The sequence below is a fragment of the Chaetodon auriga genome, chromosome 22 (genome assembly GCF_051107435.1).
Source record: "Chaetodon auriga isolate fChaAug3 chromosome 22, fChaAug3.hap1, whole genome shotgun sequence".
Lineage (NCBI taxonomy): Eukaryota > Metazoa > Chordata > Actinopteri > Chaetodontiformes > Chaetodontidae > Chaetodon > Chaetodon auriga.
The window spans coordinates 9576564-9709564 of record NC_135095.1 but is presented as its reverse complement, the minus strand read 5'-3'; the positions used below and the strand labels follow the sequence as shown (position 1 = coordinate 9709564).

At 42.9% G+C, this 133001-nt stretch overlaps 9 protein-coding genes across 15 annotated transcripts; 4 read left to right on the top strand and 5 right to left on the bottom strand.

Annotated features, from left to right (window-relative positions):
- Positions 1-31240: 31240 nt before the first annotated feature.
- On the bottom strand, positions 31241-42505 carry cntn1b (contactin 1b). Its single transcript, XM_076722201.1, has 24 exons — positions 42394-42505; positions 39308-39458; positions 39188-39223; positions 38870-38996; positions 38597-38778; positions 38344-38439; positions 38040-38252; positions 37821-37917; positions 37452-37636; positions 37125-37249; positions 36839-36956; positions 36513-36663; positions 36300-36427; positions 35663-35835; positions 35445-35568; positions 35044-35211; positions 34792-34941; positions 34601-34671; positions 34264-34516; positions 34027-34148; positions 33437-33626; positions 33216-33337; positions 32947-33103; positions 31241-32861 (listed from the first exon to the last, which is right to left on the bottom strand). The coding sequence occupies exons 2-24, from the start codon at positions 39360-39362 to the stop codon at positions 32779-32781; spliced, it is 3126 nt and encodes a 1041-aa protein (XP_076578316.1). The 5' UTR covers positions 39363-39458; positions 42394-42505; the 3' UTR covers positions 31241-32778.
- A 1140-nt stretch (positions 42506-43645) lies between these two features.
- On the bottom strand, positions 43646-92461 carry nrcama (neuronal cell adhesion molecule a). Of its 7 annotated transcripts, XM_076722796.1 has the most exons (32): positions 92228-92461; positions 71976-72026; positions 62113-62268; positions 61541-61558; positions 61060-61165; positions 59753-59946; positions 59422-59544; positions 59079-59249; positions 57566-57677; positions 57239-57423; positions 56972-57103; positions 56573-56716; positions 56332-56443; positions 55969-56135; positions 55664-55811; positions 55446-55570; positions 55055-55084; positions 54170-54271; positions 53291-53488; positions 53118-53188; positions 52709-52934; positions 52235-52350; positions 51921-52128; positions 51181-51303; positions 50897-51073; positions 50658-50690; positions 49945-50010; positions 49380-49502; positions 49095-49250; positions 48482-48613; positions 48317-48395; positions 43646-46782 (listed from the first exon to the last, which is right to left on the bottom strand). In XM_076722796.1, the coding sequence occupies exons 3-32, from the start codon at positions 62204-62206 to the stop codon at positions 46548-46550; spliced, it is 3906 nt and encodes a 1301-aa protein (XP_076578911.1). In that variant the 5' UTR covers positions 62207-62268; positions 71976-72026; positions 92228-92461; the 3' UTR covers positions 43646-46547. The 7 variants fall into 7 exon arrangements, with proteins under 7 accessions (XP_076578911.1, XP_076578915.1, XP_076578912.1 ...); XM_076722800.1 differs by lacking the exon at positions 49945-50010; XM_076722797.1 differs by lacking the exon at positions 61541-61558.
- A 4480-nt stretch (positions 92462-96941) lies between these two features.
- Positions 96942-105587, bottom strand: pnpla8 (patatin-like phospholipase domain containing 8). The gene is made up of 10 exons (XM_076722229.1): positions 105469-105587; positions 103261-104395; positions 102985-103134; positions 102695-102846; positions 102412-102506; positions 102159-102330; positions 101981-102038; positions 101638-101832; positions 98397-98592; positions 96942-98210 (listed from the first exon to the last, which is right to left on the bottom strand). The coding sequence occupies exons 2-10, from the start codon at positions 104221-104223 to the stop codon at positions 97936-97938; spliced, it is 2256 nt and encodes a 751-aa protein (XP_076578344.1). The 5' UTR covers positions 104224-104395; positions 105469-105587; the 3' UTR covers positions 96942-97935.
- Positions 104649-105164, top strand: akap14 (A-kinase anchoring protein 14). The gene has a single exon (XM_076722846.1). It carries the CDS (start codon positions 104649-104651, stop codon positions 105162-105164), a length of 516 nt encoding a protein of 171 aa, XP_076578961.1.
- Positions 105588-108956: 3369 nt separating the features above from the next.
- On the top strand, positions 108957-110114 carry avpr2l (arginine vasopressin receptor 2, like). The gene is made up of 2 exons (XM_076722845.1): positions 108957-109779; positions 109936-110114. Exons 1-2 carry the CDS (start codon positions 108957-108959, stop codon positions 110013-110015), a joined length of 903 nt encoding a protein of 300 aa, XP_076578960.1. The 3' UTR covers positions 110016-110114.
- A 1360-nt stretch (positions 110115-111474) lies between these two features.
- Positions 111475-114434, bottom strand: LOC143314680 (THAP domain-containing protein 5-like). The gene is made up of 4 exons (XM_076721734.1): positions 114177-114434; positions 113935-114022; positions 113238-113424; positions 111475-112916 (listed from the first exon to the last, which is right to left on the bottom strand). Exons 2-4 carry the CDS (start codon positions 114018-114020, stop codon positions 112155-112157), a joined length of 1035 nt encoding a protein of 344 aa, XP_076577849.1. The 5' UTR covers positions 114021-114022; positions 114177-114434; the 3' UTR covers positions 111475-112154.
- A 102-nt stretch (positions 114435-114536) lies between these two features.
- LOC143315290 (dnaJ homolog subfamily B member 9-like) lies at positions 114537-117359 on the top strand. Its single transcript, XM_076722914.1, has 3 exons — positions 114537-114637; positions 114945-115181; positions 115774-117359. Exons 2-3 carry the CDS (start codon positions 114965-114967, stop codon positions 116259-116261), a joined length of 705 nt encoding a protein of 234 aa, XP_076579029.1. The 5' UTR covers positions 114537-114637; positions 114945-114964; the 3' UTR covers positions 116262-117359.
- A 612-nt stretch (positions 117360-117971) lies between these two features.
- LOC143314905 (aldo-keto reductase family 1 member B1-like) lies at positions 117972-120636 on the top strand. The gene is made up of 8 exons (XM_076722230.1): positions 117972-118116; positions 118929-119096; positions 119214-119330; positions 119549-119626; positions 119728-119850; positions 119926-120032; positions 120135-120216; positions 120454-120636. The coding sequence occupies exons 1-8, from the start codon at positions 118051-118053 to the stop codon at positions 120544-120546; spliced, it is 834 nt and encodes a 277-aa protein (XP_076578345.1). The 5' UTR covers positions 117972-118050; the 3' UTR covers positions 120547-120636.
- A 911-nt stretch (positions 120637-121547) lies between these two features.
- Positions 121548-126501, bottom strand: LOC143315081 (aldo-keto reductase family 1 member B1-like). The gene is made up of 10 exons (XM_076722534.1): positions 126355-126501; positions 125170-125337; positions 124961-125077; positions 124709-124786; positions 124408-124530; positions 123308-123414; positions 122800-122881; positions 122468-122551; positions 122276-122358; positions 121548-122191 (listed from the first exon to the last, which is right to left on the bottom strand). Exons 1-10 carry the CDS (start codon positions 126418-126420, stop codon positions 122149-122151), a joined length of 951 nt encoding a protein of 316 aa, XP_076578649.1. The 5' UTR covers positions 126421-126501; the 3' UTR covers positions 121548-122148.
- Between the last annotated feature and the right edge of the window lie 6500 nt (positions 126502-133001).

Sequence of the window (133001 nt, the reverse complement as noted above, 5' to 3'; positions counted from 1 at the left end):
TGCGATGGTAGCTGCATCTGTTGTATGGTCAAGAGTGTATCTGTTCGCTCTCCGTGTGTACACATTGCATCATGTAAAATCCCACATTCCTATAATTCAATGCAAGAAATTCAATACAAGAAAACTCCAACAGGAGTTTCTCTGTCACCCCTACAGTTAATCAAGTTACAGAGAGGGCGATTTGTCTGTGCACACATTCGACAACTGGATTTGGCATAGAAATCAATCTCATTTGGATTCAATCAGATAGCCTTTTGCACTCAGTACAACGGCTGGAGGAGTGGTGTTTAGAGGCTGCCATAGATTTACAGTCAGAGCGCGATAGTCACCAAACAGATGCTCCCTCTCTCTCTGCCGGCAGTTAGACAAGGGCACCAGGCTGGGCTGACACACAGGAAGAAACACAGACTGGTATTGATTGGCTTCAAATTAGCTTCCAGCCCAACTGGCCTCTCTCCACGGCCACGGGGGTGAGGGGACAGAGGGGGAGTGAAGGAAAGAGAGGGTGATGGAAAGAGAGGAGAGGACAGCATGGGAGCGATGCTGAAAGAGAAATTGAAAGAGCAGTGATGGTATTGCAAACCTGTCACACGAGAAATTAATGCTAATTTGCCACAACAAATACAACTTGACAGATGCGTAATGCTGCCCAGATTACATTTTTAATCAACATAATGAGGAAAAGTTGTCTATGAACATTTTTCTGTTTGTGTTTCAGCACTCAGGTAAGGTTAGAGAGAGATCACGGCCATGGTTTAATAGTGAAAAAGCCAAAGGTGAGTTGAAGGATGACAAACACTGGAGTGTTGCTGGGCTCTGGGTCTGTCCCTGTTGTGCTAACCCAACAGCATAGCTCCAGTAAAACTGATTAGAGAAGGCGGCAGGATGTAGAACAAAAGCCGTAACATCTCAAATGAACAAAACATCAACAAAAACAAGAAGACTGAGCGTGAGAGGGATGAAGAACCTGCTAAAAAAGTCTAAAAGTTTGTGCTATCACAAAATAGGAGGAGGCTCACCCATCAGTCAGAGTCATACTTTTTGTTAAATATGCCACAGGGCTTTCAGCGTATCACACGGAGGGATAGGAGCCAGCATGATAAATCTGCCAAGCATAAGCACGGCCAAGAGGTGCAGAGACATGGTCCGTCAGTGACTGTATTTATACTATCTCTGCCACTCACTTTCATAATCACCCTCTGCCACCAATTGTCTCTCTTGCCAGCAGCCTCTCTCAAAATCCCAACTGAAGCATAAAGTGAAAGTGATGTGTCCATATCCTTCAAGTCATAAATGAAGTGCTGAATGTATGCGCCCTGTTGTGTTTTCACTTATAATGCGGGGATGTATTGTCCCGGGGGAAGTTCATCCTGCAGTGTGCAAGGACAGCCTTCAGCTTCACAGCGGTAAGCATACGAACCCATATGAACTGAACACCATATTGTACTGAATCGTTTCTGAAATGAACTCTTTGTGCCATTCTTCCTTTACAAGAGGTCAGTCCAGTTCATACTGTAGCATAATGTATTTTACAATGAAATACCTAAACTGTACTAACAGTATAAAATCTGTTATGGCACACTGAACCTCCAGTCAAGAGGCAGCTACTCTCCGTCTGCATGACGAATAGCTGTCACTGCTAAGACTATGAGCAGAGAGCACAGATGCGTCATCCTTCTTATCACCAGTCATGCAGGTACAAGGACCATAGTGGTGCAGTCAAGGGCGTCAGAGCAGATCCAGATACAGCCCCCCAGATAACACTTAACCCTTTCCCTCTCCGTCCACGCTCGTCCCCTTCTGATGAGGTCACCCCTTTCTCCGCTGACCTCTGAAGGTGACTTCTCAGGGCTGACATCACCACCTAATGAACTTTAGGCTCGTTCTGTTTCTTGTATTATTTTCTTTTGTTCTTTGTCTTGTATTTTCTCCTGTCAGCCTCTCCCACTCTCAGTGCTGATGTTTGCAGTCTGAGTATGGGATTAGCAATATTAGCAGACTCTGGTTAAACTGTGATCACCCATAAGCCCAGACTTGCTGACAGACACACATAGAGAGAGCTAAATGTGTGTCCAGAGCACACCAACCCAAACCAATACGCAATAGCAGCAAGACATTTTCCATCTTTTTCCTCCACATAAAGGAAAATTAATGTGAGATGCATGATGTTTCCACTGATGGTGACATCATCATTGTCATCAAGGCAGTGGTCATTTAGGGCCTATCACCATCCTTTTTATTGTTCATATCACCCACTTTCCATCATCTCTCCTCCATTTCATCATCCTCTTCTATTGTCTATATGTACAGGAAACACCGGACAGATGCCTGGCTCATGCTCTCATATAATTTTGAAGAGACTCGTTTAACTTTAAGAGACATGGGATTTGAACCCTAACAGATCAGAAATTATATGAGGAATATTGTGCAAACAAAGTGCCTGCTTCATCCTCTTTGATGTCTGACAACTGGACTGGCAATACAGCAGCAGAGTGGTGTCATACTTGTAAGGTTGCATGTTCAATAAATTCTTAGACAACTAGTTAACTTTAGGGTGAGGAGGGCTGAGGTGGGTTCAAACAGCTGTACCGGTCATTCCATATTTTATGGTAAAGTCTGTCAGTGTGATCTGCCAGTCAGTCAAAGGTTAACCAAAAATAGCTTGCTGCAGGGGGAAAGTGTTGCACTTCAAAGCCAGCCTGAAACGCCGCATTAGCATAATGTCCTATATGGCTGTGATGGAAAGAAAATTGGTCACTTCGCACATTCCTCTCTGAAAATAGAAACTTTCCGTGTCTATTTTCAAACCATTTCAATATTGACTCTACATTAAATCTGAGTCTAAACTTTAAAAAAGAAAATTCTCTGAATGCTAGGTGTAGCAGGTAATTACAGCTGTGTGAGTCCGAGATGTTCAAAGGCCACAGTATCCTTGACGACAGACGGAGCAGTGCGTCATGGGTGGAGAGCTAATCAGGAACAATGATCACGCATTTGGGCTGTGCTCAACGGCCTGCCTTGCAGAATACCAACAAACTGCTGCTCAGTAAGTTACCGGTGCAACTCACAAAGTTGCCTTGAAGCACATCAGCATAGACACATCGTGGACACAATGGAGAGGCGCGCTTTTAATGTTAGCGCAGGCAGACTGAAAACACCTCCAGGACTCACAGATCTCGGTTTTATGCTTATCTGAGAGTGTCCTTCATGCAATGTCATTTATGACTCTTTAGGACGATAGTTAGTATGTTCAAAACAACACCAGGTTCTCTCTCAGAGCGGTCGGGAACGGAGCTGTGATGCTTGATTTATTTTGACCAAACAACCTAATAGGTTCTGATGTCAGTCTTCACTTAGCAGCTTCGGTTTTGTCAAAAGATTTAATCAATTTTCAACCACCTGTGGTGAAAAAGTTTGATTTTAACGTGACTTTGAGATGCCACACCATGTGTGGAAAGATCAAAACAGAACAGCAGCATTTCTGCCAGTGTTAGACAGCTGGGCATCTCAAAGCCAATGGCGTGAGAAGAGCCTGAGGGCAAGCCACACACAGCTCTCAATAGCCATAACCCATATATTATTTAACACTCTGAACCATTCATCTAGGTAAAAACACGATTAGAGTGCTACTTACAGCACAGAGCTAAAGGCCGAGGGGAAATGATGGTACGTGATGGTAATTGAAAAGCAGCGTCCTTTTCTGTTTTTTGTTCTAGTAATTACATTGTAACTATTCATTACTGTCTAATTACTTTGCAGGAGGCCAGCGTTCAGATCCAATCCTCATAATGACTATCTCTCCTCCACTCATTGTCTCCTGATCCCGATTGTTGAAGCAAAATGACTGACTCTGTAAAAAAAAAAGAGAGAGCCTGCGTGATTCCAGTCATTTAATTATCAAATTATGAGCAGAGTTGTAAGAGAAACAAAAGGCGGTCAGCCCGCAAAAGTAAGGAAAAGACAAAACAACTAGAATGGGATCCATTTAATGAAACACAGAGGGACCTTTTGTTCATAATTTGCAGACTGCCAGCTGGGCAAAAATCATTCATTAGTGAGTTGCTGAAGAAACAGTGTGTTTTAATGTCCAATCTTGGTTAGTTATGTCCCCTTTGAGCAGCCAGGCAAAGCGATGCAGACACATGCACACAAATTCACACACGTATATACACAAACACACAAAATGTGCGATAATGAAACCATTCAGAGTTTGGCATCAAACAAAGTGAGGCAGCCCTTAAAACAAGTCAAATCACTGTTGAATCACTTGCCAACACTTTCTTTTTCATTGCTCCACTGAGCAGGGCTATTTAGGAAAGTCAGTGGTAGACACCTGGAGGCTGTGTTACCTCCTGCTCACTCACTATTCAATATATACAGCAACTTAACCACTACATGCAGTATGACCGGGGGGAATATGACACCCTGACAGCCTCTTTACTCGATAAGCTAGCAGCCAAACTGGCGTCTGACCAGCTGACCACACAGCACGTTGGCCAGGGAGGGTCAAGTAGCCCATAAGGATGGAGTTGTCCTCAGGCAATGGAACACAGGTTCACATTTCCTTCAGCAGCTTTTCCTTGCTTGTTAAATTAGCCAACAAAGCGTGGAGGAGCTTTGTTCCACTGAAAGATGTGAACCTCTTGCAAGAATAGCACAACTTTGGTTCAGACTTAGATATCTCAAAAACTATCAGATGGATCATCATAAAATTTGGGACAAATATCCCAAAGGAAGACTCCTAATTATTTTGTTGACCCTGACGTTTCATTTAGTGTCACCAGCAGGTCAAAATTTCACTTCACTTCACTCCAATTTTCACTAAAAATAGCTCACCTGCTACCTAATGGATTGCCACAAAATGATTTTAATACAGATTGATGATCCCAAAGGGGTGAATCCTCCTGACTTTGGTGATCCCCTGACCTTTTCCTGTGGCAGCTATTGCATGGATTGTCTTTGAAATTCGTTCTTGACTTTCATATTCTTCTCAAGATTTTGGTGACCCCTTAACTTTTCATCTAGCAGCATCATCAGGTCAAAATTTGTGTTTCTCTAATACTTTGGTTCATGACCAAATACTGCAAAACCATTGACTCCCATCAGACTCAGCTGTACAGGTGTTTAGTGCTAATTAGCCAATGTAGCCTCACTGCTGATAATGTGGCCGTAGACTCTTGGTCTCCTTACCTCATCGCCAGTTCCAGCCAAAATATATCAGTGAGTTGTGATGCCATGCAGTTATTTGATCACAGCATCTAAAGCAACTGGAGCTCATCTGCCACACAGCTGAGTCTCAGGTTCCACCCCGACCAGTGTGTGTGAGTGTGTGTGCATAGAAGAGACAAAGAGGTAGGGACACATTATTATTTGTGTTATAGCCTCAGGGTGTAAACATACACAGATACCCTCTGTCTGGACACATTTACACTGGAGTGTTGCTGGGCTCTGGGCCTGTCCCTGTTGTGCTAACCCAATAGCATAGCTCCAATAAAACTGATTAGAGAAGTCTTCCCCTGCTGCTCCCAGGCCCTGCTGCTGGACTAATGGCACAAGTGGGCCTCTCAATCTTTCCACAACATCTGTGCCAGTATTTAACCATGAGAATGGATGGAGCTCCAGGGCCAAGAGAGCACCACCAGTGACCTGAGGGACGGAGGAAGATAGATAAAACAGATAGATAGAAAAATAGATCAATAGATGCTTAGATTTGTCCATCTTTTTCTGTTTTCCTTTCTCCATCTGAATGCTGTGCACACCATCCTCTCCTCCACTCTATGCTGGAGAGTGCAGGAAGGCCAAGCCAGCTGTTCCTGCATTGTCCAAGGACTTAACAGGATTACAGGGGGGCACAAGGCCAACCTCTTACACACACAGAGACACACACACACACACACACACACACGCAGACAATTCTATACACAGACTTAACCTGAAACTTCAAAGGCACACTGAAAAGCACAAGGACACATCATCCCTCGGCTTTACGGATAGGGGCTGGGACCATGCTTGGCCAAGCATGCAGATACTGAGTTATTATGATACTCAGTGTCACAAAAATAGTGTAAAAAAGAACAACAAAAAGTAAAAAAAAATACCATAAGTTGGCCAGACATTTCACTAAAAACCACAAATGTCAACCTGTGGTGGTGGCACTAAAGGAAAAATTAGGGGATCACCAAAGTTAGGGGGATCCATCCTCGGGGGATCAAGTATATCTGTACAAAATTTCATAGCAATCCAATCCGATAATGGTGAGGATATTTCGGCGTGGACCAACATGATGGACCGACCGATGATGTCAGGATTAAATAAACCCCTGAAAGACAAGTTAGGGTGCTTAATTATGCAGTTGGTAGATCTAGCATTTCCTAGCAACAATAAGGGTACCTCATTAATTTGCTAAAATAATCTTAATGAGATAAATCTACAGTGTGATCTCTAATGGTTCCCTCCCACATGACGGCATGAACCCTTTCTTTCTCTTCTGCTTTCACTCTCTCTGTTCTTTTTGTTGTCCTGGAAGTTTTGCCCATCTGGAGCCCATTTGATCTGTATCACTTGCTCAGTTTGGGCTTCAAAAGAGCCTTTATGCACTTTATAATGAACCAGTGCACTGTTTTCTTAATGAGGGAAAAATATCTAAAATCTTTCTTCACTGAGGTTTACCAAAAGTAGAATAGGTGAAGAAATTAAGCCTTCTTTCCAAAAACAGCTGTAAAATTTTGTCTGAAACTCTATAATTTTGTAATGATGTATGGTATCAAATATATGGTGTTTTGCAAAAATGATTTTAAAATGCTCACCGTAATTATTTTCATGCTAATGCTATTAATCATTTAAATAGTCTCTCTCTGCCTCCCACTCCACCGTTCTTCCCTCTTTTCCCGTGCACATCCTCCCTTGGTGGAGCACAGCCCTTTTGATTTCTATCAGCGCGCTGGCTTGGTTTAAAAGGGCTTCCCTGTTGTGAATTAATGTGGCCTTAATCTGGCCCCCCACACACGGTGATAAAGCGGTGTAAGAGACGAAGCATGTTCGGTCAGAGGACACAAGATTAGTCATACGCCACTGAGCCCGAAGTGGGCCCGCGATGTCGCGTGGCGTCTCACTTCCTGGTTCCAGCTGCCGGCGCCCCCTTTCCTTTCTAATCCTGACGGAGGACAAGCTACTGCCTGCCAGGAAGATAAGGAAGTGTCCATTGTGTCCCTGATCCTCCTTATGTCTGTATATTACGGTGCTTCTTAAGTCAGTGTGCCAACCTGAGGTGTGGTCACGGCAGAAATACTCTGAGAACAATGGCTCCATCTGGAACAAAAAAAAGCATGAAATTGCACACAAAAGAATTAACTTTAGAGTTTTCTTTCTGTCTTTCCTTGCAATTAGCATTTTCTTGGTTGCAGGAGAAATGTTAGCCTTGAACATGTGAACAAAATCTCAACAAATACACACAAATGTTCCGTCGATGTCAATTCCTTTACATGGCAGGAGGAGTCCACGTTGAGTTTACATCTGAATGCTCCGTGCGCTCTACGTGACAGCGGGGGCCTGAGCTCATGTTGTGAACCGGCACATAGTATTGATTTGGGGCCCTCTGTGGCTGAGGGTGTGGCTGGCTAACTGGCAGCGGTTGGCCTTACAGTCAATAAGCTCAATAAAGTGCAGATTGTAGAACATACAGTAATTTGGAAAATCCCAAGGAACACAGATCTATATGGGGTAAATCTATACAGCAGGTCAGCAGTGGATTTCTATTGTACATACATATATGCGTCTGTGTCTGTGTGTATGTGTCATTGGATCATTTGTTGAGTCCCTTAATCACAGTGAGACTTAGCATTACAGCCATTTTATGACGTGCATTTTGACCTGGAAGAGCATTAAAGCCTTGCAACCTACTAAAACTGTGAAGCCTTAACTTTGACTACCTGATGGACAAGATTTAAGATAAGACTTTATTTAGTACAAATTGACAATAAAACAGATACAAAATAAATTCAACTTTAGAATTCTGCACATTATATGCAAATTATTTTATTATTAATTATTATTTTGTATAATGTATTCAAGTCATGCTTTCCTTCCTGTGACAGTGCCATTATAATGTTATGAGCAGTTGCCGACCGCTCGGGACATAACTTACTGTCTTTTAAGCGTCGCCTTTTCTTTTTTCCTGTCAATGGCAGTGTTCATATTGCCGCTCATCCTGTGTGTATCGTTTGACTTGTATCTCTTGCAAAATCAATTCACTGTAGCCAAGAAGACCCAAAAAGACAGGTGCCTCTATTAAATTTTCATTTCTATGGTGGGTGGGGAAAGGGATAGAGAAATAACACAGACACAGTAAGATGTTAACTTTATCTTTATTGTTTCTAATGTAGTTACTCCTCACGGTAACATTAATCGTATCATCAGATGGTAGGATGTTATTGTTGAATGAAGCCTTTCAGATAAAGCCATAGAAATAGTTCAGGCTGTTGTTGCTGCATAATGACTGTAATAAAATCATCAGATAAACAAATCTAAGCAGCTGCGAATCTCACTAATCTGTTACCTGATCTATCCCACAGTGCATTTTATTTTATTTGCTTGCATCTGCTGGAGAGCCACAGGGCTTCTGGGTCTAATGTTCCCTGTTGCTGTGCTTTCTTTTTAATGCTCACAATATTGCAAGACATTTTGAAACCGACTGTTTTTTCTTGTTCCCAAAATGATCCGCACACAGATAAATGTGATTGATTGCTTGATCGACTGGGCGTTCCTTTAGCACCCTGCTGGTCCCAGTCTTCGCCCAAATAAAAAATTTACAGTCCCCACGATGGCCGTACAACAGAGAAAAAAATGGCTTTACAAGGAGAAGATGACCCATCAGTCCAATTGAATGGTTTCATTTCATGCTGCAATATTGTCTTAAGTATTTATTTGTAAAAAGAAACAAAAAAAAAAAATTTACATTTTAAAAGATCAGAATTACCAGCAGGGAATAGCAATAGGAACAGTTGTGCTTACATGCCTGTGAAAATTATTTTGAACTTTCCAGATTTCACATGATGAATAAATAAAAAAAAAAGATAAAAAGCACAACACCACATTAGCAGCGGTGGTGTTTATGAAGTCAACCATCACCACCTTTCAGCATCGACACATAGGTCATTTCATAGATTATCAAGCGACGTTCAAAGCAGCCTGAACGCAGACGGTCTGGCACACACACAAAGCTCTGACACCAGCTCTGTTATGACCCCAGAGGTTAAAAGGATGCAGGGATCAGATGGCCTCAGTCTTTACAATGCTAATGAGGATTGTGGAGCACCCCTTTTTAACACAAGCTGGTTATGGCTGCACACATGTACACACGTTTTGTTCCTCAGTCAGGATCTTCTATTGACAACATTCGTTCCGTGACCCCTAATCCTTACCAACCTACCTTAAACCTGACAGTCCTGACCCCGTGGTCTAACTTAAACTAGCCTCTAAAAGTAGCGAGGACCTGTGAAAAGCATTTCACTTCTGAAGTCTATTCTCTTGGTCACAACACTAAATAGCACAGTGAAATAAGTCAGTGATCGTAATTGCTCTTTCGTGGAAATTTTTACTCCCACGGAGGAGGTTACATATATAAAAATGAAAAATAAATAAAAGTGGATGGTTCAACACAGCTAATAAGCTTTAGCTTCTTCTACTTTGGATGTTCTTGCTCTCTGATGCCCCCAGAGGTCAGCAGCAACGTCTTAACGGCTTGATACTGGCCAGCAGTACAAATTTGTGAGTCTAGTTCACTATTGACACAAATTTCCACAATTTTTTTTTTTTATTTCATTTTATTTTCTGGGCCCCACAAGTGAATAAGTGTAACCAGGCCTGAACACACTAGTTCTCACAAGGATAGAGCTACAGGAGCTTTCACACGCTGATATTTACAGCTCTCTTTTCACCTTATAAAATCCCTTGTTTTTCTAATCCAGCAGTAGCCTTGCCAGTTGTTTATGATCCAATATCAAGCCATTTTTTTTACAGCCACCCTGGATGGGGAAAAAGCACAGAAGGTCAGGGTGCGGGTTTTTATTGGGACATACCAATGGTGAAAGTCATAATGCTGTCAGCAGTGTTTTACAGCACTTTAACTGCTTGTTAAAGACATATTAGCCTGTCAGACATGATTGGACTTGTCACATATTCATGAATTAACGCTGTTCTCCCACATGTACAGTATGTTTTAATCAAATCAGGCTCATTTCAAAAATAGGAGGGTGCCGTACAGTAAAACATTATTTTTTACCTTCCTCTCTTGACTTCACATCATGCCATTGTTGTCATAGCAACCATGCAATATGACAGAGCTGATGACAGACGAGCACTAAGCGGAGATCTGTCACTGAAATGGCCTCATATGGTGGAGCCATGCAATAATGATGTGTGTGCCTGCGTGTGCGTGCATGTGTGTGTGTGTGTGTGCGTGTGTATGAGTGTGTGCTACAATCAACACACGTGGATCTGTTGCTTTTTCCTCTTCCGCTGTGTCCACAGAAAAGCCAAATCGTTTTGTTTTGATTTGATGTGGGAGTTCTCCTCCAACCACGAGCATGACAAAGAGGCGATGTCAAGAGTGTTTGGACAATGTTTCATGTGTTGATGGCAGACAAAAACGAATAAGGGCTCTGTGTTTGGCTGTGCTTGAATCAGGGCCGCGGGAGGTAAAAGTAAGCTGTACGAAAACTTACAACAACAAAGCAAGTGACAAAGCACCGTAACTTATTTTGTCACCTTAGCAGGAGGTTGTGTTTAATGGTAGAAGGTCACACACATAGCTGGAATGGATAAGGCTTTTCTGTTCTGTTCTGCGTGTACTCATGTCACAAAATTTAACCATCAGAACGTGACAAGAAATCAGATATTCACTTTGTAATTCAGTCTGTTTGGATTCAAGATTCAGCACAACAGGCTGTGTCTTTTGCTCCAGCAGGGGACACTCTGCCTGTCCTGTTGATTTGTCGACACGCTGGGCTGTTGTTCTCTTTGCTCATGGAAAATAGAAAATAATAGGGCAAGGGTCAGATTTAGGGTCAGGGCTTAGGGTCAGAGTTAGGGGTAGCACCAACACACCTAGGAAAATATCTAAGCTGTGAGGAAGAATTTTTAATTCAACACCACAGATGGAAAAATTGAGGAAAATGGTTAGTTTGTTTGCTGATTTAGCAATGAAGCTACCTTACAATAGCATTAGCTTGTCACTCAAGTGAGGCAGTCCCATATTTAAGAATTAAGCCTCATGGGTTGCTCTTGAATTGACTCAAAGTACATGTTAGTATGATATGATGCACCTGAAAAAGGTCCAAAGCCTCTCATGTAAAACTGGAAATAATGGTGCATCTGATCATGTCTTTGGTAAATGATTGTCAATTAAACCTGCACCTCTGTTGCCACAGAGAAACACTTTCTTCTTTGTTGACCTTCAGTGGTCAATTCATCAGAACGGAGCATTAAGGGCATGTTCGGGTCACCCTCTGTCCCAGTGGGGATCCTCTTCGGTCAGAAAGATCAAAATGGTGAAGAGGCTTAATCTCTTGAGAGGAGCGCTTGTTTAGTGGATCCATGATGGCACAAGGTCAGTAAAGTGTCAGAGTTCAAAAGGCACCACTCAACCTTTCATTCTTTTTTTTCCAGCTCTCTTTCTTCTTCTTGTAAGTTGTGTGAAAACAATCTCACCTGGTGAACTGTTTCAGAGGGTAGAAAAGACACAGAAAAGTTAGACTTCAGCCCCGAGGTTGTCCTCACATAGTGTGGGGGTCTTGGGTAAAGCTACAAGAATGGTAAATAGCTCCTGGTCACAGGTCTGATTCCACAGCTCTCTGCAGACTCAAACCTCTCAACAGCCATCGCTCTCAGATTTATTGCTGTTTTTCCATTTTATACAACTGTACTGTGTCAGAGCAACATTGGTGCAATGCAGTAAGTTTTTTTTTTCGTGATGTTTTTTTATACACTTCAGTCGAGTACAGGAATTCTAGAAGTGTGCTGCACATCCACTCGTTCTTGACATTGCATTGCATGTTTGCAGTGCAGCTGTAGCACAAATGAATATTGGAGCTGGATTTGACTCTCACCCTGCTCATCTCACTCTTTTCACTGCAGGTATCACCACACATTACTGCAGGGAAAAAAATAGTTTTTTGATTGATTTTGATTCTCATGCTTTTGCACATGCACTTTAACTCAGATAAGAGATAAAATATAGCAATACCTAAGTGAGCAACAAGATGCAGGTAATTAAAAAAGAGTTAAAAAGTTTGAAGCATCTCGATTAGAAATTGGAAACTTATTCCAAACACATCGCTGAGTATCTAAGTTATTTGTGTGGTTACTTGACCTGAGAGGCCATGTTTGGGTTTTATGATAATGTCAGCTCAGTCTGGGTTTGCAGCATCCATGAGTGTCTTCAAGTACTGCAGTGGCAACCAAGTCCACTCAAAGCTTTTAGAGCGTGTGGGATAAAAAAAAAAAAAAACATGAAGAGCTCTGTTAAAGGTCACAGCATCCAATCATGCCAAACATAGTCAATCTTAATGGCAGAATATTAGGTGCATTTAATAGCCCACTTCTGTGGTCATATCTATTTGCTTTCCCAGCTATTACTTTTTCATCACTGCCTGTAATTTTCCAAGCATTTTCAATATTTGTCAGACCAATCATCCATTTCTTGCTGTCACTATTTTCAGGAAACGTTCAGCATCATGACACATACAAAGAGAGACAGAAGGAATGGCTAAAAATAGACTTTAATTGAAAAATAGTTAATGAAAAGCGATAATGTGTGACATGTACCATGAGCTGTAACCAGACTGCAATGATTTTAATATGCAGTAATGTAATCCTGCCACTCTGACTTTACCTGATATGATAAATTCATACAGTGCAGGTTGCGTCACAAATCTCCCAGCAGCCATATCTTATTAAATGACAAGGTAAGTAGGAAATATAAGATGATATGAGAGAGAAACTTAGTAAAGATAGTTTTGAATGTATGTTTGGTAAAAGTTATAGGCTGATAAAGTTGAATTCTTAGTGTCTTAGTGGTGGACCCACAAAAAAACTGTAACTCCCTTCAAGTCCACGGACATTTTAACAACTTTCTGTTGTTTTCATGGCCCCCAACTTTACTGTTTTGGTTCATTCTCATGGCTCTCATCAGTGTGTTTTTGACCGTGTTTGCAGAATTTATAATGATGATCAATCATTTATATAGCTTTTATTTACACTGCAATATTTATCAATCGATGCAGGATGGCAGGCTCCCATAAGGGCCCCTGGGTATTTTAATAGGTACATCTTGATGCAGAAGGTGTAAATTCCAAACATCTTTGGTCTCAGCGGTTCATCCTGTCCCAAGGAATTAATCTGAGGTTTTGTGTTACAAAATGACTCGTGGACATGCAGTTCCCAGTGTACGCCTTACTTAGAGAGCACATTTTTGCTTTTATAAAGAAGAGATGAATAGGTGACGAGATACTATAACAACCAATCTGAGCATAAACTCAAAATGAGTTCAAGATGCAGAAATGCATAAAGAATGCATCAGACGTTGCATTCTGTCAGCTGTTCAAGGTCTGTGTTTAAGACCTCATTTGATATCTGTTTATTAAAAACCTCATGTTGCTGAGCAAGACACTGACTGTTCTCTAATACTAAATTACTTGGAATAAACATATCAGACACCTAGACTGTAAATATATAAAACCTTGTATTTTTCAAAATTATGTTTCTTAGCACACCTATGGAACCTATGGACCCGATAGCTCCAAAGCAATTTAAGGTAATCATCATTTCCTCGCTGTGACACCGTATAGATATCACACCCTTTGTTCTCCACAGTGGCACCACACATGACAAGCACCTGAACAAAGGATTAGGCTTGACAATTTAAATCCTAATGTGGAAAGTTTTACGATGTACTTTACAACCTTACTGACCACTATGGTCCACATAATGGCCAGCATAAATGCTAACGTGCCTGTGGGTGGTGTGTATGGAGACGATAAAGGGAAAAGTATATTGGTATGAGTCGCAGAAAAAAAAAGAGAGATATGAAAAGAGGAGACATAAAAAGTAGTGAGTAAAATGGATTTTTTAAAAAAGGAGAGACATTAAGGATGAAAGATGGATGGACACAGGCAGAAAGTGAGGGCTAAAGGGTGAGACAGACACAGTGATGAAAAAAAAAAAACATTGATCAAAAGGCAGGGGTGGCTTGTCCCGCTGTGGGTGAGACAAATGGCAGTAGCTCTGTCAGTACTGCAGCTTATATATGGTGTGTCTCCCTGTCTATCTGTGCCTGTCATGCTCCTCTGCTTCCAATGCATGACAATTATCCTGCTCCAGACTGTGTGAACAATAAAAAAACAAGGCCCCATGAGGTGACATCCCACCAGTGTTGTAGCACAAAACTTTCACTGTCAGCGAGCTGTGCTGGCTGTGATCCAGGGCCAGAACATGCTATCTCGACCCAATTAGTATGCGTAAGATCGCAATGTGATTGGCTCTACATGCGGGAGATTCTGCTGTCTGTTTCCTGTGACACTCTGAGATATCTGAGAGTGGGGGGAAAAGAGAGAGAAGTCATGGTTTGGGTTAAAATGCATTAGCCCTGCCCACTTCAAACCGGTGAGAAAACGAAAACAAATACAGAAATAACTGATGAAATAACCGAAACTTTTCCAAGTCTTTAGGGTCTTTTAGCTCCCCCATCGCTCAATGCAAAAGCAATTTGTCTTGTACATGTAGCAACTGTCAAATATAAAGTGTAGCATCTCAAAAAACCTTCAATAATAAATAATAGGCTGGTCCAATTATCCCCTTTATGGTGCCTAATATGGATTTATGTCTATGGTCAGAAGCCTTTGTGTCCTTTCACAGGTCATAAACTGGGAGTCACAAGAGGTCAGATGAACACTGAGGTCACCTCGAAACGCATCTCGGTCACCCTTCATATTTCTGCTTATCGGTATACAATTATACAAATACGCAGGGATATTGCAGAAAAAGACATATTGTTATCTTAAAGATGATTTTTGTTTACTTCTTGCCACTATTTTAATGAGTAAACAACTGGGGTTTGTATAAGGTGGACCTGTTTAGTAGCTTTAAAACTTTTCAAAACTGCAAGAATTAGTCTTACAATTACAACAAAAAAAGGAAAATAAAAACACAAACAAGCCTCAGAGACCACTCAGCAGGATATGCGAAATGAGATATTGAATTTGTCGTATTATTTAAACGTGTTTTTCTCCCTCACTTTATAGGATTTAATATTTTTCACTCTCAAACTTAGAGCACACATTTATTCTTCTAATTGGCCAAATAAAAGTTGGAGAAGGGAATTTGAGTGGGAACATAAATTTCAATTATGATTCCAATTATCCAAAATTGGTTTCACCTCCATCTCACAAACAACGACAAAACAAAACAACCTCCATTAACCTCCACACATCAGCACACAGCCACACACACATGCACATACACACACTTTGACACAGAGACACACCACAGGGATTATATAACCTTACAAATGAAAGTAATTATAACAGATATTAAATAATACAAAACAATTTGTATGTAATCATGAGATGCTTACATCTATTAAATAACACAGTGGGAATCAAAGGGTCGGGTATTTTTCAGTGTCTGAGGAGAAGGTGAATGACAAGCACCACTGGAGATCTATAATTGACATTACAATCAAAGACTTAATGGCTAAATGAGGAATAGTTTGGGAAATATGCTTATTCACTCTCTTGTACAGTTAGTCAAGCAGCCCATTAGCTTAGCTTAGCACAAAGACTGGAAGCAGGGGGAAAGTGCTAGCCTGGCTCTGTCCGATGTAATGTGAATGTAATGTTAATGTCTTAGCTCTCTAGCTGAGTGTTAGATGACGAGCTGTTAGCTTAGTTTTGCACAAAGACAAAAAACAGGGACTGGCTCTGTGCAAAGGACACACAACCCTCTCATTAATTAGCATGTTTGTTAATTTTGTAAGAGCAAATGACATGACATTTTGACTGGGTTATCTTAGATGGTGCTGGGAAGTGGTTTCTTTATGCTAAGCTAAGATAACCATATGAGCATGGTATCCATCTTCTCATTTAAAACTCTGCAAAAAGAAGAAAGAAAGAAAAAGAAAAAATGAAAATTTCCCAAAATGTCAAACTATGACTTTAAATTACTGTATCTCTACTATAGCTCATTAATACCAGATTGAGAGATATATCGTCCTATTTTATTGGATATACATTCCCTCTGTATAATGACCCAAAGTATTTAATTATGTAGCCAAGTACTGTGCACACATATACTTCAAAAGGCTCTGAAATGAATAATGAGTGAACCAAAACGCTGATTTTTAACAACACATGGCTTTAATGTATTCTGCTGAATAATTTTTTCTGGCTTTTTTTTCCTAAGGTTAATCTTAAAAGCTCTGCTTTTTGCACCAAAATGTTGAGATTTTGCTTCAAATTTAGTCCATTTATTAATCTTGTAATCACATGAAAATGTATGACTCCCTTCAACACATTTTGACAGCACTTAATAACTTTCGTTCATTCCCTAAACCACATTAGGGAACATTGTGGAGGCCCAACAGGCACATAGCAGATGTTCCTCTCGCACTGAAACGTGTTAAAGTGGACTATGTAAAGTCTCATATCACATATTCAAATCAATGTACGCTCTATATAGGGCACAAAGGAAAACTGCTGCTACTACAGGCTAAGATACTTCTGCACACACACGCACACACTCACTGATCGATAACCACACCCAGCAGCTATGTTAAGGGTCTGCAGGTTTCAAGGTAACCTTGTTTGAGGATTCAGCCGTGGAGCTGTGGAGGCTGATAGAGATTTGTGTTATTTGTTTCACTACTTCCTAATAGAGAGGACCTGTTGACCCTTCTGTTCAGCCGCTGATTATCTTTTCACTGGCAGAGAAAAATATGTTTCTCATTACGAGCATTGGAGATTGATTGCGGGCTTCTTGCTTCAGCGCAGTGTGTCTGATTGGCCTGCGGTGGAGATAATTGCTAAGTCTTGTTGTCTGAGGAACTGGTTCTCATACTCGTGCTTGTCAGTCTGGTTGCCCACACCAGAGCCCAGTGCTTTCATCAGCCTCAGGGTCCTCAGGTCACAGTTATTCTTCACTGCATATGCAAATAGGCTCCTCAGAACAATACTTTCTATCTTTAGTTGAGGCAAGGGTTTCGAAAATACAGTTATTATGGAATGAAAGATTGACTGTCTGCTTCGACGGCATGACGCTGCTTCCCGTGATTTCCGTGAGATCTCTTTCTCTCCTCGATGTTTTGGTTTAATCTTGTCACTCGCTTTAATGTTCTCTCCTGTACTTATCGACTGTGTTACTCTCTCTGTACTAAGTCCATATCATAAAAGAATTGCTGCTATTTATTTTCAAAAGGATCTTGGCGTTCAGAGCAGATAGCCTTTGCTGCTGTTAGCTCAATCCAAATTTGCAGAACAGGAGGTCGTGTGGCTCAGTTTGCCGGCACCTGACGTCTTCCCAGATCCATGTTCTGCAAATATGTTTACAATTTCTTAATAATTTATAATATTTAAAAGTTATTCCAAGGTTTTTCTCCATTTATTTTTTATTAATTTTATTTATTTTTTGTTTAGGATAGAGGGTGTCACATGCTGTACAGACTGTAAATCCCCTCGATTTTGCCAAGTCAGGACCTGCTGATCTACCTCTCCACAATAATCCAGTCTATTCTGTGCGCATCCATCACTGTCTGCTTTGGATTGGCCACTAAATAGGACAGGAGCAGACTACAAAGGAACAGACAGGACTGCAGAGAAAACCACTCATGTCAACGCTCTTCTTCTGGACTTATACGTGTCCAGTGCCCGGAAAACAGGCAGCAAACGTCACTGCACATCCATCACACCCTGTTCGTGTTCCTACTTCTCCCCTGCAGTAGGTGCTACAGAGGACTGTGCACCAAAACATCCAGACGCTTCCCACAAGCCATCACTCCAATGAACACTTAAAGCAGTCATACAGTGTCAATAACCCTCGAACACCAAAACATCCACTTACTTCCATTATAGATCAGATATCAATCATTCATCATGCACTGTCACTGTCAAAATATGCCCTCCATGCTGACAATGCCTGTACTGCACATGATCATTGACTCCATGTATAACCATTCAGTATTTATTTCTTTGCACTATCTCTATTGTTTAAAACATATAGAAATACTTGACTTGCATATAGACTTTTTATGTATGTTGTTGGTCACATAAAGTCATAGTCCTGCCTGTCCTCTACCTCTATTTGTTGTTGTTGTTTTTAGCTGTTATTGTCTATTCCTGTGTAAGAACATTGAGAGCAATGAAAAAACTGTCAAATTCCTTGTGCGTGTACACATACTGGGCCATTAACACTGATTGTGTTATAGGGCTATTTAAATAAAATTGACTTGACAGTAAGTTCAACATCAGTGCACATTTCAGCATGCCAAACACTAATCTGTCCAAACTCTGTCTTGCAAGTAAAGCTTTTCAAAAAAATGTCACAGGCTCCTGACATTTTATTTTTTCCTGCCTGTTTTGTCCAGATGCTCCCTCTAATTAAGAACTGTGTCAAAAAGCTCCAGATGCACCACAACAGCTTTGTACCTATCAGCAGCCAACTGTGATCCATCAGCTCTGTGCCATGTCAGATTGTCAGTGACAAGCTATGTATGCAGAATTACTCCATTGTCAGCAAAGAGAAATCTCTGAAATATGTGTGACAGTGTGTTGGGCATAAGCAGCAAGATAAAACAGTCTGTGATGTGCGTCAGATTGTGTTTGCTAAGTGGAAATTTGAGAATAAATAATGAGTTTGTTTATCCTACCATGCTTTTCACTAAAGCTTTTAACCTTTCAAATCTATTGATTAAAGCTGGATCAGTGGCCAGGTCCCTCTCTCCTCTCTCTAACAACTGCTAACAACTGTAATTACTCATTATTATTAGCTGTGCTTCAGTCCCAGGTGTGATTGTGGTCATTCTTAAGGTTAAAAGGTCGCTGAACAATCTTCATACTCTGCTGGTTACATTTGTGCATCATCACTTCCCACCACAAGGGTATCTTCAGACAGGAGGAAGCAGAGACTGAAACAAGACCTAAACATAAATTCAAACAGCATAAAATCATTTGCAAGCAAACTGTGTTTGCCAACAACAGTTTTACAAAGTGTTCCTGAGCCCATGCAGTATCCTTTATACAATCATGTGTTCACAAAGTGGTGAACCTCGCTCCATCCTCGCTTGTGAACAACTGAGCCTTTCCAGGATGCCCCTTTCATACCCAATCATGATACTATCACCTGTTACCAATGAACCTGTTTACCTGTGGAATGTTCCAAGCAGGTGTTTTTGGAGCATTCCACAATTTTTCCAATCTTTTGTTGCTCCTGTCCCAACTTGTTTGAAACATGTTGCTGCATCAAATTCAGAATAAGCAGATATATACAGAAATCAATGAAGCTGATGAGGCCAGACTTTAAATATATTGTCTTTGTACTGTTTTCAGTGGAGTATAGATTAAAAAGGATTAGCCAGTGATCATTCATCATCATTCTGTGTTATTTATGTTTTATTTTATTACTTTTTATTTTCAAAACAGCCAAAATACTTTGAAGGACATAATATCAAAAGATCATAGGTCAGAAAGACACATGTTGTGATGACACACAGTATCACTGACCTGTATCGCTTAAGATAATATTAGCCCTCCGCTGCTCTTCTTTGGTTTCCATCAGCTGAGGAGTAGTTTGCATTGAGGCTACAGTAATGTATCACTGTCTGACCTCATTACCCCAAAGCTCGTGCCCTCTGACCTGTAACCTCTCCTGACGTTCCCGTACACACTGAGGTCACGCCCTCTGTCCACTGTTGTCACTTCTCTGGTCTTTGCATGGAGAGGACACCACAAGGAGGTTGACAAGCCCCACTTGTTAACATTCATTTGTTTAGCTTGTCTTGTCACGGTGAAAAGTTATTGCAAGCGATTGATTCTTTTTTATCCCATTTGAGAGTGTTTTATTCCAGTATTTTTCTGTTCTTTCAGTGGCCGTCAGCCCCTCACTCATCACTCCAAACACGCAGCGTGTTACTCTTGACTGCTGATCCACAGAGCTCACCCTGTACATTGTAAAAAGTGTGAGAAATGGGTTCAGAAATCAAACCTGACAAAAGGTTGTCTGGAATCGATGGGTGAGGGTTTACTGTGCGAGGGGTTAATGGTTTGTTCAGAGAGAGAATTGTACATTTCTGCTTTCTCGGGTTTACTTTGTTCATGTTGGACAGCATACATTGGAGAATGACAGGAGAGGTGAGTCAAAAACATGGTGTCATGTGAACTCAATCATAGACCCAAGCACATCATACGATTTGTTCAAAAAGACATTGAGCATTTTAGGAGAGCTGCAGTCTCCTTATAAAAGTTACTAAAAGTTACTGTAACACTAAATTGAGACAAGTTATGATTCAATGATTCAATGTTCAGGTGAACTTTGAGCACATGGAGGAAAATGAATACTGAATAAATACTGAGATAACGTCATTTGGGAATAGTGGAAACAAGCTGTAAACACTTATCACCTTTTTAGTTGGATAGCAAACCTTTTAGCGAACATCAAGCAGATACAGAGCAACATTAGCATCAATTTGGAGTCAAGTTTCTGATCACCTGATGGATATAAGATAATGAGTTGCTTCTTTGTGGTAGTGATGGAAATTCAGGCTCTTTTCAGTGAGCCAGATCGTTTGGCTCAGCTCAGCCACTTATGGCTTTTATAATTCAGTCAAATTTAGTAATGTTTTGACCTATGATTGGTGTGTGTGCACATATATTACTTAAATTATTCATGTAATTATACTAAACTTTAAAAAAAAAACACTATCACACATGTGTATTGAACAGATTATTTATATTGAACTTTGTATGTTTGCAACTGATGCAATATTATTGTCGAAGATGTCGCAGAACTCAGCCCCTTTATATCTCATCTTTTCCACAATACATGGAAAATAATGCTGAAAAACAATGTGTCCTTGCAAAGTGTCCTTGAGCACGACATTAAATCCCTACTCGCTCACTCAGTGTGGATGAGGGCGACAGCTAAATTCTAGATGTAAAAATTAAAGAAGCCCCTCTTTGATGACTTCGACCTCTTTTATCCAACCAGAATGATCCAAAAGCAGAACTGTCTATCACTTCTCAAAGAAAAGGCTTATTTACAGGCTTACTCCTTCAAACAGAGGATATTAGCAGCTAATCTGCTCTCACAGAGGATCTCTGGTGACATCAGCAGGGAGTGAGCTTAGAGACTCAGTTAATTTGGGTAATGTTCGGGAACAATGGAAAGAGGGGCTTCACTGTGTCATCCGTCAATGACTAATGCGCGGCTGTGGAATCATTTCTATTGGGAATTGATAGGACGTGGTCTTATTGTCTGAGAAGCGCTCTTTACGATGTGGTGGTGATGTCACGTTGGGTGCATGCATGTCAAACCTATCAAACCTCTTCCTCCCCATTCTTCACCCTCCTCCTCTACAGTCATGGAGCGCTGGAAAAGTCACAGGTGTTTTTGAACTCCTGCACCATTGTATTCGGGAGAATCATAACACAGATATTTCCCTCCGACACTGGTGGAGACCAAATGTGAGCCAAAATAGGAGAGTTTCCATAACATGAGACAGAGATAATGCGTGTGTGTGTGTGTGTGTGTGTGTGTGTGTGTGTGTGTGTGTGTGTGTGTGTGTAAATAGGCAAGCGTTTGCAAACAAGCTTATTTGGAAAATGGTGGCCTTTCTCCAACTGCTCATGGGACAAATACCTTGAAACATTATCTGGTACTGTTTTTGCCATTTGGTGTTTCAAGAATCTAGAAAAAAATATAAAAATATCATCAAACTATTTAATGAGACAGTGTTTCAAGAGCTGAAAGTGATTGAAAGACATTTTTTTTAGTGGAAAAGTAAACTTTGTATTTATCTCATGCTTCTGTTGAACCACCAAAATGTCATGTTAGTGTTTGCTCCTTATAAAAGAATCGTGTTTGTGGGTGTACAAATAACATTTTGTCATTGGAGGCACTCCTCACTGCTGCTGGCTTCTCTTCTGTAGGTCTTGACATAACTCTCTTCAGCTTATGCAGCCCATCCCTCACAAAGACAAGCGGAGCCAGAACACAGATGTTTATCCAACCATTTTGTCGGGGTGACATTAAATAAGTGACATTATTACACGACAGGAGCGAAAGTAGCAGACTTCCCTTGGAGGTTAGTGTCGGAACTTACTAAAGCAACCCAAACATCTGCTGTGCTGTTCATTTTAGCACCCAACTGTGGCACAGTCTGCAGCATACTGTAACTCCCCTGAGGCTTCTACAGCTAACAGATGGCAGCACAGGAAATCAGTCCAATTGTGTGTGTGCGTGAGTGTGCACATGCATATTTTTCTGCATCCACATACAGTACGTGCAAACAAATTGATGTCCTTGTGTTTGCATACTTATGCATTGCATTTGTGTGTGTATTTGACAAGCAGTCCCTGCAACACTGAAATGTCTCTGCCTTGATATCTGCCTGATTCTTCCAGGGTGTTAACAGAGTTAAAATGCCTCCTCAGGAGTGCAGTCAGAGCTGAAGGTTAGAGATAAACACTGTTGAACTGTGGAGGAAAACAGATGTTTTGTTTGGTGATTGTTATCATGGATCGGGAAGCCATGAACAGTCTGTATTTACTAAATGCTTCTGTCAAAAACAAGCAGAAACAGATTTTGTTTTCGAAGAATGAAATAATAAAAATGTCACAGTTCTGTTTTTTTTTTTTTTTTTTTCTTTTTTGGTGGTGTAATGCTAAGCTACACCAGCGTCCTCTAAATTGCAGATGAACCCCTTCAGCTTCTCAGAAATGAAAGAAACGCAGGTTAACAGATTTCACCAAGGGGAAAGGACATTAAAAAACTGCAAAGTTCGTCTTTCAGCAGGAACCCAGAGCCATATCCATTAGCATTTTTCACTTGCTTAGCATAATTTGATGCCTCTCTTGCTTTGAGCAAGGACCAGTCATTAAAAATGCATCTGTCTCAATTAAGGTGATAACACATTAGCTCCTCACAACACGAGGCACTTGCACCCCTTGTATTTACCCATATGTGTGTGTAACTAATGCAAAAATACTTGTTTCTTACATCAAAGGTGTTCAGCATAGCTCCACTGAGGTTTTGTGTGTATGTGTGATCATGTTCAAGGGTGAAGTAGGGTACCTTAAAGACACAGCCTGTTGATTGTAATGTCAAAGCCTCGAATGCCAAAAAATAATACACAGCCTGTGGAGATATCGTATAATGTCATTTTAATTTGACCAACACTTTGTTTCATGTACAGATAACTGGAAAACTGATGATATTCCCATCGGTCTGGGCTTTACTTTGTGTTTAGTACTAATTAGTTACCATGCTACTAAGATGATGAACATGGCAAACATTATGCCCTCTAAACATCCATATGCTGATGTTGGCTGCAGACTGATGGCTGTAGACTGTTATGCTGGGTTCAGACTACATAGTATCAGCATGATACTAGTCAGACCTGAGACACGTATAGGGTTGGGAATGAGAATGGGCATCAAGCCCAACAACTGATTTTATCCCTTGTATTTTGTACCACAGTGGACAACAACTGACCCTGCATCTGGGGTGTCTCATGATGTCTCAACAGATCCACTAATGTGTCAGAATTATTTTGCTTCTATGGCAAATTCCACTGCATTTTCCAAAAAAGGAATAGCAGCTTTTATGTTTTACACAGCATCTCAAATGTACTTTTGGAATTGGGGTTTTAACACTATGAACTGGCACATTACATTCATCAGCCCAAGCAGGACAGAACAGCTGTTTGCTATCAGTGTCACATAGTCAGACAAAGAAGGGGAGCCATTGTTAAAGTTTACAGCGGGATGTTTGTGATTGTTTGGTCCACACAGGGAAGTAATCATTTACAAGGGATGACATATTTACTGCTGGGTTGTTTTTTTCTGTGGAAATAAAATTTTATGACTGACAGAGGATAAAATTTTGTGTTATGATGGACAGTGTGTGCTGTGTGCAGATACGTGTAACACAAGAAGACACACAGCAGACTGGATCTGTCGCCTTACTGAACAACGCGACACCACTAATGACGCTTTATGTAAGTGCTGTGTTGACAATAGAGCTGCCTCCGTGGTTGAACCTGAGCCTGTTTGTGTCTGCCACACCTGACGCAATCTGCTAGCCTTGCTGAGATGCGGAAAGCATTTCATGTTACTTGCTGTCAGGGGGGAAAAAAGAGGCAAATTCCCCCAAAGAATTACCTTTAAAACTGAGACAAAGGACTGTGCAACACATTCACACACAGATGCACAAACTCAACATGCAGACATAGGCAGACAGCACAGAGGGCCCATCCCAGCTGTGCATCTGTTCCCACTTCAGACTCAGATCAAGACGGTGTTTTAGTGTGAAAAAAGACTTTTGAAGTTGACGTTTTCATCAAGGCCCCCAGATAGACGTCTTTCAGCATAACAAGGGGAATATGAGAGGGATATTTTTGTTGGGTGTAGCTCAGCAATACATCTTTCATGCGAGAGAGCTGTTTCTAAACTTTAACTTGAGCTCTGCTTTCATGTCATCTCCTGCCTGTTGGAGAAATCTTCTCTGTGAATAGGGAATGTGTGATAAATCCTGCCATTATTCTGAGAGTGTGAGGAGGGATGGAGGTGATTTTGCCTAACGGGCACTGAGTGATGCCGCATCATTTCGTGGTGTCTTTCAAAGTCGATCTTTTTTCCCTCTCTCCCTCTATTTCTCCTTTTTTTTTTTTCCCCCTGCCATCTTGTTTCCTGCCTCTCTCTGCTTCCATCCCTTCCTGACAGCACAGGTATCACATTCCTCTTTCATAAGGCTGACATCCATCCTTCACTGCATGGCGTCCTGTGTGACAGCTGGGAGCGCACCACACTAATGGCTAAAGCCCATATCTCCTGTTTACACCAGAAACAATGGAAGACATTGAGCACATATTCAATAGTGTCTGCAAAAAAAAAAAAAAAAATCATCTTAGCCATTTAACATTTTAGGTTTTTATCTTAAATTCTCATTCATCTCTTTCCAGTAAAATAAATATTATTCAACCTCAAAGGGTTTCAAGAACAAGGTCACGATCAAATCATTAAAATCTTCTTTCAAGGATTTTCTCATTTCACTCTTTTGTCAGATATGGTTCACTTGTTCATATTATTCAAAAACTCAATATTTGTTTATATGCATACTTTCCATTGAGAGTGACGCACTTCAAACAAAGTCCCTCCCGTTAGTCTATACCAGAAATTAAATTTTCACTTCAATGAATTATGCATACAAAAATATTCTCAGTAATTAGAGGTGCAGACAACCTTGTACTGTAATCAGATCAGGGATGGAAGAGTGATGATAGGTTTCCACTGATGATACAGAAACAAGCAGCTACAGCCATGCCAGCAGCTCGGTGAGACTGCACTTAGGCACAGCTGTGCTTTGAGCTTAATGCTAACACCAGCGTGGCAGCATGCTCACAATGACAAAGCTGACACGCTGTGATCAATGTTTCGCAGGTACAGTGTTTATAGTGCTCACCATCTTTAGCATGCTAACATACGTTAATTAACACAAAGTAAGGCTGGACTGCAGGCATTCCCTCATCTATCGGATGAATTCGGAATTTGACTTCATGGTGGCTCGAGATGAGATGAATCATCTGGAAGGCTTGAGTGCCTCTCCAAAATGTGCTAATCCATTCAGAAGTCAGAAGATATTTCACTGGATCAGTGAAGACTTTAACCAGCTGGTGAAGATGAAGAGTCAGAGGATCACTTAAGTCATTGGGATTCATCCTCAGGGGACCATGGATGCCTCTATAAAATTTTATGACAATCCATTTAGTAGTTGGTGAGATATTTTATAGTGTGGACAATGTTACAAGCCCCGGAGCCACGCCCTTAGTGCGGCTAAAAAGATAGATGGAGGAAAATCATTTTCTATTTTATTCCATTGCCCTTGTTTTACCTTGTACATCAGTGAAGTATTTCATCCAGATCTTGGAATAAATGTATCCCAGCAGTTACACGTGCCTGTCCTTTCTGTTTCCCAGCGCCGCTACAGATGTCAAACAATGGCAGCTGTTCAGGTTGTGTTTTGTGTGGACCGCTCATTTCCCAATTCCAGTGACCACACTGAATGAACCTCTCCTAAACAAAAGCTGAAAAGGTATTTACAGCAATAAAGGTTCCTGGCTCTGTGGATGTTCTGCTGTTAATCTTTAATTGGACTCAAAGAGGATTGGAAAGTGTTTTTCTGGCATCAGCGATACCAGGCATCAGGTCTGCCAGCACAAGACAGAGAGGAAGAGAGAGGGTTTTGTGTGATTGCCAAAGCGGACTAGGGGTCCTGGAGCAGAGTGAGCACAAATCTGGCAGGAGGCTGATGAGCCACACAAAACCAAGTCACACAATAGTACAACCTGTCTGTTGTTATTTCTGAATTTAGACAGCACTGTCGGGCACTGGGTATCTGGGGAATATTTCCACAATGAAATTTCCCAGGTTAGCCAATGGACAGAAAAAGCCTTTTTTGAGAGAGTATACAATGCACAGTAAGCAATCAGTCCCCCCTCAATGCCACACAATACGCCCCAAATTGTTTCCTTCAGCCTCAAGGTGCACATTCTTTTTGATCACTAATAGTGAGAGGGCGCCTACATCAACCTGACAATGTGCCACCATCAGAAAGAGGGATATGTGAAGGAGCGATTTCTCACAGGGTAAACAGGGTCATAAACTACCCATAGAAGAGGCAATTACTTCCTGATCTGACACGGCAACCCATTTCAGCCAATCGAACAGCAGGAGGGGCGTCCAACCGTGGTCTTACAGGCTGCTAACCAGGTTAGCTGCACTGCTAACACTGGCCTGCTCTGCCAAGCCAAATTGGTCTGGAAGATTTAGTGTGGCTCTTTCTGAACCCCGGGAGCCATCTGACGTTGCTCAATAGGCTACTCCACTCTGTGGGACCAGCAGGAGTGGCTTCTCTAGGCTGGGGTAACTAGCTAGCAAGCCAGGCGGCCCTGCCAAATCTATGTGATTTATGGGCCTGTGCGAAGGCTAATGCAGGCTGCTTTGCATATGTCCTGGTTTGGCTCTGTGCTGGCTTTACAGACCTTGTTTTGAGCTTTCCCATTACCATTGGTGCTTATAGTATTCATAGCATTCCCCTTCCTGCTTCAACACCGCTGCTAAATTATAGAAAATGTGTTCTCTATTGAAATTTATAGTGTGCTGCTGTGCAAAAACACAGCCACTGCTATATGGATAAGGATGGGGATAATTCAGAGAATGGCAATGGGGCTAAAAGGGTTGAGAGGATTTGATAAAAATGCAATGAGTGCATGTGAGAGGTAGGAGATCACACAGGCTGAACCTGCTTTGAGCACTAAGGGCTCTGGCTCTATTATTAAATCTATTTATGTGCTCCCACCATCGCAGGTCCAACCTGACAGCCAGAGAGCATCTTCTGATCAAATGGAAAGCAGCAAAGGGAATATCTAATTCGTAAATAATCAGTTGGATTCCATTGCATTGTGGGAGTTCAGCTACTATATCTAACACTAGGGATTAGTATATTTGATGTCAGTAACAGAGTTAGTTGACTGGGCAACAACAATAAATAAAAATGTAGTCATTTGTTAAGCATTAAGCAGCATTTTAATGTTGTCGAGCAGGGGTGCTCAACTCCATTTGTCCAAGGGCGAGAATTTTTCTAAGCAGAAACTGCAGGGGCTGGACTTTCAGAGAAGAAAAAATATATTTATTAAGGCCTAATTAGTCTATTATGGTTTCATATTTTCATTTATGAAATTAATGTTATTTTTATTAGCTTATTTGAGTGTGGACAGACTCCTAAAAAACATGGAAAATCCATAATGATAACTAGGAGATGCTCTCAGACCACCATCAGGGAGGCAGTCAGTGCTCAATACAAAATCCACTTCAACTCCCAATGAATGAGTCCTTATCTCAACAAAAACACCTTTTCGGGACCTCAGGAAGCAAACATAAATACTCAGTTTGAAACCATAGACTGCATAAAACATGGATGTAGTCTCTGTGACATCATCCATAGGTTTCTGAAGAGCCTCTGTGAGGCTCAGTGACAGCAGCTCCAGCCATCAGCATCTTGGCACTGCCTGACTCCACCAAACTCCCAGCTAATCTAAAAATGGGCAAAGAGGTGGAGCGCGGTCGGAGCTGAGGTGGGCTGAATGAAGCCTAGCAGCAAGATGTCACTCAAAAGCAGCCATCCACATAATTCTGCATAACTTTAAGCTTTAATATGATTTAAACAAGTGAGTTATATAAAACTAACCCCTTGTCATGAAGAGCGAATAAGCTACAGAGACCAGGCTGCAAACGTCTTTATTTCCGCTGTGAAGTTGTGCATTTTAATATGGGGGTCTACGGGGATTGAGTATTTTGGAGCCTCGAGTGGCCTTTTGAGGAACTACAGAGGCTCAATACAACAGTTGGTCAAATTGACAAGTTTAGTGATTCTGCAACAACTCTGGAGTTACCTTCTGTAGCACTGCTAGTGCACTGCTGTCACCTCTTGTGAGTGATCAGCCTTGGAGCCAAGCAGTTTGATGGTGGGTTAACAGAGTAAAAAGGATGGAATGTGAGAATAATCTGATTCTGTGGAATGGGTCAACTATGAATTATGGAGTTTTTTTGGCTTGTTGCCAGGGGCTGGCAAGCTAATCAACGGTCTCTATCAGGACGAATGGGCCCTCTTCCTCTGCTGAGTGAAGTTAAATCCACAAATCTTCTGAATTCATTAATATTCTGTCGGCCAAATGTGGCCACCAATTGACGATCACTGGCATACATCAATCAACCTTCAAACTAGAGTTAAAATGGAGTAAAATCTGCTAAATTGAGTTAAGTTTGGAAGTGTCACATCACCTCATAGATCATCCAATTGGATCTTACTTTAAAGGCTTTATACATGTCCGACAGTTTAGTCCATAAAAATACATCATATTTCACTATCACATAACTTTTGCTTTTAAAAATCTGTAATCTGTGGAGTTACTAGAAGCTATAACTGTCAAACATAGTGTAGTAAAATATCCTGTTAAGGGCTGAGTAAATGGCTGGACTCCAAATGCAGGAAACTTAGATGGATTTGATTAAGAAAAGGATTTATTGTAATTGAAAAGTTAACTGATCAGTGGGAGACGATTTATGCAAATCGAGGAAGGAGTGAGCAGGCAGGTGAGATGAGTCAGCAGGAGTAAAGATGATGGACTGGAGCTGGGCAGACTTGGCAGGTAGACATACAAGGGAGGTGATCCTGAGGCATAAGGAAAGCACTGTTTTGTCACTTGGAAGACAAGCAAAAAGCAAGGCACTGAGAGAGCTTAACGGCTGAGACGTGTTACCAGGCTAGAGATCTGGTGAAGACCGGTGAGGAGGACCAGGTATTTATCCTCTGGCTGGTGATTAGAGGATTGGCTGCAGCTGTGATGGCTGATTGGCACGAGGATCAGGTGTACATGATTCATGGTAGGAGGAACCACCCAGTCCAGACACACACAAACAGAGCTAAACACCAGGAGAGGACACACAAGACACAAAAGGACAGGAGAAAAACACAGGGAGGCACAAGGAAGGGGAAAGGGGAGGCAGAGGCATCCAAACATATAAATGTACAATATTTCCCTCTGAAATGAAAAGAACTAGAAGTGTAAAGTAGCATTTGCTGTACTCAAGTAAAGTACAAGTATATCAAAAGTGCACTTAATTATAGTACTTGAGTAAATGCATTTAGATCCTTTCCATAACCTGTTATGGATTCAGGTATTCGCAGATCTATCATTTTATTTAAAGCTGTCTTTGAGAAATTATCAACTTACTTAGTAAGCTGTACAGCTGAATTGTCTTTGTTAAAATATGCTAAAATATAGATTTTGTACATGGTGTCCACACCACCCACCAAAGATGAAGCATTTGCATGTCCGTGCAGTGTGCTGTATACAGATGTATGAGTAACAGTCACGAAATCAGTCGCTCAGATGCATTTCCTGAAAGCACCATTCGCTATGCATTTGGACAGCACATCCAGCACCAGAGTTCCGTTTGCATATGCATCCTTGATCAGGCAAGTTGAACAAATTACTTGTCTTATTTACAGCGATGACCAAAGGGAGTGCAGTGCCTCCTGCACATATCTTAGCACAATATCAGTCAGAGCCACCACCCATCAATCCCCATACTGACAAAGTATTGGCAGAGTTTCATGTTTTGCATGCACACAGTCCTCCATGCACCCGACTGATATATCTAATTTAGCAAACTACTTCCACGGTTAACCTGGGGCTCAGTGGAACTTTACACTGTCAGGATCACATCATGCAGATTTGCAAATGCCTGATCGGAAGTTCCCATTCACCATAAACTTGACGAAATCACAATGGAAAAACACTACCTTTAATCCACAGACTTGTTTTCTGGTAGAGTCTGATTTAACCTTGTCTCCTGAAAGCAACATTTGAAAAAACACGCACTTTTATTCTGTACAAAAAACATATGGGTGATGGCCTGCTGTCCAAGCCACAGAGACAGATTAAAGGCACATACTAATGCGGCTCTTGTTCATTGTCCACAGAGCAGCCGAACCAGAGCATGTAAATAAAAGCAGAAGGAACCATGTACCACAACAGCAGGCTCTTCAATATCATCCTCTGGAGGAAGACTCACTACCCTGCTATGCCCCTCACCTTTGTGCATCTGCTGTGATTGTTTGTAAATGATGGCAGCATTGATTTCAGCCTCACATGGGATTTGCTGTGTGTAGGTAATTTGTTTGAGGGGAAGGAGGTAAAATGGGAGAAATGCTGGTAATGGAGGTGGAAATAGGAGAGATAAAAGCCACCCACACAGACTACTGTACGGTATGCAAGCCAGCTACCTTTAAAGCACAAACAAAAGCACAGAGACATAAAAAAAAAAACCTTTTTCTCTTTTTTTCTGAGCCACCGTCACAAAACATTATGAATAGACTGTTGACAGCGTACAAGAAATGAGCAACCCTCAGAGAAACCAACATTACAGTACTATTTATTGTGAAAAAAAGCAACCTGGTAATAATACTGCTGTGAAACAAAGAATACACATTGAGAAAAGAAAAACATCCTTATCAGCACATATTTTGCAGTGCAGCAAACTTTCATTGTAAGGAAAGTGTAGATGGTGATTATGTGTCACAATTCAGAGAAGAAATAAAAGAAAAAACACTGCTGTACACTGCATTGAGTTTGCGATTGGACTGAATGATACCTGAAGCCTTGGTAAATGGCACATGGATGTACTGCCATCCGCTGGTGGAAAACACACACCACATTTCAATTACAGGCTCTGAGAGAACTCAACAATTCAAGAGGGGAATAAAAGAAAATTGAAATTCCTTGCTCATTAATTTTAAAATTAAACACCAATAAGAGCCAATGAAAAGTCCAAGCAAGGAACGTTTCATGATGGTTATTAAGTTTTTCTTGTAAATGTGTTTTGTTCATCTGAGATCAGAGATAGACTCTCACTTGAAAGGAACCCATGAAATTGGCTAATCAAAAATAGAGTAAAATTAAACCAATGTGACAATATAGACTGTTGTACTCAGTTTAATGGTTTTGCAGCCTGACATGAAGGAAATTAGCATATATATGTGCTATACAGTAGTTTCTGTCTAACCCTGATGGTTCATTCAAATGATACATTTTCACTTCAAAAATCATCACAGGTCTCAAAGGAAGTTGTCATCAAAGTGATTTGGCCTTCATCAGTGCAGCTAGAAGTCGTGCTTTAATTGCCTACGCAGGTGGTCCTGGTTAGGATGAAAATCTAAATCAACATTAAGCAAACCTCCTCTGCACCTGTCGCACAGCACCATTGAAAGTTTAGAATAGTGAATCTAAAAAAGGTTTAACAAAAGTGAAAACACCTTCTAGAATCTCGAGCCTTATCACTGTGGAGAAGAAGCTTTTTTAAAACGTGTGATACGCAGTGATTAATATACAGTTCTTTACACAATATTCATTACATGACCATCTGAGAAATTTATAGTGCTTGTTATAAATAACATTCTCCCATTATATGAGTTCAATTCTACCTTCATACTGTTGGTCCACACAGGAAACAGTGATAAGAACATCAAACTCAAAGACAGCAGATGAACAGGAAATGGCTTCATGGTAAAACCACTGCAAACAAATTAAAAATGGCTTTCTGAACGCGTTTGTTTCTATCTGAACAGTATGTGGAGAGCTTAATTAAAGCATTAAGTGCCAGATTATATGACAGATTCTCATCTGTCTTTATTGATTTTGGCTTTGAGTTTGGGGCAACTTGGATAAAAAGTTTGGATTTGGATTTGAGTGCATTTAGGGTCTTCTCTTTAGACAAACAGATATGGCAACATAACAACTTCCTGTGTGGTGAGAGAACAGATGCGGGTCAAATGCATCATGTAGGATCTTAACCGATGACTATCAATGTGAGGAGTGTTTGGAGGAGACTGGATCTCTTACTAGGCCCACATATTTACTTTTCAGAGTCTATTATATACACGTCACTTGTGGCAGGCTTAAATTTCCAATCCCACAAGGCACAGCGCCAGCAGCACCAAGGACACCAGGCTGAGAGTGGGTGTGATCATCAATGCTTTACCTGAGGAAACAGAAACAGCATGAGACAAATGGACCAAGAGGACAAAAAAAATCTTCAATCAGTCATCATATTGTTTTTATTTTACCCTTAATCCTAATCTTCCTGATTGGGCCATCTCCTCCTTCGTAACGGCCGCGTACCATCAGCTCATAGTCTCCAACCTGAGGCATGGGGAAGTCCATGAAGTGCCAGCCAGTGATGTAGACTTTCCCGTAGATGTAGCCTGTCTTTCTGAACATGACCTGGAAAACAAAAAGCACGGGGAATTTTCAGCATTTCTGTCTCAGATCTAATGAAAACTTGCATTTTTAGGCAAAAAAGATGGTAGCAAGGTCTGCAAAGCTTCACACCCACCTTGTAGTACAGTGGGAAGGAAATATTGCCAAACCAGTCATATGGGATATGATCCCACCACACATACAACCACTTTCCTGTCCAGCTTATATAGCGCCACATCCTGGGAGGGTCTGGTGGTGCTGTAAAACAACACAAAACCATAGATTAAGATTGCATTTATATCTGCATATCATTATAATAAGAGAGTTTTTTCCCATAGACTGACAAACTGCTCTTACGTGGTCTCCTTGTGAACATCTCACAGTGTTCACCAGGGGGTCCGAAGCCAGCTCCGTTGAAGGCACGGACCTCAATGAGGTAGTGAGAGTCTGGCAGCATGTTCTCCAACCTGGTCTGATTGACTGTGGCTGGAACGAATATACGGTTTGCTCCTGGCTCTGGATCATCATATTTTCGCCAGTACTTGACCTGGTGAGCAAGAAATATGGTTTTTGAAATCAAATGTTTGTCAGTTTATTTGTAGTAATCACTGGACAAGGGGAGAAATTTCTAAACCCCCGGTGCTTTTGCTACACTGTTAGCTGACCAACATCGGCATCAAGGAAAACATACATTGAAAGAGGTTGATAGCAAGTCACGATGTCACTTACAAGAAACATAAACATTAAAACCTGGTACTTCTTGGGCAAAATCTTGGCTCACAGCTCCTACAACTTAGCTAGCTAAAAAGTAAGTTTTTAAGAAATTTAACAAATCTTTGCATACACTTTAAAAATGTTATCGTTTATCCAATGTATTTGTGAAATTTTTGGGACAGAAAACTTCAGTTACTGGACAGAACTTGTTCAGTAAAAGCTCCTGGTAGTACCTGGTATCCCTCAATGTACTGCTGCAGGCCTGTTCCAGTGTCGACCACTGGCAACCACCAGACCAGAGCTTCGGTGGAGGACACCGGCCTGGCATAGACGTCTGTCGGAGACTCTGTAGGCACTGGAGAAGACAGACAAAATGGATGAGAAAAGACAAAAAGCTGTTCTAAATGTCTCATTCTTTATGTTTCAAAGGGAATTTAAACTGAAACCAAACTAAAATCCAAAATCCTCACCATCTCTTGGATAGTAGATGACCTTGGTGAGGCTGTATGGTCCGTCTCCTTTCACATTAAACGACTTGATCTTCACCTGAAACTCTCTGACCTGGAAATCTTCATCAGTGGGAATGAAGTAGGAGTCCCTGTGAACGTAACGCCTCGTCTCTGGGTCTGAAATGGTCTCATACCACCAGTCGTATGCATCATGAGGCTTGAATGCCACAATGTAGCCAAACTTTTTACCGTAGAAGTACCACGGCTGCACAGGCTAAGGGGTCAGGAGAGGAAAGAAAGAAAATCAGATTTTGTATGTCAGTATTTTTTGTGTCACATGAACTGAGGGCTTACTTACTGTCCATGTGATGACAATTTCTCCATTTCTACCTCCAAAACCTGCCACATCAGTGGGAGCAACCACTGGAGCTGAGAAGAAAAAAGGTCATTAGAGGTTTTATTCCCATGCTGACAGTTTGTGGAGACTCATTTCTTAAGACTCCTGTTCTGACTTCCTGACTAAAGGGTCAAATATGTTTCTTTCCTTACAAGCATCCCAGGTTTTGATCTTGAGGGAGGGGATGCTGGCCTCCCCAGAGCCATGCTCATTGGTGGCGATGATCCTGAACTGATACTCCATCCAGGGGTACAAGTCTGTCACTTCTGCCCTCTCCAGACTGCCGTCAAGAAACGCTGGAGCTGAAGGAGACACGAATACCATGTCAAATAGTGGTCATGATGCTCCAGTTAATCCAGTCTACAGAGCAACTTGGCCCCCTACTGGCAGTGAGCAGTACTCACAGGAGCTGGCGTCCCTCCAGTCGTCTTCATGCAGAGCCCAGTAGTGTCTGGTCTGAATGGTGTAGGAGAGAATGGGGCTGTTATGATCCGCTCCTTTGCTCCACAACAGCTTCACCCATGTGTCCCCAATTTCTTCCACCCGGATCACACCAGGAGGCCCAGGAACTCCTGGATTTGATGTGTGGTAAGAAGGTTAGTGTGTAGACAGATGGGTTTGAAGTTTGTATATAACTAACAAATAAAGAAATGATTGCAATAATAACAGCTTTTTACACATCACTCGTAATGTTGATGTTCTGCTATTCTTATTCCTCTGTAAGAATGTCAACCAAACTACTATAATGTGATCAGAAATCAAAAATAATCTATGATCATTTGAAGCAAAGCATGCTGGGACTGACCTACAACCTTGAGATCAGCGTATGCTGAATCGCTGTCCACCACTGTCTGAGTCGTGCAGGTGTAGCGACCTTCGTGCCAAACCTGGACGTTCTTTATTCTCAGGTCACCGCGGCCATCGTCACTCTGAACCACAGGAAGCAAAGGTAAACTATATATTCGTCATTATCTGACAGATCTGTAAGATGTTGAATCAGGCTACGATCAACCATCGCCCTACCACAACGCGTTCGTAGTGCTGCCACTCAGCGTCAAAGTCGATGACCCTGAAGTCGATGGCCCAGATGAATGCGAGATCCAGCATGGGGTCGTATGAAGCAGCGCAACTCAGAATCACCTCATCACCAACCTTTACTTCAGTGTCTTCAGGTGCTTCCGTGATGCTGGTAGCCTCTAGGAAAAAGACACATTGCATATAAAGTTAAAACCATTGTACTAACACAAGAATACGTCACTGTTTACCAACTACTGCACATAAAAGTAATTAGTTACTCAGGAAAGTAAGTTTGGTGTTACTTTTAAATGTCTGCTTCAACTCTATTATCAATGCACACATTCATTGCTGTATTATTTTAGTGCTGCTGTGGCACAGTGTGGGCCAACTGTCAAATGTCATTCATCATCACTGTAGTAATCGAAGTTATCAATACTCCTGACCACCAGAGGGCAGCAACGACTTGCGTTCCAACCTGTAAGCTCCGCTTGTACTGTCTTGGTTAGACAGCAGGAATTGGTAGAAGACCCAAATGATGATGGATGTACATGTTCATCAAGCTTTGCAACAGTAGTCAAATAATTATGATCTTGATGAACCTGCTTCCTGACACTGACACACACATATGCACATATTCCCTGACCTGTGATGGTGAGATAGCCAGAGCTGTTGGATTTTCCTCTGTCATTCTCTGCAAAACAGGTGTACTGGCCCTCATCACTCCTGGTGGCATTGAGGATCTCCAGACTCCCATCAAACAGGATGGAAATGCTAAGAATGAACATAATTATTTTAGATAAGATGCTTGACAGCAGATGGGAAATTATTGTTGAAAATTTTTGTGGATTGGACTGACCGTGAATTGTTGAAGAGGACCTCTTTGTCCTTTGTCCAGGTGTACCTCGGCCTAGGAGCAGCTCGGGGTTTACACTCGATCACCACACGGCCATCTTTAGCTCCAAGAAGCTGCTTCTTCACAGGATTAAACTCGAATGTAGGAGCACAGGCTGAAGGGAGACAATAAGGTGTGATTTTCTGCTTACTCACTGGTGTCCTCAGTTTCATCATATCATCTAGCAAGATGAAATTTATACTATCGTACACCAAGATGCAATTTGTTTTGACAGCTACTTTTCTATCAGCCTTCAGTGCTTTAAACTCTTTAAAACACAACTGACTCACCAATGACTCGCAGCTCGGCGTTGGCGTATTTGATGCCCCAGTAGTTCTCAGCAACACACTGGTACATTCCTGAGTCATCAAAAGTGAGACTGGAAAACTTCAACTCGCCCTTCCCATACTGCAAAACACACACACACACACACACACACACACACACACACACACACACACACACACACACACAACCTAAATGTAACCTTGAATATAATTTCAATGCACAAATGCTAAGTTGATATGATGTGTTTAATGTCTTAAATAGCAGGTGACAGTATGCATGACTTTTTACCATATATCCATCTTTGTACCAGCGGATGAACGGAAAGGGCTTCCCTGACGCAACACAGCGCATGGTGTGCTCTGAGCCGATGTCGATCTGAGTGTTGTTGATGGTTTCTGCCCATTCTGGAGCAGCTGCAGAAACAAAACAGGCACAATAGTCAAATAAATGCAACACAGATGTGCTCCTTTGTGCATTACTACTGGACACGATATTTCTTCAGTGTGTTGTCTCACAAAAGCCACTCCGGCAGATTCAATTCAATGATCACGACACCTCTAGAGTCATCTTTACAATGTCATGTTGGTAAAAGTACACTGCATTGAAATCACTTACACTCCACATACAGCCAGGCCTTGTGCCAGTCCTTTCCTTTGGTGTTGATGGCTTCACACTCGTATGCTCCCACATCCTCGTACTGCACATTGTACAGATGAAGCACAGCTCCAGATTCACTGATCTCATGATTTGGCGGGAGGTCCGTGGCGTCCACCTTCCTCCAAACAATATGAGGGATGGGGCTGAAAAGACACAAAAAATCACATTAAACTGACTGAATTCAGACTTTTAAGACGTTCAGACTTTTAAGCTTAAACTTAAGATACAGACAGCAAATGTGCACATCATCAGTTATCTTCAAATGAACTGATGTCTAGGTGAAAGCATGCATATCATGAGCCCTTCATTAATTACTTAAAAACTTACTTTCCCAGAGCAAAGCACTCCAGTGTAATATTAGAGGCCAGCATGGCAGTAGTGTCTGGGAACTTCACCCTGATGTCTGCTGGGTACTTCCTCTCACCTGAGGCCAAAAAAAAGTAAATCATAACACAATGTTGCAGATCAGAAACAACACTTTCTGTCATAGTTTTCTTTGGCCTTTCTTATTAAGCTGCAGCACAGCTATTCTTTACTACTACTCACCCTCATCAGGGGGTTCGGGGATGAGGGGGATGAACTTGGAGAAGACACTCTTCCCAATGATGGGGCTGGAAACAAAGCAGGAGTAGTTCCCTGCATCCTGAGCTTCCACTTTGGAGATGTACAGGTTCCCCGTCTTCTGGGAGACAAACCTGCGGTTATCAGTGTGCAGGAAAACAGGAAACTCGTTGTAGATCCAGCGGTAGGTCACCTCCTCTGTAGAGACAGAAAAGACAGAGGCACGTGAACAAGCTGTTATCTTCAAAAGACTGACTTTTCTCATGAAGACATGAGGACCTGTACGTACGTGGCCAGGCTTTTGGAGGCGCACACAGCAGAACTGCTCCCTGTCCTTCTTTGACAAACACTGGGTCTCTCTCCTCCTGGGGAAACTCCTCCACAACTATGTGGCACACGAGGAGGAAATAGGAAAACAAACAGGAATTATAAATGAAAAACATAAAAATTCCGTAATTCAATTTTCAATATAAACTTAAGTGAGTGTGTACTGCTGCCCTGCTAGCTAGCATCGGCAGCCCCAGCAGGGTTCACATGCTCACATCCAAACTTGACCCTGGCCTCCTTGCTGATGACGGTGCCGTAGATGTTCCTGGCCACGCAGACATACGTCCCAGCGTGTTTCTTCTGTCTGGGGTTGGTGATCACTAGGTTCCCCCCCACAAGGCTGTAGTGCTCGTCTGGCTGCTCCATCAGCTTGATTTCCCAGTTATCACGGCGCCACCTGGCAGTCATACAATACAATTTCATATATGATAGATATAATACGCAGTATAGTATTGCTTTAAAAGAAAATCCTCTTTAGTGTGTACAACCTGTATGTAGCCGGTGGGTTCGCTCGTGCCCTGCAGTTCATGGAGATTCTCCCATCGGGTGAGTCCTCAGTGTAGACCACATCCACAGGCTCCTCCTCAAAGATGGGGCCGTATCCAGTGGCATCCTCTGGTGAATTTGACACAACCATTAAAGGTATGCTATGCAAGAGTTGTCAGTTGCCGTTTGCAAACACAACACTCAACTCCACCATAAGTCCACGCCCCCTGACCCGACCACACTTGAACACACTTTTTTTTAAAATCTTGCATAGTAAACAAATTTAACTGACGACAACAGTTGCAAGAAACTGAACTCACCTCCGTAAATTCTGGGCTCGCCAAACAGGACGGCCACTAGAAAGCAAAAACATGGACATGTCAGCTAATGGTGTGCAGGCAGGCCTGATATTCTTGTCATGACGTCACTGTGTCTCTTACCTGTGAGGGAGACGGAGGAAGAGAGGGCCAGAAACAGTAAAGTAGTGGAAGCCATGACAGTCAGCAAACCGACTTACTGCAGCCACATGAGTTAGGCGGATGTGCAGAGGGACGCAAATAAGTAGATGGACAGGATATGAACTGGAGAGGGCTGAATAAGAGACAAAGAGAAAAGATTTGAATCACAGAATCACAATTATTTCATTTCAAATCATCACTGTAGCAACAGTGGATTATTAGAAGACTTATGTGAGTCTTAAGATATAATAGCAGACTGATGACTGTGCATGACTCCACAGCAGAGTGAGAGCAGTACTGGATGGAATCCTTCCTGTGCAGATAAATGATTCAGGATACAAGTGACTCAGCAGAAACAGTCATGCAGCACGCATCCACGACCACAAGGACATGCACCCGCAGCAAGACACACATCTGCACACGGGGCTGTCTGTTAGAAAAACACAAGGTAGCACCACAGAACCCAGACAGCCCTTGTTGTGCCGTCACACATGCTCTCACATCACTTCTGCAGGATGGAATAACTGAGAGCAGCTGCAGTGTTTCAACACTCGCTTTCAAACACGTAGATATTAACAGAGGAAAGCCTAGAGGGAGAGAGAGGGGTTGGGGGAGGAACAGGGAGATATAAAGCAGGATGAACCCAGGATTGATCAAGACAAACAGGGTGGGATGAAGTGGGGGAAGTGTTGATCTTTCTCTGTACACTCATAAAGCTCTCAGTGGAGAATATAACATCAGCATGTCACACTGCAGAATACACTGTATGATGCATACACCCATATAGGCTTCCCTACATGCTAGAAAAGGGTTTGGAACAGGTTCATATGAATGCATCATGACCCCTTCATGTGCAGCCGGTGCATCTTTTTATTTGCTTTATCGCCTGAGTCTGCCACTGCATCTGTATGTATCTCTTATGTTATTATGACAGTGTGGTTCCATGAAAAGGAATATCCCTTTGTAACAGTGTAAATTAACAGATCCATCCCTCCCGAGACCGTAGTTTTGCCAACCTGAGTCAAGAGTGTGACTTTAGCTCTAAAGCATGGAAAGCACCAACATCTGCAGTGAAAGGGAATATAAGCTAAAATCATTAGGCCTACTTTATACTATCATATGCACCTATGAAACAGAAGCTGCTTAAGCACATTCACAGTGGATCGTAGATTAATACACCAAAATCATATTAGATGTGGGATTCTAATGAGGTACACACCAACTAATCATGTTTACTATGATTGTATCTAGCAAAGTTTTCTTGGGGTGCATGTTCACTGATGAGGATGCAGTAGCTCTACATGCCTCTGTGTTGACTTTGAAATGCACCCTTGCACTAAACAGTCAGCTTAAAGCTCAGGCTACATCTGATAATAATCTTCCTATAATGTCACAGGCCAAGGGGGTGTGATCAGTCAATGAAGAGGAAATCAGGGAAACAGCTTAGAAATGTTTGGACATGTGGGTATCCGACAGGAAAGAAAAGGCACAATCTAAGAAGAGAAAACAGCGAGACAGCCTCCTCCCATGTGCCTCAGCAGCCACGTTTGTCTCAGCCACACAGAAAAAGAGAGAGAGAGAGAGAGAGAGAGAGACAGAGAGAGAGGAGGCATACACGCAGTATACAGCACATCCACATGCAGAGACTGCAGCACTGACTCCTCATGTGCAGCCTTGATGACTCAACACTAATATCAGCACAGTACACTAGCGGCTGGCTGCATCTCTCCTGCATTTGCACGGCTATACATCTTCAAACAGTTCATGTTTGAGAGGGAGTAAGAGCAGCAAAAGGTGACCTATTCCAAAATCAATCAACTTCAGCCCACAAGCTTCCCGGACACTTTTACATACAGCTTTGGCTTTATAGATTATAGTTGCAGCAATCTGTTCCACCACTAATTCTAATCAATTCATTCGAGTGTGTTTTCATGTGTTTCCTCCCGCAATAATCCCATCACAGATCCTCTTTGGACAGGCAAGCGAAATTTAGGTCAGCACATGTATTAAGCTCAGTGTCTTAGCTACTGCCCGATAACAATGTTTGCTGTGGTTTTATGGCTGCAGAGAAATCACATCAAAGTCATGTCTGCATTCAGCAAGAGGGTGAATGATGCTGTTTTAGTCTGGAGATTACTGGGTTAAAGCTGGCTTCATTTGATTTGTTTCTGTGAGTGAGGGTGCTGGTTCTGGCTTTCTATTCTGGACCACATGAGCTATAATTTTGTCATAAAGTGAAAAGCAGACATGAAATAAAATCAGGCCTCATGCAGCGGGTGAGAGGGAAGAAATAATCCAATTTCCCTCAACATCTTGCAGCCATGTTTGTAAAATATTTTTGACATCTAAAATGGGGTGGGGTGGCGAAGTTGTTCATACATTTTGCATTTTCCTGGAAGAGTCCAGGGGGCAGGGGGGGAAAGGAAAGCTTAAGTTCTTCAGCTTATATATGTGGATCTCATACTACAGTATTTGCAATATTTGACTTAGTCTCAAACCAAAAATATTTTAGACTTAATGACAAATGCAACCATTTAGACTTCATGGCAGCACAGTGCAGAATCCAATCTTGAAACAGTGTTTGATTTCGAAGGGAGTTGCCCTCTTGCCCATGAAGGACAGTCAGTCCTTTACAATAGATGCCATGGTGCATCCAGCAGCTCCCTGCGCCCTTGACGCAGACAGTATCTGACACTTTCCACCTTGCGTCTCCTCCCTGCACCCACAGAAACACTTTCATATCTCAGCATGTGTGGTCCATGACCAAAAGTGTAGAGTGACAAGCTAAAATCTTCTTTGATCAGACAGTGCACACTTTGTCCCAGTTATTCAGAAAGAAAATAAAAAACGCAGCAGCCTCTAAAGGCAACTGCGCAGCCCCCTTACATCACTTGGCCCCAATGACGACTGAGCGGCACCGGCCGGTAATTCACTGCTCTGCATTGCGGTATCCTGTGCCGGTCCATTTCTGCACTACAGCGCCGAACACATCCCGGTTTACCCTCACTAAGTCCAGACACAAGAGCCAGCGAAGTCATGCACACCTTCTCGCGTGGTGTCGTTCTTACCTTTGAGGCAGAAATGGGGAAATTTCAGGGCACTCTCCGCACGGCACACCTGGACCCGAACCGCATCATCCCTCGGCCCACCCGCCGGAGCGTCCCGTTCCGCTGAACTTTTCTATTGGTGGAAAGCGGCTGAGTGACACCTCAAGGAGGCTGCGAGAATGCGGCTGCGATTGGTCCATGAGAGGAGGAGGATGGGAGGGATGCGAGCACGCTCCTGCGCATCCCAGACAGAGGAAATAAAGCCTTCACGGAACATCATTAAAGATGACGCTTTTTAGTGAACTATGCAACAACGAGGAATCCTTTTAAGAATATTATGGGATTACTTTAGTACCTGTTTTATATATACAAAAATTCAACCACTGTGCAGACACACTTAATCTATCTTAATATGAATGTTAAAGTGTATTAATATAGTTACGGTGTGCGGAAAGATGACTAGAAAATACAAAAAAATGTGCATTCACTATGGTCCATATCTTACTTTCCACCATGTGCTGTGCATCATAAATGACCTTCAGATCAATCAATAATTAATGACAGGATCCAGACATCAGGTGTGTGACTAAATGAAACATTTATTATTTCTGTAATTTAAAAAAAATCCTTTATTAATCTTTATTCTAATGATCGTTACTGCACACACTGTACGAGCATGTTGCAAAAATAAAATGTATAATAAAACAGTTACGTGTCGTATTTTTGGATAGGTTGTCCTCTTGCAATGTAACCAGATGGGAGACTCGAATCAAGTAAAGAGTAAAGACCGACGACCCGCGCATGCGCACACACCAAATGTGACTCTCCAGGGATTAATATTTGGAGGTTTATCTCTCTGGGTCGTTTTTAATTTTTTTTTCATTCTCATTTTTATACACTAGGTGGAGACACACACACACACACACACACACACACACACTTTCGTATGATGCACCGCATGCACGACCACAAAGAAAAACATATGATTTGAAATCCTGAAACCAACATTTATTTCATTTTTTTTAAACTTCATTTAAAATACAAAATATTTTGCAATATTATATTGTAGAGTAAACCATTTTGACAGCCTTTCATGCTTCTCGTGTAGCTTCAACATTAACCAGAATGTCATATTATATCATATCATATACTGTATATCCTACTGTATGTTCACCAGTCACTAGAACATTGTTTCCAGGGTATTCACACTCCAATGTGCCAGTTCGCTTATCTGTTCCACGCCGGCCATCCTTCTGTATGCTCCAAATTACACTTTTATTTTGTTTGTTTGTTTTTTTTTAGATGCACACTCTTAAAAGGATTTTCATCCATCTAGTTTAGGACAACAGTTTTCCAGCGTGCTGCGTTCAGACGTTGTCGTAAACTAGACGCACGGATGTGTTTGAAATGACACGTCCTGTTCAAGCGTGTAGCTTTTTATAAAAAATACAGAAAAAGGTGCATGGACTGTCAGAGACAGAAACAATACAGGTGTCACAAGAGCTCAGTCACAAGTTAAATAATCTCCTTTGATACCTGATAGGCTAAACATTTGAGCTAGCAAATCCACCTGACAAGTTCAAAAAAAAAAGAAAGACAAAAAAGAAATTTCACAGCAAATGAAAGAGTGAAAACTGTAAATAGTCTTATCTCGCACAACGCCATTTTTGCCCTCCTACCCATAGTGCAGCAGGGCCGATTGAGGTCAAGCTCTCACCTCTGACCTCAACACATCTACGCTCAGTTCAAGCCGTTATTTACAAAATACAACAAAAATATCTACACGTGGAGAGCTGACACATCGCAAACCTAAAAACTTGATGCAAGTTATGATAAACCTAAGACGTGGAAATGTTCTCTGGAAACAAAAAAAGAAGTCTCGTATCTCCTGTTGAGAGTAGGAGTTGACTGCTGGACACACATCAGAATTACAGACGGTTATCCATGGAAATTGAAAGCGATAGCATACATCACGCGCACGCTTTGACACAGTAGCATGCATGTGCTGCACACACACACGCACACACGCACGCACGCACATACATACACACACTCATGCACCCAAACATTCACACACAAGCTTCATTCATTTACAGGAATAGAAAACTCACTGAGTGCTGCGCTCAGAACGTGACAACATACACAGATATAAGGTTAAATGCATAAACCAAAGTCACCAGTGTGTTTTACCATTTGCAGTGAAACAAGCAATATTTTCATTCACATAAACAAACGCACTTGTTTCCACATTCAGTATTCATGACGCAGTTTTCCAACCCCTTCATCTCTAAGTGCTACCAGTAAGTCCCATTCTGAGAATAGTCTGTGCCAGATGGTGAGTCTGGTTCCTGTTGGCAGTTACCTGGTGAGTAGGTTGGCAGTAGTTTAGTGCTGCTGAGCAGCAGCTCCTCCTCGAGATGAATGCGTTAGTGGGACAGTGTTTGAAATGAACACATGAAGACAACACATGAGGCGTCCATGCTCTGACCTCAGGTTTTCCTACACGTTCTAATATCCCACACGTTTCCTCGGCCTTTAACTCTTAGCTGGATGGTGTGATTTGGTGGTCTGCTTGTGGAACATATTGGCTGATGATAACTGGGTTCATGATTGTCAACAAGGCCATAACAATCAACCGAAAATTATTCCTCACAACTAACGCCAGCGTACAACTGTGAAAAAGATCATTTTTAAAGTAGTTTCCAGCCCTGTTGAAAACTATTTAAAGACTCGAGGAGGTTAATTGAAGTTAATTATGTTTCTCAATCCTCATTGACCTCATAGCTCACCATAGGGATCTTAGCTTGACCAAATTCTTCAACACAAGCGAAATCCTGTTGAGCTTATTTTCCATGAGTGTTTAATGTAGTTTTGAATACTCGCTTAGCCTTTAAAATTGCTGTGAGAGTACGGTGGGATTCTGTGTATATGACCTGCACTGAATCCAGGTCTGTCCTGTGTATGAAGGGATTTAATTCTATGGATCTAAGTCACTGTTCTCCACAAAGGCACTAGAAACCGTGCTGAGAGGTTCTTCATCATCGACATCTATGTATCCAGAAACTACAGCGTGTACTCTGAGTGAACCTCTACATATAACTTCTTTTCTGCCAGTATACGTAGCAGATAAGTGGAAATGCTATCAGACACAATGTCGGGGTAGCGGTTAGTTCGGACAATACGATTATGGCCACGATTCGGGGTGGAAGCACTTGACAATGACACTGGATCAATCACACCTCCACTTGCGCTCAGTTAGTGCTCAGGAACAAGAAGCATGGGCTCCGTGTAAAAGGAAGAGATCGGGGAAAGAAAAGAAAGAAAATGCAAGCAAAGCTCAAGCTCGAGAAAACACGAGGCTAAAAACAGGCCTGTTGGAATAAGCTGTGGGAGTTCTGGCTGGCTGGCTGGTGTGATACGGAGTGAGCTGAGTTCAAAGTGTTTCTCGCCAGGTTTTCCAGTCACTACAAATGGACATCCCTGACCTCGAAATATAGCTTTCTTCTTAGTCTATTACACATGTACAAACAGTTCATCTGTCCCAAAAAGACATACGCTAGCTTCTACTTTGAGTCACACATTTCACAGCCGTGTCCGCAGAGACACAGCTGCCGTTTTTTCTCTATATATCATACGCCATTGAACACTTTGACTGAAAAAGAAGAGAAAACAAGAAGAGGCAGTCACTAGTAGGCGTGCAACCATATACAGTCTCAACACGCAGCTCACCTCTGCAACAACTGACACGAGGATGGTAAAATGCTTAATAGACTTAACTCCATGCAGGTGTCTATGAGTGCGATTCGATGCATATTTGCCTGCCTGCGGGTCATGTACTGTACTTTGATAAAATATATATTTGGATACATCATGTTTAGTATGTTTGCAAAGGAGATCAAATGGCACTAACGCACACACACACACTTGGCCACGCTTCTGCTCAGTCTCAGTGGTAAAACTCTTCCTGGTACATTCCTTCAGCTTTTCCGTATTGCTTCCTCTCTCCTCGTTTCACATCCCTCGTCTCACGCCTTCTTCCAACGCTCGTGGGGGATGCGGTGTCGGTCTTTGCCATGCTGAGTGTGTGTCGATCAGAGGAGGTCACAGTGTGACAGGGGCTGGCGGGTGTGGAGATGAGGGCGTTCTCAGCAGTCTCGGCGACAGGCGGCCCTCCGTTAGACAAAAGAGTTCATGGCGTTGACGGGCGACGGGGCCTCCGAGCTCTCGTTGCCTTCGTGCGTGTCTTTCTCTTTCTTGCCGCTGTACTGGCCGATGAAGGAGCCGTCCTCATTGAACTGTCCATCCCCGCCCTCCCCGTAGTCCACCAGGCTGTCGTCGCTCTCGTCGCGCCGCACCGTGCCGTTGGACGGCGTCCGGCTGCCCTTCAGCGGCTTGTGGTCCTCTGTGTCACTGCAATGGTGAGGAAAAGGTTAGAGGGAAGGTCACTGAGGAAACAATTCACGCAGGTCTGTTGAACTTTTTCTGCAGTGATCAGAAACCCTGGTCCCACACAGGGGACAGCCTATCATCCAAGCATTAAACTGGCTTGTCCACTGTGCAAATGCCACATATACTGTGCATAATGACAGAGTATACTGCTGTTGTGTTTTGGACACACTTTGGTTTGGGCTCACTACAAATGTGCTGGTGGAGCCCCATTGTGACATTATGTTGACAAATATACCCAACTGCTCACTGTATGAAGGGTTATTAATCTCAAAATCTCAATGAATGCCTGACACATTATACTCTGTGATTCTTGTACAGTGGAGCAGCTCAGCTACATCTGCAGTACCTTATATCCAAAGTGTTAGTGCTGTTTTAAGCCTGGGTGCTCTTCAGATTTACGGTTAATGACCACTGCTGAAGAGGATTTTGCAAATGCGTGCTGCTCAGTCTCTTGCAATACGTTACCTTTGCAGACAATTTCTGAAGTGAAATCAACCAATATGCTTTCAGTTTCCATGCAATAATCAAAAATGCACTTTTTTCCCCTCCAAAGCCTTTTAACTTCTGTCAATATGTCTGAAAACCTCCTGTTCCAGTCAATACTGTGCAAGCTCTACAATCTGAGTTGAACAATTTTCAAGCTCAATGCATTTGCATTTCAAAAATAAATAAATGAAGGAAGCTAGGGAAGTAGAAGCAGTCATTTCTTATGTTAAATGTTTGGGTTAATGTTGTCACTGTGGTTATGGTTTTGACTATGCCAATGAGTATGAGGTCAGAGTAAAACCAGATCAGCTGATGTGCTTTCTCCTTGCTTTTAGTTCATCCTAAGTCAGAAACATAGCTTGCATGCATGCTGGTTTTACCACATTTCGTCTTACCTCTCCATAGACCTAAACCCATCAAAAAAACAAAGAATGGAGGGACACATGAAAAGCAGTTCATGAGCCACAATGAGTGTCTTTTGTGCACTTCTCCTTCGACAAAGCATGGAAACATTTAAAGCACAATGACATCCACGTTATTTAAAACACATCCATTGATTCATAGCAACTACTTTTGCTTCTAAAATCCTGAGGAGCCTCAATTCTAAACATCCTCAGCATTCCTAGAAAAAGGTGAAAATGGGATGAAAAACTACAGCATCCTAATGGAATTTGTTTACATTTTGTTTTGAGAACAGTTAGCATCCATGTGATTTAGCCAGAGATTAGATTACTTGTTAAAATTGACATATTTTGCATTATTTAAAGCATGTGTTGATTAGATGGCCAGTGTGGAGGTAAGTCAGTCTTTATAAGAGTCAACACAGAGTAGTGCAGATCTTTGCCTTGCCTCGATGGAGTGTTTGGTAATGGAGTCTGGTGGGGACAGTGTCTCTGCAGCCTGGTAAAATGTTCTACACACAAACAGTCAAATCAGGACACAATGGATGAAACACCAGAAGAAATGCAGGCTGTGGTCCGAACTTTTCTGACTGGAGAACGTCTCTCACCTGTACTCTCCAAACGTCCCATCATCCTCCTTCATGGGCTGGATCTCGGGGTCTTGGTGAGCATCTTCTTTCTCTTTCACTGTAGATGACGGACATTTGTTTTTCCCAAATTTCCATTCAGGCATTTAAATAAGATTGAAATTACAGCGATAATGTGCGCATTACCTGGATATTTGCCCCCCTTGTTCCTCTTGATGAAGCACACTATGAGGAGGACCAAGATGAGGAGAGCAATGGCACACATCAGTCCAATAAACCATCCCTGGGTGGCAATGTCCACCTGCCGGCTGGGTACAGCTGCACACACACACACACACACACACACACACACACACACACACAAAGGAGGGCAAGATGGAGACAAACTAGGCATTAACTGTCAGGCCAAATCTCAATTCAAGCTGCTGTAATTCTGTAATTCTTCATGCTGATCGACACAGAGATTAACAGGCTGTAAACACAGACATGGAATTTAAAAATGGGTTAATATGCAATGATTGTTTAGGCGCTGTACACACAATATAAAGAACAAGCCACAACAGTAAAATAATGGACCTTTGATTAATGATTTTAAGTGACATGCATGAGACCAACCTGATGGCAACATGCTCGCACACTAACTAACAAACTAAAAACCGTACATTCACGTCTGAATGTAGCATCGTATGTCTGATAATGAGACAGTGCTCTAACAGAGAGGGGATGGGAAAATGAGACAGGCAGAAAAAAATGAACAAATAAACACAAAGACCATCTGTCCTGAGGCATGCCGCCTCACCTGGCACCGCAACCAACACTTCATCGGTGCTGTGGACCGTCGGGTCAGCCGGGTCTCTAGCTACAACTCGCACCCTATAGGACGTCCCTGGCTTTAAACCTTTAATCATATGCCAGTGTGAACCGTTTACCAGCTCCTTTTTCCAGTCCTCTTTACCTAGAATCAGTGTAGTGGATGAAGAGGAATTAGATTCAGGGAGCCTTTGGGACAAAGAATTATTTGAATGATGGTGTTTATGGACCAATCAGTGCATGCACTCGCTGCAAATAGAAAGTGAAGCCTTACTGTTTTCTACAATATACTCCACATATACATTCTTATGGTGTCCAAAGTAATCCCAACTGATCACAGCACCGTCCTCCGATACGGACGTGTTAACTGTGCCAAACGCTGGGCCTACAGGTGGCACTGAGCACACAAGAGAGAAAAAAATCAAGGGCTTAAATTCAAAAGTCACTTTCCCAACTCACTGCAATACCTTCATATGAAGTAAAACCTTTGTAATACCACTTGGGAGCTTAAGTACAAGAGTAGAATTAACATTTCAAAGAAATAAACATCGTACAAAGTGTCAGATCCAACCAGAACATAGAAACAGGTCAGTGAATATAGTTGCTAAAAATGGCCATCTCAGTACATAATGCCTCTTAAAACATGTGCCAGTTAGCTGAGAGAGAAATCCACGGACTCGAGGAATCAGCTTTACTGAACTTAAAATACCGATTACAGCCATTAATAAAACAAATCTTTTAAAGACTCTCTTTTGCTGAGATGGACCATTTTTTGCAGGGTGGAGACTATGTGTAGGTATTTGGGGAGGCAGAAGGGGACACAGGGAGTGCGCTTGTACCCTTGTGAAACGGGGGAGGCGGAGACTGAGTGACGGGGGAGGTTGGGTGAGGGGGCTCTGTGGGGCCTGAAAGAACATGGAAAAGAGTGAGACAACACACATACGCAGCACAATAGACACCATACAGTGAAAACTGCAGAGCCTCTATTTTACGGTTGCTACTGACATGCTGAGTTAAAATTTGCTGCAACACCTCTCAGTCCTGATATTCAGAGTGAAGTTCGGCATCCAAACAGAAGAAACCGACCAACTCTGAATCACAGCACTGCAGCATGCACACTATCAAATCAAATTCTGCTTATTTATGTACTCGATCCATCAATTCATAGCATCAGCAGGTATATAAAATGTGTTAGTACTGGACTGAGACGCATTCACAAGCATCATGCGTGAGGCTTCGAATGAAAACATGTTCATTTGAAGAAGACAAACCAAAGAGCTGCAAGCACAACTAATTCTAAAAAAAACAATATTGTCAACAATGCTGCGGTAAATGCAAGCTATTCTCTCAGAGGAGGAGGGTTGCTTGCATATGCCATGGAAGTCTGTCACACTTAGATCCTATTTATTCACGCAGGGAGCTTTCAGACAAGCTATCTTAGTTACATGCAGGGATAATTAAACTAACGACATCTATGCTAAGCTCTTTTTCTGTCTCTAATATCCGATGGTATGAATAACATGCATGTGCTTCCAGTGGCAAACTTGGTTACCTTTGCCCGTCTCTACAGTGGGCTGAGTATGAACTTCAGAGAAAGAAAAAAGAGAAAGACACAGAGGGGGTATAAGGTGCGGAACGCAGTTGGACGTCATGGTTGTACTTTTAATCGCACAGGAATCCCCATCAACTGTCAGGGCACTGTGATTCTGACCCTTGAACTCCTCACACTGCCACAGGATGTTGACCTGTTCCTCACATTGTTCATGTAATATGCTCATGTTCATAACTTACTTGTGTTCATGACTGTTAAGGCCTCCTTTGTGATGATGGGGCCAGAGCCCTCGATTGTCTTTGCACTTAAGTTTAACTTGTAGAGCATGCTGGAGTTCAGGTTGTCCAAGGTAAAGTTGGTCTCGTTGGCCAGGAAGTTCTTGACCATAACTGGTCCCAGCTCATGGGTACTGTTGACTGCAGAAACACAGACGGAAAGGGTGAAGGAGGAGGAGTTAAAGGAGTAATATGAGGAAACAACCCTTTGCACAAATGCTGCATAATACAGCAGCTGGTAAGCCTACCAGGTTGGTATTTGAGTGTGTATCCAATGAGGCGTCCATTGTTTTTCACTGGTGGGCCCCATTCCAGTGTGAGAGAGTCCAAACTCGGGTTTAGGACATTCAGAAAAGAAGGAGGCCCTGGGACTGAAAACAAAAACACAACCACAGTCAGGGTCTGAATGTTGCACACGACTCAACTTTCACATGTATATAGGTAGAAGTGTAGAAGATAGTAGCTATGGAACAGAACAGGGACCTGTATGATTGTGAAGGCTTTTCCATGTCGGTGGTAGGGTGTTTCATGAGGTTTCAAAGGTGGAACTAGATGGTTGTTAGGTTGTTTGGGTTGTTTTCTACTGACACTCTGGGTGGTTACTTGGGTACATTAACTAACTGTCACAGAAGTAGCACTGATATCGGTAGCACCGGTAGTAGCAGTAGCAACCGAAGGTATCAAGACACAGACTCAAACACAATAGAGGTTCCGATGCAGTAAAAGACTGATTTTGCACAATCGAATTCAAAGTGTCCAGACCCAATTAATATTTGGGTCATATGACCCTTGTAACCCTCTTCCATTTTTTAAAATAAAACCCGTCTTTATATTGGAGCAAATCTTTCAAAAACTTCCAGAAGTGTGGTGAGATTGGTCTGGCAGAAGTACATAGCTAACAACAAACAACTACTAAACTTTCACAACAAGAAAATCACCAATTTTGTTTGTGCATGACACTCCACTCTAGTACATCAGCTCTACACACCTCCCTCAGGTGTCTTGAATCTCTTGCTGGGGCTGGGAGGCCCTTCTCCTTTGTTATTAAGGACCCTGATGGAGAGGTTGTAGAGGCTGTAAGGCTGGAGGTCTGGCAGACGTCCCTCGCTACTATTCCCACTGAATGTCAAAACCTGCTCCTGCTGCTCCGTCTCCCCTTCTGTCTCATGCAAGCCACGCTCCCGACGGTAGTACACCTGGAGGAAAGACACCAGGAGTTAATTCTTATATTAGTCTGGTGTGCGCTGTAGGTCTGCAACAACAAAACACTTGCTGTAGAAGTGACTGCCTATCAAACGATACCTTGTATCCCTGTAGTCTCCCTCTGACTGAGGGCAAAGGCACAGGCTCCCAGCGTACCTCTGCCAGTGTGCTGTTGTGAACCATGATCTGCACACTGTCAGGAGCAGACAAAGGAACTGCAGGGCAATGAGAGAGCGAAGCAGTTGCTTAGGACCTTGTTTTAAGTCACTGCAGTAACCGAGTACTTAATTTGTCTTCCACAACAAACAATTAAATTATACAAAAGCTATTAAGATAAAGTGAAGCAATAACAATTCACCTCTAACCTACTAAACAAGTATGAAAAAGGTTTAAAATATTAAAAAGGAGCAGATTCAATGGTCAACCCTTGTTATTAGAAAGTATTAGTTGTTGCTATTGAACCCACTACGAGTCAACACTTAGTTCTGCAGCTTTCAGTGTTTTGCGGGCTTACGAAGTACCTTGTTTTGACCAATGATGAACCCTACAAAGTCAAACAATCAGTCCACTCACAGTCTTCTCCAGAGTATCCAATCACGACTTCAGGTTCTGGGCCGCTGCCATAATCATTCAGAGCTTGGACCTTGATCTCGTAGGGCACGTAGGTCGGAGTCCCAGACACGGCAAACTGGGAAACGTTGGCCACAGTCTTCGAGGACCAATCCTCATCCACATCCTTCTGCCTCCACTGCACTTTGTACTCCAGGCCAGGCCCATTGGACTGAAACCCTGTCAGCGGCTATACAGAGAACATTTTCGCTGAAAAACGGGTCGCTGAAATGCTCTTGGCTGCCGTGAAATATTTGCCAAGCCTTTAGTTACTCTACATAACGCTTCAAAAAGAAGCAACTACTGGAAATAGGTTCACGGCATTCAGCCCACCGTAACAAGTGATTTCCAATCAAACAAAAATATATCTTACTGTCCAGGAGATGACTAAGTTGCCAGGCTCGGTTCCTGCCCCCTGAACATCTGATGGATTTTCATCAGGAGCTAGAAAAAGCAAAACAATGATAGTTCAGCCAGTGAATATTTTCAAATATTTTACATGTTGGAGTTTTTTTCCTCTATGTGACATGTGACCATGTTCATCACCTGCAGGGTTGGTCCTGTATTGGCTTGAGGACTGGCTCGGCTGGCTGTAGCCAACGTGATTCAGAGCCAGGACTCTGAAGGAGTAGTAAACGTACGGAGAGAGGTTTAACTGTGCTGTGGTGCCAGTACCAGCAACCTCTGTCAGGTTGATCCAAACTCCCGGCTGGTGGAGCACATCCTCGTATTGGATCAGAAACTCTGGGGAGGATAAAAAAAAAAAAGATTCCAGGTTCAATTTGCTCCAGGGTAGACACCGGCTCAAAAGACAAACATTTCTTTCTGATGATGATTTCTGTAGGTTAAATGGAGTGTGTATATTTAACCATGGTGGCTCACTGCTTTTTATGGCAACTACCAAGTCTTGTTTATTCCCACAAAACTACAGCAGTCGCTTACGAAAACCTGACTGTATCTGACAATCCTGCGGAACAAAAATGCATTAGGTTTCAACTAACTGCAATGTAAACCGATCAACAGCAATTTTAGACTAGTGAATTTGCGTGGGGTACTTAATTTGCTTCATGTATGTCATATAACGCACATAAGTCATGTCACATACGCACACATATTTATTTAAACGCAAACCATGAGCTTTTCCTCAATGTAGCTGAGCTTTTCTGGTGCCTAAACCTAAACAAAATGAGATTGTTTCATATGGTAACCATGTGTTCAAAAGGTTTTCTGGCAGATGTCTCTTACGGGCGCTAATGAGTGCCTGGTGTGCCTGTATGAGACACCAAGGAGTGTGACAAAAACATGGTATTTGATGAGCTGGGAATGTGTCTGATTTCAACTTTGGTAGTGGGAAAGTGTAGTATATTCTAGTGCAGTTTGATAAACTGCAAAACAACTAAGCAGCAGCGTCATAACATTTCATACTCTGTGTGGGACTGTTGTGTTCATCTCCGGGGATCCAGGTGAGCCGGACGCTCCTCTCTGTCTGGTCAGTCAGTTCCAGGTCAGATGGAGGATCAGGTTTCTCTGCAAACACAACGAGGAGCACAGGACCACAGACAAAATGAAAACTCTATCTCTGGTATTGATTCCAGCTCGTCCTTACTACTGCTTTGACTGAAAATTTGATCCCAAGACTCATCAGTAAAAACTACAGCAAATGAGGTGAACAAAAATTTACTATGACGCACGCTGTAGTTTAACATTGGTGTTTTTTAGCCTGGAATTTATAATTAAACAGATTCCTTTGTCATGAAAATGCCCATGGAATACAAGCTTATTAAAGAAAGAGTTGAAAGTGTTGTGTAACTACTGTGAGCAAACATCTTCACTGCTGGATGTTCAGTTAGCATTATATTTTCATTCGACAATTCAATAATTTGTCAAGAAAACCTTCCTAAAGTGCAGTGTGTTTGGTGCATTGAGACATTCTGAGAGCAGGCACACACACAGATGTTTCTCCTTGTGGCTGATTAGACCTCTGCAAACAATCACAGTCTCCTCATGCCCACAAAGACCTGAGAAGGGGATTAATCAGGCAGGTTAACTGAAAACACCTGTGTGGGTGAAGCATGGGTGTGCGGTGGCTGTGCATTGTTCAAATGCTGGGTATTTGACAATTAAATTATAAAAAATATAAAACGCATGCCCAATATAAAACAAAACTCAGTGAAGATCACAAGGAAATATGAAATAAAGACATGAATAAGAACAGTCAACATAAAATAAACATTATGCTAAAATGGACACTACAGGATTTACAAAATGAACTGATGAAAGATACAACATCCTCATCTATACACGGTTTACCGTAAACAATAGCTGGAGTGGGAGTAGCCTCTGAGACAGCAAGAAGCAAGAGTGAAGTACAAGAAGAGATTAGATGTTAGTGGCAGATATTAGAAACGTCAGACGAGCAGAAGAAATACTTTGGGAATGTGACACTGAATTAGATTAGCACTGATACAGACTCTTGCTGAAATTTGATTTATTTTAAATTGCGTCTGGTTTGACTCTAAACCAGTTATGATATTTGTCAACAGAATGAGATCCTTTATTATATTTCATTGCAACTTTGATTTCTTTAAAAATACATCTATCCAGAATTCACTTTGTGTGATTTCTACACCCACAACCCCAGATTTCAGGCATCCTGCTGAGTGCCAAACACCCTTGAATGTATGTGCAACTGTGAACATACCTATGACAGTCAGCATGGCACTGGCTGAGTCCTGGTCCAGGGTGGTGTTCATGATGCAGGTGTAGGTGCCCTCATCTCCATCTGTCACGTCCTTGATGGTCAGAGTGTCGATGTCCACCACAAACCTGATCACAGGACCACGAGGCATTTCATGGTTTGCATAACAAGTGTTTAAATGAAGTCAAATGAATCTCTCGTGAGTCTCAAAGTCTTTGTACCTCTCATCATCAGGCAACTCTCCACTGTCTTTGAGCCAGGTCATGGTGGGAATGAGGGATGGGTCATGTTTGACTTTACACTCGAATGTGGCGCTCATTCCTCTCTGAACCACCTTGTACTCTGGCTGCTTCAGGATACGGGTGGGCTCTGGAAGATGGAGAAAATCAAAGAGCCCATATTAACAAATAACACAGCTAGCCATCTGACCTAATGGCCTAAAAATCCTCTCTTTATTAGCTATTATAGTATTTTCAACAGGTTAAGATTGAACCACCAGTCTCACTGTGACGGGTCCATATCTCACCTTTAACATCCAGGTAAACATGATTCTCCTTGATCCCCAGGTTGTTGGTGGCAATGCAGGTGTACTTCCCACTGTTTAGTGGCTGGGCCACGTGGATCTCCAATGTACCATTCTCGTGGATCACATAAGGGTCACCATTCTTAATGCTGATCTGACTGTCCTTGAACCTGCACGGAAACGGCAAACAGCATAGTTTTAGTCTTTATGGTGCTGTGCAGGAGAATTGGTGAGGAAACGGCTCGGCTAACAAGACTCTGGTGTGCGAAAAATGAATACTAAATTTTCACTTTTCAGTGTTAAAATAAACTTGTACATTCCTTAAATCTACAACACCAGCCACAGAAAAGCTGATCTGAATCTTACCACGTGATGGTCGGTAATGGTGAGCCAAAGGAGGCACAGTGAAGCAACGCGGGGTTGTTGGTGATGACCTGATACACTCGGTTGGGTGGAGTGAGCACCCTTGGTGGCTCAGCTATGGGAAGGAGCACAACATTATCTCCATCAGCAGTCACTGTCTCCCCTTCACACATACTGGCCTCTCTATCCACATTTTGGCAACTTTAGTGTAAAGTTCCAGCTAAACAGATTTGGTTTAACTTACCAAGAACGTTGACGAAAGCGTTTGCCATCAGGTAACCAAATTCATTGGATGCGTTACACTGGTAGACAGCACTGGACCCAGATTGCACATTGCTAAGAATCACGGTGTCCCCATCCACCTTCCGACTGTGCTCCTCTGGTGCATCTATTAGTGAGACAGGAAGTTACTCAGCTGCACCATGAGAGCTTCATGTAGACTCTAGTACATAACTATTCTGGTGCTTTACATAAAACTATATAGAATACCATGCAGTGGGAAAAAAAACACTGCTGGGACTGGGAGTTCAATCCCAACTCTGGATGTTGGTTTATACTCTCTGCTGTTCGCAGGTGCTTTGGATGTGGGTGTGTGAATATGTGGTATATTCTATTTTTGAACGCATGGTCTTATTTTACTCACTCTCTATGGGGACTCCATTGACAAACCAGCTAATCTTCGGTTTGGGGTCTCCATTGACTCGACAAGTCAGGATGCCAGTCTCGTTTGGGGCGAGGATCAGGTTCCTGGGAGCGCTGACCCAGAAAGGAGCCGCTGTGGATGAGAAAAAAGTAAAGGAGACAAAGAGTCACATTTTTGAGAGAATAACAAACAAAACCCTTTTCCAACACAATGTTGCCCAATTCTGATGTCATGAACACACAGAAAGAACTGGGTTAAAGTGCATACCTTTGACAGTGACCTTGATGATGTGGTGTGCAGTGCCCAGGGTGTTTGTGGCTGTACAGCGGTAGTCCCCAGCATCAGCTTCATTCACATCGGAAACCTTGAGTGTTTTCTGAAAGTCATGAATGGACGTCCTGCCGCTCGGCAGCTCTCCTCCATCCTTCTGCCAGGAGATCTCAGGAGTGGGTCTGTCACAGAAGAAGTTACAGTTTTTGGGTCATGTTGTTTTTCTCAGCTGTCAAGTTTTATGAGCACCATGACAGTTTCTTATAAAGGACATTATTGTATGATGCAAAAAAGTTTATCTCTTCACAGCAGATGCCGACTTACAAGCCCTCAGCAATGCACTCCAGCTCCAGAGTCTCCCCTCTCAGAACCATCTTGGTGCTGGTGGTGCCCAGAGGCATCATGAATCCAGGGCGATGCTCCCCCTCCGGGCTGTCTGAACACATGAAGACACATGACCAAATCAGAACCAGACCACAGCATTAGACTTGAATGCTCCTCTTTCCACAGCGGGACCCCCGGAGGAACTGGGTGAGCTCAGCGGGCCATTCATATTCTCATGAAGGAAGAAGGTGGTGGGAACACACTTTGTCAAATGAAGAGTCATGAAGTGATGTGTCAGAGTGTATAGAAGGGATAGTAAAAGGGTGAGTGAATAGACGTTTTTTTTTAATAATTCCCCGACTCATATGCGCACTTATCTCAGAATCAGAGTGCAAGAGGAAGCTCCTCGAGAGGAGTAGCCGTCAGTTTGTTGCTATGGCAACACAAGGGTTCTTGGTGGAAAGTAACCCCTCGAGTCTCACACACACGCCCCTCAGAACTGCTTAATGGAAAGATCTCGGCTTCTTTAACGTTCATTTGGCGAAAAGGCCAATACAATAATAATGTGTTTATCACGCTTCATACTGTTTGTGGCCGCCGTGATTAATCGTTGAGGGTGTGCTTGATTGAGCGGATCATGAGATCAGTCTGTCTGTGTATTGATGATTTCAGGGGAGATGCAGTTAGCTTTGATGTTATGCATGCTCTGAAGCTTTCTTATGCTTTAATGCGTTATCTGCGCACAGAGGCGATCAGGGATATTGCTGTCATATCACATATTCAAGTCAGACCATTTTTACTTATGTTGATCAGGATCACGGAATTGTCTGATTCTCTACGCTGAGACCCTTATCTTAGACAAGAAAATACATAGAAACAGGATAATAATGAGAGAAACCTGAGGACGAGATTGTTAATATAGTCACAAAGGAGGGGATTCAGGCCAAGTTAAGAGTGTATGTTGGGTATAGTTAGGCCAGGGAGTAAAAACAGGACTGGGTTCACACTGAGGGGGCTGAATGGGAATAAATCAGCAGCACTCACCACCATAGAAATCAGTGATATTGTATAAAGCAGCCACAGTCTCATTCATTGTTTCCACTGTAATATAACAGAAAATCATAAGCATGCAAAACTGGGAAAGAAAACAGGTAACGCTTCACTTCACAACGACTTCCAGTGTGTAAACAATGCAACAGCATGTGAAAATGCATTGCAACTAGAGAATAATATTGTGTTGCTGCAAAAACATTGTGCATCCAGCATCACAGTTGCATTACTCGGATGCTGTGATGAGGCCAACTCAAATATTGCTGGAAGCCCTTTATGAATGTCAGGAAAGGAAGAATACAGGAAGGACAGCACAAAACTAACCTAAGGCTAAGACAGTTCTGCATGAGCAACACTCGGATTTGAAACAGGAGCAATGCAATAACCCATTGAACACAAAATGCTGAAAAAGCTGTGAGTAACAGTTAAGTCTCCTGGAGTCGTATTCAGTGTCTTGACTTACTGTCCAGCACGGTGACTGAGATGGGCTGTTTCTGCTGGATGGTTTGTGTGTGAGGGAAGCGAGCATAGCAGATGTAGTCAGGCCTGCTGTCTTCTGGGAGAACATTTGAGAAGTACAAGTCTCCATTCAGAGCCTGGGACACTCGTTTATCCAGCGGTAGCCTCTGGAAGTCTTAGTTAGACATGGAAAAAAAAAGACGTCAAGGTAAATAGCCTGTTTGATTAAGTCTGACAAAGAGCTTTCCTTTCCCATAGGGTCAGTAAAGGGTTTCAGGGGTCCATCTTTCTAAATTCTTATGTCCTCATGCCATGTGTGCAGATATATATACATGCAAATGACTCACTGTTGTCCATCCAGAAGATCACAGGAGGTGGCAGCCCTGCAGGGGGTCGGCACTGCAGCACCAGGGAGACCCCCATCTGCACCACGATGGCCTCATTTCTCTCCTTCGACCACAAGGGGGACCCTGCGAGTCACACAAACATCAGACAAAGGGGCTTCAGGCCCAACAGTATGGGTCACAATCGTCTAAGTTTGCAAGTGTGATGACCTTGAGCGTTTTGCGGAAGAGTTCCAATATGATTTTTACAAAGCGGAGCTCAAGCCATTAGAATCCACGTAAATGTCCGAAAGGCAATGGAAAAAATCTAAGTGAATATAATGAGAATTCTTACTGGACTGTCTGATGACAATGCTGTTGGATACAGCAGTGCCGTGCTCGTTGTGCGCCGTGCACTGGTACGTTCCCTCGTAAGCCTCAGCCTTTTCCCCGCTGATGTCAATGACCAGGGTTCCTGAACCGGGCTTCATCAGGACTTTGGAGTCTTTCTCTACATCAAAGTGGGTCCCATTTCTTGTCCATGAAAAGCTGAGATCAACAAAAACAACTATCACTCGTCATCTCTAGGCTAGCAGAGAGACACAGCGCAGCCGGTTTGTTCAAATCATCAGCATGCATTGTGGTCTGTCCATTCACGCTGAATGGAATCATCAAGTCTGGCAGATTCTAACTCATCTGTGGCTTTGTGGCAAATTTAACCTGTGTCTAATTCCCTCTGCCAGGTGAGTTTCTCAAGTGGTCTCCGTGACAACAGTTGCTATGGTGATTCCGCTCCGGGTTAAGTTGTCCCCAGAAACAGATCTATAATTTCACACAGAGGACCATAAAACCGAATGGAAATCAGTTTACTGATCAGGTTGTATCGGGAGCTTTTGTCCCTCAATTCCACTGTTAACCAGCACTGGGTTGCACCAGATAAGTTCTTTCCTAAGTTATGGTGTAAAGTTGAACTACTAGTTAGTTTGTACCTAAATTAGCTCGTGTGCATTAGCTTTCCGGCTGGCATCATGGCACATCATAGTAAGCTAGATCAATAAGTTAGGTCTCTACAGCTGTTACTGACGATTATTTTCATTGCTGATTGCTGACACAACCCAAAAATGTTCAGTTTACATAGCGGAGTATAAAGACCACAAAATATTCAAAGTCAATAAGCTGGAATCAGAGAATTTTGCTTTATTTTTATCTTAAAAAATTACCTAAACCAATTCAGCAATTCTAAAAACAGTTGGCATTTTAACAGTTAGCAACTAGTTGATTAATTAATAGTTGCAGTTCTAATTACTGTGTTACAAAATGCCATACAATTAATGAAAACATTATGCAGTGTACCAGAAAAACTGCTGTTTTATCATAGTCATGTGTAACAATTAAGTTGCTGCTTGAATAATTTCCCAAATTGGGATCAATAAAGTAACAGTCTAAGTCTAAGTAGCAGTCTAAAGTTATGTTTTCACTTATCTCCATGGCGCAATCACTTTCATTCTAGCCATGCATAAATAATTTATGCTATAACGAGGCTAGGTTTGACCTTACGTACAGCTAGTGCAACAGACTGCAAAAAAGTGTGCAGCTGGGATGGAAACCTGCACATGTTCTGGTAAACAAGCACCAGTGCGATGGGAGGAGCGATTGTTTCACCTGGGATGAGGCTTCCCCTTGGCCTCACAGTGGATGACAATGTTCTCCCGCGGATCAAAGATGTAATCCTTTGGGGACTGCAGCGTTATAGTGGGGGGTTGGGGCACTGGCAAAACATGAATAGAAGCATAGTTCAGACACATACAATGGCATGTAAACATTAACACACCGCAGCTTTCAGAATCAAGGATGTGCAAGCAACATGCAGCAAGCGTTCAGTCAAGCTTGACAATCAAGTGTAACACCACCTGGAGCTGCAAACAAAAGTCACAAGAGCTATCGGATAACGACTTACCAGTCCCTGAACTGACAATAAAGCAAGCGCCACTCCAAAACAAGCAAGTCACTCCACAAAATAACAGTGTAGAGACAACTGCATGCATGTCTAACATTGGTAGAATCCACACGAAAGCAAGTTCAAATAAGTTTGAAGAGCAAATACGTCACACTAGAAGTCACAGCAGTGTTAGTGGCAACTTACATCCTTCCAGTACTTTAGCTTTTTGTCCACCGTGACACGCCAGAGAATAGTGATAGAATATTGAGGAAAGGTGTTAGGAGTAAACCACAGGTTCAGCAGAAACAGTTGCACATTCAAGTACTTTTAAGCATCTTACTGAGTCTACCTTTGATTTCCCTCTTTTTTTTTTTGTGAATACTTCCATGGTTTCAGTTTAAGGCAGGCAGAAAGAATGCGTGAAAAGTAGTTGAGGACATCATAATTTCACACAGTGTGTGCGATAAATAAATTTCTTCCGAAATGAAATTGCATTTCATGGCTGTAAACCGCAAACTTGATTCCATGCTGAAACATGCAAAGCTGAAACACAAGAAAACCAGTAAACTGCTGCTCAGTGTGCAGCTGCTCCAAAGCCCCTTTAGTGCCCCATAGTGGCTGTAATGTTCTCCATTATGCACCACATCATGAAAGAATTTCCATTACAGTTTTCCACAGAGCATAATGTGTTGATGTAAGCAGAACAGTTGGAAAATATCTGAATTTACCATTTTGATAATCATAGTACATGTGATATTGATAAGGACAATACTTACGATCAAGAGGCACTTCCAGCGCTGAGGTCACATGACTCACAAGTATCAACAGCACAGCTCCAAAGCCCGGCACCCTCTTCCTGTTCCTGTCCATGGTCGGTGTCACGATAGAAACCTTTTGTCCAAATTCAACGACACAGTCAGGGTGGTCAGCGTCTGAAGGAAGAACAAGAAAAGGACAGATTACTACATGATCTCCAAATTGGGGCTCAACACATGTCATAAATTAAAATGGGCAAACACATGTACATACACAGACAGGTACCACAATCCGCATGTATATAAGATTAGCCTATAAAAATGAAAGACACAGATTCACATACTATTTAGTCTGAAGCACAATGGAAAGTTTACTTTATTCTCACAGCTCAACATCCAAACTAGGGTGTGTGTGTCATGGATGACCAATGGCTCGTCCGTTGGATGACCAGTCATCCTGCCAACGTAAAGACCTTGGCAGGAAGAAAAGTCAAAACAAACTTGATTTCAGCCCTCGTAACTTAAACAACTTCAGCATCCCTCCTGCAGGTATCAGCCATCTTATTTACTTTCTCTGGTGTTCAAGACTCAGTATCTTATGAAAGCATCAGTGTAGAATGTTATTTAGATCTAGCTGTGCTCACATTGCATTGCTCTCAAGACAAGAACGTCTAACCTGCACCCCACTGAGACGTCCTGTCTGCCACGTGTTTGCCTGTAAACATATGGCACGTGAGTGCGCTCGGCTGGAACAATCACGGCTCGGCTGCAGATTTAGCCACGCGGTAGATCGGCACATGCATGCACAAACGCTCCACATTAATGAAAGCATCCTTGTCAGTGTGTCAAATGGATCAAGTTACACATGACTGCAGACCCACAAGCTAGCTGGCTTCTGTTGCATTGTGTGTGGCAAAGAGACACAGATAGATATGTACAGTCGTCACAAACACACAGAAGCATGTTGGCACTAATGGGCTCTTGTAAACTGTGTTTGATTTTCCCTTTTATGTCGGCTGTCCTACAGTGTGTGAGCCGCTGTCACATGTGCATTAAAACTGCCATTATATCACTGCACCAATGGCATCAAGATATTCCTGTGCATATAATGTTTTTCATGAATGTCTTCTAGATAATATGTTATACATCTGCAAGATTTTAGCTTCACTATTATTAATGTTTCATTTTATTCAAGGAAATTCTTCAGTCAACTGGCTCATTTTTGTCTTTTTCCATCGCATGAGCTGGTTGAATTAAAGTAGCTGAAGGGTGACTAACTCCAATCAGCAGGCCAAGATGGATTTTGAGATGGAGCAGCCTGCTGCTGCCAGGTAAATGGCTCAGTCCATCCTGACATCATTATTCATGAGGAGCACACGCATATTTGCCCATATATTGGAGGCACACAGTCACATGTGGATGCACAGGCATAGCACGCACACATACTGTATATACAAATACACAGGAAGGGCTTGAAGTCTTCAGAGGCATCTGACGGTGAAATTATCACTGTTAATTTCAGGCATGTTGCATCTCTACTCTGCTGGAGAGGAAGCGTGTCTGATGACATAGGGAGAGAATGGTAATGAACACACACACAGAGAAAGAGTGTCAGATTTTATCCAGCTGAGCTAGGCAGAGTGTGTGAGCTAATACGACCCCAGGACACGGCTAATTACGCCAACACGTCCTATTGGATATCACTCTCACTAGTTAATCGAGAGGGAAGCCAACAGAACAAGAGAGAGAGCAACACAATGAGATGCACTTAAGTGCATTAAATGCTGGCCATGCCTGCTAAATCTCATTGTGAAAAAGGCAACACCATATCATGCAAATGTAATAACCCGTATTCAGATTAATTACAATAATGCTCCATGCTGCTGCAGCAGAAATGGCCTCCCCCCACGGCGACGGTGGCCATATTAAGGCGTGCTGGACCTCAGGCCATTTTCTCCCAGAGAGAGCGAGACAGAGAAGCCCATTCACCTGGCAGGGCTGCTAATAAGTGTCGAAAAAGTAATCAATGACAAAAAGAGAAGAGGAGATGGATGATGGAAATGCATGAGCAGCGAGTATACATGGGTAAAAATGAAGAAGATATTCGAGATAGAGCAGAGGAAGAGGAGAAAGAGGAATTCTGTAGCCTGAGGGAAGGGAGGGTGTGATGGGGGACGTGTGAAAAATGAGACGTTGCATCATTTGCTTCAGCGGCCTTCTCCTTTAAAGTAGAGCTCGACCAATTCTGGATTTGAAGCCGATATGAATATTATATTAAAATATATATATATAATATATATTAAAAGCAATAGTGCTGCAGTTCACTGCTTTGCAATTTTCTTATCAATAAATATGTGATGGTGCGGCCACGTTCTATTAAAAATTCCTACTATTGGTCAAACGTATGAAAAAGTTAAGCATTTGATCCGTATGGACTGCACTCCATACGGATCAAAGACCATGCTAATGAAAAAAGGATCAACGAGCAAATGCATCTTGCTAAATAGATATACTTCTGATTGAATAACATAATAGATATAACGTGTTAACTTGTGAGCTGTAGAGGTGCTGGTTGGCAGATTTTGTCACTGTGGGACAGAGCCAGGCTAACTGCTAGCTAGCTGCGTCCTCGTTTCTCGTCTTTATGTTAAAATAAGCTAACGGCTACTGGCTACTGGTCTTATATTTAACAGACAAATATGAGAGTGATATAAAACATCAAACACAAATTAGCTGCATATTTCATACATAAAGTGATGACTTTAAAAAAAAAATCCCCCCAACATTGAATTATGATGTGGGTTTTTTAATCTGTTCTTCTGTGTCTGTTTTTATGTTTGACCTGGGTCACATCTCCAGAGACAAATAGAGATTAACTGCCCCGCAGCATAAAAAACCCACAAAGATGACTCCCCAAGCAGAGGCACAAACCGAAAACACACACACACACACACACACACACACACACACACACACACACACACACACACACACAAAATTAGGTGCCATGTGCAAATGTCAGCATCTCCATATCTCAACAGGCAGAATGTCACAGTGTTAACTGGCATAAATTGCTCAGACATTCACGTTGAAAATTCCTCCCAGCCTTTGATTTGCATGATCGTGCACCCTAAAACCGATGATCCGATCCTTTGACACGCTTTCATACCGGTTTGCTGCATGGTCAAATACGGTCACCGTGCTTTTGATGCCTGTTGAGTGAATTTTTCATAGCTAAAGTCTAGACCACGAGGCTGTACTGCGCTGAGTGGCGGAAGACATTTCTCTGACGGCAATATATCCAAGAAAGGCTCTTATAGAAGCACAATTACACACATATGCAGCCTCACATTCATCCTAAAACTAAGGGGGTAAAAATCATTTCCCATTGCTCGTTTTCTCTCAGGCCACAGACACACACAAAAAAAAAAAAAAAACAGAGATGATGACAACAAAGAGGACTCAAAGGAGGATGAGTGGGATGACTCTGGCTGGTGGGCAGGTCATCTCTCATCCTCCTCATCCCTCTCTTCTCTGACTCAGGGGTCAAAGCCCAGAGGTCAAAGAGTCCAGCTCTGCCTTTCCAATGTGGTCTCTCTATCCCTTCTTTCACTTCCTGTCTTCTTTCCTCTCTTTCACTCATTTTATGTTCTGCTTTCCCTCCTTAAACAAAGCCTCTAATACCTGGTGTCACAAAACTGAGTTCCACTGACTAAATCCTGACTACAACCAAACAAAACAACTAAAACGTGACATCAAACTAACTTCAATTTTCAGTGACTAAGACTAAAACAAACTTTCACCCAATAACATCAAAAAACCTATGTGTCCATTCAGCCATTCATGTTTGGGGCGAGAGAGGACTTTAAAAATACTGAATGCTCGATATACAAGCAGAGCCAACAGTTCTCAAACAACAAAGGATGACGTGAAGACTGCTGACACAGACCCAACAGTCTTCCTGCCTCTCAGTTTGCAAACCCTGAAGCAACGTGCTAAGTTGGTCACTCCACAGCCTTCAGTCACACTGAGAGACACTGAGGCATGACAGCCTGACTAGACAGATGAGGGAGGGAGGCAAAGGGAGGCAGGAAGAGAATTAGATGTGGGGGATGAAAACACAGTCATCTGCAGTCACATCAGATCTTAGCGACAGAGATATTTCTGAGATGATAGATGATAGAGTCGGACCGCTTTCAGCCAGACTGGACTAGATTGGTTGTTCTCTCATGTGGAGCTCGGTACACAGACAGATTTGTACATAAACACTCAGATGCCACATCATTGTATTGTAGAAGTTGCATTCTGTCATGGAATTAAATTTAATATGACTTATTTTGTCGTTGCAGGCTGAGAGTTCACGGCTTCTTCCAGCTTGTGCATCATAACGCTGTAACCAGACTGCAGTGGCCTGCAGTAACCAGGTCACAAGAATAGGAGCTTGGAGCCATGAGAGTTGCCACAAACACACTGAGGGGAACTGCAGCCTAAATGTGAAGCCACCGTAATCGCCACTTCGCTGCTGACATTTGGGAAAGCAGACTGAACTTCATTAAAAATACACACCTTTAAAACTGTGACAGGAAATAAACTGGAGAAAAAAAACACCTGCGGGTGAAACAAACAGCCAAACTCCCTCAAACTGAGCAGACAGTGGGAAAGAAGAAAGAGGACAGAGGCGGCCTCTTGCAAACACATGCACACAGACGGCACAGACCACACACAGACCATTTCTACACCGACACCGAACAAATGCCTTTGTGCAATCAGCGCCGGAGGTGAGAACTGTTATCGCAGTATTTTAAAAACCAATCCTGCAATCGTGTGAAAAGTTTGTCCAGCAGGGAATATTGCCTTTTTTTTTATTAAGTGTGGGTAGCTTTAGCCCTCGGTGCTGCTTTGTTTTAGAGACTGAACCTTCCATAAGTGGAACCAGAAAAAAGAAAACTGACTATAACAGCTTTACTTTACCACTTTTTTCTCATACCTTGAGACAGAGGCCAGATTTACAGGCACAACACAAAAAGCCACTTCCAGTGTCTGTGGAGGAAGAACACTAAATGTAAATCAGTGGGTACCAGATAGAGATTAACTCAGGAGACCAGGACGAGGAGAGACACAAAGACATGCTAACATCCCAGTCCTCTGTCAATTTGATAACTTTACTGGCCGACTGCTCTGTCTCTCCTTCCCCTTATTTCTCTCTTTCTCTGCTTTCTCGACAAACCCCCATCAAGCGGCCGCTCTGCTGTGAACAAAGGCTATTGTAAGGTGAGAAAACGGCCCTACTTCTTTGGGGCAAAGCCTAGACTGGCCCTTTTGATGAAAAAGGAAAACAAGGGGTTGCATTGCCTCTAAATCCGGTTTGATAGATGGGCCCGTATTCAGGCCTGTTTCATATCTTTTTCCCGAGTTAAGTATTATTTACTAAAGCACATTTGTGCCGCAGACAAAAGGTGGATGATGTTACACTTTCCTCACCTTGGAAGGTAAGGAGAGACATGACATGAGGGATGGGAGGAAAGCATTCATTCTCAAGCTAAAGTGACACTATGCAGGGTGTTACTCAAGATGCATTTTCTGTCAAACAAATCCTTGGCACTGGGGTATGCAGAGGTGAGGTGTGGAGTTTACTGTAAAAAAGACAAAAGTCTTTAGTGAGGATGAGGTAAGAGTATACTTGTATTACTGGTGTGGTTTTATTTCTCAGGAAATGTTTACACAGCGTGTGCCAAATGTCAACAAATCAGTGTGAACATTTGATTTGAAGGGAAAAGTCATACCTGTTGACTTTGCAACAACACAATTATTGTTGCTCAAGCGCCCTTCTGCCATGTTACCTTGTCAGGATGGGAACCAGCAGCTCTCCAGTTGCAAGTTACAGCTGCTTAATTTCAGAAAGCCTCATGATCTAACCGCTGACTTCATCGGAAGCTGTCCCCTGCATTGGAAGTTATTTTAAGAGGAGCTTTCACTATACTAACACCACTTCTTTGCAATGATAGGACAGAACTGGCAGCCCCTTTGTCTCCACCGGATCACACACCGCCAGCTAATCAGAACAAACTATCTCAGCCTCTTTTTGCATGTACACACACACACACGCACACGCAGGGCCTTTCCTTTTTGGGGTCAGTTTTTCTAGCACCATCCGCAGAATCCCCCAGTGCCTGCTTTTCTCTGAGGCTTTGTGAAGTGCTGATGGTCAGCATGCGCCTGGCCATGCATCCCGCCCACCATCACATCCGCACCTCGACAACCACCCCACGGGGGCCTTTGTCCTTCATGTTGTTTACCAGTGGGATAATGCTGAAATGGCAGGGGTGTTGCCGGGCACAAGGTGACACCTCAGGCAGTTGAAGATGTGGCCACGGTTCAACCGGGGATAATTCTTTACTGCACTGCACAGAGTGCAGGACCGATGGAAAAGCAAATGCACACATACATGATGGGAAGGTTTAGCTTTGAAATCCATGCATTATTGTTTTGCAAAACACAAGTCAATTAGTCAATTCAACTGAAGTCAATTCAAGTCAATAGTCAATTTGAATTGTGCTTTCGTTAAACCAAGAGTACTGGATTCGACTAGAACCGGTTTGAAATATATCAAAAACAAAACACTGGACTCATCCGTACCATTACTGATAGCTGCCATTAAAATTTGCTCCATCTGACATCCAATTATAGTGCTGTGATATTTGGACAATTGCACACATTTTGCCAGGCGTATGGACCGGTTTGAGGGCTGCCAGGGGCTTGGCCGGGTGTTGGGTGTGTGCCCATGTGCAGTGTGTATGCATGCACGTATGTGTGTGTTTGTGAGTACATGTCTCGCCTGTCTAAGGTCATCTCATCAAAAGCCGTGAGCTCAGCCAGAGCAGAGGGCCATGCTGGTTATATGTGTGTGTGTGGTGGTATGGGGTATAGTGTTGTGCAGTCATACAAGCCTAATCCTCCCGCAGTTATTTCCGATCAGTTCCTCTTTTTGGTCTCACAAATATTTCATCCAATCAGTGTATTTCTTTCCTTCACATAATCTCCCACTCAAATAAATGTAAATAATATTGTCATCCTCCAGTATGCTGCTCCCACCACTGCCAGAATCCAGTTCATCCGGTGCCAGGTTTTAATTTTAGACCCAAGTAAACTGAACACAAACCAACTGCTGTACTAACACAGAAGTCTATCGAAAACATGGTGTCGTACATTATGTCAACTTGTAGCTGATGGGCTAAACAACACAAAACACACATCATGGCCCTTTAACATCAAATATCACATGTGAACAGAGTTTCAAAAAGAGTGTTTGAAATGAAGGACACATGCATGTTGGATGAAAGGACCTATGATCAATAGTGCTTCTAATACAGTGTGAAAATGGGACAGGGCCACATAAATCCAGCTGGGCTTGTAAACGAGCCAGGTCTCATTGGCATTCCGGGGTGCTATCGCTAGGTAAAAGGTATTGATGAGCAGACGGACGCACGTGGCCTTGGCATGTGACTGTGGGCTTTTACATGACATGAGTTACTGTGTGTTTCTCTATAGATTTGTATTTGTAGAGTATGTGTGTTAGTGTGTCCTTCAGGGAAACACTGTTATTCCTTTTATGGCTGCGGTTCCTACATCTCTTTTCCATTTCACGAGGCCTGATCAATCTCTGACGACCTTGATTGTGGTCGGTTCATCCGTCAAAAGACGCTCAGTGCTTGCTGTTCTTAGAGCTGGCTGTCGGGCTGAAAATGTAAAGTTTTTTTCTCATGGAGTAACGTTAGGATAGAGGAGAGTCAGTATGAGGGGGCAAAGATTGAGGCAGAGCAGCAGGGAGGAGAGACAAGGGCATGATGGGATGGGATAGGAGGTGAGTGGAGGGGGGGGTTGCTGATTGACGGTGTTACAGCAGCGCAACAAGCTGGCATGCCCCTTTTTTTTCCTCCTCCACCCATCTGTTCATCAGGATTACTCATATAGAGAGGGATAGAGGAGGAGAGGGGAAGCTGTAGGAGGGCAGAGGAGAGATCCGTCATCACAACCTACAATAACTGAATTCAAACCACTTTTCCATTAACTGCTGTAATAACGACTGACTGTTAAAATTATGGATCAGTGCAATATAATAGAGTGCTCTCATGAGGCTATTCAGGTAACAATGATAGTAATGGGAGGTGGAAACATTGTAGTGGTGTGTTATATAATACTGCAGCGCCTGCTCTACTTACTAAGGCATAGCTCCCGACTGACAAATATGTTTTACGGCTTTTCCACAAGGCAGATACAGCGTGACGTGTGCTACTGGTCTGCTCTCTGTGCTCATTAAAGGGGCCCTGTGGAGTTTTTCTTGTTAACATACAAAAGTTATGTTTACATTCAGTTTCGAGTGTATTTCCTTCGTCATTGTAAAGCTGATTTTTAAGTATTTTAAATCCTGCATTGTTTACATCCATGTTTCCTAACTTGCAGTCCTCTTCTTCTTCCTGCTTTTGCGGCACATTGCAGCATATTTTGGCGTGTGACCTCCATGATGATGATCAGCGGAATAGTCATTCATGTGCATGAGATAAACAAAACAGGGATCCACTCATCAAGTAGCTCCATAGCGCTAGTAGAGGTCTAAAACTCCACAGAGAACCGTAAATGCAGTGTGTATGCTGTTACTCAGTATTTATTCAATTACCAATTGTCCCGCTGCTATACTGTGTAATGTACTGTAGTAGAAATATAGGTAAAGTACATGAAATAAAGCTGGAAATTGTGCTACACTGTTCATCCGAGTGTGTTAAATGGCATCTGTGTACTGCTTCCCTCGTCCCTCTGTTTGTGTGTGTGAGTGAGCGTGATCAGCAGCAGGTGAGCCGGAGGTGACTGTCAGGACATGTGGCTCCTATTTTTCCAGTCACACTCAAACAAAGTCCAAAACACATGCTGGGTACTCACATTGTCCTCTCACCTCTGTGGGTGTGCATACTTTCAGTGTTTTTTTTCAGTGCAGGCTCACGGCTTTTAGCATGTTTACATTTCGTTGTGTTCCAAGCTTGTAGCAGCACGTTAAGTGACTAAGGGATTGATCTTAAAACTCTTCCATTGACAGCGGAGCCCCACCTGACACCTCATACCATGCTCCAACTTGTGCAATAAAAATGTTCACAGCTACTCATGAATATTCTGTCACTTCCCAAAAGAGTTCAATTCTGCAGTCTGCAATCAGTGTAATTGTACTTATTTTAACTGTGCTTATCATCCACATGGTGACAAAACAAACGCTGACAGCGCAGCCACAAGGAGGTTGCAACAGGCATCAATCTTCAGTACTTTGCTGGGTTAGTACTTGGTGAGTGCACAAACTTCTATAGTAAAAGGGCACAACCATGACTGCAAAGGGTATAAATCAGTCAGTGCCAGGTATAAACACCCCTCAACACTCGCACTTTTCATCCATGCTGACGGACTGTTACTTGAAGTACAGCTGAGGTTTGGATAACTCAAATGTCTGTTTAGTGCACACATGAATTGGAGCAACAGTGTAGCCCATGCAGTGTCCCTGAGACAAAACAGAGAAGGCTAGATCAGCAAAAACTAGAACAGGACGAGGTTGGGCTGTTGAAGGGTGAAGCTGATTGACACACCCAGCTACATCAATGTGGACACAGCATGCAGGGGCAAAGCATAACCAGCTGCAGCGGCATTATGAGTGAAAGCAAATGACAAAGACAGAGTTATTGTGACCTGTTTGCACTGTATGTAGCAGCATTGTAGTGCTGGTTATAGCCAACTACAATAAGAACAACAGTTTTGAATACTTGTTGAGCAACATCTGAAGAAACCAGGGCTTACAGACAAATAATGGACACAATAGTAAAGCAGAGAAAGCATATTATTTGACTCACCTGTGAGGATTTAATCTCAGCCACTGACTGCCTTCAGGAAGTGGTTTGAACCTGTAACAATGAGAAGGAAGCCAAACTTAGTAAACCCCTTCATGCTGGACTAACCAGTTCTAAAACTGTGTACACTCACCCATCAGACTGTATACTCTCATACTGCATATGATATAAAATCCCCAAAGCCTACTACAACTACCACAACTCTATCTCCTGTAATATTAGATAGCACTGATGTTTTTATTACAACTCATTTGGAAGAGAAATACTTAGTCAAAGTCCTGCACAGCTTACATTCATGCAAAACTGAATCAGCATCAGGTAAAAAGGAAGAACGTGAACGAGCAGTGAAATGACACACAGTGTTTAGAAAGAAAGGCACGCACTAAAAAAGACTGCTGAAGTCCTTGGTGGACAAAAATAATACAAAAACAAATAAGCTTCTTCTAATGAAATCTAATTGAGACAAAGGGACATATTTGGTTCGCAAAGCTGACAGATTTGAATTCATCCATCAATGCAGGCCAGTGTCACACACGCAGCGCACCATGAATACATGCGCACATCCTCCCAGCTCTCCAGGGAATACCCTGTAAGTGACTGCGTCTTGCTGAACATGAGGCCTTCAATCAATAGCTAAAATGTCTCCAGTCATTTTTATTACTTTTACCTCCAGCAGGGGACACACACAAATGAAAGGTTACCCGCCATCAACACACACACACAGTGCCCCCCGCCTCCTGCAAACAGGCATCCCTGCGTGACCGCGAATGCATTATCATAATCTCCAGAGAGACTCTCCATTCATCTCACATTAGCAAAACAAATGTGACAGACAAAGAACGCCGGCCCATTTAGACGGGGAGCCATTAAAACTGTAGTTAGCTCAGAGGAGAAAGACGGCGGATTATGAGAGTGTCCATTAATAAGTCCAGGTCGAGCTGTTTGAACCCATCGGATGATGTCAAAAGATGAGGGAGGAGGTCTTTGAACTCCCCGTGATGACATGGGTGAGTCGCTGCTGTCACAGAGAGAGAGAGAGATTGGAGGAGCGTCAGTGACTCCACCCAACCCCAAAAAGATGTAGTAAGAGAGACGCTAAAGATTTTATTTGTCTAACATCAGCAGATTAGAATTAAAGCCATTAATAAGTTTACTTATTTATTTAATGATTTGATTAAATGTCATAACCTGGACTGAGCTGAGCTGCATTTGAAGTGAAACAGACCGAACCGAGCCGAACTGAAACCAGAGGGGGCAGTCACAGATGAGGGGAAAGAGGGGGAAAAAAAAAAAAAAGAGAGAGGGAGATATTAATGAATGGAGACAGGAACGCACCGAGACATCAGAAAACCCCCGGCAGGAGAGGCAGAGCGAGGATGATGCGAGGAAGAGTGTTGAGAGAGAGAGAGGGAGAGCACATGAAAAAATGAAGGCCGAGCGGGAATCGGAAACATGCATTATTAACAGGCAAATCTAAAAGCGCTTCATCATCAGAGCGTCGGAGGCGGTGGAGAGAGATACAGAGACAGTGTGCAAAGAGAAAGAGGGGGGGGGGGGGGAGAGGAGGAGAGCTGGGAGGTGGCAGGAGCAAAAAGCAAGTAGACCTGACCCCAAGCTCCGGCACATCAGATCCTGGATGCCTTATGACAAGAAAGAATGTTATTTGAGTTTTATTTCAAGTTTTATTTTTACTTTTATTTTTCTGTAAAATATGAATTATAGAGCTTTAAAGGTGCTGGTTGGTGGATTTTGTTTCCTTTCGGCAGAGCCAGGCTATCTGTTTCCAGTCTTCATGCTAAGCTAAGCTAACTGGCTGCTGGTGTTAGCCTCATATTTGATGGACAGACATGAGAGTGGGATCAGTCTCATGTAACTCTGGACAAGAAAGCTAGAACAGCAAAACGTCAAGCTATTCCTTGATCTATAGGAAATCTATATATTGTTATGTTCACTGCAGTTCAGTCCACATGTGTCGTTCTTCTTTACTTACTTACATCTGGGAATCAGCCCTTTGAAATGTGACTTTTCAATACTGACTGTATTTTGAACCAACTTTATTGCCATCATTTGCCAACCAGGACAGCAGAGGAGTGTGTTTCTATTTTACAGTATTCCACAATATGTAGCGTGGAGTAAAATGTTTTAAATCCGTTTGATGAGCCTTCAGAAGAATTTGTGAGGCAAAAATAGATCTGATACGCTCACATCTTCAGGACGGAGCTAAAATATCTCTATGACAACAGTGTGGATGTGAAATATAAGCTCTGTGAATATTTAAACACTCCCTGGAGATAAAGGCCAGCGTTTTCTCTGAATGTCCTTACACTAACCGCAGTGCGATCACTATGTCTGATTACTAAAGCTGTGTGTCCCAAAGCCCGGTGCAATACCACTCTGATTTACTATCTATCTCCTGTTTCAATTAGCTGACTGACTTTATGGATCCACGGGGAACCAACACACTGCGTACACCACAGTGTGGTACGGGGAGGGGGGGGAGTGGGGTGTTTTTGCAGACGGTGATGGAATAACTGACCCCGGGCATGAATAGAAATGTGGGTGCGTGTGTGTGTGTGTGTGCGTGTGTGTGTGTGTGTGTGTGTGTGTGTGGTAATCCCCTAGAATGAGGGGCCTCAGCAATCAGCGACAGCAGCAGCTGCCCCCCCCGAAAAAAAACAATTTACACGTGCCCGACTGCCTGGCCTCCACGCCCAGTTCTGCCTTCATCTGATTATGATATGATAACACAAACACACATACATATTCACACAAACTGGTACATTAAAAGCACCTCCCCAACAGGTCAAAGACGTTACTTTGAACGTGGGTTGAAATGACCATCATTATCAAGGAAAGTTGCTTTCAAACAGCCGTGTTTTCCACAGTTGGAGCCTGCAACTCTACAGCCCAATGGCCTGGCTGCCATGATTGAAGTCCGACTTTCTCACTACTGAGATTCGATTTCCAGACACCGGTCGCCCCGGAGCTGGCCAGTGCAAACAGCAGAAAACACAAAAGCAACACTTGTTCAAAATGTTTCTTTCAAGCCGTGTTGCACTTGCTGTCAGCAGCAGTTGAAGGAATTCGCAATGGCCTTTCAGCTTCAAGGTAAGAAAAAAAAAAAAAAAGCATGCGTTTAAAAGAGCAGAGTTAAACTGCCAAGCAATGCAATGCAGAGTACGACTGAGATGTGTATCCACTGTCACTTTGGTGGCAGTCGGCTATGGAAGCCGTAACACCTGGACCAGCGACGGCTGTTTGTCTGGAGCCTGAAGGTTGTCTGTTCATCAGACATACCATCTGTGTCTGACGAGATTTTGGTGTAGGCCTTGGGGGTTATTTATTACTCTCCTCCAGTGTGTGTGTGTGTGTGTGTGTGTGTGTGTGTGTGTGTGTGTGTGTGTGTGCGTTCTGCGCCAATGTACATCTGTCTGTATGTACCTATCGTCACAGAAAATGACAAATGACCTCATTAAGACGGTCACCAGGTTGGGTTCAGTGCACCGTGTCATTGTGTCGCATAGATACAATGTTCCACTGCTGCCTCTTACAAAATCCCCTGGCACGTAGACATGCAAATTGTTTTAATCGATTTAAGACATTTTAATGTGGAAATATTACTCTTTTAAAATGAAAAAGTCCCTAAGAAAGTTGCTCATGTTCAAAGAAGGTCTCCCACGGTTCTCTTTGCACTAGTAGTTTTCACCCCTTGTGAACTGTGAAAACGGTTTAGAGTGTCCACACAAGTGGCAAAAATAAAGTATTAAAATAGCAAAAAACAGCATGCTCTCTCTTGAGGTGAGGCTAGATTGAAAAATGTCATGAGCCGGTGTCAGGATGGCCTTTCTAGCTGCTTTTGAAGTCTCCAGTGAAGAGTTCAAACCAGCACATTCCCTTTTTTTAATGTTTGTGGACGTCTGTGTGTGTTGGACACGGAGACTGAGAGGGGGTGTTGGTTGCCATGGCTATTCAAAGGTTTTTTTTAATTTTAACAGTCTGTGAGCATCCTTCGATGACAGACAACACACACACAGTCCAGTCTCACACAGACGGAGCCGCCAGAAAGAGCAGTTTAATCAGAGAGATTTACAGCCTCCTGAAAGTTTGGGGTTTTTTTTTTTTCTTTCCTCTCGAGGTCAAAGGGACAATTCTCCCATCCCCACTGTTCCCACTCTACTCCACACAATGGAGTCATCAAGAATGTCACGCATGCACACAGAGACGGTAAGAGCATGAAAGATAAATCAAGATGAAAGAACAGTAGGAAGTAGAATCCCTCCGCTAAGCTTTCTGTAGCTGAAGGGGAGCGTATTGTAAAAGTGTCCACGTATGAGGAAGCTCTCCGGGGATTGGATCTAATCATCTGACTCGTTTTACAGCCCAAACAGAGGGAGTGAATTGAAAGCGAGAGTGAGGCAGCACCGGGAAGAGGAAACGTGAGAATGACAGGGACGCCCAGAAGAGTGACAGAAGAAGAAACGGACAGCAGTAAAAGATGATTTGTAAACGGACTGAAAAGGACGGGGCAGTTTGGCCACCGTCAATGCAGATGGAACACCTCGCCATGTGACGCTCGGGTCCACTAAATCAGTCACAGTGAGAGAGAGGGGCCTGCCGTAGAGTTTGATTTCTATGTTAATGCAGGATTTCTGTGCAGGGGATGCCTCCCTGGGCTATGCTGTGGGGATCTGAAAACCTCATTTAACACAAACATGCACTCCTATACATGGACATAAAAAGACCTGTCTGACATTCAGCATGACTTATTTTACAGAACACAGGCCTGTGTAATGAAGCACTGTCAGGGTTGACTACGGCTTAACTGGGAAACATGAGCGAGAAATGGCTGTCTATATGTAATATAGAAATACTTAATGTTACACTTATTGCTGTGCAGATAAATATGACAACAAGAGGGATTTTGCATCAAAAACACTGTCACTTTGGAAGATCCTCCCTTGAGATGACAAAGTCAGACTGTTTCATGTTAGCATTTTTTCTTGAAAAGAGGACTTGCTTATACGAAAGTCATGATAAGAAGGGACACGGCTAGCTTTGTGGAGAGGAACGATTACCGCAATAACCATGTCAATGCTCAAGAGGACATGTGAGTATTATCTTAAGATAAACTTGAACAAATGTGAACTTATCTTGTAAATCATGGGACTGTCCCAAAGCATAATATTGCATACATTCCAGCGCAGCCTTTAAAGAGGCCACTGCGTCATCTGATAATCAAATATGAAGCTTGATTAAAGGGATTTAAAGGGTTCCTGAAAACAGTGTACTTAATGCTAATCTTGCTCATATTAACTTTGTTTCATGCAGAAAAAGCCCAGTGTCTCACATGAAGACCCAACGGCAGCTGATCCACCAAGATCTGAGAGGCTGTAGCTGTCGCCACCGTGGAGAGAGTCAAGCAGAAGAACACCCAGAGTGCGTAACCGAGCAGAGCTTGGCCGTCAGTGACATGGTATGTTAGAAAAACCCCCCATGTCGCCAGCATCCAAGAGACCGTCTTATCTAAAGAAGCAAACATAAGGCGGGCGAGGGAAAGACAAAGATGGAGACAGATGTAGAGGAAGGCAATGAGAGTGAAAGTGAGTGGAGAGCAATGAGAAAGTGGAAATGAGAGTGTGAGGAACAAAGGGGCTGTGGACAAGGGGGAGGGCAAACAGTGGAGGGTATAGACCTATAGGATGCCTGGGAGACGTCTAATATTGACTGCATATCTCCCACCTAACACAGAGAAAAGGCAGAAGAAGAAGAAGAAGAACAGAGGATTGAGGCCTCCTAATATTAGTAACACCAGTGGTGAGGGATTTCTCTGTGTGATCTCATTAATTTAGGACTCCTCACAGAAACCTTGCTCTCAGGCTAAAAGCTGTGACGAGGAAGCGACAAGCTAACACAAAGGCTGCTCAGACACACACACACACACACACACAATGGCCTACTGTCACAGTGAAGTGTAGATATTAGACTTGCTACATCCTGCTTGGCAGTGCAGCTGTAACCAAGATTACTGTAAATGGGATATCATTCTTTTTTTTAATGGATCAACAAAGCCACCGCATGGAGAGCGATGCCAGATTGTAGCTGTAACACTTCTCGCTCCTCTGCTAGTCTCACGCCACACAAACAAAGCCTCTCACAGCTGTGTAGTCGGTATATCCTGCAACCATGGTGCGACACAAGAGTCTTTGAAGGAAGATCAAAACTGGAGACGAGCGATGGCAGGAGATGACATGACTGAATTTAGTATTTTTTGTAAATATCAAGGAACTATGAGGACTGTCTTGTTCCATTTCCAAGTGTGCCTGCCTCAGGGTTTCTGTGCGTATGGATCAGGTTATATCCAGCTGACAGTACATCAAACAAGGTATTTCATGTTCGCCCCAACTCAGGATTTTGATGGTATCTTAGAGGGATGCTCTGACCATCGGCCCGACTGCACCTTCACACACATTAGCCCAAGGTGAAAGCCAGCCATTTTTCACATGCAGTATTACTTCTCTGCATGGATGGATTACTGAACTGGCCTGCTGTTAGCCTCCTGTTCCTCCAAAACATATCTGCCTCTGGTGGCTAAAGCATGGTTTTAGCCGGATATGTTTAAACAACTCAAAGCACTTGGTCTTTGTGACATCTAACAACATTCAATGCTGACATGAGGCACAAGATTGAACATGCTTCTTCAATCAAAACCACAGTATTTCTGACACTGTAAAGTGTTTTCGTAGCCTGAACCTGCAGGTACATGAAACACAAGGCACTAGCTCCAGTCAAAGTCCTCTGCTTTGAATGCTCAGCCACCCTGACCCCTTTCCTCTGACATCTGTGCATCATAAGAAGAGTAACACAAGGATGTCACACCACAAGGATTGCAATAAACTTTGACAGAGAACAGAATCCAGGCAACGATTTAAAAAATCTAGATTTGACAAAGATAAACTAAAGATAAACAGTTCTGGTACCATAAGGTAACAGTGACAACAGCGAAATGCTAATATGTAGCCTGTGCATGACTGGAGTGAGACGTAATAATCTGTGCGTCTGTGCATGTGCGTGGCTAACACTAAGTGACTAATTACACTCCACTCAGCAGTTCCACTAGATAGAATGTGAGCGCTCTAATACATACACTTCACAAGACTGGTTAGAGCTGACATTAGCAGTCCACTTCTGAAAAAGGACTTGGGGCTACGGGCAGACAAAACAGTGCTCTAAACTGCAGCGTTAGGCACCAGCCGGGGCTCTCGTGTTAGCTGAATGAACGTGCTTGTGTGCGTTGCTTTTGAAATTTTGAGTGTTGTTTTGTTTATGGCACTTAATGGCACTCCGTAGCTCTCAATTTTGCTAATGTGGCAAAAAATTAAAAAAAAATTATCTTCTGCAAACAAAAAGCAACAGAAGCCACATGCAAATGTTCCCAAAGCCATCCTGAATTATGTGACAGCCATGATTCATGACCTCACCCGAGCAGCAAAACGAAAGAGCTTGGTCAGACTTATTTGGATGCTGTCACGGTCCAGTCATGCAGTGATGTCGTTGCTTCCTTGCTGCGGCGTGCAGGATCACTGCAGCATGAACTGGACACACGTGCGTCTATATATTGCAATTCATACACATGGGCTCACTCTTAGATGCACTCAAAGCCGAAGGCACACAAACCTACTTTATTTGCTTCCCACCTTTGCCCTGATTTTCATTAAACAAATTCACAATGACACAGCGATGACCTGCAGTCAAATCCTGTGAACACAATAAGCCACAATATCAGCCGTCTGAAAGTCTGAAACCTGTGACTCTCTCTGAAAGAGAGTCACAGGTTTATCATAAACTAACATCACACTCTTTCCAATAAAACCCTGGATAAAAATGTCTGCCCTCATGCTAATTTGATACATTTGTGACACTTTAGATGACAATCCATTGAGGAAAAGACTGTGCATGTGTCCTGATAACCTCATTATTCAACACCAATCTTGGAACAGAGGAGGACTGACTATATCCATCCTTTGACACCCTTACATGGCGTTTGCAGCAGAAGAAATCAATATTTCTAGTGCTGTTTCTTTCACACCTGCCACTCTCTGACCATTTCCTCAAATTACTATAATCAACACCTCTTCCCTCCTCTCCTTTATCTCCAGAGAGTAGACTGAAGGACATTATCTCCACCTTGTTTCTGTCTCTTAAATCACCAAGTCAAGAATTTTAATTAGCCTGAAAATTAGATAACCTGATCAAAACAAGCTTAAATGAATTCAACCTATGAAATAAGAATGTTTGTGTTTTCATTACCTTAAAATGAGCTCTTTATATCTACAGAGGAAGCAGATCCTTTTCACAGAGTCCGCCATGTTGGACCACCGTGTTTCTACAGTAGCCCTGAATGGACAAACCAAACACTGGCCTTTAACCAGGGCCTTTCACAAGTTCTGCTGCCAGACTAGGTTCTCGTGCTTGGAAGGGGAGGGCTGAGGAGAGAGGTTATTCATTTGGTTCCAATCTGCAACTGCTAGATGCCACCAAATCCGACGCACTGCCTTTAAAGCTGCTTTAGTCAGGATTTTAGTAGCAACAATGCATCAAATGAACACATGTGTGTGAAAGGGGATCACCAGTTGTGATGAACCTACAGAGATTTCACTCAACTCTACAAAGCCACTAAGCTCCATAGAGCCTTTAGCGTCTTTCAGCTCACTGTTTTACTTTTACTGCCCCAAGCTTTACTATTTCGGTTCAGAGTCACAGCTTTGATTAGTGTTATTACATGAAGCAGCAGGCAGCTGTACTCACTGTACACTACCTTGTCAGCATCCAACGGCAGACAGACAAGACTAGCAAGTAGCTGGTGAACGAGAGCATTTAGCTGCAAAAAAAAGCAGATATTTCTCTCAGGAGTTGGTGGAGACTAAAAGCAGAGCTAAAAGGGTGGTAAATGTTACACCTACGTTAATCAGGTGGAAACAAATACAACTCAAATGAAGGCTTATGATACTCCATATCTGCTGGATGCGGACCTTAAGCCTAATATCCAACATGGATGATCTGAGGAACACACTTAAGTACAGATACAGAATAAACTTCTTTCCTTTTTCTTTCTTTCTATTTTTTTTTTGCCAGTCCTGGACCTGCTGGACACCTGTGAATTAGCAGAATACAAACCCACTTAAGGTAATCAAAAAAAGAGTTTTCCTGGCGCACACTCTTAATGAAAAATACATCACCTTTTCAGCCCCAGCACTAGATTAAATGACTGATGCTCTTGTCTGACAGCTCACCTTTTAAAACAGATGTAAATGCAAAAATCTGAGCCAAGATCAATGACTGTGTGAAAAACTTCACATATACATGTGAAGTCAAGTCAGGCTCTGTAATGAAACTACCAAAGTAGCAAACCCTGGCAATTTACTATCACTCAATCTCTTGTTGCATACACACACAAACACACACACACACACACATTATTCACTGCTACACACAGGGCTGCACAGACTTGTTGGCCAGTGGTGCTGAGCTCGTGGCAGGCCAGACATCATGGACCCAGATATAAAAGAGAGGCTGCAGCTATCTCAATACAAAGACCCCAGTCAGCACTTTGGTACTCTAAAAACAGATGCTGTCTGAGCTAATGAGTGTACCTCGCAGCACAGCGGCTCAGGGTTTACATTGGGACAGTCCACATCTCCATCTGCGCAAATGCATCCTCTATTGTGCTCACTAACCTATTAAAGGTTATGCCTCGTTTGAGGAAAACTTACACGATGGTCTCCATGGAGCTATCATTTCATTGAAATCTAAGCTCTAAGCGAATGTATATTGTCTCACTTGGTAGATTTTGTTTGCAGTTCATACAATTATGCTTTCTGTCTTTGTCGAGAGATGAATTGGAGGATTCAGAAAGTAGGTATTGACCAAGACAGCAGCTCTGTGTCTCTTGCACATTAAAACATGATTAACCATGAAAATCATTTGCCTGTGGTGAGAACTGGATCCCCCTTCTTCTGGCTCGGGGAGGTTCTGTCTAACAAAATGCCCATCTGACTGCTGGGATTTTGGCTAAACAAGATAAACTGAGTTAACCCACTCCACTCCATCCAGCCAGTGTTAATGAGCTTTTGAAGGATCACACAGCTGTCTCAAAACAGGGGCTTCTGCAACACTGATGCCCTCTGGGTCCCCGGCCCTAATCCCCGGATCAATAATCTGGGTGTCAATACAATCTCATGTGCTGACATTTATGGATTCGCAATACCTGATGCACACTATCAATCACTTGTGTGTTCATGTGGAGGGGAAAGCCAGTAAATTCAAAATTGCAGCATTGTGAAAGTAAATTGACAAGTAGGAAAAAGGGTAACAAATAAATCCTAAACCTGATTGTGAGACCAGATCCCTCTCCCATTTCTCTGACAGAACAAGGACAGCACATCCCCAGTCATCCCAAATTCAACCCTGCTACATGGAGGATCGTGAGTGCAAGTGACAAGAGGGGCAAAGCACTCAATAATTCATCACTCGGTGTAGTATTTTGTGGCCTGGCTTTGATACACCAAAGCAGTTGCAGTGCTTCTAAGGATGAAGATAAGAGACATATTTTTTTGCATATATATGTGAGAGGATATCAATTATTCAAACATGAATCATCTAACAGCTAGAGGGACCCCGTCCGCTCAAAGCTGCTTTAGCCATATTCAAGTGTTAATTCAATGTCTGCGGCCACTGTGTTGTCAAGGAAATATTCCATTATGTGCAGTAGGCGGCTTTGTAGTTGTTGTTGCTCCCTGAATTCCTCCTACATCCATTTTCATAGACTGCAAGATGATGTCATGTGGCAAGATGGAAATGCTCAAATATCATGCAGTATGCCTAACACAATGAAACTGCATTATTAAAGAGGAATAAGATGATACTCAGCATCTGAAAAATATAGCTGAAACCAAAGATTATTTTCATTATCAAATTATCTGCCAACTAATTCCTCCACTAAACTGTTTGATTAAATCCATGAATCATTTGGTCCATGTGCATCTAAAATTACAAAAAAAAGCCCAAATTGGCTTATTTTCGTTGCTTATTTGGTCTAACTAACAGTTAAGAGCCACAAAATATTTAGTTTAATATTATAGAAAGTTAAGAAAAACAGCAAATATTCATATTTGAACAGCTGGAACCAGTAAAATGTTTTCAATGTCACACTCAAACCTACCCCTCGCTGTCTCAGTGAAATTACTTCATGCATAAAATTCGTCATACGAGTTTTTGAGAGCATGCTCGTCACTGCTACAACATTTATGAAATGAATCTTGGCCTACATTGTTATCAAATACATTAATTATATGTTATATTCTCCATGTTGTATATTCCTCTGTAAGGCAGATGCTCATCAATCAGGTATTCACTGAAATAATCTGTCTCTGAGGAGAGGAGGATAAAGACTGATATATGAGAAAACAGATAGAGAGAGCTGGGCAGCCACCAAATGCATTAAAGCTGTGCTACACTTAACATCATTAAAACATCATAAAATAAAGCAGAGGCTGAATCTGTCAAGTTATGAGGTACAGAAAAAAGAATAAATAGATGGACAACAGATTTTCAAGAAAGCCTCACATACACTTACAAATGTAAAACAGTTCCAGAGAGAATGACACCATTAACTGTATCATTACCGCTGAGGTTCATGTGATCCAACAGTTACAGGACACTCCCTGGACACCTGATAGCTTGTGTTACCTGGCTGTGTGAGTGTGTACACGGAGGAGACGGCCGTGGGAAAAGTATGTGATACCCATTTTAGAACAGTATCTGCTTTTCCGCTTATTAATGGACCTTTTGTGGAGTGAAAATCTTGGAGGTAATATATCACATAGCTGTAATGGGTGACTGGCTTGAATGAATATATAACAAAGTGAAGGAGTATCCTGTGCGTTAGAAAGGACACACTGATACATCGCAGACATCAATACCCCTTTTTTCTCTTCTTCTACGCGTTGTCTAAATTTTGCCGACCAAAATTATTTTAGGGTTTAAAGAGATGTGTCACAGAGACAAGCGTGGACCGCCTCCAGCGGGTAGCAGCCAGGCGCTGGCTTGCATTTTGCTGGGTAAAGGTTAAATGGGATTTGTGAGTCATGAATCAGAGTGGAGAGTGGAGGAGAGATGGAGTGGGTTGAGGGTCAATACCAGCAGTGTGCATATGGTGGGAAAATGCTGGGAGGACACGGGGGGAGAAAAAAAAAAAGCTGGGCAAACAGGCGTAGTGCAGAGCCGTGTGCAGCCATCCCATGCGTGGAAGTTTAAAGAATGTCAACGTGCTGAAATGTCATATTTGATAACGTCATTTTTATGGCACGGCAAGCCTGTGTCCATGGCATTTCCACTGAAGAAGAATACACTTGAAGAATTTGTTTAATATCATATTGATATCAGTTGGGAAAAAATAGTATGTAGAAGTCTATAGCATTAGCAATGGATCAGTTCACTGAGTGGAATGTGGAAGGGGTCGCTAGTAACGTTAGCTGCGATGACCCCACAGAGAATCATCACCCGACCCAGCGGTTTCCCTCAGCTCCACGGAGCATGTTAGCATATTTCAGCTCACTGCTTAGATTCACTCACGTAGTTCTTATCAGCGTCTTTTTCAAGCAGCTGTTTCCAGCAAAAAAAGTACTGATAAACCCTCTGCCCAGCACCAAATGTCCAACAGGCAAACTTAGCAGCTAGCATGGCGCATTTAGCAGCGATAGCGCTAACAATGTCCCTCAGACATTAGTGAAAACCGAAACAAAGCAAAAAGTGAAGACTGAATATTCGACTTACAATTCCATATAAAAGCTGAAGCTGCTACGTATCTGCGGGATGCGTAAACAAGTCACTGTTAGCTAACTTGTTCATCACATCAGCTTTATAAGATGCTAACATGTCAATGTTGCGTTTACAGCTTTTTGCCTGGTGCCCAATTAGACAGAATATATATATCAATGTAGATATTATAAGGATGTGTTAAAAACCTGCAATTTCACTCCATGTCATGCTCTTCCACAAGAAGGGAAAAAGAGACATCACAGACATCTGTAAAGCAAAACTATAGCTACTGGCCCTGAGCCAAGTCATTAAAACACTTAATTATCTGTGTACTAGTGCAAGAAGCAGTGAGAAAACAGTGCTTTTAATAGGTTAAGCAGGATATCTTCTGTAAGAGAGACCGTTAATCTTGCAATTAGTCAACGCTCTGCTTCCTGATGATAAATGGTTTATCTTCAGCCAAAAGATTACAGCTCTCATGAACACACAGCGTATACTTCATCTACATACAACATTCTGTTTGTCTTTATGGAACAAGAGCAAAGACACAGCTAGGCTTTTTTTGGTTTGTCTAACAAGATAATGACTAATGCCTTTACCTCCTGTTGGTGATATTTTTCTTCTGTGGCCCCACATCTCTGTATATGCACTCTCTTTGTGGAGGCAGTGTGTCTGATCTCAATCTAGCTGAGTGAGTATCATCACTTAGTATCTTAGCAGTCAGAGCAGGGATATCAGGGTTATCTCTTCCCCCCAAAAAAGCGACCAGGAAAGCAGACACAGTGGAAAATGGCCACAATCTGTTCCTCCTTTCGATCAGCACCGACCACAGAGTTTCACAGCCTAAAACCGGCAGAGTGCTTTTGACATATCCACATCATCAGCTGAAGTGTGTTTGTCTCATATTTCATGTCCAACTGCAGTAAGCCGAACTGCTACACAAGCAGCTACGGATGCATTACGTCAGGGTGCAAAAAGACAAGGTGAGTAAAGCAGCCTGGCTCTGAGAGGACAATGCAGAGTATCTGGCAGCCCTAAAAAACAGCCAGCTCAGCTGTTCTAGGGGTGAAAGAGATAGAGACAGAGAGGACAGAGGAGAGTGGCAGGGTGGGGCATTATCTGTGTGAAACTCCATTGACTTTTATGGGACGACATCCAACAGCATCGAATGATGCTGAGCAAGAGCAAACAGGAAATGAGGTATTCTTATAGTAAGTCACTGTACCGACAGGCTGGAGTGCATCAGGTGACATGAAACACATGCTGAAAGTACATTAAAAAGGGCTTATGTACTGTTTACAATGTGAAAGGCAAATAATGGCAAACAGGTGTTCAAATCTATAAACTGAAAACATGCCTTTGGTGTCATTTTTCAGCAATTATTCAGTAACAATCAAAATACTTTCAGTGTGTGCCACATGGGGGTTTCCAATTACTCTGCAATGCACAGTGTGGGCATGTGACCATGTGGATTATACAGCCGAAATAAAATCAAAAGTCTAACAACAAGACAGATGTTATATGAGTCTCTTTCTCTCTTCAAGGCCCATAAACATGAGGATCTGCCCGTCTTTAATTGGTTTGTCAGTTAACAGATGCATCTTGGGCTGATAAATGACTCTTCTCCGCACTGAGAATTGCTTCTGTTCTCCGTCCTCCTCATCTGCTCACTGCACAGTTTATCTTTTTCGACAAAGACATTCTTTCAGCACGACCAGAGGGCACTTACTGAAGGCGAGCTGGCCTCAGAAAGGCCTCCTCTCTGGGGTCAGACGAGTAGGATCGAGGACACATGCCAGGCTCCATTGAACTGGAGCCGCTTTTCCCACAATATAAATACGTATATTGATGATTATTAGATGCACTATGCAAAACAAAGCATCCACTGAACAACTGAGGCCACACTCACAAAGTATTGTTTCCTACCACGAGGAGCTCCCCTAAGTGGCACTGGAATTCACAAATGCTGCTGAGGAACATTTCTCTTTGTCTGTGCATCTGAACCTCGTAGCCTCGCCAATGGGATTCCTCACGGTTCTGTTCATCCAAAACATGGTCAAACCATACACCCCAAATCCAAATCTAGACTGTTTACTGTCCTGTCACCACAATGGTGGAAGGAGCTACGCACTGACTTTAAGACAGCATCATATCCTCATGGCTGAATGCATCTATTGTAAGTCGCTTTGGATAAAAGTATCAGCTACATAAATGTAGTGAAATTTATTATTTCACATGGTGAAATGCACCAGGAGATGTTACCAGAATATTCTGCAGACATAAATGCACCCTAAGGGCGAGGAAATGACACCAGAAACGACACCGGTCTTGCCAAATGGAGCATTAGGGTCCTGCGTAGGTGTCATATGAACAATATTGGCTTCAGGCCAATGAAAAGCCTCAAAAAGCAATACATAATTACACACTCTACAAATCATGTGTAAAGGCTCTAAGATAAATCCCCCACCAAACTAATTTCTCCTCACGGCTGGGAGCAGAAAGATATCTACCTATGAGAAGAGAAGCTAAAAAAAAAAATCAGCCGTAGCTGATTCAATTATGCCCTGTACAAACATCTTTAATAATCATTGCTGAGGCTGGTTGGTTCGCACCCGTCATGTGATGCTGGTGCTTTGAACGAATTGGATGTTCGATGTGATAAGAGGAGCTCTTTAATGGCTTCTTTGACCTAAATCCGTACTAATCACTTTAGAGCTGTGACAAAGATTCTGGTGGATGGTGGTAATATTATTTTTAAGCCTACTGTACAATGAATTAAGCTCCCACCACTGGGATTTGAACATTCCTCCTTTGTTTCCCTGAACACAGGTTAAAAAAAGAGGATAAATATGACCATATGTTCTTGATATAAGTTGACATTATGTTTTTTTTTTCTCCTCCAAAATGTGAAAACCTCACACTCTGTGTCAAATCTTGGTTATGATCAGTTCAGCCCTCTCCATTTTCACAAGGCTCAATGAGAACATCTACTTACTCTGCCTTTAAAATGCCCTTTCATGCATACTCCCATGTCTCTTGTGAAGCTATGAATGGATTTAACAGAACTGGAATCATCAACAATCACAGTCACGAACAGTCAAATGAAACGGCAGCAAAAACAAACAACAAATTTGCCTGCATATGGCTCAGTATGTAAAATTAAATCAGCCGTTCAGACAGATATTCTGATATGTTTTTACACTCAGCAAGTGATAGCTACGACCAGTCTGCCAACTCCTCTGCTCTCACCCACTCTCCCATCTGTTGCCCACCTGATCCTCACAAACAACTCATCTGCGGCCGACCGGCAGACCCAAACCTACTGCTGGCATTCTGTTCAAAAGGGCCTGAAAGGACAGTAAAAAGGTGAAGGGTGAGTAAAAGTGGAATTATAGACCCATAAAGCTCATTTATCATGTGAGTGTGTACACATATGTGCAGCATGAGTGCCCGTGTGTGACTGTAGCACAGCTATATGTCTTCTTTTATTAATCTCCAGTCTCTTGCTCTACTTCAGATGCGGCCGGGCACAGCTGGTGATCTCAGCAGCACATCGCTCCTCTCTTCTCCATTCTTCATCTGCTCCTCCTCTTCTTCTTCACTGCAGCTCTAGTTTCCCCTTCCTTAGTCATTCAACCGTCTTCTTTCCTTTCCTTTCCTCCTCTGATCTCTCCTCTGTCCCTCCTCTCCTCTTTCTCTCTCCTCATTCCCCTTTCATTTCTTCCTCTTCCTTCATCTGCTTTGTTCCTTTCCTTTCCTCTGATCTCTCATCTTTCCCTCTTTTCCTCACTCCTCTCTCCCTGCTTGTGTAATTGTTTCAGCTTTAGTTCAGAAGTCACACTGGTAGAGGAGGAATGCACTGACTTAAAGCCTGTGTTTATCCATAGTCCGCTGGAATACAGTGTCACCTCTGCTGTATAAACTCTGATGCTAAAATCAAGCTCATTCGCCTCACAACTCATAGCCCTTCATTGTGCAAAAAAACTGGGTCTTTTCTATCTCCAAGCAATAACATCATCTTCCCAAAAAAGAAAGAAAGAAAAAAAAAAAACACAAAAAACCATCTGTCTTTTATGGAAGGCAGGGAGAACAACAGCATCTGCTCTCTCCAGGATCTACCAGCAGCAGCACAGTGTCCCACTCCAAGCCCGGATTGAACCGCTCCCCATTTTCCAATCCATCAATCTTCAGCCAGTCATGCTAATTTAATGTGTCCTGGTCCCTTAATGAAAACAGCCACCCAAACATGTCCAGCTGTAAGCCAAGGGTGAGAGGGTGTGGGGGCGGGGGTGAGTTTATGCATCTCTAACCCACCATCATCACCACATGGTGCTGAGGCCATTAACCCAACACATAGAGAAGAATCTATGATGCTAATTGCATTCATCTGGCTGCAGCTTCCTGGTGGGCTCATAGATGTGAGCCAGGAGTTTATAAATCCACACCGAGATGAGACGCTCCAATTATGACTTCATTAACATGCGCACCTGCATACTTCATCGGTGGCTGCTGATGTTGGGAGCGATCTTAACGACCTCTGGAGATGAATTTTAAAAAGAGGAGGCATTGTTTGGTTGTTGTGGCAGAGCCTGAAGCAGTGCGGGGCCTGACTGCAGCACAGAATGCATCGTGACAAACTGGAAAATGCAGATGTGCAAACAGATACTGTCTCAGCATTTCCTCAGTATGTAAAAGAGGGTATGGACTACAAGGAAATTAATAAGCAAAATTTCTAATAGTCTAAGTTATTTAATCAAGAAAAAGAAGCAAGTATTTGCTGGTTCCAGATTCATAAAGGAGGATTTCTTTTGTTTTTCTCCTTTTAATATCAGAGTAAATTTTATATATTTTGGTTTTGGACTGTTGGTCCAGACAAATCACGGCATATAAGGTATGATGGACATTTGTAACGATACATATATTTTAACGATGATCAAAACATTGTAGATAGTAGAGCTGAAATAAGGATGACATGTTTTCAAGAGAGAAATTACTCATTGAAATGTCAGTTTAAAAGATAATGAATTTTGTTCACCAGAAATAGTTATAATCTATAAAAACAGTAATAGACCGAAAGCTATAACCACGTCACATAACACAGTTTCTATCTCACCTAAGGGAAATAAAAGCGAGTTGACCTCAACCCTGATCCCCAAACAGCACAGAAAACAACATTTATGCATCTCCCTCATCTAAAATAAAAACACTGTCATCACTTAAGGCGACAGTGTGCAGAATGAGACTGCACCCAAAGCCCACTATAAGCTCCATCACCTGACTTGTCTAATGGGCCGTGGATAAACGGGAGAGCGGGAGAGTGACGGTGACACTGCATCTGCCGTGAGTAATGCGCCTAGCGCTGCCTCTGCGCTGGGTGCTGTCACACAGGAGACTGAAGTCATGCCTTGTGATGTCTCTGGGGAAGAAGGGGGGGGAGCTCGCCATCACTGATGGTGTTGCCAACACACAGTCGCTGCCATTCCACGACATGCCACAGCATTAAATGGAGCATGCTTCATTTTCAGAATTGCTCCTAATCCTAACAGCCCAGAGAAATGATGGCATTTTAAGGACTTGATGAAATGAAGAAACCAGATGTTCGGTAGTTTTGCTGATATAAGTTATATTAGTGTCGGGTTTGATTCACAGGAGAAAGAATAATCTAGAAATCAGAGGGAGTCTTGAATGTAAGGATACAGGCTTGCAGTGCAAAATGCTGACTGCAACTTTCCAAAATGTAGGTTAACAGGCTGATATTAGCATTCTAGCGCCGCTTCAGGTTTGCACAAAACAACAGAAGGCTTCCAATTCACTGCAACTGTTTACACTCGCTGACTGACTCCAAGGCTCGCAGAGCTGTTATTTTCATACATGCCACAGAATGTACAACAGCCGAGTTCATAATATAGGGTCTTATTCGCATGAAGTAAGGCTGGGGGTCGAGGTGAACACACTGCAGCGTGTCACACTGCATCACACAGGGTTACAACAACAGAAGATGCCGACTGCAAACATGAACACAGCATGAAATAAGCCCACTCTGTCAGATAGTGGGATTTCTAACGACCATCACAATGATTCTTCCTCCTCGTGGACTGTTTCGTAGTCAGGTGTGATACCCCCTAGTCACATAGCGCACACTGCAGACAGTATTACAAAGCATCTGTTACATATCACCAATCAAGCAAACACGTCCTTGCAACACAATGACATGTGGCCCCGATGGGAATTCAACCAGCAGCCTGTTTGTTATTGATTCTGAGCAGAAGGACAACTCTGCATACGTCTATGTGGAAACAGCATAGGTTATATATATTAAGCAAAAGTAAGGGAGGATACATTATACAGCAACGGGGGACACCTGTGGGACTGGTCACCACCTTTATTTACTCACACACACAATGACAACCCACATTCATAGCATCAGGTCAAATACAACCATCCAGACTGTCCATTTGCTCTATATCACATTCATATCAGCATCCACTCATCATTTTATTTTATTTTTTATTTTCCTTTGACTGATTAATTAATCAGTTAATGGAAAACCACTTTCTGCACTGAGACTGCAAATGCAAATGACTCTCCTTTACAAATGGGGGTTTTTGGACCCATCCTAAAGATGAATCATCTCCTTTGATTGACTGTAACCAATCCGACATCAATTCCAGCTGCCAAGTCAATCTTGGATGCTATCCACTGCTTTGGGGTCTGTTTCTGCCCTTGCCTTTGGGGACATGTAGAAAGACATCCTCCCCTCTACGGAAAAACTGCTGAGGATGAGACAGTATTTTGAAGGGGGAAATGTTGATCAATAATAAAAGCATAAGAGGCCGCTGCCCCTACCTCTCAGTCTAAAATCTGAAAGCAAAGGCCTTAGCAGATGTGCCGCCTGCCTTTAAGTCAGAGCACCTGAAGTGACAGCTAGAGGAAGCTGAGCTGCATCTGGCAGCATCTCCAGCAGACATCAAATAATCCTCTCAGCGCTGTGGGGCCTGTCCGCACCGGCCGGCAGCAGCGACAATAAGCACGAACCCTGCTGATGCTTCTGCTGCTGCAGCCGCCGATGAACACATCCATTCAACAGAGAGCCAGAGCCGATCAACACATTGCTTTTCCCTCCCTCTGCTCGCCCCTCAAGATGCAGTGCATGCGGCGGGGTGAGTGCACAGGCTGCAGTGGTCTGTCTGCCTTTGATGCTCGGCAGAATCCAGATTAAAAACACGACAATCGGCGTCAGCTACGCCTCCATATTGCTGTATTCTTTGCACCTGGTCATCACAGTCAAGCGGCATCACCAGGGATGCTGTGGCGAATGAAAACGCACCGACCCGCCACATCTACTGCACCATTATTGTCATCATGACACTGAGGACAACGGGGAAAAACGCAAACTCCATCTTCAAAAAAGAAAAAATAAGAGAGATGTTTAAACTCACCGTCTGATGCAAAACCGGCTCCTCTTTCTTCCCCCGCCAGCGAGTGTGTGTTGATGCTGTAGGAAACGATGGGGGGTGTGTGTGTGTATGTCTGTGTGTGTGTGTTTGAGGGACCGTGCCCGGCCAGTGTGTCCGTCCCCTCTCTCGGCCGCTGCAGCAGCAGGATCTGGTCCACACGGATTCTCCGCTCTCCTCTCCACCAGCTCCCCCTCCGCTGTCAAAACCAGCAGCCACAAAGATCGTCAACGCCTGCGAAAGGATGACACACTCGTCGGCAAAAAATCCTGAGCGGCAGTGGGGCCGCCCCTGCACACATGGGATCCTGTTTGCTCTGACATTGTTACAGTTGAACCGCATCATGTTTTATTTAGTGGAAATAATCTGTGGGTGTTTATTTAGGCCAAAACGCTCGGTTTTTAAAACATTTCTTTTGTTTTGTTCTTATTGCAGGGGTGTCAAACGCGCCACATTAATGCATGATTATATAGAAAATACATAAATAAATGGACGTTTTGCTGCTTCGTATAGCTCAATGCAATTTTGCTGTAGCCTAGATCATTAAATTATTATCAGTGTACCATGCAGGGCTGCAGCCAAGTGTCTCCACTGGTGTATAGACTGTTATTATAGTAAATTAAGCTATTCATTTTAGCAAAGTGGATTTATTGATTGCCAAAGAAAAAAAACAAAACAGTTTCAGCCCTTGACACTGTGGCAATGACTCTCATCTCCAGACAACACGTTACTTCTGGTACATGGAAAATATGTCAGAGTGACACCTCTTTATTCTGCGGTCGCTGCCAATCCGGTGCAAAAAGAAAGAAAGAAAAAAAAATCCCAACTGCAGCGACTCCGTTTTAATGAGCGGCAGCAGCGGGACCTGCAGACAGAGACGTGCGAAATGAACAATGACCCTGCGGAATGCTGTTAACGTCCTTTAAACCATCTAATGAAATCTCTCTGCATCCCTGAAATAAAGTCACCTGTAGCCTTGCATGGCCGTGGTAATCAAACAGGCTAGTATATCTTATTTATGGAGTATTTCTTATATTTATCAAGAGAAATAGCGTTTTTTTGTTTTTTTGTTTTTAAATTCCCGGGATAATTTTATGCTTTCCTTCTAATTTGATTTTAAAATGTGAGAAGTTAGCAATTTAATCACTTCCAATACCTTGCTGAACTGTTATACATTTCATTTATTGCAGACCACACGTTACATAGTACAGCAAATGCAGTGATACTTCAACAATCGTGTCCTTCTAGACAGCAGTGGAGTACATATACTCAAGTAATGTACTTTAAAATTTTGGGTACAAATTTGAGGCACTTGCAGATTACGTGAGTATTTTATTTTATACTTGTACTCTACTGCTTTCAGGGGTAAATCTTGTACTTTTTACTTCACTACATCTGTCTGACAACTTCAATTACTTTCCAGATTCTAACTTTTCATGCCCTTCCTGTACATTGAAAACCCCCAAAAATGACCCAAAAACACAGACAGACAAGGATCCTGGTTCTGGATGTTTCCCATGTCAGACACAGGTGTTTCTCTGCCATGGACACAGGACAGGTGGCTCATGCAGACACGGACATGTCTGCTCTGGTGTCAAACGGCCCACTGCACATTTCATTATCATTACTGCCCTGCCAATCCACATTACACGTGCTGTGTGTGTGTGTGTGTGTGTGTGTGTGTGAGCACCCCTCACCCCTATCACTCAGTTCCAACATGGGACAGCTGAAGCACGTCTTCCACACATTAAGACCTTGCCATCAATACCAGTAATGTCCACACTACCTCTCTCTCACTCCCTTTGTCAACCAGTCAAATAAGTGGAAGTGAAAAGAAGGCGGCGACTACATTTTCAACCATATGTTTTGATAAAAACTGGAGCTGGGCTTCTGTGCCATGGCTTATTCACATGTCTCCCACCGTAAGGCATGTTCAGGCCATCAGCATCGTGTGAAAAAAAGAGACGTATGCACGCGCAGTTTCTTCACACGATAAATGCATGTAACACTCATCTAGGCCGAGGGGCACGAGCATGAGCAAGTGCGTCATGTTGCGTTGCAGCTAATAATGCAGAGGAGTCCTGGGGGAAGGCTGGGACCAAAACAAAGAGGAGTTTTAGGAACAGAGTGCCACTCACACGGCGTGATTCAACATGAGATAAAAATGTGTCTGCACAACAAAGCTATGCTTCATCGCACCGATTGAAACGCCTAATTGCTTTCAATGGGTGTAACTTCGAAAACATAATGAGATCTTTTCATACATCTTGGTGTTGACCTGGGAGATTGAGTTTGCACTGCGCAGTGTTGTTTGATAGTCATGCACGGCTGTTGGACAAATAGGATGTGTGTGCGCAGGTGTGTCCCCACACTAACCGGCTGGCAGGGATCTGTGGAGAAGCGCAGCGCTGTGTAAACCGCTCTGCCTGTTTGTTTTCAACCAGGAGACGTGACGACTGGCAGATTTTTTTTTCCCCCAGCGTGACATTACAGACATACTACTGTGGAGTGTGAAATACTTTCAGGTGCTTTTCAGCTACTGTCTCTCTCCATTCCATCGTTGCATCATACTGTATGAAGCCTCTGAACTAATTAACAAGCAATCCTTTTCTGCGATGTTTCATCAGATTTCTGCTGCAAGACAGAACACTCAACATGTTTCAGCATCATGTGACGCTTTTCAGATCTACCCCAAACCTCCTATGTGTACTTTAAAACCAGTTTATGCAGGCCAGGATATTTTTCAGCGAGACAATGCCTCCTTTGACAGCGACCACATACAACTGCCTTCCTAACTTGGTCGGAGAGCAACATCCCAGACAAACTATGATGTGAAGCAGCTGAGATGACCCAGGTAAGAAAAGTGACTGTCTGTGGATTTCTCTCCTCTCTATTTCTTCCACATTTCTATTCCTGTGTGGGCTTCACGCACACTTCTAACTCCTCTGGGTTGTACTTGTTGGCTTACTCGCACCATTGGAGATTTGCAAACTCATAGATTATGATCATGTGTGTAAATGTTTACACGCAGTCGTACTTGCGGCTACGTTGGGCGAGCCGTGACAGAACGAGGTGAGGCGACCTGCACAAACATCTCCTTGCATACTGCACTGTTGTTTGTATGAGGGCACTTTCCTGGCAGTTGAGCTGATAAAAATGTAAATAATAAAATATGCCAACTGAAGGAGGGGGGAAAAAAGCAACAGCAGAGAGAGAGAGAAAAAAAAGAGGTGGATTGTGTAACACATTCCTGCCAGATCAGGGACAATTTTAGGCAAACGTGGGCACACATACATTGAGAGGATTGTAAATGAGAAGGGAACTATAACGGTTGCTAGGGAACACCATAAGACCAGACAATCCAACTCTGCATGAGGAGGAGGAGGAGGAGGAAGAGAGACGGGCCGCTCCTGCCACAGCAACTCCTCGCACAGTGGTATGAACTATATTTCCCAGTCCTTCATGTAAACACAGCCTGGCAGACCTTACTTTGTCCTGGCACTCTGGCCTTTCATCGCCGTCACCAGAATCTCATATTCACCTCGTTTGTCTGCCTTGACTGTGCTCGTCGAAGATGCTCCACGCGCTGCTGGGTGGGATGTTTGAATCATTTGCGCTGTGTTTGACAGGGAGAACTTCACAGCGATGATTACAGGCCAGGATTAAAAGTTTTTCCAGAGCGGCAGAGGTGTGTGGCGAAGGTTAAAACTGAGTCAAGCTCAAATGTTCTAGCAATACTTTACAAAGCAATTCGCCAGGGGGTTTGGTTTGAGTCTGGGTTACTTTCAGCTGTACATGACCAGCTTTGACAAGTATCACTGCCTACTGTCGCCCAAAAACAACATAGGTAAAGGTAATTACGCACATGCTGCTCATTAATTAAGCATTGAAAAATACATTTTAGGAGGCCTTTCAGTGCATCAGCTCACACCTGCTTTGTTATAACACCTAACTAAAATGTGTTATATTAATCCAAAATTCCATGAGCCTTTAAGAGGTTCTTGGTAAACTTTGCCTTTGACGCATGGCTTCATCTTCCAAACACATTTTCTGCCATATTACCAGGCTTCAACACACAGACCCTCCTGTAGGATCTGTCACCTCGGTATCAGTGTTGACCCACTGAAGACACCCTTCTAGAGTCAGGCCAAGAGAAGGCAACACAGCCATAAATCAGACCTTGACGTCTGGGTGAAGCTTGTCGTGGTGATGCTCGAGCTGGCACTGGGGGGAAAAAAAGGGCCATCAATCCATCAGTGAAGCCGGTTACAACTTTGACAGTTTGAAACCGGGAGAGAGGCACCAGTCAAGTGAAATACTTGACACATTATTCTGTTTCTTTCTGACATCTGTCATTGTTGCGGAGGCTCGTAGGTATGCCTCCTCGTGGCGTATTATTCACGGTGATTGGGGTAACGACAGTCTGACTGGGAGGAATGACGCTGAGGAATTTCAGCGGATCTTCAATGGGATCAGAACAATCAGAGCAGAAAATCAACGTGTGCGCTATTGTGGAAAAAAGAAACAATTCATCATAGGATGACACACAGCATTCCTTTGTGACAACTCTATTGTTAGGCTCTCTGTGATGTGTGCGTGTGGCAGCAGAAAAAACATTATACATATCAAACATATAGTGTTTCAGTTCATGAGCAGAATTTCAAAGAAAAGATACAGAGGTCAAAAGAGAACAGGATTTAAATCAAGGTTTTGAAGAGCAGGTTTTATTTTTTCATGACATTTTTTGTTTTGTATTTTCGCATTTCACCAAGCAACAAAGACGGGAGGGATCAGGGGAAAATTTAAAAGTGCTGCGTATTCAGAAAACGTGCGTCAGCAAGGAGGAATTCAGGCTTGAGTGAGGTTAAAGGCATCATGGGCCACGATGGAGGACATGCTTTGCACCACAGGGAAAACAAGTGGCTGTGTGTGCCAATACAGGACAGCGAAATCAAGAATCAGCTCCAATTTTTTTTGTCATATTCTTAAGTTCTAGCAAGAGCACCCAAAGAATTCATTGTTACTTGAGATACTATTTACATTTTCATGGTTAAGAGTGACATTTTACAAAGTGCTTGAGGTCTTTCTTCTGTACAGTCTTAGAAATAGGCAGTCACGTTTCACGGTGAATTCACATTAATTTCTTCTTAATGTTTTCAAGTTAGTGAAAATGCAAATGAGCATCAGTCTTATTTCTTTACAAAATAACTGCAGTAATCATATTAGCATTAATTCTCCATGACATGGCCCTGTGTCAGTGCCACATAACCGTCTTTTGTGCAGTCAGTCGACAAACACTTTTCGCCATCATGTCATTCATATCTTTATGAACTTGTGCACACATTTGTATCCTTTCTCTGATAAAGCGAATGATTTTTCTGTCTCCATTATCGACACATCTGTCCCATAAAGTACAAATTACATCACATTGTAATTCCACACTATTATTTACTGTGTTGTCTTTCTGAATAAATAACCATGGTTATACATTTCTCAAACAGTCCTTTTAGTGTTCAAGTAGATAATAATTAAACCATGTGAACCAGTTATTTGGTTCCCCGCTCTAAAGTGCCCCTCGAGATGCTTAAAAATATGTCCAGTTTATTCCCTTTTCAACTGTTAATCTATCAGGTCTTGGGTGCTTTTACACTTGGTGTCTTCTTACCTTAAAAACTTTCTCTCACGGCCAACAGCTACAGCTTGGAGATGAAGGGGAGGCCCTCGTACATGTCGCCCTTGAGCTTGGCCCACTCGGCCAGTCTCTGGATGACGCTCTTCTCCTGGCCCAGCACGCTGGCCGCCTTCCTCAGCTTGGCCTCGTTGCGCTCCAGGTAGCGCTCCCCCTCGCTCTTGAGGAAGTTCAGCTTCTCGACGCGGCTCTCGTTCAGCGGGATGTCCTCCGTCATGTAGGGGTTGAAGCGGAAGTAGGTGTCAGGGGGCAGGAGAGCGTCCAGCATGGCGTGCACCTCTGAAAATAAGGATGGCGGCAGCTATCAAAGTCAGGCAGTAGCTCAAAGAAATTCTGCAATCTCTCTTTTGGTTTATATTTCAAGATACTGCACCGAACACTTGCTGTGACCGCATGCCTCTACTGTGTGATTTATAAATGACTGTGTGACGTGAAACACATAAACAGCATTCAGTGTGGTCTTACCCTCTGTGTCTGTGGCGCTGCTGATGACGTTGGTGAGCTTGGCCTTGAGGCTCGTGTAGGTCGTGTTGTTCTTGCCCGCCGTCTCATACCGTCCGGTGCCCAGAGACAACACACACTGCAGTGGTGTGTTAGGCCACAGACACTTACACTCATGGATGGCCAACGCCGTGGGGTTGTTGATGAGGAGTCCACCATCCTAAAAGGAGGAGACAGATGGGAGGAGAAATGATAAAGGGAAGGAGAAGTACAAATAAAATGAAAGAAGACAGTCAGTTACTCCAAAGTAACCCAGCTGTAAGGCACCAAGTCAGTGACGTGTGTGAAAGTGTGACAGCTTCATACTAATACTGCACCTATACGACAAGAAGGAGGTCATATCAAATTTAAATGATCTGCAATGGGCATGTTTGTGTGGAAGTTCAACTGAGGTAGGACAGAAAATAAAAACACCAGCCACAAAACAGTAGAGTCACCTTCAGCGTTTCATCAGCCAAATATGCTTCCTAGCCGAGACTAATGCAAGAGACACACTGTATGTATAGAATAGTTTTAATATATTTGCTTTGACAGCCTGAAGGGGACAAATGAGGTGAAGTGAACAAGCTGTCCCAGAGCTACACAGCTTGAGGCCGGAGGAAAAGAAGCTCCCTGGCTGGAGATGTGCTGCGCTGGCAAACAGGTCTGTTTATTCAGAAGTAAACAAGTAGGAAAAGCTGTCTTTTTAGCAGCTATCAGCAGCTAAAATAAATCTGATTTGATGTCATTTGGCCTGGAATTTTGCTCCAGAAAGAGTCTGCATGACATGAATTTAGCTCGACTGACACAGCATTTTGTATTTAAGTATTCCAAGCTTGACCGACTTAATTAAGTTACACAAACGATGCGCTTGCTTTTGCATTAAATAATGTTACTGGATTCATGAAAGAGTTGCTGCCAACAATGACAGAACGAGGACAATCGAGCTGAATGGATGCCTGGATCAATTTAGCGCAAAACACTCTTTCTCAGCCTTTCCCCAAGTCCAGTTTTGGACCTTTTCCAGCCACTGAAGCAATTTTGGCTTGGATTGATAGAGATGGAGAGTGTGGCCCACAAGAGGTCTGATCCTCCCCAGCAGAGTCGGGATAAAGGTCATTTCTATGTCTCTAAAAGGAGGTGGGCGGCAGAAAAGAACCCAAGAAGCCTAAATTCTCTCTTTCTACTGGGATAAAGCAAACAATGTGTGGCATTAGAATATGACAGCCAACAACAACCAGTGCAGAAAAACAACCATCACCATTTGTATCGCTTTATTTATTTAAATGCAAACTAAGTTGCAAATGACTAAATTAGTCCACTCTGCTAACCTGGTATCATTATGGGACAATACTGCCTAAAGCATATCGCTCTTAGCCTAATTATACAGCTGTTTACCCTCAGGTGTAAGCTATTGAAAGAGCATACTACAGTTCACACTCTTGAGGCAGCAGGTTAATTACACAGCTGCTCCTCAACTCTGACCCCTAACCTCTCACCCTGAGGTCTCACCCGACTGAATAACATCCATCCTCCATCCAATCACAACAAAATGCTGCTAATATGCAGCATCTTCATGCAGGCACATGGCTGGGTATTGCTCTAATAAAGAACTACAGCTCAGGGAGAAATATCTGTGTGCATATATGTATTTCAGGTGCTCTTCAACGGCAGAATTTTCCTGAGAAATACCACTGCTAGTGCTGAAAACTAGAGTAGGAGTGAGACCGGGGGGTGGCAACGGCAGCTCAAACTGTCGATGAAACACTATGCAGCTCCAAGAGGAATGTGGAGAACAACACGCGCAGACACACAATTCATTCACTCTCCATCTTTCCATCCCTGCTGTCATCCCAGAGCCCATGGGAAGCAAACGGATACTTGGAAACAAGTGGAAATTCTGTCTTGTTCATACATTAGTAGAAATACTAGCAAATAGTTTTTTGGAGACAACAGACTGCACTTACATTCGCCCGACTTGCTTAATTAGTAGCTGGAAAAAGCGTGGGCTCGAGCAAAGAACTAGCTGGCCCTTTATTTTCATTCTAATTTCAGAGAATCAAAGCTTGGGTGAGTAAACGTGCAGAGTGGGATTGGAGATGAGTATCTGTTATTGACTTAAACGTTGTTAAGGGCTGTCTAAGAGGACTGTTGCATTAGGAAATGGCAGGGGAAGAGAAACACTTGTTAAAAGCAGTGACATGGCTAATTTTGCCTAAGTAGGTTATTGAAATTAAGCTAAGCCTTGAGCATAATTGCTGCCCATAAAGACCATCTAAAGATATCTGGCCTAATAATCAAACTTCATAAAATAACACATTGAAGGCGCACTGTGATACGGGCCCTCGTGGTGTAAAACATAAGGCACAGTAGAAAGTAATGCTACAAACACTGCAGTCAAGCATCAGATGACTTAACAGCCTGATTTTTATTCAATGACCTCCGAATCTATCATTCTTGAACCTGTTTTCTTTTCCATTTGAGCCACCTCAAACATGCTTTTAGACAGCCTGACACACCGGAGCCCTCGTTAATATTCTCTGAAGCTTTCCATTTCTCTGCAGGAAGGCAGGCTAAATCATAAGAGGACGAGGCCTTTGATGTTCAGGGGGCACAGACCGGGTCCAAGGACTCCCTCTCTCTACCTCCATGTCATTCTCTTCACTCTCTCTCTCTCTCTCTCAGACTCTTGACAGCCAGAGGAGAGGATGAACCAATTAGGGGATTGCCTTCAAGGTTATGGGTTTGAAAAAGTGAAGCAAATCTAGACACGTACCCTTGATGTGTGCGCACACACACACACACAAATAGGGAGTGCAGCGTACTTCCCACTGCGTCTGTCCTTGCCGCTCAGAAATGCAGCACCACAGTGGAAGTGTATTGATTGGTAAGATTTCAAGCAAATGACCCTCTCACATTAAACCGCGGCTCTCAGAGAGACTTTTTATTTGCACCACTGTTGATTGATGCTGATGCAAATTTGAAGAAAAATCACCTCAAAGGACAATGTCAGAACATTATGGATCACGTTGCCGCATTTTGGGACAAAATGACACCTAACTCAGATGCTGTAAGCCTGAAAATTAAACCGATGCCACTTAACACTGTTTTTTCACACCTTCTAAGCCACACTGCTCTTCATCCATTCTGCAGGATGTGCAATCATTAACCTCCTTTTTCAAACTTAGCAAAGACACCTCCCAGTTCTCCTAGTTCCACATCATACCTGATGGAGGTCTTTTCCCAGGACAAATTCCTGGAAGTAGCCCGGGGCGGCAGACGAGGCCCTGATAGCCTGCCACATTTTGTGTTTGCAGTCTCCAAGGTAGTGGGATCTCACTCCAGGCATGAGTCTGTAGTTCCTAAAAACGTAGGCCTTCAGGGGTAAACCCCTGTTCACAATGGCACTCACTGCTGACACCTGGTGGACATTCAAAAAGCATATTTAGAGAAGAACGTGTACAAGCAGTATGTGTCGCTCTGCTGGTCCTCAAATAAAATGAACCTGTGCACAAATATTTGAAAGTGTTTATCCAAACAGTGTGGATCTGAAAAGACATGTGACTTACTTTAGGGCAGTGCGGGTCCCTGGCGCTCTCGATCATATGGCCCTCGCCCATCCGTTCTCTAATGAATTCACAGAAATAGATCAGAGATGCAGACACATTAGACTACTTCAGAGTCTTTGAAATCAAGAATACAAGGGTGGAAGACAAAAGGCAGGGATGAAGAGTCCTGCAGACTCACTTCAGGATGTTTTCCCATATTTCACTGTCATAGAAAGCATGGCTCCAGCCCATTTTAACAGTTCCAACGATGACATTCTGTTTGAAGACATCCGCTCCCAGCTTCCTGTACATCTCCTCACACTCCTCTAAGGGGATCTGGAAAATGCCCAGCATGAAGGCCAAAATGGCTCCTATAATAGAGAGGAACAAGTGTGATGTTCTGGCGAGAAAGAGAGTTTATGTACATGAAAAAAACAGTGATGAAAATATACCTGTGCTGACTCCACAGATGTAGTCGAACAGCTGGTGGATTCGTTTGCCAGTCAGGTTCTGCAGTTTGTGGAGAGTCTGCAGAGCCAGCAGTCCCCTGTAACAAAGTCACAACTTTTACACAACTAGCCTGACTATAGCTCTAAACATGGAGACATTGTACATTTAGCCTGCAATGATAACTGTTACCCGAACCCCAGTTTGGGATCTACATTTCATATGGTCAATTCAGTTCTGGGTCTGGTCCTGTTCTTTTCAACAGGTCTTGGGTCTGTTTCACTTTACCTTGTTCCTCCTCCATCGATGGCCAGCACCCGAATTCCTCTGCCTTTGACGGGATCGGTGTAGCCAACCAGGGCCAGCGCTTCTCTCACAGCAGCCTGAAGAGGAAGGTCTCTGGCCTGGCGCAAACGCAGCAGGCAGGGCAGCACGCTTTCCTGAAAGGTCACAAGCATAGTGACGGCTAAAATTTCCAAAACCTGACAAAAATATTTGATGGCCGTGCAACACATCTGACATTAAACTGAGCTGAGGCATACGGAAAATAAAAAATTCTGACAGTGATGCATACTAACCTTGACAGCTACACCTCGCGTCTCGGGGAACTCCAGGAGGTGATAGCTGAGCTCTTCCACTCGACTGGTGAGGAGCTTGACATCAGTGACTCTCTGAAGGCCTTTCACCAGGGCTCTGGTCCTGTTATGGACACTCACTCTGGCTATTATCTGCATGACAAATACACATGGTGAACAAAACATTCAGAAGAATATAGTGCAAGTTAGCTCAAAGTTCAGTTTACACAGATTAAAATGAAATAGTCCACATTCATTTCTTCTGATTTTTAACCTTACCTTCTCTCTCTGAGCTAACAGCTGTTGCTTCACTTTCTCTTCTTCACTCTCTGTCTTCTCCGCTGCCTTGTCCACAGAGGGCTCTTCCGCAGCGACCGCTGGAGACTTGTCTTTCTCAGCTGAGATGCTTTTGGAATCGCCTCTGAATTTGGGGACCAGGGGTGCGATGTAGCTGCCGACGAACGCCTGAACGCTGGGCCGAGGGTAGGAAAGATAGTGGGTGAAGCCTTTTTTAGGGGAGCTAGCAGGCGCAGGGATGGACTGAGGTGTGCTTTCAGCTGCAGGCATGTCCGACGACGGCGCCCCTTCTGGAGGACTGAGTTTTACTGATGGAGATGGAGGAGAGGTAGTGGGTGCATCAATATTTTTAGCCTCTGCCACTGGTGACAAAATAGGAATGTGGTCCCCCGCTGTCCGAGAACCAGCACTCAGAATGGGCTCAGAAACAGGATCATCTCCTCCTCTGTGCTGCTGCGGGGGCCTGTCGTTGCCATTTTCCACTTGTGTGCTGGTGCCAAAGTAACTGTTGATGTGTTGAGCCAGAGTTTTATACGTCTCATCCATGTTGGTGGACAGACCTGCTGGGTGAAACAGCTGCATAGTTTGTTTCGCCACAGCTGAGGAAGAGCTCGATGCAGACGCATTTGCTGCCGAGGCCAAATTGGGTGTGGACTTCTTTGTGGCGACGAAGGGCTTTTCTGCAACTTGTTGGCACTGCTTGTCTGACTCCTCCTCTGCTGCGTTCCTCTCACCTTCTTCCTCTTCATCTTTCATGGTGGTTTCTGGTGGCGAGGCAGTAGCTGAGTTGGTAGAGGCTAAGGTCTCGGCTTTGGCCAGGGCTTTTTCTGCGTGGGTGCTGTCGACCATGGTACTGCCAGGCTTGAAGCGGGAGAACTTGGAGATGAGATCTGTGCTGCCTACTGCCTTGGTGACGCTGTCCAGTGTCGTCCTGATTCGAGACATGCGTTTTCTGGCTCAGTCGGAACAGCAGAGGAGAACTGGGAAGTTAATCTGTCAAAAGGACGACGCTTGATGTCTGCGTAAAATGCAGCATTCTGGCAGACTACCTGCCATTGGCTACAAGGGTTTTAGTCGAAATTGCATTTTGGAAATGTGCAGTTTATTCCAACGCTCCCTGAAAAAAAAAAATGGGACAAAATTTATCTCAAGAGACTATTTGAGAAACGCTTTATCAGAGGGGAAAACATATTACAGTGCAACGGAAAAGTGGGCCAACAGAGGGCTCCATTTGACACCCCATCCATCCTGGTAGCCATGGAAACTATTACAGCAACAAAAACAGATGCGGACAACAGCTTTTACAAAAATAACAAGCTAACCCCTCCTGTTACCAAACGCTGTGTGCTGTTCATTGTTACAAAGGAGAGATGGACGAGGACCGACATTCAGCGAATCTGAATTTCACAACGGAGTCGGCTCATCTTGTGAAAGCTCTGCTGGAGAGACACCGCCACTTCGGCACGATGGAGCAGGTGGATAAGCCTCCCGACGGTCGGGAGTGGAATATTCACTGGGTTGCTAGCAAAGACTTTACAGTCGAAGTGGGGAAAAAGCAGATTGGGGCGTATATTCAAACCTGGGAGATACAGCCCCGCTGGCGTCACAGCGTGGACTTTCTCTACTCAACTGAGGAGGAGCATCATACCTTCTACCACTACCGGGCCCGCTTCAGCACCCCGAGCCCGCGGGAGCCGATTCAGGGGACAGCTGGCGTCTACTTCACCGTGGGCATATCTAAAGTCAAACCCCAAACTCTGCCCGTGGAGGTGCTCTTCGTCGTGGAGTCCGGCAGACTGGTGCACACACCCGGGAGGACCAGGTTCAGAGAGAAGTGGCTGGTTGACGTTATTGAAAGCAAGACTTTGCTCCGAAGAGCTCTCTGAGCCAACTGACATTACACCGCCGAAGCATTAACCGTTAGCTTGCCAAGCGAGGTTTAAGGTTAAAGCTAATTAAAACGTATTCAAAACAACGTTGCTTTTTGTGTTCGATAATACGCTTAATCTGTTCCGCTAAATGAACAGACACTTCACGGCCGTGATGTTTGAACGCTAGCTTAGACACGCTGACGCTAGCTGGACAGCTGACCGATTACATTATCCAGACGTTGAGTAATGGATAGACAGTATCGTGTTAATTTGTCGAATTTTACGAAGTCACAAAATAAGCAAATTGCCATGTTCTTACCATACGAAACAAAGACTTTTCGATAGGCTGCCAAAATGTTTCATTCACGGTGGTGCTGGTACAATATCTCAACGGGTGCTGGTCAGAAAAAATAAACAGGAAGACGAGAGGAAGTGACGTATACCCCGGATTTTTGTTACAGTGCAGTATTTTATTTGTACCACTAGATGGCGACAAAACAGCTTCTGAATAAAAAGAATAAACCTTTTAATTGCGAAAAGCACGAATTTAATACAGATACGGTGAACCCACAGTATGTGCAGTATAACATTTGAATGCATTGGTAATGAAGTTTGCTAATCGTATTGTAGTATCACTTTGGGCTAAGTTAACTCAGTCAGCACCAAAGTGAGCAGCAGTTATACAGTTCAGCACCATGGAGAGCAACTTTTAATCCAGTACCACCACGCCTGTGTTTTGCTTGAAGCCATTGGTGGTTTAACACTGTTAAACTTCAGAAGTCCTCAACTCCTCCTTCACACCTCACCACAGCAGTGTTTTTTCTTGTGTAGCATAAAGGGACAACTTGGATTCCACTGTGCAACCTGTGATAACATCATCTAGCTTTCATGGTCTTTCAGCACTTGGAGAGCCATAGCCTGGCATGCTATGTGACAATGGCTGAAGACCACTGCGTCCACCGGTAATGATAATAATCTGTTTTAAATCTGACGGATCCAAGCAGGTGGCTGGCCTGCTAAAGGTTAATAGACGTGCATGTGTCTTTTCAAAAGGATCTCGTTCACAGGGTGAGGACTGAAAAACACCTTGCAGTTCACTTGAGTATCACTTCTTTTGAGAGGGGCGGTGGTGGCTTGACATCCCCATATGTCTTTTGAAAGGCTTGTACATTTATATCACTGTGTCATGGTAGGGTAGTAACAATTGCTAATGAGTAGAAAGGAGACTGGTTATACTCAGGTCAGAGTGAGGTGAACAGAAAAAAATGTGGCACTGAGGCCAACAATGCAGCAAATTACTGGGGCCATTGTGGCATATTATTATGTTTTTTTTTCTAGTATCATACAGGCACATAATAATGGAGAACACAAATAGGACATCAGAATGCTATTTGGTTTATTATTGCTTTGGAAAGCCCCAAAACGACAGCAACTTGCAGCTTTTTCAGGTACAATATGCAAAAAACAAGAAGCTGTGATGGAGGCTAGATGAGTGACAACGCTAAAGCACTGTCATCTTTTTCTGCTTCCTGCCCACGCAACCTTTCACTGTGGAATGCCGTGCCATGACCTTGAAAGCATCTATTATCTCTCATTTGTCATGGGTGAAGTGGTGGAAAAGTTATGTTTTCTCCTTTTGTTGTCACTGCTCCAACACTGATTGTACTGTACATGTCCTTTTCCACTACTGGCAACTGCTCGCTTCTCATTTTGTGACAGGTATCTCCATTATGCTACTGTACATGCAACCCTATGAAGAAAACCTTTTATAAACTTGCCACATAGAGTTTGAAAGGTGGAGGCACCCAAACGTAAAGTTTGAACACATCCATGGTTTTCAGAAACATACAATGCTAACATTTATCCCGCCAAAGCTATCAAGCCTGTCCCTAATCATATCAGTGAAGGGAGCTGCTGTGCAATGTTTTGTTTTCACAGATAAGATGCAAAAATAGAATTAGATGTTATTACATCAGGATCAGCTGCAGAGACGCTGATCATTCACACAGATAGTTCCAGGACATTTTTAACATTATGTTACACTGCTAAATATAACACCAGAATACTTGCAGAACATGGGCTCATTGTGGTCTCATAAAGAAATTTGTAATAGAACTGAGCAGCCGTATACTGTCCTGGAGCTGCACTTTTAACCCTCCTGTTGTCTTCGTTTTCTGTTCCCGGTCAAAATTGACCGTTTCCCTTCTAGCTGATTATAAATCCATGAATATATATACATATTATCACCTAATGTTGTGTTTCATCTTTCAGTCAGCTCAAATTCTTGTGAACAATACCAGTTTTGAACTTCCATTTGCTATTTATGGCCTGACATTGACCCACCACACCCACCCACCCATGCCAATTTGTGGTCAATGAGCATATATATATGCAAAATGTATTATGTACACAAAAATGAGTAAAAAGTACACAAAATGCGAATTACTAATTCTCATGCAGAGTTGTATTCAGCATCATTAGTCAGTTCTGAATGCAAAATACACATGTAGAGCACCGTTTTACAAAGTTAAAGAGAAAAGTTCCAATTCTGAGTGTGACTTACAGAATATTAACAAAATCCGATGTCGGAACTCAAATTATTCCCAGCTGATGTTTCTGACAGCCTACAACATGAAATCACTGAGCTGCAAAGCAACGACCTGCTTAAAGCGACAAACAACTGCACTGACGTTTGCATCTTTGTTTGAACGACCTGCAAATATATATATTAGATTAGTATAGATATATTGTTTTATTTTTCACAGATTACCCAGTTTCAATGTCTAACAAGGAGTTTTGTTTTGAAACCACTGAAAATTATTAGATAGTGCCACAAAATATCATGTTCCCGATCAAAACTGACTCGTATGATTTATATAGTAGAGAACAAAAGCATGTGAACAAAATCAAGCCCAAGCAAAAAGCAAATCTTATTCTCTGTTTGTCTGGGTCCTTTTGAAAAAATGAAAGCAAAGAAAGATAATTACAAAAAATGGGGCTGAACACCAAGACAAAGTCCCATTCTTTGACTGGAGTGTTACCACAGCAGGAGCCTCCTCTTCATCACTGGATTGTTCCCCGTCATAGGTCTCTTTGTCTGGATCATATTCTGTGTCATCCTCATCTTCTCACACCTCTTCTTCAAAAGCATCTTCAGTGTCCTCCCCTCCTCATCAGTGTCATGGTCAAAGAAATAATCTGAAACCTCAGAAATTGTCATTCGTATTTATTTATTTTACTTTTTAGTTTTTATCTTAAGAGGAGAAGCTACATGTGAACGTACTGGGTTTTGTTCATGTACTCATCAATTTTTAGATTTTGGACTAATTTGTTTCCATGAAAACGTCCAAAATTCACATTTAGGGGTTTGTTTCAATTCAGACATGTCCACTTTGTTTTATTTCTATGTATTTTCTGAAGGTTAGGGGAACAGAGAACAGAGAACACCTTGATGAATTAGAGGTTAATGATGATGATTAACAAAAGTTCAGGGGATGAAATGCATTTGGATTTTTGGATTTACAAGTTAAATAAAGCTTTCTTCGTGTTTTATTTTTATTTATTTATTTATTTATTTATTTGCATCTTCATGTGTGTACCCCCCCCCCCCCAAAAAAAAAACTAGATGACTTTCTCTCCTCACAGCCACCACAGTCACTTGCAACACGCGCGCAAAGGAGGAAAATTGTCTAGATGTCTCTGCGTCAACGCAGCAATACTCCCGCTCCAGATGATGCACACCACCGACGCGTTAATTAAACCCTGAAGTTACGGGACACACAGGAAACCTCTGGAATTCGCGCTCAAATGGATCCCAGCAGCAACAGCTCTGAAAGGGCATCGCTTGAGGATGGAGGCGCGCATGAACATTTTGCGCACGTCAGAGCCGCGATTTTGGGTTTGGTTTTCGTGCTCGCAACATGTGCTAATCTCGTTTTACTGGGCACACTTTGGAAGAAGCGAAAAAAACACACGAGGACCCAGCTGTTCCTCCTGCATCTGTGCTTGGCGGATCTGGTGGTTGCGTTTTTCCAAGTCCTGCCGCAGTTCCTCATTGAAATTACGCACAGGTTCCGAGGAACAGACTTCCTTTGCCGGTCCGTAAAGTACCTGCAGGTGGTCGGAATGTTTGCCTCCACGTACATGATCGTGGCTATGACCGTAGATCGGTACCATGCGGTTTGTAAGCCGATGGTTTCCTTCTTAAAGGGTTCATTTAGGAGGTATCTCTCCATAGGCGCAGCGTGGCTGATCTCCCTCGCCTTCAGCTCTCCTCAGCTCTTCATCTTCTCGCTCCAGGAGGTGGAGGAGAACCAGTACGACTGCTGGGCGACGTTTATTGAACCGTGGGGGAGCCGGATCTACATCAGCTGGATCACTCTGTCAGTGTATGCCCTGCCTGCCGTTATTTTGCTCTATTGCCAAATGAGAATATGCACAACAATCTACTTCAACATGAAGAGAAAGGCGCTGCAGGCAGGGCGCGCGGGCATGAAGGGGGTGTCCAACGCGTTGCTGAAGACTGTGAAGATGACATTTGTGATTATAATGACATACACTGTGTGTTGGAGCCCATTCTTTGTTGTCCAGTTATGGTCTGCATGGAGCCCGAGCAGCGCGCCAACTCAAGGTTTGTCTGACGTATCAGAAATATCGCATACCTGCAGCATTACATTTAATGTGGTGGAGACCCACAGTTCATATCTTGATAATGAATAAGACATTTTTCAAAGCTTATTTAAGTCACTTTTTTATATATATACACATTTCACTTTTTCTCCCACAGGTCCAGTGTTCGCCATCATCATGCTGCTCGCCAGCCTCAACAGCTGCACCAACCCATGGATATATCTCTACTATAGCTAAAAAAAAAAAAAAAAAAAAAAGAGGAAGAAAAAAGCAGTTACAGATGTTTCATATCAAAGGACAAGACACTCCAGATGCAAGGCTGGGCCTGATCAAATCTGTATCAGGAGAAAGGCCAAGAAAAGCAGACGTCCATCATTGATCCTGTGTCGACATCTGTTAGTTGTTGTGTGTGAATGCTCTTTTATGAGGACCAAGATGTCCTGAAGCTAATTTGCAAAAATTACTAAAGAGGACTGAAATTTGTTGTATCAACTCTTTCTTGATTCTAAAATACAATGTCACCAAGAATGAATTTCTGTGGAATTTTACAGTGTTTTGTGAGTTGATCGCCATCCAAGTTTCAGTGTTCTGACAACAATAAAAAAAATCCATCTTACATAAAAGAAAAACATATTCAATATGTTTTTGCAGCTGTGCATAGTGCTTAATGTGTATACATAAACATACATGCACAGAGTACATTAGTTTTTCATTCAGTACTGGAGGAAATAAAGTTTTAATAAAAACTTTTCTCATTTTTGTGGAATGGACTTTGATCATGAGGCTTTCAGGCCATATAAGCTTTTGCAGTTGTTGTTATTCTGCTATTAACATTTCTTTCCTTAGTCTTTTCTTCTTGATGGCCAGTTATTTCCCAAGCTGTGCGTGGCTTTGTTAATATTGCACTACTCTGAGATCACAACACTCATCTCTGTAGGTTTCGGTCCTTGCCAAGGGACCTGACAGCACATTAAGTCCTGAACGCAGTGTGATGACGTTTGTCGCAGAGCAACAGGATTGCACTTCATTATTAATTTTGAGAATCTATTCTTTCAGTTGTTGCTGGTCAAACTGAGCCCTGTGTTATTCTCCACCGGGGGGGAAATGTGTCGCCTTGTTACCTTTTTATGCAATGCACCACCCTGGAGTCATTTGAAATTGCACTTTACAAATCCTTTCATATGTGCAATCAATCCTATTTGTAATTTATTCCTAAACCAATTTAGCCTCTCCCCCGCCTCTCTCACGCACACACCCACACAGCTGGTGTGGGAGCACAATTAAAGACCACTGCATTTGCTGTCAAATTAAGTCTTGATGTAAGGCATAACGACATAATGCTGCGCTCACCTGAAAACACTGCTGTCTCTCAGATTGTTCATTCCTAATTTCATCCCAGGTGTGGGTAAAAAGACAATGTTTTAACATGGTCACAATCCATTCTACCCGGATTCTGTGACCAGGCATACTGCAGAGGCAGCCAATGGCGCATTTCATTCTGGAAAGCTGCTTCAAACTGGATTAGGTATTTCACTTGGCCAAAATACTATGATGACTAATTCGGAGCCTGAGGGTAGAAAAGTGGGATATAAATCCTGCTGCTGATGCACAATCATGTCATTGTGAGGTTTACAACAATCAAAAGGGACATAGTGGACACAAACGCAGCCCCCAAAGGAACACACGCTTGAGGAAACACATTTACAGCACACTTTATTCTACTTCAAAGCAAATCCATCACTGACTTGACTGTAAATAACACTACTTTCCGATGGCAGGAGCTTGCGCAGAAAGACGGGCAATCAGGCACAGCACAGCAAATGAGCCTCGGTTTCCATGGACATGATTGCCAGTGATTCCAGGACAGATGAGTCATTATGTGTGAATGGTGTTGTATGAACACGGTCAAAAAGAATTGATTTGACGTGTATTAAAGCTGCAAGCACTAGTTCCAGAGCATAAGAGGAAAGAGCCAGTTGTATAGCAAGGTATTGATTCATGGTGGCCCTTACAAACAACAAAGAAAAGCACATTTGCAGCAAGAAATTACATAATGGACCAAAAAACAATCAGTAATGCAGAGCAAGGAGCTCAGAAAATCAATGCTTTGGATTAGCTTTGAAACATTTCCTGTAAAGACGGTCAAACAGTGCCCCCACATGACGAAAAACAGGTCCACAACTGTAATTTGGAAACATGAGAGCAATGTTGCAGAACACCGAGTACCAAAAGAGTTTAATAACGCACAATTTACTGTGTTTTATGTCTGGCGGCATGTGCAACATATCAGCAAAAGAGACTCAATGGTAACAACTGAAATGCATGCACACATCCAAAATCTCATTTGGAGTCCACAGCTTGTAATTACTTGCAGAATCAGAGCAACACAGATGATATATAATCTTCTAAAACTTTCTGTTTCTCTTTAAAAACAGCGCCATCTCTCTTCAGGAGGGCTATCTCACTCTCCAGAGCGTGGATTTTGGCCACGGTGCTCTCTTCCCTGCGATCCAGTTCCAAGATCTTCGCATGCAAACTCAAGATCTTACTCCATAGCTGATCTTTGTCCGTGTCCGGTCTGCAGTACGAGTGCTCGTAAACGGAGATGAGCTCTCCGTCACCGGGTCCTGTCTCCTCCAAAAAGCAGCCTGTGGGTTCGCCCATGACCATTTCTGCGGGGACAAAGCTAAAAGCCTGTCCCAGTGCTGCCTGGAGGGCAGCGGCATCCACGTTTGCCTCTCCGTCAGAAAGAGGGTCCAACCTCTCACAACACAACACAGTCACGGTCGAGTCAGCCTGCACTTCAGAAAGAGGCTCAGTGTGTGGGGAGGGCGCGGGGCAGGACACTGTTGGCATTCCACTGTCACCTGGTATCTCACAAGCAGCAGTCTGTATCTCTGGCAGCTTTGAACGACAGGAAACGCCAGTGTCCGATACCAGAGGTGGTTCAAATATCACCTCTGTGTGTTCGGCAACAATGTTTGTCGTACTCAAATGCACCTTTTTGCATGTCCTGCTCAAAATGAGAGGCCTCTTGCTGAGAGGAGAGTCAAATCCTGTCTCCTCAACGTTAATGTCTAAAGTCCTGGGCTTGACCTTGGGGCTTCTTTTAATGGTGGGCACTTTTTTCTCACCATCCTGAGATAAAAGAAAACGTGTCTTCATTAATCAGGATTATGCAAAGGCAGCAAAGTACAAGCACAATACTGCAACAATGTACAAGGAATTGTGTTGAACAAGATGGGTGCTGATCAATCAATCACAGGCAATGCAAAAGAATGAAAAATGAGGAATGAGCTTGATGCACACGTAAACCTTCTTGTTTTTTTTTCTGTAAGTGAAAGCGCGCTCTTCCACTTGCAGAAAATGCTGTCGTTCCAGAGGTTTATGATATGCGGCAAGCCCTGACCTCATGTTGGAGCTGTGGTGGATGTTGAGAAAAATAAGACAGATACATACATCCTCTGTGGAGGGGAAAATGGTCGGGATGGCTGTGGTCTTTAGGTAGCGGATGCCCCAGCGAATATCGAAGCAGTCCTCGGTGAAATGCTCGCTGCACAGATACTGATGTCGACTCGGGGTCCACTCCTCCCGCTTCATGTTGTCCACCCATTTCTGAAGCCGGGGTTTGTCTTGCAGGGGAAACCTTTGATGGAAACGTGAAGTAAATAAAACTCTTCAAGGTATCAGAGGAGGAGTATCAGCATCACTTGGATGTTGCAGCATTTCTAACATCATCATGACTCCATTATCATCACTCATCATCCCTAGTATATATTATTTATTCTATATGTTTGCACGACTTATTGTTCAGTCTTTTTTGGCCTTTCTTAACCTCATTGAGCAGCATGTCGTTTTTTTCTCTGCCAGTACTTTGAGTGCAATGTTTAACTCGGAGTCAAATCCCTTGTATATGCGCACACACTTGACCAATAAAGCCGATTATGATTCTGATTCAGTGCAACAGCGTCAGTCTCCCCTTGTACCTATACAGGCAGGGCAGGTAACCTTGACATACATCATATACTATTGCCGTTAGTGTTAACTTCTCATTGCCTCTATAACTATTATCCTAGACTAAAGGTGTGGAGCATAACAGAAAACTAAACAAACGTATCAACTCAGAGGCACACTGGAGAGAAAACAGACAACATACGGGTAGAAGCTAATTCTCTTGTTGTCTTCTCTGGATGCACTTCCTCCGCGGTTCCTGCAAACTTTCACAGCGCAGTACCGCGGCATATCTGCAGTGAAACGACATGAAAACGTTTCACGGAGTCACGTTTGTGGCGAACATTTTTGAAAACACTGAGCAGCTCATAAACTGCCACTTCCGGGTTGAAGTCGTCATAGCGGATGTGACGTTAACTCCGTTTACTTGTCAAGATGTTTACGTACCAGCTATGTTTCCAACCAAGCCCAGCGACGTGGAGGGGAAAAAAGATTACACAAACGTCTCCTTTAGCCATTAATCGGCTATTTTTTTGCCAAAATATTCAAAGCTGTTGACTTATACACCAAATAACACCATTTACTGGGTTGAAAACATGTTTACGTCTTACATTTAAATTGATAATGCCAAAATAACGCATAAAAAACGAACACGGAAGTGTATGTAACGTGGTCTTGCTCCGCTTGTCATCTTTTCGGTGTGTCTCCCATGCTTCACGTGCGCACCGTTTCCACCAATCACAGCGATTAGAGTCATTGTGTTGCTAAATGGACCAATAGCTTTGCGAGTCGTGGTGTTACGGCTCAGGAATGCGCTCGTCAACAGTTGTTAGCTTTCGTTTCGCATCAGCTGGAGTTGTCGGCGGCTGATAGAGGTATCTTTGGGCTGTGTGTCCCTCCTTCTCCAGGTAATCCGTCTTTTTCAATACGTGTGGATGCTATTTGTCGTGGATGGTTTATCTAACAGCAGAGTATCATTAAAAAGCTTTTTTGAAAGCGGGGCTGATGTAAGTTTCTCCCTCTTTCCGCTAAACAGTGAGTTGTCATTTTCTCCAGGCTAACGCCTCTCTGTTGAAACTAGCTAGCAACACAACGCTGTAGAATAACGTCATGTCACCTATATTCCTGCTTAGTTAGTACCCGTATTTTGAATTTTGAAGCCTCAGACGTTTGTGAAACGTCGTCAACCGAGCTGTCAAACTGCTCTCTTCACAGCCTCAAAGATACCAGAAACCATGGCCACAGCGCAGTCCGTGCTGCTGCTAGCGGTGAACATTCTGCTGATCTCGGAGTTCATCCTGGCCAAGAGAGACTACTACGACATACTGGGGGTGAGCAAAGATGCCACCGAGCGTCAGATCAAGAAGGCCTTCCATAAGCTGGCCCTTAAGTACCACCCTGACCGAAACAAGGGCCCAGACGCCGAGGCCAAGTTCAGGGAAATAGCGGAGGGTAAGTGAGTCTCTTTGCATAATGCCCGGCAATGGACAGTTACTCAAGTCTGTTCACCATCAATATACATCAAGTCTAGCAATGTGAACTCCTAGTGAAATAGCCTTCAGTGCGAATATAAGTACAGAATGGGTAAGTATATTGGGACTGAAGTGAGGTTACATAATGTTTACCTGTGATGCTGTGGGTCTTAAGGAGGAATACCTTTCATTTCTTCCCTAAGAGACATTCCTCACTAACAATAGCTCGTCTTACGTCTGTTGTGAGGTAACGTATGCTGTCATGGTGACAGCTGAGTGTTAAAATGTATTTCCTGACCCTATTTTTGTCTCTAATTGGTCTTTGAAAAAAAAATTGCAGCAGAAACATCAACTGTTTGAATAAGAAACGCTGCTTTTCAATTTATGTTGGCTTCAGTTCAATAGGACAGCCGTTCAAACATTTGTCTCTCATTTCACAATACACAGATAATATGTATATCAGCGTTGCTCAAGCTTGAACTAAAAGTGTTAAAAATGTTCAGGAAATTTTGAATGGCAGTGCCATAGCAGCCATCACAGCGAGTGATGTAACATATGTTTGTCTGTACCAGCATATGAAACGCTATCAGACGATAAGAGGAGGCGAGAGTACGACCAGTTTGGCCACGGCCCTTCACCAGGGGAGGGTCACAGAGAAGGAGGCGGCGGCAGAGGAGGAGGAAACTACAACTTCAACCAGCACTTCCAGTCCTTCAACTTCAACTTTGATGACATCTTCAAAGACTTTGACCATTTTGGTCAACAGCAGCGACACCAACACCACTTTCACTCCCAGAGCCAAGCCCACCAAAAGAGACACTTTGACGGCCACTTCCAGGCCCATCGGGAGACTATGAACAGACAGAGGAGGCAGTTTCAGCAGGGGGGCTTTGGCGGAGGACTTTTCGATGACATGTTCGAGGACTTGGAGAAGATGTTCTCCTTTAACTCGCACAGTTCCAGGACTGAGAGCAGATTCCACGGCTCGGGAAAGCAGCACTGCAGGACAGTGACCCAGCGTAGAGGGAACATGGTGACCACCTTCACTGACTGCTCCTGAGTGCGGCAGAAAACGGTGCTCCGCGGAGCGCAGCCACTTGGGGACACTGCTGCGTTTTGTTCATTGTGGTTTTGGAATTGAATGCTAATTTATCACTTGGTGGAATAGAGGATGGTTTTGTGTGGCTTTTGTAATTTTCTGTATGTAATTTCCTCTGGAACAAACATCCCCTTTGGCCTGATAAATGGCTGCTTCCAAGCAATAACTCATCCACATTATTGCTTATAGCACGATATTAAGTCTCGTGTTGATCCAGATACCTCTCCATTATTTAGCTTTCCAGGTTCATTATGTTTACTTGTGTTCATTTCTTCTGATGGTACAATCCATTACACTCAGGTATGGCCTAAGTTTAAAAAGATCATTTCAACTCTTTCTTTTGAGAGCTGTGAGGCAATAAGATTTATTCATTCTGCAGCTATTTAGGCCATACTGTGATTTTTCTCACTGCAACATCAATGTTTAGCTAATATAAAACCAGGCTTTGCTCATCTCAGCATCGTATATTCTGGATTTGTACATGATCTCTCTTTGATTCTTTAGCTGAAAGATTAGCAGAGATTACAGCTTAAGTCTCATATAATATTTCGATTGATAGAACTTGCATCAGACTTTGCTGTGAAAATGAAGCTTCACATCCTGAGATGTGTGCAAGTTGGCCATTATCAACTGTTACCTCGTTTTAGTTTCCTGCAGAGTTGCGTCTACCGACACTCGGTCAGGGCAGGGAAGTAACGTCAGTCCAACGACAAATGCTGGTGAACTTAGCCACAGGCAAAGTTTGTGTACACTCTCAGCTGTTTTGGAACCAGTAGTGTTGATGGTTTAAAAAAAAAACAAAAAATCCTGGGCTCGTCTGCCAGTGAAGCTGAACGGTCTGAAAAGCTTCCTGAACTGATCATTATGTGCAATATTTAGTACCTTTGCTCTTCATGTTGCCTATCTTTCACAGACAGTGCTGTGTTAAGGTCATTGTCTAATGTCAGCACTTTGTGTGCGTGTGTGTGTGTGCGTGTGTGTGTGTGTATACGTACACAGTGAGAGCTGAATGTTGATTGGCTGCATAATGTTTGGAGAATGAATAAAACGTGAAAAGAGCTTGTGTCTGTGTTTTGTGAGAAAGGCTTTCAAGTAATGATTAATATGATTTATGGTTTCAATTAATGTTAACGTGAAGATACATTATCTTGTTACATTAATATTTGCCTCTGAGCCAAACACCAATGCACATTTAGCTTCAGGAGACTAATTACCAAGGTTCCATCAAGCTTTTCAGACGACATTATGTTGAATATTATTTGTCTAATTACGTCTTCTGTAGGGTTCATTGGAGTTGGTCACACTGTAATAAGTTTCTGAAACACTGCTGTTCAAGTTAAACTCCAGTAGGGGGCGTACTCTGGTAAGATAAGCAGGCAGAGCAGAGGACATTGCAGCAGTGAAGCTGTGGGTCAGAAAGAAGTTCCAAAATTAGCATCAAGATGAGTTACATGAAGACACAGAAGGACAGATATATCTACATGTAGGAAGCTTAGTGGTTAAAACTCTTTCACACTTCCCCTGCAGCCTCTCTCTGCCGATGGAATAACTCCAGAATCTGGGTTCATGTTGTGCACAGCTGATCAATCCAAAACATTTATTTCTTTCTGCACATGAACCCCACCTCTCTCATTGACTCTAAACACACCAGGCCGCCTCCTCCCTCAGTGTAGTCTGCTACGAGTCTGCTGACAAGGCTTGACAGCTGCTGGTTGACTTATCCTGATACAACTGTGACAGAAGATCCAGCATGATACCGTCAGTTACGCTCAACAATGGAGCAAAGATGCCCATTGTGGGTCTGGGAACATGGAGGGTAAGGCTGACCGTTTTATACTTATCATAGAAAAGGTTTAGAAAAAAAAATGGATGCATGAGGGGGCGGAAGTAACAGGATGGATGGAGGTGATGAAAGTGCATGTGATAAAATATCAAGTGATTTGATTAATTTAAAGCGGATTTGAGTAAAACAGTCATGATTTGATGAAAATGGAGGCATGTTTTTGTCATTTTTGTCTTACTTTGATCCTTCACAACATAATGTGACACAACACAAACTGAATGATTGAAGCTGTCAGCTGATTTGATAAACTTGACATTTTATGTGAAAGTGTGACTCTGATAATCAACCTGTCATCATTCACAAAACCCAACTCCCATTTACAATTCATAGCAAGCGATAATTTGTCACTTGCATCCAACATTTCGATCAAAAAACAAAGTCAGCCCTGCAAGATGAGAGGCAAAAACTCAATCAATCAGTCAGTGGGCCTGGTTTATAATTGAAATTTCAGGGCTTCTATGGTCTGTATGAACTCTATTGCTGCAAAGGAGGTTCAGAAGAAGGGAAACTTATTATTTCAGGACTGCAGTTACTGTAAAATGGTTCATTTCAAAGGCTGACCTCAACATTATCTCTTGCAGGAGAGTAAATATTACCTTTAAACATTTCACTGCCCTCTGCCCTCTGCCTGAGCAGCGATAGCAGCAACATCAGCATGCCCTTTATGCTTGATATGACGCCAGAACAACACACAGATCACAGTCACTGCTGTCACTGACATATTTTACTCAGTGCATTGATGTTTATCTGTATCTCCTTATTTTTGTGTCACCCCACCTTAATAGGCAGAGCAGGGAAAGGTCATGGAGGCTGTTCAGGTGGCAATAAGTGCCGGCTACAGGCACATCGATGGTGCTTACGTGTACAAGAATGAAGAAGAGGTTGGGGCTGGAATTCATGCAATGATTGACCAAGGGGTGGTAAAGAGGGAGGAACTCTTCATTGTCAGTAAGGTATGGTATGAAGTTAAAACAGCCACAGCAGCTTAAAAATAATAATAATAATAACACCATAAACATACATCACACAGCTGGAGCATGTTTATTAAAATCCCTGTTTGCTTTTCATAGTTATGGTGCACCTTCCACATTCCATCTCTGGTGAGGGGAGCCTGTGAGAAGACACTCAGTGACCTAAAACTGGACTACCTGGACCTTTACCTCATGCATTTCCCTATGGGAGCCAAGGTGTGGATACAAATAACAACTGTCAACCATTTTGATAGTCAATTAATCGTTTCCAAGCGAAGCTGTCAGACACTTGCTGGTTAAAGCTTCTTGAATTTCAATGTTCTGTCAAAACAGAGAACTAAAGTTCGATTTTGTGGCCTCTCTAAATTCAGACTGTCATGTTTTCATGCTTGACATCCCCTCTGCAACTTCTTCCCCTATTTTTGCCACTGCAGCCAGGGGATGAGGTTTTTCCAGCAGATGAGAACAACAAGTTAATTTCTGATGGCAGCAGCTTCTTGGACACTTGGGAGGTAATTTAAGTGACTCACGAAGACTTAAATCAAATGAAATGTGGCCTTAAAAAACAAGATGCACCACAAAAGGTAACAGGAATATGCGCTGCGTCTCACAGGCTATGGAGAGACTGGTGGACGCTGGGTTGGTCAAAGCTATCGGCATCTCCAACTTCAACAAAGACCAGATTGAAGCCGTCCTCAACAAGCCAGGCCTCAAGTACAAGCCTGTGACCAACCAGGTACAAAACAAGACTGTGATTCAACATAATGCAGACAGAGGAACATCAAGCTAAAGCATTTAGGTGTTCCTCCAGATCGAGTGCCATCCATATCTGACCCAGGAGAAGCTGATCAACTACTGCCACTCAAAGGGCATCACGATCACAGCTTACAGCGCCCTGGGCTCCCCTGACAGACCCTGGTGAGAGGCACCCCCCCATAATCACCTCTCACAGACAAGCCTTAGCAGCTTTACTGAGAATACTGACCGTCAGTCATTCTTCTCTGTGCTTATGTTCGAAAGGGCATCATCTGATGACCCCTCTTTGCTGAAGGAACCTAAGATCATGGCCATCGCTAAGAAGTACAACAAGACTCCAGCACAGGTTAGAAAGAAATGTCTACCTAGTATTTATCTTCACCTTTTTCTCTTAGAAAGAACACGCCCATAAATTATTATTATTATAATTCTTCTTATTATTATTTTGTCTCATATTGGATAACATAGCTGACAGTGCAGCATAAACCAGAGAAACAGATATTGTTTCTAGAAAACTTGTTAAGATGTTCAGGAAGATGCCTGAAAAACACCGCTTTGCGCTTCTGAACTGTCTTCTCACCAGGTTCTCATCAGGTTCCACATCCAGAGGAACGTGGTTGTCATTGCCAAGTCAGTAACGCCACATCGAATCGAGGAAAATTTCCAGGTGCACTGACTGAAAATGAAAATTCAAGAATCTGATTGTTTTATATTGTGCTCATACTGGACCATGTATTCATTGTTGCACGTCAGTCATTGGACAGAACACTGAGGGCGGCCTCTGCGGTTTGTTGAAGCTGTTCTTTCTCTTTCAGTTGTTTGACTTTGAGCTGAGTGACGACGACATGAAGACCATGCTAAGCTTGAATAAAAATTGGAGAGGATTCAAAATGGACTGGTGAGGAGACGGGAAGCCGGTGGGGGAAAAAAGAGAGAAACATAAGCAGAGCTAACGGCATTCTCGTAGGCTACAGACCAAGGCTGCTGGAGCCATTATCATAACCAACAGACTTCAAGTAACGTGTGTTGCTCTTTTCTCCACAGGGCCTCAGAACACAAAGACTTCCCCTTGAATGCAGAGTACTAACGCATCAGACAGTCCTGACTGACGGGCTTCTCAAGACTGAGCCTGAATTATTATTTTCACACTGACTAAGCTTGTGCTGGACCAGTGTGCACGATTTATGAGGATCTACTGTCAGAAATGGAAAATGATACTCTGACTAATATTATTAAAAATCAATGGAGAGAGCAAACATCTAATATATTGTCTTTGTATTGTTTTCAAGTTTAAGGAGTATATGTCAAAAAGGATTCACAAATGATCACGTATGTATGTTTCATACAGCCTCAATGTTGTCGGGGTGACCGCTTGGTCCTCATGACTAACACCTAAGATGGTTTGTCTTTGTTGGCAGCCACAATATCCTGTCTTTCAGGAAGTAATAACACCCCATCGCTGCTCTATGAGACTGGTGGTGTCAGTAGAGGACACCTCTTAACAACTCTTAATCATTCTCTCTGTCAATACCTTCCTTTTTTAAACACGAACAGGTAGAATAATCAAAACGAAACATTACAGCTCTAAGAAGAATCCAGTCTACTGGATTCTACAGTCCACAGTTTACTGCCCCTTAGTGGCCAAAAAGACGCATAAACTAGGAAAGTGACACCAACTCCTCTCCCACAGGACTTTATTTCAGCACTCGCCAAAACAGCTGACACGGGAAATGAAAGCAACCATTTCATAACAGGGTTAACACACGATCACGAAGTGCCACACACGACTCACAAGTAACAGTGGGAAGTTCTCTGTCATCCTAAGACAAGTCGCGGTAATCTGTCCTGAATTTCACAGAGGGAAAGTGCTTTTAATTTACACTCACTAATGCTTCAGCACAACTGGTAGAAATAAACCTGCTCACGAACAGAAAACACGTTAAGTTAAATGAGGAGTGCTTTGAAGTATGATACCTCTCTGGATGTGCCATGAAAAATAAGTTTATCTTTTCGTGTGGCTACTTATTCTCTTTAAAAATAGACCACCTGTACTGTGTATGGCACATATTTAGGCTATTCAGTAACTTGGATTTATGGAGAGAAAAACAGGGAGTAAAAGGAGTTTCCTTTGAAAAATGTAACATGAAAATAAAAATCTGAAGCAAGGCCACACTAGCACTGCAAACTGCTCTAAAGAACAGGAAAGCGAGCAGTCTAGAAGGTAGAGAAGCAAACTCCAGCACCCAGAGGAAGCCTGTGGAAAATCAGCATTTTCACTTCAGAATTCGGCGTTGAACGGATAGTCCTTGTGCTTCTTGCTCCTACAGAGAGAGGAAAAAAAAGGATGATTAACAAAGGTTTCCTGGCACACTTCATCTTCACAATGCTACAAACAACAGTCTCACCATTGCATGGGACAGACTCTCCAGCCCCTGTTAAATCCCAATATAGTCTTCATTTCGTCCTCAGTTAGTTCAAAGTCAAACACCTGCAAAGATGTAAACAACGGTCTTCACACACGAGCCAAAGGGGAAAGTAAGTGAAGCAGATTGAGGGCTAATCCTAGAAAACATCTGAACAATTTCTCAGCCAATTACCTGGAAGTTCTCCTGAATGCGCTGAGGTGTGATCGACTTGGGGATCACGACCACGTTCCTCTGGATGTGGAAGCGGATCAGGACCTGGCAGGGGAGGGGAGAGGGTACGGAACGTGATCAGAGGTCAGGGCTTCAAGTGTCATAACAGAGAGGACCGTGTGAATGGTGTTTCAATCCACCACATCTTTCTCACTTTCTAAAAGAATCAACAGATTGCAGATGCAAGAGAAAAGAGGAACAAGCGTCATTTCTGTGTGTGCACGATCATTGTTCAAAACCTTGTTTGGCTCAGCTTCGTGTTTCGTTTGTTCGAGCGTGTGTGAGGGCTGTACCTGAGCAGATGTCTTCTTGTGCTTCTCAGCAATGGCTTTAATGTTGGGCTCCTCCAGCAGTGAGGGGTCTTCAGGTTTAGCCCTGCAATTTAAACACATCATCCAGGATAACTAACAGGACACACACACTTTATTACTCATATTGTGCTGACAATCAAAGGTGAACAAATTTGTGGAAACAACAAAAGGTGCTACAAAAGGTGGGCAGCTGTGAAAACATCTGTTGGGATACTTTTTCAAAGTTAATTCTCTGCACATGATAAAGCTTTATCAGTCAAAAACCAAACAAAATAAAAAGGTCAGTTAATTTGTACACCGTGCCAAAATATGCTGCACACGACAAAGTACAAAGTCAAGAGGAACAACAGTCACAAGCTGAAACTAACCGCAGGGATGTGACAGACATGATGTGGTTGGCAAATACTGAGCTGGCATTCAAATAAGTGTGACCCACTTTGTCGCAGGTTCCCATTATTTTGACACAAATGTGATTGTCATGCTGACTGACCAGGGTCTGTCCGGGGAGCCCAGGGGGCTGTAAGCTGTCACTGAGATGCCCTGAGAGTGGCAGTAGCTGATCAGCTTCTCCTGGGTCAGGTACGGGTGGCATTCAACCTGGTGGGACAAACGCACAACTCTTGGCATGTGTTGCCGAAGCCATGTGGGTAAACCAAGTCAAATAAATAGCAAGTGGAAAACACATATATCACATTATTCAGGCCATCAGAATACACCTGCATGTTGTGAGGCTGTGGACATGGTTTCAAATTGTTCAATTTAGTGTCTTTTTCAGGGACACACTTACGACATTTATGTAAAAATCATCTTAAACTACAGCATTCAGTTCTCTTCCTGCTTCCTGCTTGTGCAAAGGCAAGTTTGCTCGTATTTATAAGATGGGCACAAGAGTACATAAGGGTGATTGCATTAAGCATAAGCCAATACAGCCTGCTGTATTTATCTGACATTTTCATAAGGGAAAATTGGCTCATATTCAATATATGAGAGTCTATTGTTCTGTGTTTGATGTGGATGGTGACAAATGGCAGAAGGGAAATGGTGCTGTAATCTAATATATAACAAGACCAGACAAACCAGGACATTGATGGTGAACAATGGCTCTGAAAAACAGCAAAAATATAAGGTCACTTCGGCTAATTGGTTTTGCCCGAGGGAGAACTGCTGCGGCCCATTCCGCATTAACAAGACGTCCATTTATCAGACCTGAAAGGACGAGGCGGATCCTGCCATCTTGCCCTTTAAAGGGACAGTTCAGGTTTGGGGCTGTGTGACAGTAGATGATGGCTGTCATGTCCCCGGTTTGGAGAGGCAGCAGGAGTACTGAACTAAGCTAAGCAATGTACTGCTGTGGGCAGCAGCAACACGTTTTTTAGCTGGACCTTTAAGGAATGCAAATGTATGTTTTCTTCCAACTCAGGAGCCTCAACTCAAACGTGATATCTAAAAAAGGCTGCATATGTATGTTTAAACCACAGCGGGCCCTTAAGGTTTTCAGGTGAAATGCGTTATCTCCTCCACAAAAGGTGTACAGAGAAGTAATGTCAATGGAAGGTGCCTTTACTGAGGTAAACATGTGTCTTAGTGTACCTGGTTGTTGGCAGGCTTGTATTTGAGGCCTGGCTTGTTGAGGATGGCTTCAATCTGCTCCTTGTTGAAGTTGGAGACTCCAATAGCTTTGACCAAACCAGCATCCACCAGCTCTTCCATTCCCTGAGAAAAGTGATCATCTCATAGTTTTTCATTGTCACGATCCATTGCAGAATGAGGTGAAACAACAGCGTATGGCCCACTGATGACAGCACTGTAATATTTCTGTTACCTGCACATTAAATCGCATTTGCCGTTACCACCACTGACTACAGGTGTAAAGACTGCCACTTTAACTCACCTCCCATGTTTCCAGGAAGTGAGTGCTATCATTGATCGTCTCTCCTGCGCTGTCCAGAGGAAAATCCTCACTGCCAGCCTGTAACATGATGAAGAGATTAAAAGTGTTCAGGTCTACACCAAATTACTACGACAGTGGCAATGTAGAGTGTGGATCACATAGAAAGGATTATTTTACTTCAGGGACATTTTGTTTAAAATTCTGTGCATATTTGCTCAAGACACACTGCTGACGCGACAATAGCATGCTCACCTTGAAACCCATGGGCCAGTGCACTAGATAGAGGTCCAGGTAGTCCAGTTTAAGATCGCTGAGAGTCTTCTCACAGCCTTGCCTCACCATGGACTTCTCATGGAAAGTGCACCACAGCTATAGAAAGAAAGAGGGGAGTCAGTGAGCTGACACTCAACAATGCACTATTAAAACACAGTTTACAGACAGCAGGACATGCATGTGCTCACCTTGCTGACGATGAAAAGATCCTCTCTCTTGACGACGCCTTCCTTGATCATGGCCTGAACGCCCTCTCCCACCTCCACCTCATTCTTGTAGACAGACGCTCCATCAATGTGCCTGTAACCCGCTGAGATGGCTGCTTTCACCGCCTCCGTGACCTTGCCAGGAGGAGACTAATGGACAGGGTTGGTTAAGTCACTGTGGTAAACAAAAGATTTATCTTGGGTGAGATTGAGTAAGTCAGCAAATGACGTCTTATGTCTTTTCCGGGTCACTTTGCTCTGTTAGGAACCTTCTTCAGCCAAAAAAGACAATTCAGCCACAATCCTGCTGTCGGCATGCAGCATATTAACAGTTTATATTTTGCTTCATTCTGCTTCAGTGTAACCCACATAAAACTGTGCATCAAACCCACTGTCCCTGTTGAAAATGGACTTTTAGTTCCAGATTTTGTCCCCCACTTAAGATCTTGGGACTCTTTGGTTGGGAAAGAGCCCAACACTTAGTTAAGTTTCACTTTCAGTTATCCTTGATGTATCCTCTGCATTTCCCCAAACTGTTCAGCTGTCTGTCACAGTGCAGCTCGATGGGGCCAATTCTTATTGAACCAAACATGCATTTTTGATTGTTGGAGGAACCTCATGCACAGGCTGTCATTTTCCTCTTGGCGATCAACAAAGTCTGTATTTAATAATCACCACAGCAGCAGAACATGAAATGAAATTGGCTGTTGAGGACTGATAAAAAGCAGCGCAAGTACTTTGAGGATGAGGTTACATATTTATTCGCGTGTACAACAACACTTGCGGGTGAATAATTGTTTAACAGTGAGGAAAGGTGACGCCTGCTCGTCAGTCAACAGGCTAACCTGACCCAGCACGTTTTGCACACGTCCTTTCATGCTTCTAGAAACATGCTTTTGGAGCGCGTTAGCCGCAGCTGCTATCAGTTATAGTTGAGCCAAGTGGGGAAAAAAAGGTCAGCGCACTGTTACTTGTAAAATACTCAATACAATGACTGATGAATTCATATTTTCAAAGACGAAGGCGTGTGGACTTTTTTTTTTTAACGACGCGTTTATGTAACAGTCTCTAGTTTGGCTTTCTGGCAACATGCCAAGCTAGCTTACCTAACAAGTTAACCATTAGCTAACTAGACAGGACAACTCAAGAGAATAAAAATAAACACACCTTCCATGTTCCCAGTCCCACAATGGGAAACTGTGCGCCAGTATTCAGTTTGACTGTTGTTGCCATTTCTCCAAACGACGAGCGGAGCCTGTGTGCTGCGAGTCGAGACAGTAAAGGCTGAGCACCGGGCTAGCAGAGCGCCGTCATCGTCGATCGATTAGTGATGCCTATTAATTCAGTCCAAGGACCACGCACTCCGCGTAGTCTGATTTTACTCGTGAATCAGTCAGACTGAACATAACTCATCCACACGTTTCTCTAATTGAGAATGTAGAGGAAGTATCAGCAACTGCATTTTTAGGAGTTTTTCGGACTCTGACTACAAAAACTGAACAGCCTTTGCAGAGTGGGACATAATGCACATTTGGGCTGGATGATATGCTTGAATATCAGTGAGGATATTTCCATTTTTTCCCAATACTGATACGTCTCTGCATAGGTCAAACGTATGCAAATAACATATACGATAGTAGATAAATATGTAATAATAATGTTTAATGCATTGCATACCTGCAGCATGCATGATTTACCTAGCTGTAAGCTGTTTAATATGTCTTTTAAGTGGCATTTATAAGACTGCGGACCCCTAAACTTTCAAAGGACCCAAAATACTTTCCAGACTAACCACGGCTGAGAACCACTTGGCAAAAACAACACTTGCCTGCATTTTTAAAAAGGTTTTTGTTGGTTCTGTCATTGAGCCACTAGAGGGCACCATTACTGCATTTACCAAACGTGAGGCAGTCTCCTCAAATCAACCAGCAGAAGCGCCACAGTAAAATAATCCTATCATTTCATACATTAGCTTTATTATCAGTGATCACAGAGACTGAAATGGTTATTTACTACTGTTTATTTCAATCCAGGCTCTCAAAAACTTACCGAAACAGTAAGTTTCACCGAAAAATATGCAAACCTTGGGTGCGCTATTTGTCCAGCATGTGCCATGTCATGTAGGAGTTAATCTTCTTTTTAATTAGTCCTATTATGTTGACCACAGCCTCCTCATGGTGTTATGCCTGCACTGTAAAGCAGGTGTGCACCATTGTGAATGTGCACACACAGCCCAGCCTTAAACCCCAAGAGACAGCTGAAAGAGGGAACAAATACAAGGTGCCTTTTTTTTTGTCAGAATCAGATAAAACCTCACAGACCTTTAACTGAGCCATTCAACACTCTGAACAGAAGATAAGAGAAGGAGAAGAGAGCGGTATAAAAAACATACAAAGGGAAAAGTTATGGGCGCCAGCAGCCACTGTGTACCTCACAATGGCTCTCGCTAAAGTTTGTGTCTCTTCTGATCTTCTCCCAGCTGGACGCCTGCTTTTCAGGCCCTGTCTCCTCTGATCTAACTTCAGACACTGGAGGGCCTTTTGCCAGCCTGCAAACTGTCAAAGTACCCCAGGAATCAAACACGGTCGCATGCTGTCATGATCAAAGACCCACAGGTAAACCAGACGAAGACACAGCCACATACAATTGTCATCTAAAAGAGGGGGGAAAGTTTTCATTTCAGAGGCTCTTATTTGGTGTCTGCAGGCGGATACCTTTTCACTGTTTCAACTGCATCGATTAGAATAAAGGGAAAGAGAAGCGACCAGGCATTTGAAGATACAACAGAGGCCTGGAGTCAAACCAAATGCCTCTCAAGGAAACTTTAGGACTTAGGTGAGATTTCAGAGCGTTGCTCCAAGAATTTGAAGTGAAGAGTGGGAATATTCACACACTAGCGGGATGGACAGAGAAAAGATGGTGGTGTGACAAATAAATATACAGATCACAATGAGCTCCCGTCTCCTTTTCCATTATGTGTGGCCTTAATGAATGCTCAGTGCAGCTGGTGGTGTCCATTCTTTCACAGGCCCTACATCAGATCAGACACTCCACCAGTAAGACCTGACCTGTCCTGGGGAGATCAAACACCTCATTTCATTTCATAGCCTTTGCTCCATTCTCCCTGCCTCTCCCTCTCTCCCATTGGCCTTGGCTGTGCTTGTCTTTTTTCTCTGTTTCTGCCGGAGTGCCCTGGGTCATAATCTCCACCAATAAATCTAATGTCGAGTGTCAGCTCCCGCTGAGTTCACTCACACACTCGCATTCCGCACATTCTGTCTGTCGAACAACAACAAGATCAGGGAGAGAAATCCCTACGTCATGAGTAAATCATGGTCATTTGTCAAGAGCATTACATGTTCTTGGATACACCGGAGATTATTGTGGCTGATCTGAGCCCTGGCTTGCAGACATCATGGAAAATTATCTCAAATTTGCAATAATCCCCTTAATATCTGGACTAGGTAGACTGTCTGAATTGATACAGAGCTGAAGTTGGTTAATTAAATGATTAGTCAGTGCGCATGAATAATCTGACGATGCCACCTTGGGTTCTGAGGAGATGTGACGTGCATTTTTCAGTAGTTTGGAACATTTTCTAGACTTTTCTAGACTACCTTATTGTATCCAAGGGTGTGCTTCAGGGATCAGTCCTGAGACCACCACTATTCCTTACATATATACAGAACATATGAATAGTCTGGATCTGTGATATACTGTGATATGCTGCTCTGCGTCTACACTGAACCAGGCTCTTTGTCAGCTATAATGTCATTTCAATACTGTACAACATACCCTGTGTGATTTAAAGGTGCTGACAAAACAAAACTCAGAATTTTTTCCAATGCAAAATCTGCCAGGGCTCTGAGATTGAGTCTGTATGTCATTACAATCTACAAATTGTAGATTCTCTCATTTATGCCTCACAACACTCAGCAACCGGTGAACACACTGAGATGCACTGCACACTTTAACCACTGGAGTATTCCTATCCTTCCATTTTACTCTCTGGACATACATCCTCCAAAAAGTTCGAGAGGTTATCGTCTTTGCTGCCAGGATGTATTTCTACTAACTGTGGCCAAGGTCCGTACTGAACTGGGAAAACGGCATTGAAGTATGCTGCTCCTTCTGCTTGGAATCAGATGCAAATTGACTTGAATCTCCAGGAACTGGTCTCACTGGACACATAAAAGTGATTCTAAATGACAAGCAAGGACATCTGGCTGTCGATATTTTATATGCAGATGACATTTTTGCTTGTTTTATGTCTGCAGCCCTGTAATTGTTCTGCTGCCTGTCTTGCTCAGGACACTCCTGAAAAGGAGATTTGCAATCTCAGTAAGATTTCTTCCAGGTTAAATGAAGACTAAAACAAAATAAGAAATAAATGAGAATAGTTGTGGTGCTCAACTGACTCGTTCTACAACTACAATATAAGAAATTACAAAAATATGGGACACACAAACCCAGTTTCCAAAGAAGTTGGGATGATTTGCAAAACATTGAAATGCCATATTTAATTGAAAACAGCACAAAAACAACATATCGAATGCTGAAACTTCATAGAGATACTTCATTGTTTTTGAAAATTATGCAATATAAATTTGATGCCAGCAACACATTTCAAAAAAGTTGGGGCAGGTCATGTTTCCCACTCTGTTGCGTCACCTCTTCTTTGAACAACACAGTCAGCATTTGTCATTTTGAAAGCAGAATGTTGTCTTTTAATAACATTATTTCCAATTTTATTTTGAGAAATTGTTGCACTATTTGCCAGCACAGTCTGTCACAGCATTGAACCCCTCCCCACCATCACTTCAGAAAGACTCGGCCTCTCCTCATGCTCTTTTTATACCCAGTCGTGTTACCAGCCTGTTACCAGTTAACCTGATTAACTGTGAGTTGTTCCACCAGGTGTTTTCTTTTAACATCTCACAGCTTTTGCAGTCTTTTGTTGCCCCTGTCCTTTTTTGAAACGTGTTGCTGGCATCAAATTCTAACTGTTTGAAATGAAATTTCTGAGGTTCAACATTTGATATCTTGCCTTTGTGCAATTCGCAGTTAAATATGGGGTTTCAATGTTTTGCAAATCACCACATTTTAACTTTCTCTTTATGTTTTACACAGTGTCCCAACTCTTTTTGGAAACAGGGTTGTATAAATTCATGTGTAGTTTTTCCATGTAGTCAAATTTGCAGTAATAATTCACAACAAAGACGTTCACAGATTTGACTGAAGCTCTTAATTAGTACATTTAGGGCACTTTTCTGCACAGGGTCATGTGTGAAAATGAATTCCGTGTTTCTATGGTGTTAAATCAGTTAAGGCATTTGCACAATGTAACACAACTGCTGAAGTTCCATACTGACACATTGTGTGAGGAAAATGGTCACCACTGAAAACATGCATCACACCAGCACCCTCTGACGTAAAACACGTGTAATCTCAGATAGCAGAGGACTTTAGTGCCACTGGTGCTGGTGTGTGTGAATGGTCACATAGCATTAAAATCCTGTTAAGACCTTGGTTATTGAACAAAGAGAAGCCACTGCCTCTACCAGAATAGTTCAGGCAATTCATTCAAGTTAATGTTACGGAATGTCTCTATGAAAGAGCCTCTATACTAACTTAACTCTTCAGCATGTTTGGAGTTTTTGCTCATTTCCTGGATTCCCTCAATGTTTTTAACACTTTTAGCGCATATTTTTATCCTACAGTACAGTATTTGTTTTCTTCAGTTGTCCTGTTTACACTCCATGTTGCAGGAATATTTTGCACAAGCTTCAAGTTATGGCCCTGAGGCCGAACCACCTTTGTTGGGACCAGTCCGCATCCTGTGAGGACTGTTTGCTCCAAAACAACAATAGAAGCTCCGACAGAGGTGAACTCAGACGCTGCTGTAGCCAGGTGTGCACATCAGTCAGTACCAAGTAGGCGACTGGACTTTTCAGCTTGTCTGGTTTGTTTGTTCGCAACAGCTTGTGCCACATCCGCATGTTCCTTACTCTTTTTGAGTTTATCAAGTGATTGATGATTGAAATGCTTTCAGCCTGAAAAAACGCAGCTGTTTTGTCTGCTGGCTGTTAATGCAAATGACAGACCTTGCACCACATTTCGGTGCGCTCCCTGTTAGCTTCAAGTTCTGGCGCATCTTGGAGCCAGTTTTCAGTCTTTTCTTCTGCACAAATTCTGTGTGAAGTTTCTTTGCAGGTGGCCGAATACCAAAGTAGATGAGTAGCAGTAGATTTATGCTCATCTCTCACTGTCGGTTACTTCACCAGCTCAAATGTGTTGACAAGAAACGAGCAAAGACAAAAATATGTGTATTGATCATCAAAGACAGTTGCTCCCATCTTCTTCTTCTGTTGAGTTTTATGAAGTGTTGCATTACTGCCATCTGCTGGATTGTGGCAGCTTCACAGTGAAAACAAAAATTGTCCATACCATAACGCTAAGGCACAAACAACTGTTTACACATCGCTGGTTTTTATCACGCATGTGTACCAGTTACGTGCACTCCCGCCTTCAGTTACATCAGAACTGTAGAGTATTTCTTCACTGAAGCAAAAGCAAAGAACGGCGGAAATGTTTGAAATGGTAAACATTATACCTGCTGAACATCAGCATGTTTGTATTGTCATGGTGAGCGTGTTAGAATGCTCTTGTCAGCATTTAGCTCAAAGCACTGCTGTGCCACAGTGAGGTCTTACAGAGTTGCGAGCATGGCCAGAGACTCTTATGTTGTTCCTGTCGAAAGTAAAAAGACAGCGACTCATAAATAAATGTCTTGTACAAGACTTCTGTGACACAAACAGAGACAGGCTGGTAGACAAAATGCAAAATGTAAAGCAAAATTTACAGTCAAAAATTGATCTATTAGTAATCTAGATCTTTCTGATCTGGTATGGATCCAAAACACACACACTATTGTGCATTCTAATATGCACTTACACACATAATGTGAACTCACATACACACAGCATCAGCCTTGTCTGTGAGCATAGGTGTCTCCTCTCTTGCCCCTCAGACATGGTTTGGTTTTTGGCTTGATTAACCACTTAGTTCAGTCTCTCAGACACAAGATTGCAGGGAAAAAGCAAGTAATGAAGTGCTTTTGAATTTGCATTCCTGAGAGCTTTCACAGACGCCTTGATTTCAGTCTGCCTTTGCTGTTTGTTCTTCGTCAAGAGATGTCTGCTATTTTAACGGTAACACATAACAAGTGTCCATCCAACCTCCTCCATATTGCTCCCTCATCAACCTAACTGCCATGAATAAACACAATCAACATGCATCTGAAGGGGAATTTGGAGGCTTTTTCTCTCAAATGGTCCCTGATGGGTTGTTCATCATTGTCATTATGCAGATTACAGTGTGACCGTGAATGCAGCACTGGAGCCCTTTTCCTCTGGAATGAAATGTCACCGTTCCATAAAGCTGACCAAAAACACTTGTGTGTTTTGTTCTTACAAGTCGAGCAGTGCTGATCAGTTATGGACAAACTGTCTCAAGAATAGGAAATTAACAACATTCAGTCGACGCTTGAAAGTCAAGCCTTTATTTTTAGTATCGACCTTGACAACAACATCCGAGCGTGCATGCTGCATTATCAGCTGAAGGGTCTGTTGTAATTTACCAGGTAAGTACCATGGTTTGGTGAATGGTTGAGAATTTCCAGAGAAATCTCATAACAAAGTGAGACACTTCAGACAGCATTAAAACAACTAACGCTTGCTTTGTGTAACTTTTCTTTTTTGATTTTTAACTCTATTTGATTCCTTTGTGGGTAACCATGCTTGTGTAACATGATG

Excerpts from the sequence above, each read along its gene's own strand:
- cntn1b (XM_076722201.1), bottom strand. The coding sequence starts at position 39,362 with ATGGCTTCCACTACTTTACTGTTTCTGGCCCTCTCTTCCTCCGTCTCC. Across the intron at positions 36,428-36,512 it reads GTCCTCTTCAACAATTCACG|CATTTCCATCCTGTTTGATG; the intron begins GTCAGTCCAATC and ends GTTCATTCTTAG. Across the intron at positions 34,942-35,043 it reads CTGGAGGGACGCCAGCTCCT|CTCCAGCGTTTCTTGACGGC; the intron begins GTGAGTACTGCT and ends TGTCTCCTTCAG.
- nrcama (XM_076722796.1), bottom strand. The coding sequence starts at position 62,206 with ATGGACAGGAACAGGAAGAGGGTGCCGGGCTTTGGAGCTGTGCTGTTG. Across the intron at positions 59,947-61,059 it reads AAGGGGAAGCCTCATCCCAG|CTTTTCATGGACAAGAAATG; the intron begins GTGAAACAATCG and ends TGTTGATCTCAG. Across the intron at positions 53,189-53,290 it reads ATACAGGACCAACCCTGCAG|CTCCTGATGAAAATCCATCA; the intron begins GTGATGAACATG and ends TGCTTTTTCTAG.
- pnpla8 (XM_076722229.1), bottom strand. The coding sequence starts at position 104,223 with ATGTCTCGAATCAGGACGACACTGGACAGCGTCACCAAGGCAGTAGGC. Across the intron at positions 102,847-102,984 it reads CGCGAGGTGTAGCTGTCAAG|GAAAGCGTGCTGCCCTGCCT; the intron begins GTTAGTATGCAT and ends GTGACCTTTCAG. Across the intron at positions 102,331-102,411 it reads CATCTGTGGAGTCAGCACAG|GAGCCATTTTGGCCTTCATG; the intron begins GTATATTTTCAT and ends TCTCTATTATAG.
- akap14 (XM_076722846.1), top strand. The coding sequence starts at position 104,649 with ATGGACGAGGACCGACATTCAGCGAATCTGAATTTCACAACGGAGTCG.
- avpr2l (XM_076722845.1), top strand. The coding sequence starts at position 108,957 with ATGGATCCCAGCAGCAACAGCTCTGAAAGGGCATCGCTTGAGGATGGA. Across the intron at positions 109,780-109,935 it reads GAGCAGCGCGCCAACTCAAG|GTCCAGTGTTCGCCATCATC; the intron begins GTTTGTCTGACG and ends TTTCTCCCACAG.
- LOC143314680 (XM_076721734.1), bottom strand. The coding sequence starts at position 114,020 with ATGCCGCGGTACTGCGCTGTGAAAGTTTGCAGGAACCGCGGAGGAAGT. Across the intron at positions 113,425-113,934 it reads AAGAGAATTAGCTTCTACCC|GTTTCCCCTGCAAGACAAAC; the intron begins GTATGTTGTCTG and ends TTTCCATCAAAG. Across the intron at positions 112,917-113,237 it reads TTTTCCCCTCCACAGAGGAT|GATGGTGAGAAAAAAGTGCC; the intron begins GTATGTATCTGT and ends CTTTTATCTCAG.
- LOC143315290 (XM_076722914.1), top strand. The coding sequence starts at position 114,965 with ATGGCCACAGCGCAGTCCGTGCTGCTGCTAGCGGTGAACATTCTGCTG. Across the intron at positions 115,182-115,773 it reads GTTCAGGGAAATAGCGGAGG|CATATGAAACGCTATCAGAC; the intron begins GTAAGTGAGTCT and ends TGTCTGTACCAG.
- LOC143314905 (XM_076722230.1), top strand. The coding sequence starts at position 118,051 with ATGATACCGTCAGTTACGCTCAACAATGGAGCAAAGATGCCCATTGTG. Across the intron at positions 118,117-118,928 it reads TGGGTCTGGGAACATGGAGG|GCAGAGCAGGGAAAGGTCAT; the intron begins GTAAGGCTGACC and ends CCACCTTAATAG. Across the intron at positions 119,851-119,925 it reads ACAAGCCTGTGACCAACCAG|ATCGAGTGCCATCCATATCT; the intron begins GTACAAAACAAG and ends GTGTTCCTCCAG.
- LOC143315081 (XM_076722534.1), bottom strand. The coding sequence starts at position 126,420 with ATGGCAACAACAGTCAAACTGAATACTGGCGCACAGTTTCCCATTGTG. Across the intron at positions 124,787-124,960 it reads ACTGGCCCATGGGTTTCAAG|GCTGGCAGTGAGGATTTTCC; the intron begins GTGAGCATGCTA and ends ATCATGTTACAG. Across the intron at positions 124,531-124,708 it reads ACTTCCTGGAAACATGGGAG|GGAATGGAAGAGCTGGTGGA; the intron begins GTGAGTTAAAGT and ends CACTTTTCTCAG.